The sequence below is a fragment of the Lemur catta genome, chromosome 11 (assembly GCF_020740605.2).
Source record: "Lemur catta isolate mLemCat1 chromosome 11, mLemCat1.pri, whole genome shotgun sequence".
Taxonomy (NCBI): domain Eukaryota; kingdom Metazoa; phylum Chordata; class Mammalia; order Primates; family Lemuridae; genus Lemur; species Lemur catta.
In genome coordinates, this window is record NC_059138.1 from 67,260,557 (window position 1) to 67,404,735 (window position 144,179).

Consider the following 144,179-nt stretch of genomic DNA (forward strand, 5'->3'; position numbering starts at 1 on the left):
GCTGGGAGAACTGGGTGTGGTCGGGTTTAAGAAGCTAACAGAAAATAGAGTTCACCTGACACAGAGAAGCTGTTCCTATCATCCATGGCAAGGGTTTATTTATAGATTATTTGATTAACATTATTCTCCCCTACTAGACTATATCACCAAGTCCAGTGTTTGGCACACTGTGGGAACTAAAAAAACAGATGTTGAATGCCAGTGTGTGTGTATGGTTGCTTTTGTTTGCACCATGACTCATTCCCCTTTTTCTGAAATGTATTTTTTCTTCCTCTCCCTCCACTATATGTTGAACAAGAGCCAAAATCATCTTTTAGACCTTACTCTTCTGGTCAGGTTTTATTGTTCCCTGTCACTGCTGTCCAATTAAAATTTGTCTATAGATTTTTTTAAAGTAGAAATTAACAGAGGGGCCTTGTGCTGTATCATGGAAGCTACCAGTAACTATTATTTCAGTTGTATGGAAGAAGTGTATCTGGGAGAATGAAATTGACATAGAAATAGTACACATGTAAAATGGTGAGAGAATCTACTAGCAGCAGTAGACCCCAGTGGATGATAAGTTCCTTACCAATACAGTTTGTAAAGAACAATGCCTCACCTTTCTTGTTTAAGCAAGTTTGAGCTGCATTTTTGTCATTGTACCAAAAGGGTAATGTCTAATACATCCATTTTTACCCCAACAATCTTATCATGTCCATCTCCTGCCTTTATCCTTAATTATGCATTTACCATCCAATTTTGGGAGGAGAGAGATGATAGAGATAAAAGTCAAAGCACTAAGTAAGAAAGGAAATACAGGCATCTGTAGAAGCAAGGCAGGAAGAGTGTTCCTAGTGGTCTTCAAAGCCTCAGATGTGAGAGAACATAATGAATTTTATTTTTAAAATTTGATAAAGGATTGCATTTTGTTATGGCAAAAAGAACCAAGAGCTAGTGTTGTGACAATCATTTTGCTTCCCATTATATTAGTTACTTTATCCTCTGGATCCAGGCTAACTTATAATTCCATCAAAACAGGCACTTGCCATGTGATATCACAATTTACCTACTAGTCATTCTACTTAATTAATCCATAATCTACTGGAAGACAGACATATTTGTCTTCATATTCCCAGCATCTGGGATATTGCATGCCCCATAATAGTTGGTCAGTAATTTTATGCTGCATGAAATGTATTTACACAAAGGCTATGACAAAGCAATATTTCTGTTTTGACATAGTTTTAAAAAAGATCCAATTGGCACATTCATTTAAAGGAATATTGAAAACATAGTTTAATGAAAAAAATTTAGACAGTTTCTTTGCATTTTGATTGTATGGGGAACTATGTATATCATGTGTGTGTATCCATATAATTTCCATGCACCATTGGAAAATGTTTTCTAGAATCCAGAACGAAAAAAATTTGAAATGCTGTGATGTAATTCCTTGGTGTTTCTTCTCTATTCCCACCCCCTCTTTCTTCTCTCTGAGTGCTAGTTTATATGCTAGGAGCTGGGGATGGTAAGCTGCACAAGCTCTCAGTCTTTCATTAAGAAAGATGATAAAATTTAGTGGTACAGACTAGAAATAGATGTTCTGACATTAATCTATCAATTTGACATGCTTAGAGTTATCAGAGATAAACAAATATTATTTATCACCAAATGACCGGTAAAGGATCCAGTCACAATAGTAAGTTTGTAAGAGTCTTAGAGTAAAAGTTGACTAAGTTTTGAGTCCTCAAAGCACTGACAGATGGTATAAATAATTTAACAACTTGAACAAAAGTGAAACAAGTATATGGGAAAAAGTATCCAGAGTGACTGATTTCAAATAACAATGATACTATCTAATACTCATAGAGTGCTTACTAAGCACCATGAGCTCTGCTATTATAAATATATCATATAAATCCATATTAGTCCTACAGTCATGTGCAGTAGGTATATGTTAGTATATATTTTGTCAATGAACAAAATGATGCTTTGAGGTGCGAAGTAGCTTTCCCAAGGTTATGTAGCTAACATGTGGTGCAGCCAACTTCAAATCCAAAGACCTCTATCTGTTGAGCCAGCACTCTTCTCTAAAATAAAGAGAGGCAATATTCAAAAAGTACACTTAAGAAAGAAGGAAAACAGGCTATTACTATTGGTAATGTGGTGCGTGAACCATAAGAAGCTGTGCGAAATTGAGTCTAACAGAGCCTAGTGATAGAAATGACGCATTTAGGGCAATTGGGAAGGAAGTTTAAAAATATTATAGATGGTCTTTGCAGGTAAAGGCAAAGGTTCATTAGTGTCAAGTTGAAAAAGGCTTCAATAAATGCAGTTGACTTTAACAATGCAGGAGTTAGTGCTGCCAACCTTCCACCACCACAGTCAAAATTTTGTGTATGTCTTTTGACTCTTCAAAACTTTAACTAGTACTAGCCTATTGTTGACCAGAAGTCTTACCGATAACAATTAACACATTTTGTATGTAATATGTGTCATATACTGCATTTTTACAATAAAGTCAGCTAGAAAAAAGAAAATATTTTTAAGGAAATCATAAGGAAGAGAAAATACATTTCCTATTCATTAAGTGGAAGTGGGTCATCATAAAGGTCTTCATCCTCATCATCTTCACATTGAGTTAGGCTGAGAATGGGGAGGAAGAGAAGGGATTGGTCTTGCTGTCTCAAGGGTGGCAGAGGGAGAAGAGGTGGAAAAGGAGGCAGGAGAGGCAGGCACAATTGGTATAACTTCATGGAAATACATCATGATTTTTGGCTAACTTTTGCTTTTTCATTTCTCTAAAAATATTTCTATATGGTACCAATCCTTCATCCTCTGTTTTCCTTAGTTTCAGTGCCCATATCATAAAAGGGTACATGTTTAAAAGAAGTCAAAAAGAGTCTTGAATAATCAGAACCCTTCTCCCACATTGTCTAATGTTAATTTGTTTTCTGGCACTGCTTCCTCTATATCTTCGTCATCATCTGGCCCTGGTTCAGAAGCACTCATCTCCATCAAGTCATGTTCTGTTAATTGCTCTGCTGTGGTGTCTATTAGCTCTTAAATTTCTCCAAGATCCATATCTCAAAACCCTTCACCCTCCAACTATTTTTTGCCATACCCCAAATCTCCTTCATGATTTCTTTGAATGGCTTTGTTGTAAACCCTGTGAAGTCATGCAAAACATCTGTACACAGTGTCTTTTAGCAGGAACTTATTGTTTCAGGCTTGACAGATTTCATAGCCTTTTCTATAAGAAGGATGGCATCTTCAATGGTGTCATCTTTCCAGATTTTCATGATGTTCTCTCCATCAGGGTACTCTTCCATAGCATTGATAATTTTTCTCATAGAGTACTGTGTGTAGTGAGCATTAAAGATTGTTATGACCCCCGACCTGAATTAAAGATTTTGTGCTTAGGGGCTAGTAGACAAACTCAACGCCTTTGGTGTTGAAATAATGGGGTTCTGGTATCCAGGGGCATTTTTCAATACCAAAAGAACTTTGAAAGCCAGGCCAAGATATTTCCTGACCTCAGGGACAAAACATTGATGGAACCAATCCAGAAAAAGCATTCTCGTTGGTTCAAGCCTTCTTATTGTACAGCCAAAACCAAAGGACTAGCAACTCCTGCTTATCTTTTTTCTTCAAGACTTTGGAGTTTGCAGCTTTTTAGAAAAGGGCAGTCCTGACCATAAATCTGACTGCATTTGCACAAAACTGCAGAGTTAGCCTCTCCCTTCCTACCTTAAATCCTACTACTTGCTTTTCTTCTTTATAATACATATCCTTTGTGGCATTTTTTTTTTTTTCTAGAATAGGGTACTTTTGTCTACGTTAAGAACCTGTTTAGGCAGATCTCTTCGATGATTTTGTTAATGTCATCTGGGAACTCATCCACCGTTTCTTGGTTGGCAGATGCTGCGTTTCCTGTTATCTGGCCATTTTTTAAGCCAAACCTCTATCTAAAATTATCAAACTATCCTTTGCTGGCATTATATTCTCCTTAGAGTCTTCCTCTTCCTTTTGCTTTAAGTTGTCACATAATGACTTTGCTTTTTCTTGAATCCTATTAGAGTCTATAGATATGCCTTTCTTAGAGTAATACTGCACCTAATTACCTGCAGAAAAACTGCAGTTTTAATATGAGATGAAAATGTCTTTCACAAAAAGTATAGGTTTTTCCTCTTGCTGGCATAGCTGTAGCTATCACTTCACAAATTTTCTTTTCTTTTTTCACAGTATTCCTCACTCTAGATTCATTTATCTTAAAATGAAGGGCATCCAGAGCTGCAGACCTCAATCTATGGTACATATCAAGCAATTCAACTTTTTCTTGGAATGTCATGACTTTTCTCTGCTTCTTGGCAGCACTTCCAGCATGTCTAGTGGCACTTTGTAAGGATCCCATGGAGTTATTCAGTGTTTACAATACTGTGATAAACACAATGAAAAATACATGAGAAACATAAGAGATCAACTTTTTCTTCAATATGCAGTTTCCTGGAGAGACAAACTTCTCAAGTGGGGATGATCAGCATCACATGGCATTTAAAGCAGTTTCTTGCAATGCTTGAGCTCACATAGCAGGAGGTGGCTATGAAATAATTTCAGTAGTAAAGTATGTACTACAATTAATTTTATGCAGTTATGATTTAATACCACATATTTACATCTGTTTACATTTCTGTCAACTATGAATGGTGTCATGTACAGTCTGTGTGTAGGTAAATTTTAATAAATTTTGATTTCTTATAATTTGTGTATATTTTATGGTAGTAAATGATAAAATGGATTCTTGTCTACATACACTTTATGTATTTATGACATACTTTTTCCTTAATTTTTTTTGATATTTCTAGACTATGTAGTTTACCTGTGAGTTTTTTCAAATTGTCACAAATCTTCAAAAAACTTTCCAGTATATTTATTGAAAAAAATCTGTGTGTAAGTAGATTCACACAGATCAAACCCATGTTGTTCAAGGGTCACCTGTATTGACCTGAAAACAGCATAAATATGCTACTATAGAATAGATGACAATCTTCAACAGGTCAGAGCTCAGTGCTTACAAATGTTAGGTAGGAGAATATTCATTTACCCACTTTGTAATGTTAACTCTTCCAATGTCTGTGACTCTGGGACAACAATTTAGAAATATACAGATTAGCAACAAGGTTGCTCCTAAATCAAGAAGCTCCTTAAAGCTACAAAGACTGAGAGTCTGGAAGAGACAGTTCGTTGAGGAAAATTAGAGTTTTTTTAATCAAAGAAAGTGATGTTGTTTGAGGAAAAATAGCAGATATTTACTTCGTGTAGCATTAAAAATATCTGTCTTAATTTTGTCTAAAGTATCTACCTGGAGTTTGAGTCTACACGTACTCTTCAGGCATGGAGTTTTGAGTCTACATGTGCTCCACTATCTGTTCTTTTATCCTACCCTTGGCTTTCTGTGTGTCTTGTTACTACTGGCTGCTAACCTCAGTCTATTATACTGGCGGTCAGACATTACAGTGAGAAGAGTACCAGATTGAGAATCCTGAAGTCCAGGCAGGACTATGAATTCTTTGACTTAGCTACAATTCATCAAATGTCAACTGAACTTGTTCTAAATCAAGGAGATAGGTGACTCTAAGAACCCAACAAGTTTTAAAATTCTGTTGCTCTGCTGGTCCTCATTCCTGAAATTGTGAGATTCACTTCTTCCCAGAATCATTCTGAGTAGTTGTTTCCTTTATATACAGTAGCATGTCAGTTTGTGGTCCTGCCAAACTGGTTTTGTCAAGGTTAGAATATTTACTTATGTGAATATTTATATATTAGCTTTGAATAATTTTTTATAAAGTGCTAGAACGTTATATACTGTGACCAATATATTTTAGAGGCTCAATATATAGTTTTTCCATTGCCTATAAACTGTCAAGCCACTTCACCATCTCTTATGATGAGAAAAAAATGAAATCTGTATCTAAGAATTATTTTTGCTATTAGAAATCATTTAGTACAGTTTTATTTTACAAAGGAGTAAATTGAAATGAGGTGTGTCTAGGTCATATGTCCCATGTCTTCCGATTCTAAATCTAATTTTCTTCCAGCTATAACACATAACTATTTTTTATAAAATATATATTCAAAATTAAATGATTAACAAGCTGAGCCTTATTCTAAATGCCCGTCCATTTATTCAACTGCTATATGTTACGTATGTACTGTGTCTCAGGCCCTATACTCAGTACAGGCAATAGAAAGAAAAAGAAGCCAGTAAAATCTCTGAGTTGGCTTGTGGAGTGGTGGTGTTTGTGTGAGAGCAATAAAATGGCAATAACAATACAGTGTGAGGAGTAGAATGATGAGCCAAGGCAGCATTTACATTGGATTTACAGTTCAGGGGTACTGCATCCAGACCAAATAGGTTGGGGAAGGTTTCCTGAAGGAGTGATAGCTAAGTCTTGAAGGATAACAGAAAACAGCCAAGTAGAGAAGGAGAGCGTGGACACTGTAGGCAACTGAAGCAGCATACACAAAAGCAAAAGGAGATGAAGGAGCACCATACCTTTGGAGCATTGCTAGTTATTCAGCTTGGCAAATACCTGGGAAAAGAGGAGGCTTTACATAAAGATCTTTTTTGTAAAATAATTAAAGAGGCCTATACTATATTTAAAAGGGAGTTGCAATAATCAAAAAGCAAATATGGATTTTAAAAAGTAGATGTGATAATAATATAAAGCCTTCAAGAACAGGACCAATCCCAGAAGGAAGGAAAATGAGACAGAGAAGCATGAAAATAGCTTGATCTTTGATTGCTAGGAAGCAGACGAAGGTCTCTCTGTGGTCCCATTGGTACAAATCAAGTCAGCCAAGGTGCAAGTCACCTGAAGAAACAGTCGTAAGTCACTGTGTGCATTTATTTTCCCTACCACAATCCACAAGGAGAACCAAATCAATTCAGAATCTGTGGCTTCGCCTGCATGAGTGATAGCAGGGAGTTTGCAGAGGGCCAGGTCCAGCATTGCATTTATTCAGCGTTGAAATGTAGCGAGAGAACAGAGAATTGGTTGACTTCCAGAATTATGAAATAAAACATTTGGCTACAAAATTAACCAAATGAACAAAGGTCTTTTGAGGTTTGTTGTGGTAGCTGCATTTTGCATCAAGCCTGCTTTGGGATGTATAGGATTTTCATCTTACACTGCATCTCTTTACCTCAGCTGATGAAAATCATTAATGTCAGAATACACATGATATTGTGTACTTTGAAATCCCCAATCCTTTTCCTGAACCCCAACAGAAATTGATATCAGGATCACCATAAAGGAGATTGGCTTTCAACGCTGTCTCCACAGGGAGGCAAATCTCTAATTTTTTCTTTTAAATTCCCCAAAGCCAATATTAACACACACCCTGAAGTTCTCTTCACTTATATCCTGTTAGCTTCCTTTGTCAGCTGAGGTTGAAACTGGTTACCCAATAAGCATTAATTAGGTTGTGTTCTCTTAGCTCTGGATTTTATTACTATTCAATAATGCCTGATAAAATGGGATGGGCCCACCCACTCTACCAAAATCTCTAAACTGGGAAGAAATATATCAAGTTATTTTCATTTCTCTGTTCTTTGTATTCCATTGTGAGTTCTGAAGTATAACTCTAAGACACGATTTTGAATAAGAACTGTAAATTATAATTTTGTAATAGCAAAAGCGACTTCTACTTTTAGTATAGTGGAAGTATCACTGTGTTTCAGACAGAAGATCTGGTTTTTAGTTCCAGATCTGGAACTAACTACATTCTTTCTATTAAACAAGTCAAACCTCTGTTCTTCAAATTCTTCCTGTGTAAAATAACGTATACAGACTATGTAACCTCTGATTCCATTCTATAAATTCTCTGAATATTTAAACAAATGTTTTTTGTAGTTTATTCAAGGTCTCTATTAAAAGAGAAATCTGGAAACAAAACCCATCTTACTATGAAGTCACAATATCAAAACCCTTGAATAGGTTACATAATCACTTTAATTACAGTAGCCACAACCGTCATGATATAGCATTTATCAAATGTCCACATGTCCATGTCACCATGCTAGACACCAAGATATATCAAATAAACTCAACAGATGTGGCCCTGGCCAGACCCCTAGGAGCACAATAGATAAAAAGAGAAAATGGTTTCCCACATGAAACTGCTCCCTCAAAGGAACTATTTATCAAGAATTTCCTTCAGCATGATTCATGATGTGTAGTATTCTGTTCACTTCCAGTTTAAGAAAGAATAACCAAGAACAGAACTGACAAATTAAGTCAGTCAGTGCCACCTGCAGTTGGAACAATGACATAAATCCTACCACTTTTTATGGGAAAATCCAATGGAAACTGTCCAGAAGAAAATCAAGGAAGCCATTGAATATTGGGTACTTGTTAGATGTTTTTTTTTTTTTTTTTGGAGGAGGGAATAAAATAAAATCTAGTACCTTAGCGCATTTATTCTCTTGGTAAGAAGAAAAGAGATATGATTACAAATTGAAATTGATTCTGGAAACAAGTCACCATTTTTCAATAGTTGAAGACTGTATACATAGAAATACATATCAGTGAACAAAGGACCTAATGATGGGCATTAATAAAAAGGCTATGAGCTGACCATAGAGTAACTGCTATGCGCTTTCTAAAACCCATCTATGCCTTAAATAATAGAGGCATTAGAAAGCAAGGTTAACATAAAGATAAGGGAACTAATATAAGTGTAATGCTTTATATTTTACAAAACACATTTATATACTTGATTTCATTTTATCTTTAAATGAGAATAAGACTATCAATATGCCAATATTATATGCTTTGGCAAAGTAACAATAATTAAACTTCAAAAATGGAAAGATAATAAGAGAGTAAACAAAAAGTAGAATAAATTAACTCATTGCCTCATAGGTATTAGCAGGGAGTGAAACAATGCTTGTATTTCATTAATCCTGAAAAATTCACAACTATCACCTCTTCAAATATTGCATCTTCTCCATTTTTTTCTATTATCTTTTTTCTAGAGCTATAGACAGATGTATAGCAAGCCATTTTAATTACTCTACCATGAGTAACATAAGAGTATGTTTCCATGTCTCAACTTCTTGGGTTCATATAAGCTAATAAATATGTTTTAAATGTTAATATATCTATTATAAACTTTCTAAAATGTAGGTAGGATTTTTCAGCAGGTGAATTTTGTTGAATTTTAACACGACCAGAATTAGTAGCATTGGTATATTATTCTGATAATAAAAATAATGACAAAGATATTCTCATTTTCTCAAAATTGAGTCTCCCAAGCTTAAACATTTGGAATTGTCTTGACTCTGTATACTCCTTTACTGCTGTGTTCAACCAGTCATCAAACATATTACTTAATTCTGCTCTAATATAAAGTTCATGGGTGCTCCAACTTGGATGTTTATCAGTATCACTCTTTCCAAGTCATTTCTTCAGATGTTCTTTTTGTTCGTAGAATCTTTAATAAATAGTTGAGAATTAGTTTGGTAGGATTTGGTAAGTTCATGCTGAAGTGAGCTGTAATGGCTCAGATGTTTGTTTCTACCTTTCTGTTTTCACTGCTACTTTTTATTTCAGAAACTGGGCTAGTTAGAGACAATGATAAAATCATACCCACAGGAGTTCTTGCCTCTAATATCCCCTTTTATTTATTTCTGTAAGCTAAATTTAGAATTAACTTCTTCAAATATCCCTACAACCATATGACTTCTTTGCTTAGATATTTTTGGACTTCCCCTAGTATTCAAAGCTCTCGAACCTATAAATTAAAGTAGGGTCCAACCTACTTTTTGAAAATAATTTCCTGCATCTCAACTAAGCAGTTCTTCCTTAATTTCCAAATGATTCACTCACCATCATTGAAACTAATGTCTCATTTTCTTCTTTACAAATTTAGTAGTGAGACAGAAGATTTGTGTTCAAGCCCCAATTTGGCCACTTTCCAGTTGTATAAACTTAGGAGATCAATTTAACCTTGCTTACCATATATACTCATTTGTTATATGGGAAGAGAAATCTTTGACTTCCTTGATCTCAAAATTATTACAAAAGATAAAATGAACTCAAGCATATAATTTTTTAAAGTTTAATAAAACTATACTTTATTTTATTATTTCAGAATATTATGGGGGTACAAATGTTTTAGTTACATGAATTGCTTTTGTACAGGTTGAGTCAAAGATACAAGTGTGTCCATCATCCATATGGTGTGCATTGTACCTGTTAGGTGTGAATCTACCCATCCCCTCCTCCACCCTCCTGTGTACATGATTTCTGTTGAATTTTACTGCCATATGTAACATAAGTGTTGATCTAAAAGTGTCAATTTTGTGGTGAGTACATATGGTTTTTGTTCTTCCATTCTTGTGATACTTCACCTAAAAGGATAGTCTCCAATTCCATCAAGGATATTACAAAAAGTATAACTCACCATTTTTTATGGCTGAGTAATACTCCATCATATATATAACCACATTTTATTAATCCACTCATGTATTGATGGACACTTGGATTGTTTTCACATCTTTGCAAGTGTGAATTTTGCTATTATAAACATTTGAGCACAAATGTCTGTTTTATAAAATCTCTTTTTTTTCCTTTGGATAAATACCCAGTAGTGGGATTGCTGGATCATTAATAATATTTGTTCACATAATAAAATCAATTAGCTCACATAAGAAATGATCTGAAGGCTCAGCAGTTCAACAAAACCGGTGTGCTTTGTTGGTGTCTCTTGTGTTCACCTGACCTTCCTCCCATGGTCATAAGGTGTCTATTTAAAGCTGTAACGATCCTGTTCATGCATGACCATATCTTCACATCACCACACCCAAAGAAAGGAAGCCAGAAAAGACCTGGCTGGTATAAGGAAGTTCTCTTTGCTTGTTTTCCTTCTTTATCAAGGAGGAGAAAAATCCTTAACAGAATCCCCCTAGTAGATTTCCTTTTATATCTCGTTGGCCAGCACTGGGCTTCATGGATACTCTAGCTCCAAGGTATATTGGAAAAGAGAGCATATTAAATTTTTAAATGATATAGTAAATGACAGACAGGAAAAGAGGAGTTTGGAATGGCTGTTGAGTTTGCCATAGTCTTCATGTACCACAACTGAGGAAGGGGATCTGCCATTTCTTCTAAAGAATTCTAGTTCTTTCCTTTTAGGAAGCACTGACCTCCCACATTCAGACAAATTCCTGCTCTACTTCCCACCCTACTGGCCCCTGGGCTAGGAAACAAGCATTTCCACTAGGTAAGAGCCAAGGATATTATAGGAATGTGGATCAGCAAAAGACTGGCAGAGCAGATAATGAGTAGGAGTCACCTCCCTCATCTCTGAAACAAAAGATAACATCATTTTTCCACCCTCAATATGAATATCAGATGTATTTCCTAATTGAAACAATGCTGTGTTTTATAGGATTCTGAGATAACCTATCGATTAAATTATAAGTGTTTCATAGGAGTCTGAAATAGCCTATTTAAGTTATAATATTTCTCAAGTACAGTATTTCTGCTATAGAATCTAACTTCTTACAAGGGAAGATGTTATGAATTGTGCTTGACTTAAAATCCTTTCAAATGAAAATTATTGACATTATAGGAACTGCCTCTCCAATGAAAACTATTCAAAACTTAGAGCTAGTTAGTAAAAGAGATTTGAAAAAATTGTTTTTAAACCCCTATTTAACTATTTCTCAGCTTGAGTAAACATCATCAAATTAAGTTCTATGAGCATGAGTTTTCTTGCCTGTTAAATGGGGAAATTATTACATATTTAGTAGAATTATTACATAAATAAAATTACTTTATTATATTTCCTCAATATAACAGATTGTTGTTTTAGGGATATATATAGAGGCTTAAGTAACTAGAACTGTGATTACCAACATTTTTTGTTGTTTCATATATAATGTTAAGGTTTGATTTGGCAACACAAAATCCTACTTCCCAATCTCCCATTTTAACAAATTCAAAAAGTGTTATATTGCATTATGTATGTATGTATTTATGTTGATAGTTTAAAAAATATTACCAAAAACTGCTGAATCCTTATTATACAGAAGCTACCATGCTAAAAAAACTTAAAGAATCATCTCCCTTTAATCCATGGCATAACTTATGAAGCAGTTATTACACAGATCTGGAGAAGTTAAGTCTCTTAGCCCAGAGTCACAGAGCTAGTAAGTGGCAAAGCTAGGATTCAAATCTAGATCTTTCGCATTCCAGAGAACAAGATTTTAGCCATTTTTCTTTACTGTAGATGTGATTAATTAGATAAATAGATAAATATATAGCTTAAAAAACTTGTCAGAGTAAATTGAAAATTTTAAGTCTACTATTGGAGTCTGGTAAACATATTTGATTGGGTATTCTGGCACGACTTTTGCTGAAACTTAGTTATAAATAATCTGATTGATATAGTTAACATATATCCTCCATTCCCCACTAGTAACTAGATCTCCTGATTTTCACAGGCTTGCAAAACTAGTTAAAAAGAATTTGACCTCAGCCCCCTATATGGAACCAGGTTCACAAGTACACACGTTTAATGGCCAATAAAAAGCTGATGGGGAAAAGAAAACATCATGAGAGAAATCATTATTTGAGAAAATTAAGGGACTAAGAAACAAGACCGGGCTGTGAAATTAAAAATAAACAAACACAATAACAACCACCAAAAATAAATTATGGCATGATCCAGCTCTCCAGAGGGTACTCACATTTCCTATGAAGGAAGACTTGTGTGACCAAAGTGAAAGTATTGTTTTGTCAGGGCCTTAAGCAATTTGTTTAGGGACTCTTTCTCTTGAAGACTGTTTGGTAAACTTGAAAGAATGGTGTCACGAGAACCTGAGAACTCTGTGAAACTCAGACCTTGAATGAACAGAGCTGATGTCTTTTATCCAGGAATAAAGAGGTGGGGCCAAAGGATGTCAATGCCACTATTGTAAATGAATATTTAGTAATATAGAAAAATAAATCGATGCAGAATCTCACTTTTAAGGTAAATAATTAAATGTGAAATAGCAATCCATAGACAAATTAAGAAGAAATGGTATGGAACAGTTGGGATGAACAATTTAAGCATAAAGTGACAAAAGAAATAGGAAAGTTAGGTATACATAGATATTGTACTTCTATAAATTAAAAAAATAGACAAAAAGATTTAAAAAATTGGGACAAAAAATAAATTAATATTTAAAAAGTTTTCTTAAAATAGGTTAGAAAATAATAAAATGCCAATAAATCAACAAATAGCATGAATAAGTAATTCATAAAAGAAGAAAGACTGTAGAAAATAAACATGTGAAAAAATAAACATTTAACATCAAGAGTAAAGAACTGCAGAATAAAATCAGGCTTATAGTTTCGTGTACCAAACTAAAAGACATTGAAAAATGATAATCAATATTAGAAAGCACAGAATATAGTGAGCATAAATTTCTCATACCAATGGTAATTTCTATAATATATTTTTGGAAGATAGCAAGATCCACATGGCTTCCAAATTTATGGTATTTAGTCAATTATTTCCAATTTCTTAAGCCAAATAGATAAACCTAATTTTAACATAAAATTTTACATATAAAGATATATAAGAATATTACCTCCAGATTAAATGTAGCAATTTTGGGGAAATGGTCAATCAAACTGAAAATGATAGTTATAAATACCATGTAATCACATGAGTAAATGCTCACATGATAAGTCAAAAAGGATGTTAAATTGAATATATAGTAATTACATCAATTAACGTATCTTTAAGTTTCCCTACATATAAGATCATATCCTCTGGAAATAATGATAATTTGACTGCTTTCTTTCCAATTTATAACCTTCTTGTACCTGAGTATTGATATCTTTCTCTAGGTTTGGCAAATTCTCTTTTATTATTTCCTTGAATAAATTTTCTACCTCAGTTTCTCTTTTTGTCTCTGCCTTATGACCAATAGCTCTTAAATTTGCCTTTTTGAGGCAATTTTGTAGATCTTGTAGGCATGCTTAATTCTTTTTTCTTTTTTCTGTGTGTATTTGACTGTGTATTTCCAAGTAGCCTGTCTTTAAGCTCACTAATTCTTCCTTCTGCTTGATCAATTAATTTGGTTGTTGAGAAATTCTGATACATTTTTCAGTTTGTCAGTTGAATTTTTTTGCTCCTGAATTTCTGCTTGATTTTTTTTTATTATTTCAGTCTCTTTGTTAAATTTCTTTTATAGGCTTCTGAATTCCTTGTTTGTGTTGTCTTAAAGTATATTGAGCCTCTCCAGAATAGCTATTTTGAAAGGTTTGTCTGAAAAGTCACATAACTCCATTGTTCTGGGATTGGTCACTGGCACCTTATTTAGTTCATTTGGTGAGGTCATGTTTTCCTGGGTGGTTCTTGATGCTTGTGAATGTTCACAGATGACTGGGCATCAAAGGTTTAGGTATTTATTCTAGTCTTCATAGTCTGGCCCTGTTTGAACCTGTCCTTGAGAAGGCTTTCCAGATATTCAAAGGAGATTGAATGTTGTGATCTAAATGTTTGGTCACTGCAGCCATATTAGCACTGGGGGAATACCAAACCCAATATTACTGTGATTCTTGTAGACTTCTGGTAGTACCACCTTAGTGGACTCAAGGAAAATATGGGAGAATTCCCAAAAGTACCAGGCAAAATCTCTTACTCTTTCCTCACTCTCTTTGCTGGGCTGCTGGGTTGGGTGAGGAGTGATGTGGATACTCCCTTACGACCACCACAGCTGGGATTTTGCCAAGTCACACCTGAAATGAGCCCAATCTTACCCAAATCCCATGGAGACTGCTGCCTGGCTACCTTTGATAATTATTCAAAGCCCAAAACTCTTAATGAGCAGGTAGTGAATCTTGCCAGAACTGGGTCCTTCCCTTCTGGGCAGCAGGTTACCTTCTAGCCAGGGTGGTCTAGAAATACTGTCCAGGAACTGAAGCCTGGACTCAGGGGCTTCAGGAGTCTGCTTCATACTTTATTTTATTGTGGCCAAGCTGGTACCCACGTTGCAAAACAAAGTCCTCTGAACTCTTCCCTTTCATTTCCTAAAGTGGAAGAAAACTCTTCCTGAGCTGTACTGGCTGGAGTTGGGAGAGGGGTGACATAGACACTAACTTGACCAGTGCTGCTAATATCTCACTGGGTCATGTGCACCCAAAGCCCACTGGCTCCACTCCAGCACATCCACAGTAATTGTCCAAGGACTGTGGCTGAACTGACTTACGAATTTATCCCAGGCCACTTTTTGTCAGCTGGTAGTGGGTCTATCTGGAACTCAGGTTTTGGAGCAGAGAATTTCCCTCTGGCCAGGCTGGTCTAAATGTTCCTTCCATGGGTGCTGGCAGAATTCTGCCCTGAACTGTATTCCCCTCTGCCAGTGCAGCCTTGAGTTTCAATGCAACGTCCCACAATCATTACACTCTCCCTGCCCCAGGCACACAGATTCTCTCTCTTCTCCACGCACTGGTGTGGCACTGCTGGGAGATGGGAAAATAGTGGCATAGGCAATGCAAGATTATCTTTTCTTCCCTCTTCAGTGCCTCTTTTCTTGATATAATGGTAAAACCAGGTACTATGATTGCTCACCTGATTTTTGATTCTTCTGAAGGTGCTTTCTTGGATGGATAGTTGTTGAATTTGGTATTCATGCAGAGGGGCTATCTCTGGAGATTTCCGTTCAGCCATCTTGCTCCACCCCCTGCTTTCTTCTGTTGGAGGCCATTGAATGAAATATTTATGTCTAATATATGTTTTTAATTATACCCAAGTAGTAATCAAATGAATCCTATAATAATGAAAGTTTTAGTATGCAAAATCTTGTTAACATTCACCAAAACTTTCACTATTTACCTACATAACAGAATTAATCTGGTTAGGAATGCATGGTATAACAAGGTCCCAAGGTCCCATATTTAAAGCAATACTCCACCCTGTGGTAGAATATGAAAATGCATAGAAATTCCTTGAACAACAAAGAAATGATTACAAATCCATTAACTCCAAAATCAGCTTTTTTTCCTGACTTTTTCTCTTTTAAGAAAGTGACAGAAAATGTATTGATTTTTTAAATTATGTCTTCACATATAATAATCCCTCAAGAGCAAAATTTTCCCCTAATTTTAGAAAACAAACATTTGGAAAACAATAAAACACTCTTACTAGGTAATAGTACTGGTTAATTTTAATTTGTATATATCAATAAAAATGTTTTAAATTTAAAGTAGAAGTGCTTGGTTAATTTTCTCTCATGAAAAGACAATGCAGAGACTTGCTAAAATCTTAGAAAAGTCAAAATTAAAAACTAAAATTATGATCTCAGTGGATCTGAAATGGAAAAAGATAAAATAAAATAAATAAAATAAAAAATAAAATAAAAACTAAAATTAATATACTTATGTATCTATCATATAATATAAATAATTTTATATGCCATAAGGAAAAACATACTTGATAACTAAAGCATTATGTTTACAGTGAAAGGAAATCCAATCCTATGTGTAAAAGAAAAAATGGCAAAAAAAGATATTCCTGAACTGTCTCTAGGCCTTACTTATTTTTAATTAAAAATCTAATCTTAATCATTTTGATGTTTAATAGTAAAAGTATTTTATCTTGAGATTTTAAAGGTTTTCTTTTAATATGGTGATTATTTTTTGTTTGTTTTACTTTTTTGGGAAGAAAATGAAGACAAATCTCATTGAGAGATGAGAAAGCAGAGGTTCAGAGTTAAGTAATCTGATCAAAGATTTGAACCTCATTCTGCCAAGATTCACACCCCTGGGGACCTTTGTACATCCTTTCCATTTGCATGACAAGAGCAAAATGGCTCATTCGTAAAACAAAGCAAATTTCACAAATTATGTGAGAAGTATGAATTTTTATTACAAACAAGTGACAGTGTTTAATTTATATTAAAGGAGTAATCATATATTGCTATCATGAAATAAATTTTTAAAAACTTGGACTAAATAGGTGCATATATAAATATGAGTTAAACAATATATGAATCTAATAATGTAAGAATTAGAAGGTAAATTTTGTCTTAGGTCAGTATAAACTAGCCTTTTTAAAATGTTAGGTCTAATTTTAAATTTATGATGAAAACCAAGATGAGCAAATTGAGTAAGACCCAACAGAAGTCTCATGGGCTAAAAATATTATTAAACCCTGACATACCTGACAAGTACTTGGTTAATCTAAGTAGACTATCTTGAATTCCCCTAAGAGAAAAAGCTGAAGGGTCAAAAATGACTTTAATTAGGGAATAAGCTAACATGTTTATCAAAATTTTCAAGCATATCAAAAATATGGTAGAGAGTGAAGAATATCTCCTTTGAGAAAAGCATCATGATTTCATGATTTCCCCACAGTTATTACTTTTAGGGAAACTAAAGAAAATTGCTTTAGAGATGTTCTAAAAATTTGTAAAAACAAAATCAAAATATATTTGCCATCTCTGCTCCAAAGGAACTTTTCCAGGCAAGAATCCTACAATAATTGAGAAAAGCTACGATCAGTAATCCTGAGATTATCTGGGTTCCCACTCAATGAGCTAGAATTTTAAGCCCTCTTTTTAATGAAAAGTGCATTCATATAGAGTAAAGTAGTAATGGCATTTTTTTTTAAATTTCAGAATATTATGGGGGTAAAAATATTTTGGCTACATGGATTGCTTTTATACTGCTTGAGTCACAGTTGTAAGTGTGCCCATAACCCACATAGTGTACACTGTACCCGTTAGGTATGATTTCACCCATCCCTTCCTTCCCCCTCCCATCTGCATGATTTCCATTGAGTTTTATTTCTCTCTGTGCACATAAATGCTGATAGTTTAGTTCCAATACAATAGTGAGAAAATATGGTGTTTGTTTTTCCATTCTTGTGATACTTCACCTAGGAGGATAGACTCCAGTTCCATCCAGGTTATTGCAAAAGGTATTGATTCATTTTTTTAATGGCTGAGTAGTACTTCATGGAGTACATATACTATGTTTTATTAATCCACTCATGAATTGATGGGCACTGAGTTGATTCCACATCTTTGCAATTGTGAATTGTGCTGCAATAAACATTCAAGTGCAAGTGTCTTTTTCATAAAATGTCTTTTATTCCTTTTGGGTAAATACCCAGTAAAGGATTGTTGGATCTAATGACAGGTCTACTATTAGTTCTTTGAGGAATCTCCATACTATTTTCTGTAGAGGTTGCACTAGTTTGCAGTCCCAACAGTCTATAAGTGTTCCTTTCTCTATGCATCCATGTCAGTATCCATTCTTTTGGAACATTTTGATAAAAGCCACTCTCAATGGGGTTAGGTGATATCTCTTTGTTGTTTTGATTTGCATTTCCCTGATGATTAAAGATGTTGAGCATTTTCTCATATGTTTATTGGCCATTAGTGTATTTTCTTTTGAAAAGTATCTGTTCATGTCTTTTGCCCACTTTTTAATGGGGTTATTTGATTTTTTTTTCTTGCTGATTTGCTTGAATTCTTTGTAGATTCTGGTCATTGGCCCTTTATCAGATGTATAGCATGAGAATATTTTCTTCTATTCTGTAGGCTGTGTATTTGCTCTGTTGATTGTTTCCTTGGCTGTGCAGAAACTTCGTAATTTAATCAAAACTCATTAATTTATTTTATTTATTTTTGTTGTTGCTGTGATTGCCCTTGTGGTCTTCTTCATAAATTCTTTGCCTAGGCTGATATCTAAAAAAGTTTTTTCTACATTTTCTTCTAGAATTCTTATGGTTTCATGTCTTAGATTTAAGTCTGTTATACATCTTAAATTAATTTTTGTGAGTGGTGAGAGATATGGAACTTGTTTCAGTCTTCTGCATGTGGCTGTCCAATATTCCCAGCATCATTTATTGAAAAGGGGTTCTTTTCCCCAGTGTATATTGCTGTCTACTTTGTCAAAGATCAATTGTAAATATGTGGATGGCTTTATATCTGAATTCTCTGTTCTATTCCATTGGTCTATGTTTCTAGTTTTGTATTTAGCATTATGTAGATTTCTTCTATTAAATTAGGGAAATTTCTCTCTATTGTTATTTTGCAGAAATATTGTATTATGAATTGGATTTTTTTCAAATGCTAAATACAAAAGGAACTACACATAAGTACTATACTCAGTTGATAAAGTTGTTTTTTTTCCCCACAAAGGTATGAATTAACAATTCTGAAAATACTATATACTACATATGTGTGCTGAAATTGAATAAATAAATGAAAGGTAGAGCAGGTTTCTCACTGTTAAATCAGGAGGGTACAGAAAAGGAAAAGAGAATGTCAGATGATTTACATGGTAATAGGTTAGAGTTGGAGACATCAGTAGGAACTCATGTTTAACTTAATATACATACAGATATAAATATTTATGGATATGCATACAGACATGGGTTAGTACAGATACATATTCCTTTGCTTTGTCAGCTGACAAGAAGCAGCAACAACTCAGCAATGATCAGCATACCTAGTGCCCAGATATTGGTATCTAATACCATTCTGTTAAAAAAAAAAAAAAAAAAGGAAATAGGGCACCTTGAAGAAATGGCTAATTTTAGTATAGGGCAGAAAATATGTAAATAAAACTAGAATAACAGAAAGGAACAAAGTGGTAAAAAAAAAAAGGTGCTAAATGAAGGGACTCTCAGAGGCCAAAGCTGAAGCAAATTGAGCAATAAAATAATTAAAAGAGCATTGAAATATTAAGTAAAGAGTATTAACTAAATATCCATGAATCCACATTGATATAGTTAATGATTAAGTAAATAAATAGAGAATAATAGACAAATCTCCTCTGCAGAAGAATTCTAAATACCTTCTGTAGACACTCCACCCTCAAGAGGTAGAGCATAGCTCCCTACTCCTTAAGTGTGAGAGGCACATAGTGACATCTTTTTTAAGAGAATGATTTGAAAAGTGGAGGCTAGGGGGAGAGAAAAAACTTTACAGTGTAGGACTTTGGTAAACCCTACTACCTCAGTCAAGTGATGAAGGTCAAAATCAACAGTAATAAGTCATGGTGACAGTATGAACCCTTGGTATGCTGTGGTGAGCATGACACTCTACCTCTGGCGTCTCCCTCACAAGAACCCATAGCCTTAGTCTGAAAAACACAGTGGACAAATCTCAACTAAGGACACTTCAGAAAATGAGCAGTACCCTTCAAAATTGTGAAGGTATTACAAACAGGGAAAATTTGAAAAATTTTCACAGCCAAGAGGAGCCTGAAGGGACATGATAATTAAATGTGGTATCCTGAATGGGATTGTGGATCAGAAAAAGGATGTCAGGTAAGCAGGAAAATCTGAATAAAATGTGGACTTTAGTTAATAGTGATGTATTGTTATAGTATTCAGTAGTGTATGTAATGTATGTAATAGACTGGTTCATTAATTCTGACAAAGGTACCATGCTAATGTAAGGTGTTAATATTAGCAGATGTTGGAAGTAGGGTATATGGAGAGTCTTTACTGTCTTCACAACTTTTATGTAAATCTAAATCTGTTATAAACTATTTATTAATTTTTTTACAACATCAACTGTTCATATTTGTATGGGTCTATTTCTGGACTCTTTTATTTCCCATTGATTTATGAGTCTATTTCTTCATTCTATAGTCTTACTGTAGCTGTATTTAAATATTAAAATGAGGTAGTTGGTTCTCCAATAATTCTTTTCCTTTTATATATTTATATTTTTTCTATTTTATTTCCTTTATCTTACCATATACATTGTAGAATCAGCTTGCCTATAGTTTTAAAAGGGTTTTGACTGAATTTGAGTTAAATCTATACATCAATTTGGAGAATGACAACTAATTCCAACTCATGAACACAGTATGTATGTCTGTCCATTTATGTAGGTCTTCCTATACTTCTTTTATTAAAATTGTGTAATTTTTGCAATATATATCCTGCATGTTTTGTTATATTTATACTATTTCATTTTTTAAATGAGACTGTAAAATTTTATTTTTCAATTTTTGTTATTAGTATATAGAAATAGGATTGAATTTTTTTGTGTTGGCCTTATGTCCTATGACTATAGTAAATCCAATTATTAGTTTTCTTGTCATTTTGTAAATTTCTAGGGATTTTTGTTTTACACAGTCATGGCATTTTCAAACAGGAATTGTTGTATTTCTTTCTTCTAAATTTGTGTGTCTTTTTTTTTTTTTTTTCTGACATTATTGCACTGCCTAGGACTTCTAGTACTATGTTGATTAGCAGTGGTCGGAAGTGTGTATCTTTGTCTTTATCCCAAACAGAAAGCAGTCTATCTTTTGCCATTATTGTAACATGGTAGCTCTGTTTTTTGTAGATTCCATTGTCAGGATAAGGAAGTTCCCTTTTCTTGTTAAAATAGTTTGCTGAGAGTTATTTTTTCCTGTTTTTCTTTTTTTTTTAATTATGAATAAATATTAAATTTTGTCAAAGGATTTTTCTGCATCAATTGAATTTATCTGGTCATGTAGATTTTCTTAGTTTATTGATATCATGAATTATATTTTTTGAATATGCAGTAGCCCTGCATTTCTAGAATTAACCCCATTTGATCATGGTTAATTATATGTCTTATGTATTGCTTGATTCAATTTGTTTATATTTTGTTGTGTCTATGTTCATGAGAAATAGGGGTCTATAGTTTTATTTTATTATACTGTCTTTTTCTAGTTATAGTATTAAAGATAGCCTCATACAGTGAATTAGGAAGTGCTCACTTTTCTGTTTTCCAGAAGAGATTGTGTAGAACAGTGTTGTTTGTTCTTTAAATGTTTGGGATCATTTGTGAAACAATTTGGAATTTTCTTTTATGGATATTTTTCATAATGACTTTACTGTTTGTTTTCTGTGTTTTTCATTCCTTTGTTTCCTAGCTTCTTTTGGATGATTTGAATGATTTTTAATATTCCACTTAAGCTATATCTCTTTGAATAATTTTTCTTATTGGTTGCTCTAGAAATTAAAATAGACATATTTAACTTTTTACAGTCTACTCTGAATCAATAATTTAATTTAAAGGAAATGTAGAAACCTCACCATGTAGGTCCCTTTGCCTCATTTATTTTGTAGTTATCATAAGTATTACATGTACATATACTGAAAAACCATCATATATAATTTTAAAAACCTAAGAGGAGAAATATTGTCTACTATGTTTACCCAGATTTTTACCACTTATATTGTTCTACATTCACTCTTAAAACTCTGTTTTCCTCTAGTAACAGTTCTCTTTCATCTGAAAAAATTCCTTTAGCATTTCCTTTAAGAGCAAGACTTCTATTGAAAAATTCTCTTAGCTTTTCTTAGTCTCAGAATGTATTAATTTCTCTTTCAATATATTTCAGTCTTTTTCTTCTGGTTCAGATTGGGTCATTCCTATTAATCTGTCTCTATGTTTACTCACTGTTCCCTCTCTCATCTCCTTTCTGCTATGAGCATACAGTAAAATTGTCTTCAGTTATTATATTTTTCAGGTTCAAAATTTCTATTTGGTTTAATTTCCTATCTTCTATTTCTCTGCTGAGACTTTCTGGCTTTCTATTCGTTTCAGGTGTGCTCATGCTTATTTCTTGGAGCATGGTAATAACAACTACTTTAAAATATTAGTCTAGTAATTTCAATTGGTATGTAATCGTCGTGTTGGTATTTATTGTCTTTTACCTGGCAACATGTTAAGATTTTCCTTTCTTACATACTGGAGAATTTTGAGTTATATCTAGGATCTTTTGAATATTATGTGGTTCTGGGTTTCATTTCAATTCTACGGAGAATATTTATTTATCTGTCTATTTATTTATTTGATTGCTTGTTTGCTTTAGCAAGAAATTGTCTTGTGAGATTAAAGCGGTAAGCTTCTACTTGCTGTAGAAATGTGGGCCGTAGTCTTAATGTCAGCTCAGTTTCAAAATGCTGCTCATAGTTCAGTTCTTGAAGCCCTTGGTAAGCAGTTCAGGGTCAGATTTGAACATGAGTAGGTGGAGGGTAAGCAAAAAAGCTAACACAAACTCTTGAGAGTGTTGCTTTCTTGAGCTGCCTCTTTTCTGTCCTCTCCCAACAGTTTCTGACTCCAGAGGCCCCTCTTACTGGTCCCTGTATAAAAAGCTGTGGCTTTAGTTTCCTACTATGACATGCATTCCTGAAAGTATGTTGCCTCCAGAGTCAAGTGGTGAAAGGACTTCTCCCCACCCTCTTGAGACCACAGTTTCTCTGGTCAAAGGTAAAAATTCCACTCCCTTTGAGTTTTAGGCTCTTGACCACCCACTGATACTGTTGCCATGACTGGCACTACAGGATTATTTGGAAATTGGGGTTAGAAGAAATTTAAACAAATAAGAAATTTTCCCCACTCTTATTGACTTACAGAGCCTCCTTTCCTGCTCCTTGGATTAACTAGAAATGGAAAACTTTCCTTATAACTGTTTCTGTGTGCACTTTTCTGGGTTTTATACTGCTTTGAAGTATAGGTCCGGATATACCAGGGGAAAAAAATGAGAAATTATAGGTTGCATGGTACATTACTTTCTAGTTTCCTTCCCCAATCTAGTGGCTGAAAATAACTAGAACCACCTCTAAAAATTGAAAAATATAATTATTTTTCATGTAGTAGAATTTTGATTAGGATATATTGTCAAAGACTTTGCAGTATACTTCAAGAACTCCTTTATCTGTCGGATAATTTTAAGGCTAAAATTGAATAAGATAGAAATAAGATAGAAGTGATAATTTTTTAACAAAAGTACACTGAATTTTCAAACATGAAGAACTTAGCAATGAAATATTAATAAACAAAATAAGTTCATTGAGCTGTGATTTACAGGTGGAAAGTTGATTCCAAACAGAATAGGATCAAATAAAGCAAGAAATGAAGAACTGGTTTGTACTTTAAGTCTGCAAATTAGAATCAGAGAGAGTAGGGAGCTCTCATCAAATATGTTAGCATTTGTACTTATTTTTCAAAGGAACTTTTAAAGTTCTTTTAATTATTTAAGTTTCTCATAATTTAAGTAGACTTGTGAGAAAATGCAAATTAATTATTATGAAAGAAATAATTAAATTTTTGGTGTAGGAACTTGAGGGGATTTCAAGGGATCATTTGCTATACGAATGATTATTTCGAATATACAAAAGATGCAAGCAAGAAGGTAAGGCAAAATGGTGCGTGTGCAAGGGGAGGATGTGGAGAAGAAGTTAATATGGTTAAAAAAGAGTATCAGTAGAAAGATTTGAAAAATTCAGAGGAGTTAGAAGATAAAAACAGTGAGAAAGATGTTATTGTACTCTGTGTGGATTTTGAACTTGGAATGTGTATAATAATTCTCCATAGAACCCAAAAATTAGAATAAAAATGATGGAATTCATTTTCCCAAGGGGAAGTATGAGAAATTAAAGTTCCTTTTTAATATTATCTCATTTCTACTTATTAATAATACTGAGAGGGCCCCAGCACACTTGTCTTTCTTTAGCCTCATTCTATTCATAGAAAACCTGAGCTATTACAATTTGTTACCTGGTTACCTCCAGAAAAAATTATGTCTTATTAAGTTTCTTTGAGATCTTAAAAAGATAAAAATGCAATTTCATTTGTACAAATAAAATCACTTTTTCTGGAAAGTAACTTCAATTAAATTTATCATTATGATTTTACCTTGTGTTCCATGTCAAATTTTTGTCCAATTTTATACTATTATAATCCACTTTACTTCTGTCTTAATTTTTACGAGTTCAGGTTATTTTAGTGACTACTTTGTCATCCACTTAAAAGTAATTAAGTCCTATTATTAAGTTATTAAGTCATTTCAATCTTGCTTAAATCTCTCTGATTCTTAATTATTTCTGTTCTTCTCAAAATAATCTTCAATTTGTCAGCTGAGTGAGTATCTTTGATATATACTATTATACTTTTTTACCACATGAGTATGGCTTTTTCTTTTAATTACAATAACTCCCAAAAGTTTTTAAGATCTTTTCCTTATTGACTTTTAGGGTTAGATATGCTTTGCTTTAGAAAAACTATATATGTAAATAAAATATCCAAAACATTAGCCAAAATATCTCTCCCTTCCACATTCATCATATCATAAATTAAGAATCTGAACAATAGGCCAGGCGCGGTGGCTCACGCCTGTAATCCTAGCACTCTGGGAGGCTGAGGTGGGTGGATCGCTCAAGGTCAGGAGTTTGAGACCAACCTGAGCAAGAGTGAGACCCCATCTCTACTAAAAATAGAAAGAAATTATCTGGCCAACTAAAACATATATATAGAAAAAATTAGCCGGGCATGGTGGCGCATGCCTGTAGTCCCAGCTACCTGGGAGGCTGAGGCAGGAGGATCACTTGAGCCCAGGAGTTTGAGGTTGCTGTGAGCTAGGCTGACACCACGGCACTCACTCTAGCCCGGGCAACAGAGCGAGACTCTGTCTCAAAAAAAAAAAAAAAAAAAAAAATTTTAAGAGCCTACTTAAAGAAGTCAACAAGCTTACTTAATTAACAAAAGTCAAATCTTTATATATATAGATAGTTCCCAACAATAGTAAAGGGGTCTTCGGTTGAAAGAAATGAAAGCCCCTCAAAAAGGCTCAAGCTAATAGGATATTTACCACAAAGAGAAAAATACTCTCCTGAAACCCAACAGCAGGCGTTATATTGGGTTTTTGGCTTGCAGCTAGTCTATCAAACTCTGTCCTTCTGGGGACATCATCTTCTCATAGAAGATCTTCTCTTTGCAGAGTCCTCGATTTTACTTGTCAGTCATTTTACCTTGCACCAGAATCTGGATGGCTATTTTTCTGACATTATCTCTACTGTCCATGAATTTTCAGTTCCAATATCCGATGTAGTATGCTGTATCAGTCTCTGCTTTTGTATCCCAAGATTTTTTGAAAAAGAACATGATTCCATCTTGGGTCATTGTCCATCCCTGATCAAAGCACCATGGCTAGAAAACCACAGTTGTTTGATACAAAGGCCACCCTGATTGGGATATGGTCCAGACTTGTGTTAAAGAGGGTGTAAATGGGAAGAGAGGAATTTCATTTCTATGACCCCTAAAGTCTATTTCTCCTGCCACTTACCTGTGATGAGGATTTTATATAACATACTCATTACCTTACGCTACTAAGTCATATAGTTTTATTGTAGTAGTGGATTATCAGACTCTGAAATTCTCTTCCTCTAGGATTTATCTCCTTCAAGTATTTGTTCTGATTTCACCTTCTTGGGAGTCCTTTACTTACCACCTTAAAATTGCAGTTGTGACTCTCACCATACTTGCATATCTTTTGCCTCCCCCCATAACATTTACCATCATCTGTTATCATACCTATTTACTTAATTTTTTGTTTTCCTCTTGCTTTTGAAATATGGTCTCCATTGACAGACAAATTTGTCTGTTTTGTTCCCTGATAAAATAGCAGTGTCCAAATCAGAGCTTGTCACATAATAGGCATCGGTATACATTGGTTGCATGAATGAATAGCTAAAAATAAAAAGAAAAACAAAACAAAAAATCTAAGGATAACAAAGCAAATGGCTTTTTAATATGAGGGTACAGTCACCTTACAACATAACATGGGGCACCACAGACTGCTAAGTCTAGGCCTTAATGTACATCCTTATGTGATATCAAATAGGATATGTAGCCTGAAATTGTTAATGATAGGAAATAAATTTTTAGTTTAGAAGACCATACATATTAATTAACATGATAAATTAAAAGCTCCTTGTTAATATAGTGGTTAAAGAAAAGGAAGAGAAAAAAGATAAATTAAATGCAAAGCCCTTCCATTTTATTGGCATAAAGATATCTCAAAGAAAAACTGATAGAAACCCTTCAGTTATGATTTGTAGAACCATAATTTTTTCCATTTGAGATTAGAGCTGTCGCTTTTATGATTTGAGTTGTTTCAGTATATAAACTGTATTTGAAAAAAATTCAAAGAACACTTAAGAATGTGGGTGAAGGAGTCTTCCTTATTACCCCAATCTTCTTCCTTCTCTTTTCTCTAACCCATAGGTGTTCTTACAACTAATAGAATAGATTGAGGAAAAATATATACATAGAAAATACACTTTAAAATGTCTCAGTACATAGTATAGTCACTTTGATGACATAAAAAAGTGTCAAACATAGCTTTTTGTTTGTGTGTTTGTTTGTTTCGTTTGAGCTTAGGTGGTGACCACTAGCTCAAGTCTGCCTCTGAAGTGTTCATTTTGGAAGTCTGGGAGACGAAGGAGTTTTCACCATTTTTTAAAAAATATGTTGGCAGTATGGGTTTTTCAAATTTTGAAATAAACTGAAATGTCCAGCTAACAAAGGAACCCAAATCTGGGCTGTGAACACATATTATTTCTCTCTCCCTGCCACATGTGGATTTGTATAATATACAGGATCTCCAACATTAGGGTGACTGAAAACAATGCCTCCTTGGATTTTCCTTAGTCTGCTGACTCTGCACGAATGACACAGGCACTTTGGCAACCCTCTTTCTGTTTTCATTTGCTTTTCTTGCATATAGAAATAAACAGTGTTCCAATACCTGAAGCTATAACCTGCAGGGTAATTCAAACAATTGGATGAGAGACTAGAATAAACTCCTCTGTCCTAGGGCTGGCAATAACTACTGAGGATTTAAAAAATAAATAGTTCCCTTCCCATTTAGTTTTATTAATAATTTATGATTTTTGAAAGGAGGAAATGGATGAACCATGTATTTCATGCTATAAAACCCAAACGTCCATTACTACAGCTAAATAATTTTATAAATGCCTCTCCCACTCCTCCTGCCACTTACGACCCCTTGTGGTGACCCACGCATATTACCTCTGGGTTATAAAAGCAGAACATAGCATCTTCTAAAAGTTGATGTTCCCAACTTGGACTGATACATTTAACAATAGCTTCAGCTTGCAATTTTCTGCTAGATTCAGGTGCTCATACATGGACTGTGATGATTTCCCATTACTCCACAATGTTCCTACTTCTATATTGTGCCTTTTTTCATGCAGTAGATTATGTAACTCAGTCGAGAACTCTATGGGGAAAAATACAAAAGAAAAATTTCACCATATCAAAATTTTTATTAGGATGAAAATATTATCTTTATTGGGCACTTGGGGTAGAAGTCACCTTTTGTGATGTCTTCTTGGTAACCATAAATCCTCTTTTTGGGGGGAATTGTTCTTACCTTTAACTTCTCTTTCATAAATCTGAGTGTCAGGGAGTAATACCAGTATAGAATACCGTCTCCATGCTGGCCCAGATACTCTCTCCTGAGAATTTGCAATTGGTAGTAACAGCTAAGGAATCAGTCTCCATGTGGGTGGAACTGCAAAGTGACTGTGGGGAATGCCTATGAATGACTGAGAGAAATTATGGATGCTTTCCAGTAACTTTTAATCATTTTTGGAGGTCCAGCTGCTTTTTTATCCTGGAATTCCTATGGCATCTTGGATTTTTAAAGCAACACTCATGCCCAGGTCTTTGTTTATTTTATTTTGTTTTTAGCTTAATAAGCTCTAGTAGGTTTTGTTTGAGTACGAAGAATTCTAAATTAAAATGTGGGAGTATGGGAAGATAGATAAATATATATTTTTGTGAAGTTCTTGTTTGCTCCAACAGAACTTAATGTTAATTTAATGGAACAAGAGAATGTGGCTCTGAAAAACAAAGCAAAACCAAAAAGTAGTGTTGTACATTATTGGCATGTAGCTTTAGAGAGAGCAAAATGAGAGCTTTTTCTAATGTTAACGTAGATTTAGGAGGTTATCGTCTCTCCTAAGCATGGATTGCTCAGACTCTGCCTGCATTCAGAAGGGAACGGAGCAAAGATTCTTTCCACGGTATCCCCTGGACTAAAGGAGTACGCTTGGCTTTGTGGACATCCTCTGTAGTTTTATAATAATCAAACCTTAAAGTGCTTAGAAGATACAAGGAGAAGAATTAGAATGTTCTTTAATTTTTTTTCATTTATTCAACAAATATGTATTGTGTGCCTTCTATGTTACCAGCACTGAACTAGTTGATGGGGATTCAGAGGCAGTAGGGATCAAATAGTTTCTGTTGCCATGGATCAAGGTAGACAGTGTTCCTGTTCTCATGGAGGAGGAGTGAAAGAGAAGAGAGAACGAGGTGATTCTTGGCTTATGGACCATAGAAGTCCCAGAAGATGGTTGTGGCTTCAGGTTCACTGACTGCACGAATTCAAAGAATATTATCCATTGATTTCACCTCTCTGGCTCTATTGTCCCCATGTTTTCCTGATTCTCAATAGGCTTATTCCACATGACAGCCAGAATAATCACCAGCACCTGATCCTACTAACAGCCAGTGACCTATGTTAGGTCCTCTGACAAATAGACACTTTAATATGATTAAACATGCAAAGATTTTATTAGGGAAAATGTTTGTGAGAGAAAATGGGAAGGGACTGGGAATAGACAGGGTAAGCTGTCAGACCATAAGTGTAAGTCTAACCCAGAAGGAAATAGAGAGGGAATGAAAGTTAGGTGGAAGCATTCTAGGCTGCTGTATAATCTACAGAAGGTTCTGGGCAAGGCCATTGGTGAGTCCTCAAGTCAAAGTTGGTTGTTAGAGGAGCCTTGTGTCTCCCGGGAATGGGTCTGCCTTCCTATCTGTGCTGCTAGTTTGGCTGGGAGCAGCAATAGGAAGCATGGCCTTGGTGCAAATGTGGTGATGGATTTCAGAGTGCAGGAGCTAGGGCCCATGGCTAATTAAGCTCCCTATTTTGGAGGTCTGCAAGGTACATTTTCATGGCAGTTGCATGATCCAAGAGATAAGAACAATACTTCTCCTATAGGATCAAAATTATTCTCAAACCTCACCCTACCATTTTGCTTAATTACCTTATTTCGGGACCCCAGGTTCATGTGATGAGGTCACAGGGGATCCAAGACTGCATCCCATGATTACACCATCCCCTGTGAATTCAGGTAGTAGAGGAGAGGTAGTTTCTGAAAGAGATATTAGACAGAAATAGTAGCAGATATCCACTAGTATGTGTAAGTGTATATACATACACATGTATGTATATATGTGTATGTATGTATGTAGTCTAGTAAGATGTTACTGGTCTATTTTACAGTGAACATATATTAGTTTTTAAAATAAAAAACTACATAAATAAGCAACTTGAAGATAAATTTTCTTAATAAACCCATAAAATATAAAAGCATTGGATATTAAAGTTGAAAAAATGGGTTCTGTAATTGTATTTGAATATATTATTGTACATTGGCATATATTATAACAATCTGTAGTGATATTTAGTATATATATGAATTATTCAGAGGATGTCAACTGACCTTATCTTTTGAGATGAGGTGATGTTGGGAGACAGTATTCCACAAGTCTTTTGCATTTCTGCAAATCTCGTGAACAGAGGCACTCACAACTTTTGTTCCAAGTTAACTTGTCAAGGATGTTTCCATAGGTAAAACCTTGGAAAATCAAAATAGTGTCCCCCTCTATAGCAAAGGCCAAAACACCAGGTTTGTTTACTGTTCAGTGTCATAAAGATTATATCTCTCTCTGGGGCAAAGGTTGAGCAGGTTTAGTTGCAGTCCATTATAAATAATTGGGGCTCCCTAAGCATGGAATTTCTCAGAAGTGACACAAACTCACTTTATGCACATAAGCTACCTGGGGCCCTTTACCTTGTTCCTATGGGGCCAAAGGGAACTGGCACAAATGTGAAGCTCAGGCTACTTGATGTGCAGTGAGTGATAACAGTCCTTTGTCTCTGGCCCACGAGTCTTACATTTTATGCCAGCATCCATGAAACTGTGGCAGACTGGGGTAAAATCTCAGACCCTTCATAGTTCTTAATAGGTGCAAAGTAAGTGAAATGACATCCCAAGTATATAATATATTACCTATAATAGACAGCAGTATCAATGACACAGAATTTTATAACTGAAATTAAATTTTATTATAGATCATCTAGTTTCCAATTCAATGTTCTCATTGTACAAGAGAAGAAACACATCCTAGAGAGTAAAATATTTCAAAGGAACTCCACTCAATGCGGTTAAACCACTGTCATTTAAGATGTAAAGTTTAAAAGTAATAACAAATTGAGTATGATAGAACACTAGGCATTGAAACATTTTTGTTTAATCATTACTTTTGGAGAGTTAGTATTCTCTCAGGCTCCCTTGCACAGATGCATAATTACACACGAAATATTTTGGTTTTTTATGTTTATAAGAATCTTCTTAAACTGGTGATTGGCCTATCAACAATTAAATTTGAAAGACATTAAACTGTAACAAAATATGGTGGGATACAGAATTTATAGGAAATTATTCCATGTATTAGACACATTTACATATTTCCTCTATTGCTCATAATCTCATCAATTTTTCTAGGTCAATTTATTTACTAATACATTCTGCTTTTAAATTCTAAATTATGGTCCTCTTTGATGGACCTTTTAGCTTCAATTCCTAGCTGTTTACTAAGACAAAAATTGGCAAGGTATTTCATTTGGTGTGGTTTTTCTTTGAGTCAATAAGTACCAGAGCATTTTTTAATTATATCCAATGAATATGGAACTAATTACCTACAACTATACAGACTGCAGCTCATTTGCTGTTGAAATCCTAGTTGCAGATTTATGTTTGTTGATTCTGCTTTTATTCTTAATTATTCCAATTTTATAACTTACTAAATTTTTGCCTTATTAAAAACTTTCATATACATTCAGGATAAGTTATGAAATAGATGAGAAAAGAATGGGAACAGGTTAGCATTCAAATGTCTCAGAAAAAGCAACTGGACTTTAAAATGATCCAGTGCACCAGATATTTATATGAAAGAAGTAGAAGACAAAACAATACCATGAAGTTATTTACTATTGCAAAGGCAGAGGTTTGGAAGAGAAAGTAGTTTAGACCAAACATCTGAACATCTTTGTTTTTAGTAAGAAAAGCAAATGTTCACTGAGTTCAACATTTATGGAACTTTCCATGAATTGTCCAGGAGAAATGCCACAAATAGTCACATCATGTGCAGAATTATCCATTACTTTTCAATTTTGTTCTCACTGTATGTTATATAAAATATATGTTTAAAACAGTGCTTTGTATATTTACAAAGATATTCTTGTCAAGTGACTAAAGAATATTTTTTTAAAAATTGGGCTATGTACTACCTCCCCCAAAATATATCAATTTATAAAAGTAGAAATCAGAGCTTACTTTTGAATTCCACAATATACAATATAGCTAGATATGAACAACTGAAAGACAGCAATTGAAATAACCAGGAAGGCTTTCAGAAATTTTAACAATATTCTTTTCAATAATTCTTGGGCCAATAAAAAAAAAAAAAAAGACAAACTCAAAGGCAAAATTTCGGAGTATCTAGAAGACACTAAAAAAAAAAAAAAAATGAAAACACTACCTATCAAAACCTAGATGATACATATAAGACCGAAACCAAATAGGAAGATTTTAGGGTCAAAAGCTTTAATTAGTAAAGGAGAAAGCTTGACATTAAATGAGAACTAAGAATTTAAATTAAGAAGCTAAGGGGGAAAAAATAAACCCAAATATAGGATTTAGTAAAGAGTAAGAATTAATGAACAAAGCAAAAACTGGTAAATAAAACCAGTGGTGATTTCAGAGGGCCAATAAAATAGACAAACTTTTGATATGTTTGGTCAGATAGGTTAGTATATGAAATCAAATACTTTCTTACCTCAGCAAGAACTAGTTAGAAAATGTAATGTTTAAAAAAAATCTCATAAACAAAAGCAAGAAAGGCTATAAAATTCCTGAAAGTAAACTTCAGATATATGAAAGGCCTTACTAGACAAAAATTTAGTGCTACCGAAGGATGCAATAGACTTGGATGAATGAAGAGACTTAAAATGTTTATTGGCTAGGAAAATGAAGTATTCTATAGAACTCAATTGCCCCTCAATTAATCTCTCAATTAAGGGCAATTCCAATCAAAGGCCCCAAAAGCTTCTTTTTCTAGCTTGACAAAATTTGTTTTTAAGGATATCCAGAAGGCAGTATGCAAGAGATGAGCCAACACAGCTTTGAAAATGCATAATGAAGAATACTTTAGCTAGATACCAAAAAGTATCATAAAGCTATGTTTATTAGTTTTCTATAGCTATTTGACAAATTACCACAAACTTAGTGGCTTAAAACAACACCCCTCAGGAGTTCACAGTTCTATCAGTCAGAAGTCTGAGAAGGTGTGAGTGGGTTTTCAAGATTTTAAAGACCAAAACCAAGGTGTTAGCCAGCTGAATTCTCATCTGCAGGATCTGGGGAAAAATCTGCTTCTAGGCTCACTCTTGTCATTGGTAGATTTCAGTTCCTTGTGGATGTAGTACTGAGGTCACTGATTTCCTGCTGGCTATTGGCCAAGGGTAGCCTTCAGCTCCTCAGGCCCTTGCCACACGGCCCCTCCATCTTTAGTAAGGGAGACTCCCTTCCACCAAATTCTTCTCATGCTTCAAATCTTTCTCATTTTCTCTTCTGCTACCAGCTGAATAAAGCTCTCTGAATTTAAATGGTCGATGTGATTAGGATAGGCTCACCCAGATCACCTCCTTTTCTTTAAGCCAATTGTGCCATATAACATAGCCTAATCATGGAGGTAGAATTCATCATCTTCCTGTAGTGAAGATTAGGGTGGGAAATCTAAGGGACTATTGAAGAATTCTGGTTACCACATTAGGATAATAAACAGTGTGGTCCTTTGTCAGAATACATAAGTATATCAACAGAAGAGAAACAGGACCATTTATAGTATGTGGAATGCAGTGTAAACCAAGATAGCTCTTCAGATCAATAGAGAAAATATGGGCTAATAGTTTGGGGACATATGGACATCATTTTGGGGAAAAAGTAAATTTCTGCATCAAACCGTATTCCAATTTCAGATAATGTCTTAAATGTAAAAAGTGAAATGATAAAAGTACTGGAAGGAAACATGTAACGGTATTTTATAGTCTTGGGATGGGAAATAACTTTACAACTCTCCAAGATAAAATTCAGACAAGAGATTATTGATTATATAAAAAATATTTCTGAACAGCAAATGATAAAATTAAAATATATGTGATAAATTACAGAAATTGAATATGAATAGAAAAAACTATCATTCTTAATATGTATAGAACTCCTAAAAATGGAAAAATATCCAAAAGAATGATCAAAGACATGAAAAGAAATTCTCAAGAAAGTAAGTGCACGAACAATGAAAATACAAATTGATTCAAGCTTACTAATAACCAAATAAATGTAAATTACAATATAACATTTTCACCTGTCAGATTGTCAAAAATTAGATTGCTAATTCTCCATGTTTGCAAGGTTGCCCACCATAAATTGCTGATAGGATTGTAAGTTGGTAGGACTGTAAATTGGTACAACTTTTCCTGGAAGACAATCTGACAATCTATATCAAAAAGGTAAACTGCAATTCCATTTCTAGGACTTTATATCAGGCAAATAAATATTTATGTACACACATGCTCAATGTGTGTGAAGGGGGAAAACATAAACAACCTAAATGTTCATTAGGAAATGATACAAATTATACATTGAAATTCTATAAACATTAAAAATAAGACCTGTATATATTCATATGGAAAAATATTTAATACTGAATGAAAGAGAATAGGTTCAAAGAGTATGAGTAGTTTGAGTCCATTTATATGTTAAAATACAGTATTTTCAAATTTATTAAAAAGAAAAAAAACCTCTAAAACTACACATGAAATTGACAATAGTAGTTATTTCTGGGAAGTAGAATTGTCAAGTAGATGTATGTGGTGGGGGAGGAACAGGGAGGGAGATCAATGGCAGAGTGGGAAGATGTATATACTTTTGCTATTGGAATTTTTTAAAGAATAAATACTGATTTTGTAACACAAAATATCTACTTTTTGAAAAAAAATAAATGTCCAAAGATGATCCATGTGGTGAATGTAAAAAGCAAGTTAAAGAGACCAAATTTCTGCCATTTAGAAATTTTCCATCCAAGTCATCACTGACACACTGATGAAAGGATAAAAATATTTGAAAACCACATCATGTATAGGCAAAGCAATGAATGAATTTATTGAAACAATAAGTGAAAAAGTTAAGAATATCATATCAGAGGCAAAGTGGTACCACTCAAAACTGTGTTTTTCATTTATCAGTTTAAAAGTTATCTGTTGATGGTTTTGCTACACAAATGACACACTGTTAAATACTGTAAATACATAATACTTAAGGCATAAGCCCAGCCCTTAGGAAACTGACTTGGTCAAACAAATTTGATTAAGAGAAAAGCTTTACAAATAGGTGAACAGTTTGAAACAATAATTCAGAGTGCTACAAGTAGAAAAATATCTAGTAAAGAAAAAATAATAATTATGGTTAGGAAGCAAACACATTTAGCCTACTTTCATCTGGGAAAACTTTATGTAGAAGGTGGTGTCTGAGGTCTTTTCACGAGATGCTTCTGAGGCCTCTGGTAGGCTCTCCTGGAAAGCCACAGCCCTCTCCCTTCACCATGGTCAAAATTCTGCTCATCATGCAGCTAGTTCAAACATTATCCTCTGCTTCAACCTGCCAAAGTGGCATTATTAATGGTTGTTTCCACAACACAAGTCATACTTTCTGTATTTATCATCTACACGGAGTTGCATATCTCACAAACAAAACTGTATGCCGTCAAGAGTGGAAACTGCTTTAATCATCTACCTATCTCCAGTGACTAATAATATATGTATCTCATCTATGCACAGTGTAAAAGTTGGTGAACGAGAACTTCCTCCTCTCTGCTCTCTTAGGAGCCTCCTAGTGGCCCTGGGAAGACAGGCAGGACAAGTTGTAGCCCATCAGAGATGTTAGGAAACTGAGGCCCAGAAACAGGAAGTGACTGGCCCAAGACCCCTGAGCAAATGTGCAACAGGGTGGACAGAACCAGGGCTCCATGGTGCACCCTTCCTTCAGGCGACAGAGGACGTTGCCCCAGAGCATGCCCGCCAGGGCTGCATAGCCCTGCTTGTTTCCCCCTCTGTGGGCAGGAGCTTCTGGGTGTGGGTTTGTGGGGAGGGTTGCAGGGAGACTCAGCGCTGCAGGGGGTCTGGCCCAGCTGACTGAGGGGCCACAGGATTTGGTCCAGGCCTCGATGTCTGGGTGGGGGCTCCTGCTGAGGGGCTGTAACCTCTCCGGGACCAGCTGGAGGGAGGTTAAGAAACACCTGCTCCTGCCTGGGGCTGTGAGCAAGCAGGGGCAGCGTGGTGCCCCTCAGCTTAGGGAAAAAAAAATCCCTTGAAATCTAAAATCCATACAAACATTTATTCGGTCCCTGCCCAGGGGTAGGGGGAGGAGGGATATGGGAGCCCCACAGAAGATGGGGCTCTGAGGGAAGACAGTGTCTAAGTGCAGGGCCAGGGGCATCTGGATGGCAGGCCCTGGGCCTGGCTTGGTTCTGAGAGGTCCCAGAGGTCCGGGTGGGCGGGTGGTGGCCAGTTTGGAAGCCAGCCGCCCAAAGGCAGACCCAGCCCTCTGGGTCCCAGAGGTCCAGGCCCACACTGGGCCAAGATCTGGCTCACACCCACCCCCAGCCCCTAGCAGGGAAGGCAGCAGCAGGCCTGTGCCCCCCGGGGGGGGACGGCCACTGTGTAAGTTGTCAGGGTTAAGTAAAAAATAATAAAAATAACAATACAAAATAAAAAAAGACATTGCTTGTCTCAAACAAACCGAGACAACACCCTGCCCGCCCACCTCCCCCATGCCACATAAGGAAGACGGGTCTGGGACCTGGCTGGGGGTACTGGGAGGGGCTGGCGGGCAAGGGCAGGGCCAGTCGGGTGAGCAGCAGTGTCGAAGGGGACAGAGGTCTGGGGGCAGAGAGGAGGGACGGGCAAGAGGGGCCGTAGCGGGGTCAGGCCTCCAGGGTTGGTCTCGGCTTTTTGTTCTCTCGTGCCGCAGGCTCATCCCATCTCTCAGTTTGCCATCTCTGGCGCGATGGACAGGGTTAGTTAGCTCTCGAGATTTGTTGCACTGTTTTGGAAGAGGCCTGGGGCTAAGGATGGGCCGGGGCAGCAGGAGAGGCAGGCAGGTGTCGGGCGAGGGTCTAGGCTAGAGGGTTTTACTGAGCAAATTCCAACAGAAAAGCCCAGGTTAGTGTAACATGTGACAAATGTTTTGAAGACTATATGAAGGACACCATCATTAGTTTTGTTGGTATGGGGAAAAAAACAAAGTTACTATATTCTAGGCAAGATGAATGGCCAGATCTGGCTTTTTAAAGCTGTTTGCATTGTGAAAAAGGCATGAAAAGATCTAGTTTCAAGTTCAGCATACGGTCTCCTTTTTCCTTCATAAAACACAATTGGCAGAAGTACTACTTGAAGCAAAATAAAAATATGTGGGAATGTGCTTATTTTACTAAGTCACAATATATTTTTCCATGAATAGCATAAATTTGATAACATTTTTCTTGCTGTACAGAGATGGGGGGATACTATGGTTTGGATATAGTTTATTTGGCCCTGCCAAGTCTCATGTTGAAATTTGATCCGCAATGTTGGAGGTGGAGCCTAGTGGGAGGTGTTTGGATTGTGGGGGCAGATCCTTCATGAATAGCTTGGTGCCATTATCCTGGGAGTGAGTTCTTACTCTTAGTTCCCAAGAGAACTGGTTGTTAAAAAAGCCTGGCCTCTCTTCTTTCTCTCTTGCCATGTGATCTGCACATGCTGACTCCCCTTCACCTTCCACCATGAATGGAGGCCCTGGCCAGAAGCAGATACTGGCGCCATGCTTCTTGCACAGCCTGTGTAACTGTGAGCCAAATAAACCTCTTTTCTTTACAAGTCACCCAGCCTCAGGTATTTGTAGCAACACAAAGGGACTAAGGGTTAGAATTGTTTTACTAAAAATTAATTTTCTATATTGCCAAACATGATTACAATTAAATATTCAAAGTTTAAAATTTGAAGGAAGCATTTATTGAACACTTTCTGGGTATGCCATGAGGTTAAATACTGATAATATAATATAGCTATTTCAAACCTTTTCAACTCATACTTCCTTTAAAACCGCACTGTCCAAAGGAATGGTAATGTGAGCCTCATGTGCATGTGCAATTTTTAACCTTTTTTGGGAGAAAAATAAACTAAAAACTCAAATTAATTATATTTTATTTAACCCCACTATACCAAAAATGTCATTTCACCAATATAAAAATTGAGATAATTTACATTTTTTTGTACACCTTCAAATCTGTTACACATTTTATACTGATAGCATATCTCCCTTTGGACTAGCCATATTTTAAGGGCTCAGTACTCACATGAATTTCAGTTATAATGAAAGACATTGGGCTAAACCCTTCCATTATGTGGCACATCTACTTGTAGACAAAGGTGAATGCCTGCCATTCTGCAAACTCTATATCCTATCATTATAGAGTTAGATCATGATCTGCCACTAGCAGAATTTATTCATCATGAAACATTAAACTGTGAGACCAGCACTATGTCTGGTATTAGACAAATGGCTGACACAGGGAGTTTAATTCAGCCATTCATCTATTTGCAGATAGTATCACAGGTAACAGGAGTAGACAATCGTTTTTCTTCACAGCATGTGACACAGTTAATACTTTTCTGTATTTTCTGTGTGTGTGTGTGTGTGTCTGTGTGTGTGTGTGTGTGCGCGCGCACACACACACCTGCATCTGTTTCTCCTATGACAGGCCCTGAGGGAAGGAACTGCATCTACCTTGTCTGTGATTATATCCCTGGGCCTTAGTAGAATGTGATACACAAAACAGATGGTCAAATATCTGTTAAATGAATGAATATGGCCCTTCATTGATTATCTACCTCAGTCAGCCTATCATTTCATTACTTGGTATTTTCCAATTAGTCAAGACACATTCCACATTTTTTCAACAAAAGCAGTGCACAACTGTTTTCCCTTCAGAACAATTTCTAGTAGCCCATTGCAATCAAAATTATATGGAAATTTCCCACTAGTCAGAATCACATTTATCCTGTCTTCATCAGACTCTCCTCTAAAACACAACAAAATGAGAATGGTTGAGGCACAAATGAACGAGTACAAGAGAATAAGCCTTTCCATCAACATCTCGGACTTAAAGAAGAAAATGATACACATGCACCTGGAAGGAAAGAATAGTGAATATTGTTTCCTACCACACAGTCAGTAGTGACATGGTTCTTAAGATCTCTGGAGACTTCAGAAGCTTCTTTGGCAAATCATTCAAATTAAATAGCAGAAATATTGTAGTAGCCATGATAAAGGAAAATCTAAAATTGGTAAATGTCTTGAGTTTTTAATAAAGCAAAATAAAATAGCATGTAATGACTAAAGGTGAAAACTATTACAAATCTAATCATATCAAAAACCCAAACTTAACTCATTCTTTAATGATATTAATAATATTGTATGAAGATGACAGAAATAATTTTATGTAGAGGGTAAAAACTGAGAGAATATAAGGGTCAAGAGTGAGAGCAGCTTTTACCTTTTTATTATGTATAAAATAAAATGGTACTTTAATAGTACTGGTATTCCCCAAATTAATTTATAGTCAGTTTTATAATATTTAGCACACAGAACCTCCAACTCTTAATCAAGTGTTTCCTGTTTTGCAAACCACTGATATGCATAAGCATTTCATATCATTCAAAATATTTACTCATCTATTATGTGTAAATCGATCTTTTAAAAACTGACCCATATTTACAATGCACTGAAGAAAATTACTTTTCCCTTTTCTTTTTTGGTGAGGTAAATTCAGCCTCTTCATTGTGTTTTCTTTTCTTTTTTTTCTTTTTATGGTCACTTTGGTAACCACTGGAGTCACTGCATTGGAAAACAGGGTCCTGATCTTCCTGGTGCTTTTTCTTCTTCTTTTTCTTCTTCTTTGGCTCTTCCTCACAGAGACCATTCACATTATTAGTAAGCTGCAGGTCTAATTCTTCCCTTGGGGCATCATCTGCAAAATCTGCTTGCGTTATGGTTACACTGTCCACTTCATATGTCTCTGGGTCTTTCTTCTTTTTCTTTTTCTTCTTTGGAGGCTTTTCAACAACTTCTTCAGTGCCAGTTTCTGTTACTTCTTCAGAAACTTCTGAGCTCCTAAATTGTAAACTGTAAATTAAAGTTTAAAAGAATTAACAGAGGCCGGGCGCGGTGGCTCACGCCTGTAATCCTAGCCCTCTGGGAGGCCGAGGCGGGTGGATCTCTCGAGGTCAGGAGTTCGAGACCAGCCTGAGCGAGACCCCGTCTCTACTAAAAAAAAAAAAAGAAATAAACTATCTGGACAACTAAAAAATATATATATAGAAAAAATTAGCCGGGCATGGTGGCGCATGCCTGTAGTCCCAGCTACTCGGGAGGCTGAGGCAGTAGGATTGCTTAAGCCCGGGAGTTTGAGGTTGCTGTGAGCGAGGCTGATGCCACGGCACTCACTCTAGCCTGGGCAACAAAGTGACACTCTGTCTCAAAAAAAAAAAAAAAAGAATTAACAGAGCAATAAGGACAAACACCAAAATTAGATGAAGAATATCCCAACATGCTAAGATTCTCTAAATAATGACAGCAGTATAAGATATATAAGTATGGCCTAAATTTCAAATATTTTATTCTGTTATCTTTCAGACCACTGAAATATCTACGGACTGTTGAATATTAAACTCAACAACATTAAATCTAACATTAAATGTTAAATCCTTTGTTTATAAAGTACTTCTCCTGGACTGTTTTTGCTCATAAAAATGGCATACAAATCTTGTCAAAACATGTCTTGTAAATTTTGGTTTGGTTTGGTTCAGGAAAATTTGGTCACTGAACATTAAACATCATGACACACAGGCTTATTAGCCAAACCACTGACACTTGAGAGAGAGAAAATATGCTTCTGGTATATATCGAAGTAATGGGTTTCCTGTCTGCTATTTCAATCCTGCTTCAAATAATAGTCCATTGTTTTACGTAACCTATACTGAGACGGTGTTACTTCAAAGTTGTGAATTATTTTATACCACTAAAATTAAAACAAGAATTAATGAAGTAGTTCTCTCTCCAGAACTGCATGGTCTTATACACTAGCAGTAGGCACATGTAACTGTTTAAATTTAAGTGATGTCAATGATATAACTTTCAAATCTCATTTCCTCAGTCATACTAGTCACATTTCAAGTGCTCAATGGTGAGGCTACTATAATTATGCACATATGGTACATTTCTACATTTGTATCATCACAGAAAGTTCTACTGGACAACTGTTCCAGAATGTTAACCCATATCCTTGTTACTTTAAGGCAAAATCTAGAAAAAATTTCTAACATCAGCAGCACTCCAAGAGTTGCCACTCACCCCAAACTTGGCTCCCATGGAACCAAGCTCAAAATCAGAGTGATTCTTATAAGAATTTCAATATAAAATAATATAGAAGTTAAAATATCTACCTGGCACAGATGATGATACTCAAACCTTTTTTGTTTGTTTGTTTTTATGTAAGAATAAATGCAAGCTAATAGTTAGCGATATAATTGTACTTTCAGTAATTTCAAGGTCAGAGAGCAACTTTTAATTAAAAAAATTAACAACAAACTAGAAAATACTCAGCAAAATTCAGTTATTAAAATACAGACCAGCTAGCTAGAAATATAGCTTTAGAATATATTTAATGCATTGTTATAGATTAAGATTATTAATATTGACTTTATGACTTGAAAGCATGAATATTGCTATAAACAGATTTTTTTTAAAGAGCAGCTTATATTCTCTAAATTCAGAATTAAGTAGAAATGATGACGTATCCGATGATAATTACACGATCACGAACTAACCTGTTGATATTTAGTTTTCCCCGAATGCAGAATACTCCAGCAGCATCTGAGTCTAAACGAAATACTTCAAACTCTAGTTCATCACCCAGGTTTATCTGCAGGGTTTGCCACTGCTCAGCTGATAACTGCTCAGGTTTAGGAATGGAAGCATTAAAACACCCGTGCACTAAACAGCCAATGTGGCTAGAAGACACTTTATTAACTGTACCCTGGGAAGAAGAAAGAAGAAAGAGTATAACATTAAGAAGAGATCCACAGAGTTAAAAGGTGAACTAAACTTTATAAGCTTCAAATGGATCTTCAAAGAGAAAACATCAATTAATGATATAATTTCATATGGAAAAAGTTTATCTCAATTAAAACTTACCACATGTCACACCAAAATATCACTTTAGAACACTACTTAGTTTTTAGAAAGCTCAAACTTTATTAAAGAAGTAATTGCCCATCGATTGTCTAACTGCATAAACTACTAATCTTGTCCCCTTCCCAAGAAAATACCTTAACCCCCATAGCAGGATTCCTTGGGGAATAGATTATTGCTGTTTAACCACATTGAAACTAAGCAAAAAATACTCTCTGATATAACCTACATGTGAAAAGACCTTGAGGCAGGAAGCATATGCTTTTTATAACTGAGATCCACATTACATTTCTGTAAACAGACTGAATTTCAAAGCTTCAAAATGCATTCTTTAATGATTCAATTTAGCATGATGTAAGCAGTCTTGAGAGCTTACCCTTTATATGTAAATCTTGAACATGCCTATTTTGGCTAAGTCACAAAAACATTATTAAAAAGCTTTAAAACTAAAAAAGTATGTGCTATATGATTTTAAACTTAAAACTTTCCACAAAACTTATTTTTCACCTTGAGATCAACATATACCAGGTATAAAACTGAAGACCATGAAACATTAAACAAGAAATTCACATTTTCTGAATCACAGGACTCTAAATAATATTGACACATACACAATGCTGTTTAACATCAGCAGTCCTCACACATGTGACAGAATAAAACTTCATTATCTGTCATGATCATGAGTCTGGTGTACTCATTGGTAGTTCTGGAAGGTCTAAATAAACTGTGGTACATTCATAAAATGGAATATTATTCAGCAATAAAAATAAGCTTTCAAGCCATAAAAAAACACAAAGGAATCTTAAATGAAAACTGCTCAGTGAAAGAAGCCAATTTGAAAAGGATACCTACTGTACAATTCCAACTATACAACATTCTGGAAAAGGTAAAACCATAGAAATAGTAAAAAGAGCAGTGGTTGCCAGGATTAGCAGGGAGGTAGGGAGAGAGAAATGAATAGGTGGAACACGGGGGATTTTCAGGAGAGTAAAACTATCCTGTAGGATACTATAATGGTGGACACATGCCACTATACATTTGTCAGAACTCATAGAATATACAACACAAAGACTGCACTATAATGTAAACTATTGACTTTAATAACAATATATTGATATTGGCTCAATAATTGCAACAAATGCACCACACTAACAGAAGATGATGTCAGTAATAGGGGAAATTGTGTGTTTGGAGGGGTATACATGGGAACTCTGAACTCTCTACTGAATTTTTCTATAAACTTAAAACTGCTATAAAAAAATGGAGTCTATAAATTAAAAAAATCAATGAAAGAAAAGTCTTTTGAATATATGAGTCTGGAACAACTGGATAACAGCGAAGAAAATGAATCTCAAGGCCCTCATACTATGTGCAAAAAATTATTTAAGAATTATCAAAGACCTAAATGGAAAAGCTAAAACTAAGAGCTTCCTGAAGGTTACCGAAGAATATCCTCACAACCTGGGTGTAGATAAATTTCTCTGATAGGATACAGAAAGCAATAGCCATAAAAGTATAAAATGATAAATTGGTACTCCTCAAAATTAAAAGTACTTGTTCATCAAATGATACCATTAAAAGTTAATAAACAAGTAACAGACCAGGAGAGACTATTTACAATACATTTATCTGAAAAGGATTTGTACCAATACTAAAAATAACTAAAATTCAATAATAAAAATAAAAAAATACAATTAAAAATGGGCAAAGTACTTGAACAGGCCCTTCTCATTGAAATATATAAAAAACTGCTCATTAAAATCATAAAAAATGCAAATTAAAATCTTGAGATACCACTATATGCCCACCAGTAAAATTAAAAAACTAACAACACCAAACTTTAGCAAGGATTCAGAGAAGCTGGAAGAGTTGAATGGAAAATTACTCTGACAATAGTTTATCATAAAGTTAAACACACACATGTACCCTGAGACCTAGCACTTCCACTTCTAGTTATTCACTTAAGAGAAATAAAAATGTATGTTTGCAACAGATGTAGTCAGAATAGCTCTGGACTGGAAATAATCCAAATGTCCATCAGTGAAAATGAATAATCATATTGTGATATATTCATGTAACTGAATACCATGAGCAATAAAGAGGAACAAATCACCAATACACACAAGAGCACGGATGAAACAAAAAAATGCTGACTGAAAGAGGCTAGATTTTAAAAGAGTAGATAATAATGATAATTCCATTAATATAGAATGACAGAATAAGCAAAACTAATTTATGATAAACAAAATCAGAATAGTAGCTATGTCTGGAATAGAGAGGGAATTAACCAGGAATGGTCATGAGGGTCCTTTCTAGGAGATGCAATGATATATAGACTTGTCAGAACTCATTGAACTGAACAATATAATCTGTGCATTTTATTATATGTAAATTATATCTCACTAAACATAAGTAAACATTGAAAATAACTGGTTAAAAGTATTTGAGGGCTGAATCTTGCAGGGGATATAATAAGAGGGACATTTTTCATTTCATACTTTCTGTACAATTTGAATGTTATGTCCATGTACATGTTTACATTTGTAATAATAATTTACACAAAACAGATGGAAGTTAAGTTTCAGAATTTTAGAGTACAAATCTACTGCCAACTTTAATAGTCTGGATTACAGTTCTATGATCCCAGTTTCACAGGCAAAAGATAACTATTCCCATTAGTTTGATATTGAAAAAAAAATTAGAAGTGCCTTGTTGACTTTGTCATAGTGAAATCTGATCTACATTCTTATTAACAGTATTACAGGTTAGTTAACAATTCTTTTCTATTAGATTAAGCAATTCCTATAAATGTTTTCTTTATTACCTAGAGAAAAAAACCATATGCACACGCATGGATACACATACACATATGAAGATATATGTACACATACACAGAACTGCTAGAGGAAGAGAAGGGCAAGTAAAGAGGTAAAGGGATGTGTTTCAGTAGATTCCACATCAATTTCTGCATTTCTAGGTTCTGAAAAACTGGAAGACCTTCCACACAGGGCCTTCATTTCCTAGGTACAGACTGGCTGCCCTGTCCTCACTCATTCATTGTCATTATTTACCTGGCTCCACAACCATTGAAATTCCTGTTTTATATAATGCTACACTCTTTGAATCCTTTATAAAGAAGAGGTATTTGCGTGGAATTGAGAAATTTTAAAATAATAACAAGAACTGATTATTTTCCCTTAAGATCATTGCGGTACTAACACAAAGAATAAATTGGATGGGACATATGTTTTGTGCGTGCATGTGTTTTAGGAGACTGAAGTTTAAAAACTTACCTAGGTTGAACTGACAGAAACTAATTTTTTTTCCTTTTAAAATAATTTTTATTTACCCACAATAGCAATTTACTTCAAAGTATATACAGTCTCTTAAAATTTTCAAAATGACATGATTATATAATTATACAAAGAAAGCTAGAAAAAATGAAATACACACCATAAGCTTCTGCCCCGGTTCAGGGCAGAAAATAACAAAATCTGCTTCAATGTTAAGATGAATATGTCCTTGATCATCATAAATATCTCCCAGTTCACCGACCACTTTGATGTTATCATATGCAATGGGGACACCTAAAAGACTGTAAAAGAAAGAAGAAGAAAATGGTATCTTTTATTCTCTTTTAAACTAGGCCATTACCATACTGATTAGATATTCTTAGTATCCAAAAAGCATATTATCTCCTAAATATATCACCCATGTCAAAAGCACAATAGCATATGATTAGTCTGTAACAACTTTAGCAATCCCATTTCACAAAAGGGTTCCAGGGTGTTAGCTAAGTTAAAAATGATTATTAGAGATAGGTACTCAGAAATGAAATGCCCAGTTATGCATGAACAATAAATCGACCCTTCCCTATTTGAATTCTAGGCATGCAAGAAAGAGAAATAATAAGAGTTGGCAAGGAAAATGTTTGTGTATTTCTGTGAGTATGAATGACTCACAGGCAATTTTGGTATTATCCACCATTACTGAATTTCCGTACTTGATGGCAAGCATATAGTAAGGGACACATTAGGGTTAAAGTGGAAGCCCCTGAATATTAAAGCCAACGACATAATAGAGAAAACTCCCAAACTGCAACTGTTGCTAGTAAATGGAAATGTTAAGAAATACAACTATATCATTTACTAAGAACTGACTCTGACACTTTAGTCTACAAATTTCAGAGTCAGGATTAGGGGGCAACAATTTTTCAAAATGCTATTACCTAGTTCTTAAGGAATTATAGCTACTAAAGAGAAAGACCTGGTGGCTTCACTACTACATCCACTACTTGCTGGAGAAAACCTCCCTGACTCTCCTAGGCAAAGCTAAAATCATTCCTCTACTCCTATGGGACCCCATGTACAACTTTATCCCTGCTTTTAATCTTAATCTATTAAATTTTATTGAATCTATCTGTATATATGTTTGGATTCTACACATGATTTTAAGGCAGCAGAAATCATTTTTTTTATGAACTCAAATTTCTAGCATGATTCACATAAAATAAAGAACTTATCCCTAATAGATGTTGTTTTAGTAAAACAGGAGCCACAGTAAAGAAACTTTAATAACTAACAAACTATGAAAACCATAAACTCAGAAACTTAGGAAAGCACTCTTCTGAGTAGTTAATTTTTGCATGTGGCTTTCCTAAGCAGGAATCATACCATCATGAAGACAGTACCAGGGACACAGAAAACACAGAGAGCAGGAAGAAAAAAAAAGTAACTCCATGATAGGAAAACAAAAATAAGACTTTGCGCCCCCTAATTAAAGCCTTTTCTCTTAACTATCAGAGAGTGATTCTCAAGGAGAAGGAGTATTGCTGTCCCCTAGCGCTGTGGTCCCTAACATCCAGGGCCATGGCCGGGTACAGGTTCATGGCCTGTTAGGGAATGGGCTGCACATGACCGCCTGAGCTCTGCACCACCCCCCACTCACCCATCACCGGCCCCCCGGGGCCATGGAAAAATTATCTTCCATGAAACTGGTCCTTGGTGCCAAAAAGGTTGGGGACCGCTGCCCTAGGGAACATTTGGGGATTTGTGGTACTAATCATGGTTATCACAAACATTGCAAGAGCCAAGGAAGAGAGATATGCTATGTACAGTACAGTCCTGTCCAGTGAAGAAAGATCCTTAGCTCTGCATGACTTTTGAATAAGAGCACAGACCTGTTTGTAAGTAGCTAGGCATATAATCTAACTCTTAAAAAACATATCAACACAAAGTCATCTTGGCATGGTTTTAAAATACATTAAAATTCACAGGAATGTAGTAATACATAAATTCAAGGGGATATTGTTCTGTGTGGCTCTTTACCAAGAATTACTCAACTATTTCAGAAAAGCATTGGTAACTGGAGATACTGTATGTGTTATATCAATTCAAAACACCTGCATCAATCCACATTTGAAACTGACATATTCACAGTGATTCTTTCGTGTTGGTAAAGGAGGCATCCAACTACTTCAGTCTTCCAGGGAGTCATGCCTGAGTATATTGAAACACATTTTGTTGCAGTGTATTGGAATACTGCATAGACATTTCTTTTTCTTTTTGAAAATTGTGTAGGTAGATTATATCATCTGTACATTTCATTTTAGCACACTTTACGAGTGTTTTCACAATAGTAAAGGTGGTACTGTGAAATATTTCTTATATTAATAAAAGGAAGGTATTGGGTACTATAGGGTTCAAACAGATGATTAGGGAATATGACAATAGACTTTAAGGCCAAAAGAGTTTGTGTAAATCCATCAAACCTGTGAGAAAGCAACTCACAGCATGTAACTCATTATCAGTCATCGGATAAAGACAAACACCCAAACATACTTACACATCTTTTCCTCCTTTACTTTTGTTTTTTAGAAACCATTCTAAGTAAGTGTTAGTGCAGGGGGTAACCTCACTTGATATTTAGTAAGATGTTCAATGTTTTGTCCCTCATCAGTAATGCATAGTTAAAAGTGTAGCGCCTGATTTGCACTGAATAAACAGGAATTCTTAGAGTATCCCATAAGAAATGAGGAAGGAGAGCTGTCCAAATCTGCTCAGAGCCACTCTGGGTGACTTTCCCCTAACCAGTCAAGTGGAGGCAATAATTGGTTACAGAAAATAGCAGCAAATTTGCCTGTGTTTCCAGATTTTATGACCACCTTGTATATCTTTGTATCTAATCATTGTTCTCTTGGACAATTATTATAACCTCTCAATTGGTCCCCTCATCCACTGTCTCATCCTATTTAAGCCATCATATAATGCTACCAAGTTCTGTTCTTAAGCTGCAAATCTGATTATGTGCTAGGGATTACAGATGTGTACTACTCTCTGAAGACTGTGCCAAGTCTCAGTGTTAGAAGGTACTGAAAGGAAGAAGAAATAGCCCTCCTTAAGAAAACAGAAAAACAAAACAAAAAACACTAACAGCCCCCCACACAAAAACAAACAAGCAAAAAAAAAAAAAAAAAGCCACCAAAAAAACTGTTAAAGGCAGGAAAAGCAAAATGGCCATCCACTCTGAGTCACCTCCCACCCCTGTCTTTGAACCCCTCACCTCCTCTCTGATGGCACCCAATGCCTTTCCCTTGACATAAACCTTTCCAGTTATCTAATACTTACAGTTCTCTGGTCAAGGCATACTAGTTCAATCTACAACCCACTTGTTTATGCCACTCTCTTTGCTTAGAATGTTACCATCTGAAAGTACCCTCTTCTACTTATTCTCAAAGGTCCCAAGATCCAATTCACCACTCCTTTTCTTACTACAACTTTAGATTTCTGTCGAATTTTAGCACACCACTAGATTAACTGACTTATATCTCTACTAGCTTAAAGCTCCTTGAAACAGAAATTTTGTTTTTTTGTTTTTATATCTCAAGTCCGTGGTATGTAATATAAACACACAAGTGTGTGTTGGTACTTGGAGGAAACTGTATATTCTGGACATGCTTGACTCTTACGATGTTTGTGGGGGTCCTGGATCCATTGAGAAAGTGGTGAAAGCTTTGGATACTGTGCCTAACGATACTCACGTAACAACTTCCTACAATTTCCGAGGGTTCATGGAATTCCTGAAGAGCAACCATGACTCTCTAAGGAATCCATTCACCCTAGTTTTAGAGCTCCTCTTTTGAACCAAAGTAGTCCCGAGTAATACTAAAGCACATCTCCCACACCTCCATAATTACGAGTTTTCATGTCACTTTTGAATACCTTAATTTAAAAGCACCAAAAGATTTTTTTCTCTCCCAAGAGCAATAGACTCACCAGTTCGAATAAATAAGCTCTTCAAAATAAAACAAAACTAATGGTATTTCCCTCATCCCCGATCACATCCAAGAGAAGAGAATCCGGGGAAATAATCAGGGCCCAAACAACAAAAACTGTCCTTCATGTTGTACAATTAAACAGTTGTACTACTGCTTCATGTGCAATCTTCTAAGGAATGAAAGAGAATGTACTGAAGTATTGCATACCAAATTTTCATTACCAATGAGAAAACATTATCTGGAAGGGGCTAAATGGAACGTTCAATGCCAAATACAACTGGGCCTACCACGTCTGCAGACCCCTGTTCTGTACTTCCTCATACAACAGGGTTCTGCAGCGAGATTCTCCACTCCCTCCGCCGACACCTGAACTTCACCTTTAAGTTTTCTTCTCTGCCTAGGACAGGGATCCCGTACAGATTTTTACTAGGTCCGTATTGGCTTTGAGGGGCGGATCGCGACTCTAGAATCCCGGGGGCCGGTGCAAATTTTACCATTCATACCTTTCCGGCTGCGCCATCATCTCATCCACCCACTGCCCCTTCCCGCGCCCAAACGGCTGCGCGGCAAGCCACGTTATGTCATTGCCTGCTCGGAGAAGAAAAAATTAACAGCTTCATACCTCTCGGAATAGCGCAGGAGCTCCGCATCTAGTTGCTCTCGGATGCCGGTGCGTTTCCTATGAAGGTAGCGAGGCGACAGCGCGATGTGCCTTCGGTGTGGCCCGGCCACCAGGCAGGAGTAGCGGCTATTCACCAGCGCACAAGCAGCAGCATAGGTAGGAAGCTCTAGGCAAGGCAGGACGCCTGCCGATCCTACCAGGGACCCGTCAGAGGCCGCATTCGGCCGCTGCGCCTCTGAACCATCGGCAGCCATGCTGCTTGTCAGGTTTCCCACGGCGCGCGCCACTGACGCAACTGCCTCTATTCCGACGCCGTATTTCTACGTCACCCACCGGCTACCGCGCCCCTAGGAATTTTCTCTCCTCGAGCTGCACTATACAAGTCTGACCAGCAGGGGGAAACCGCATTTCCGCGCTTCGAGGACTGGGGAGCGCGGAGCCTGGGGTACGTATTGGGCATGCGCGAAAGCCAACCCACTTGTGAAGCGCGGGCGAACGTGTTTTCACAAACGTCCTCACTGGATTTAATAGGTAGTTGGAGGAGGTTCCCACTTTGATCATTTCCAGTAGTAAAGTGGTTTGGTAGAATTTTTCAAGCTTGGATTGTACAATAATAAATCAAATTATTCTTATGGAGTGAATTTTATGCGGTGAACCCAATCGTAAAAAACAGCCCGAATGCCTCAAATGCACATTGCTGAAAATGAACCCACTGTTTCTCTCCAGTCCGCTTCTCTCCGCATTATGCAATCGCTAAATCAGGGAATCCCACCACTGCTTCCCAAGTGGCTCAGCCCTGCTGTCACCCTCAGGCCTCTCTTGTACCGCCGAATCAAATCAAATCAATCGGAAGGCCTGTGTTGTCCAAAGTGGAAACATCACTCTCTTTGGATACTTTTCTCTATCCTCACAGCCAAAACTACAGGATTTCTTTCCTGCTTGTGTAAGCCTAGCTTAATGGTCAAAAGGACACTCTGGGGCAGACAGATCTCTGAAACACAAATATGATCATGATGTGCCCTGCTTAAAGCCCTACATAAACATAGCATTTTCCCTAGAGCAATACAAAATCCTTAAGATGGCTCCTAAATTACAAGGCTATTTTATGATCTGCCCTTAGCTTCTCTCTTCAGCTTAATTTATTCCCCTCCCCACCCTAATATTGTCATGCTCACTGCTCCACTGTCAGGTCCATCGCTCCCTCTCTCTCTGTCTCTCCAGTCTTGTGCTTTTCCTTCCACAAGAGAATATAGGTAGCTTCTCTCAAATGAGTAAATTCTACTCCTGTGTCAAGTTTTAACTTAGATTCTCTTCCTTTGTTTACTTCCACCCTACCCCTCTTTCCTCATAAGGATTAAGTAGTTCCCCCTCTATGTTGATTTTTATGTTAATTTATGTTAACTACCTATTTGCTTGCCTGTTCCACCACTAGACTCCAAGCTCTGTAAGCATGAGACCATGATCTCTGTCTTGTTCCCAACTGCAGCTCCCATATGACTCAACCTCCTCCCCCAAAACAAAACAAATGAAAAAAACCCATCCAAGCATGCTAAATGAATGACAGGATGATGAATGAATGAATGAAATAACAAGTGGTAAAGAGCTCACAGCCTTACTGGAAATGGGATCTAAACATAAACACATAACACAAGTTATGCTGGATAAGTGTCCAAAGAATATATAGCAAGGAGCGGTGTGAGTACCACTCTCTGCCTCCCCTAGATACTGAAAATGCCTCCAACTTCTCTAAACCTGTTTTCTCACTTGTAAAATAGGGATAATAATACTTGTCTTGCCTACGTTGGAAAGATAATAGGAGGTTCAAATAAGATAAATAAAAATAATTTTATTTAGTATTCTTTATCTGACTGCAAATTTAGCATGAAATGATAATGGGATGAAACTGCTCCCAAAGCCCCAGTGATAGACATTTTAAGTCCATAAGTAGAAAATGCAGTGGCCTTTTCCTTGATTTTATTGAAAAGTCCTATAATACTCCTGCGTAGGACCCCTTTGTTCAGTGTTCCCAAACTTGGGTAAATGTTGAAATCACCTAACGAACTTTAAAAACTGGTGCTCAGACAACACTCCTGACCAATTAAAGCAAAATCTTTCCAGGTGATTTCACCTTGCATTCACGATGGTTCTAGATGGGCTGCAGGTGGTTTGAATGAAAACAAAATGTCCAAAAACTAATTTAGCAAAAAAACAAACTAGATATCATTGACAATTTGGCCAAAACAAAGCTTTACCTGAAATCAAATACCCCAGTAACTATTTTCCACAAATATTAAATGTGGTGCGCCATGGAGTAGTTTTATAACCTTTGATGTGTCCAGAAGCAGTTAGAGGTTTGCTTGTTTGACTTTCAAAACTGTTTTGTAATTTTTAGTTTTCAAATTTCTGGCTTATAGCTATTATCCATACTCTGCATGATTTGGAAAAGTACAAAGTGATTCTGCCTGTGTGTAAATGTTCACCATTATGGAGTTCTTTACCACGTTAACCTGGTCCAGCTTCCACCCAGGCAAGAAGAAAACAGAAGTACCGTGAGACCCTTCCTACCGATCCCCCACACCACACACATACGCAAGCAGTTACTTCTAGGCTCGGGGACAGGGGACCTCACTCTGTGCTTTCAGAAAAGAAGTCGTGTGGTTCTGGCGACCTTAGCGGCGATAAGAGAGTGGCGGCCAGTCTGACAGCCTTCCATTACCTGCGCGACTGTATCGGTCTGTCTGCTACCAGCTATGCCGCTACCCGTTGCGCTGCAGACCTGCTTGGCCAAAAGAGGCATCCTCAAACATCTAGAGCCTGAACCGGAGGAAGAGACACTGCTGAGGACTACGATGATGATCCTGTGGACTCTGCGGCCACCCGGTTGGAAGGCCTGCCACCGAGCTGGTACAAGGTGTTCGACCCTTCCTGCGGGCTCCCTCACTACTGGAATGTGGACACAGACCTCGTGTCCTGGCTCTCGCCACATGACCCCAATTTCGTCGTTACCAAATCTGCCAAGAAGCTCAGAAGCAGTAATGCAGATGCTGAGGACAAGTCGGACCGCAGCCATGACAAGTCAGACCGGGGCCACGACAAGTCTGACGGAGATCGAGAGCGTGGCTATGACAAGGAGACAGAGAGAGAGCGCGGGACAGGGAACGGGATCGGGACGGCGGATATGACAAGGCGGACCGGGAAGAGGGCAAAGAACGGCGCCACCATCGCTGGGAGGAGCTGGCTCCCTACCCGAAGAGCAAGAAGGTGGCAAGCCGAAAGGATGAAGAGTTAGACCCAACGGGCCACAGCTCATACTCGGATGCACCCCGGAGCACGTGGTCGACAGGACGCCCCAAGCGGAACGAGGCCAAGACTGGTGCTGACACAACAGCAGCTGGGCCCCTCTTTCAGCAGTGTCCCCACCCGTTGCCAGGGGCTGTGCTCCGGGCCCACACCGAGGCCTCTCGAACCAAGCAGCAAGACTGAGTCTTTGGCATCCCCCAGCCCTAGAGTTTCTAATAAAATGTTTCTGTGATTCTGTCAAAAAAAAAAAAAAAAAAAAAAAAAAAAGACCTGCAGTTGCACTGAACCATGTTCTTTTTCTCTGAAATTTGTCCAAGTTCCACAGAAAGTAAGGCAGTGGTAGTTTCTGTCTAATGAAAAGCCCTGTTAAGCCAAAGACAAGTATATGCTGAGAAAATCTCCATTCTACAAGCACGCAGGAGGTTAGATATGATTTTGATACCATGACTAATTGCCCTAGAAAAAAAGAGAGAGAAAATTTCTTGCAACTATCTGTATTATTTTGTCACTGACCTTGCCACTTCCAACATACACATGTGTACACCTTATTATTATATTAGTGTCCTTCCATTCCTTGCAACTAGATCATCCCTGAAGCAATGTGAATGTGTAATAATTGGTGGTTTGCTAAAATAAATTATGGTGGTTACAAAGTAACATGTGCCATATGCTCTGATTTTTATAGGACACATGCACACTTATATGCTTAGAAAAGAATTTGGATGTACAAACACAATCATGGGCCACATAACAAAATTTGGGTCAGTGTTGGACCACATGTATGAAGGTGGCCCCCTAAGATTATAATACTGCATTTTTACTATACCTTTTCTATGTTAGACATGTTTTGATACAGAAATACTTACCATCATGTTACAATTCTTAAAATATTCTGTAGAGTAACATGCTGTACAGGTTTGTAGCCTATTTCTCGGAATCTGTCTCCATAGTTGAGCAACGCATGACTGTACCATATGTTAATATTAGTTCTCTCTTGAGGGTGAGTTTATGCTCTATTTTTTACCTGTGCAAATTTTTGTTTTTAATTATTTGGCATTATTTTACATTAAAAAAGGAACAATCTGAAACTTAAGCAGAAGATTTTGATTGTTACAGAAAATCCTCTAGTTTTAGATGGTTTAATAGTACAAAATGCAGATTCTCCCTGGATGCTAAAGTCACATTACTTGAGTTCAAATCATAACTCTGCCACTTACTAGAGGTATGAAATTAGGCACGTTTCTTTCTTTTTTTTTTAAAGCTGAAATTATTAGAGTAGAATTTTATGAAGAAATGGAATCAGATAGGAATTTTAACTCTTTGTAACAGTTTACATAAAAGAGTTTCATAGAAAGGATATTCCAAGGAAAAACACTCGTGTATCAGTTGGCTCTTGGTTCATAACAAACTGTCCCCAAATTTAGTAGCTTTAAATTAAATCATTAATTTAACTCATAGTTCTGTGGGTGCAAATTTGGGCTGGGCTCAGTTGGGTATCTGTGGTCATATGTGGCTCCAAGGGTGTCATCCCCCAGCAGGCTACAGTGAGCTGGCTTTCCCTGCAGCTATGCCGGTTTCCAAGAGAGAGGGAAGCACACATGACCTCCTGTCTGACACAATGTCAATCCAGTGGTTGAACGCTTCTGATCTCATGTACTTTGTTCTTTGCCTAAAGAAGCTCAGAAGCTAAGTCTGTTGTATATCCGGTGTGCACGGGAAGTCTCTAGATATGCCCATCCTGGATAAAGAGCAATACTAGTACTGGCAGGAAGGGTTTCATCTCCCTTATTTGGCTGATTTTATCAAATAGGTGGAATGAATGGTGAGCATCAACATCACAATGACAAACAGGATCATCATCCTCGTGGCTGAACTTTATTACAAATCTGCCAGGTGCTGTGCTAAGTGCCTTATGCGAATCACCAACAGAGAATGTTTATGACTTTATTACAGTTGTTACATATATTTACAGAGGGGGGGAGACTGAATTCTAGGGACAACTAAAAAAAAAATTGGCCCCCTGATGGCAATCCTATCTGTGTTGTTAGCAGTCATATGCTCAGGGCCTAGCATCTACTTCTTGAGTGAATGGATGAATGATGTTCCCAAGGACACATAGCTATTGATCAATCAAGGAATCTAATCCAGGGATGACTTGTCTTATAAGTGATTCTTTGAATCTCTAAAGACCCTCACTTTTTCCAGACAAAAACTGATAAAGAAACTTTAACAGTCAGGAAAACGGATGGCTTATTTTATTTAGCCTCTGCCTAAAAATGCTAAGATGGGAATCAGAGCAAATTGGTAAATATTACCCTTTAAAAAGACCTGGGAAACTGTCACACAAGCACCAGTTTTATCCAAAGTATGAATGTTGGTAATCTTGCAGAAAATAGTTCAGGCAAAATGGCTTATAGAAGCCAGACACTAGAGTCAGGTCTTCTGGGTATAAATCCTGGCTCTGTCACCTTGGATAGCTTGCTTAGTGGTTTTAAACCTCAACTTCCTAATCTTTGGTGTAGAGGTATAATGATAACGTGAAGTTGTGAGGATCTAACAAAATAATGGCAGTGCAAGCCTAAGCACAGTGACTGTCTATATTAAGAGCTCAATGATATATCTTTTTTGAGTCCATGATCAATGGCTCTGATATAATATGCTTAATTCAACCTGATTAAGGCTGGAAAGCTTAACTTTAGACCAGGAGCATATGCTCTTCTTCAATAAATAACAAAGTACAACCCTGAATATAAGAGGAAGATTTTGATAAGAGTATGAATAAAAACTGGTGGCTGCTATGGCCCCAGTTCTCTGGGAATAACTTTCTGTTGTTGTTTTGGTGTTATTACTATGATCAATTTCAGATCCTCCTCACTGTACTGTAATTGTAAGCCTACTCTATAGGACATGAATATTTGATTCAGCTTATAACAATTTAAGAATTTTATATAGCATCCCTTTAAAATATTTTGCTGATAAAATTAACTTTGAATATTAAATATGTGTAGTGAGATATAAATTTGTTTTTATTTATTTATTTTTTATTTATTTATTTTTTTTTGAGACAGAGTCTCGCTTTGTTGCCCAGGCTAGAATGAGTGCCGTGGCGTCAGCCTAGCTCACAGCAACCTCAAACTCCTGGGCTTAAGCGATCCTACTGCCTCAGCCTCCCAAGTAGCTGGGACTACAGGCATGTGCCACTATGCCCGGCTAATTTTTTCTATATAGATTTTTAGTTATCCAGATAATTTCTTTCTATTTTTAGTAGAGACGGGGTCTTGCTCTTGCTCAGGCTGGTCTCGAACTCCTGACCTCAAGCAATCCACCCGCCTCGGCCTCCCAGAGTGCTAGGATTAAAGGCGTGAGCCACCGCGCCCGGCCGAGATATAAATTTGAAATTCCATTTCTCAGTAGGAAGAATTAAAATAGCTTCACTACAAACTAGTTGTTTGAAATAAATGTGATTAGCTTAGGAAATAGTTTTCTTTTAATAGTTCCATAAATTGTTAAGTACGGTGATTTTAGGGAAAATTCATATTTAAAATGTACCTAATAGGCTTTGGAAATGAAGACACAAAAAACAAGCAAACAAAACCTGAACATACTAAATATCAACCAAATATTGGTTGATGTATACCACTTGTAATTCATAAATTTGTCAGCAGATGGCAAACGTGAGCTTAAATTTGTAAAGTTTCGCTTTAGCCTAATGACTATAGAAATGGCAAAAATCAATGGCAACTATTTATAGATAGCTTATTTTTACTTACAATCCTTCAAAAAAGGATTAAGGATCAATTTTTGACTCATAAAGCTCCTCCTACTTGCTTGTTATATTGTTGACACTAATTGATGTACACTGTACCTACAAAGAATGAGGAAAAATAATAACAGACACACATGCACACACAAATATATGGTTTAAAATTGAACCTTAAAATATGGACTTAAAGAAATTCATGCCAATCTTTTAGCTGCACTCACCTGAGGTTGCAAGTATCTCTAGGTAGATAACAATTATTACTTTAAAAGGGTAGGAAGGCGACTACGTAACACTTTGGATGAAAAATGCTAGCTAAAAAGGATTGGCTTAAACAATAAAATTATTAATAATCCGAGGTATATGTTTTTGTATGTGCATGAGCGTGCACACATGTACCTGTGAGCATTGCTTCTCTTAGTGGTTGGGGTGGGGTAAAGAAGTTATCTCATGAGGGCAGGGCTACTGTAGGAGAATAAGATGCCATCTTTATGTAATTTACTGTCCTTTTAAGAAAACCAGGATCAGTGTTTCTTCTAAAGCCCTATTTATTCTCCCGTCAGACCTTTCTGTAACTGAATTTCTACACTCTTTTTTCAAGGTTGTCAAATCCAAGGAATTAGGATCATAAAATTAGCCATGGTGCTTGCCAGGTTGCCTGTGGAAAGTCTCATTTACTTCTACCTGTCTTCAGCTTTGTGCAGAACAAAAATAGAAAACCATTTCCTTTTTTATTTTTTGAAAACTACTTTAAAGCTGTAGTTTAACAAACTGCCTGCTGGCGGCAGAGTCTGCATATGTGTGAACACAAAGATCCATGATGTTAAATGTTTACAAAGAACGTGGTATGGAGAGTTTAAGGGTGACAATTGATAAAAATGAAATTTAGAAGCAGTGGTTTTTGATGTACAATTTATTGAGAAGTGACCAAACAGAATTCTTATTGGTATCTCATATTCTAGACCCCCATTGATGGCCACGGAGTACTCTTAATACTTCTATACTTTGGAAATTATTATAGTAGTGAATTTGTCTTTGTCTAGTGGCAAAGTGGACTTACCCAGTCCTGAAAGAATACCCTGCAAAAATTTACAAGGGATGACATTACTTAAAGGGCAAATTTGTTAGTAAAATATCCAGAATTCCAAGATTTGCACTGAAAGGTATATTTCTGAGTGAGGTGGTTCAATGACTAAATGAAAGCAAGTCTATCCCTTGTGTGTCTCACTTTCCTTTGACATTTCTTTTTTTGATTCCTGCTATTTTATACCGTATTGGTCTTAGGGTGATATTGACGTTATTAGCTCCAGCTTGAATAAAATCTCTTCTGATATTGTTTGGTACAGTTGAATAGGCTAAAATAGAGATTTAAAAGTGGGGTAAAAAAAAAACAGAGGCTATAAGAAATGAACATATCTTTCATATAAGGAAAGAATTTTGTTCATGACAAAATTAGTTTTCTCTATAGCTTACAGGTCCAATGCCTATATCTATAGAGCCCAGGAAAAAATGGTCTTGTGGGTTCTCAGTGACAGCTTCCTGCCTGTCTCTAATGACCTCCTAGATTTTCCAACTTCTTTACATTCAAGGTATATAGAGCTCAGGTTTTCTTTCAGTTGTCTGAGATCCTTCCTTTACATTTCTGTTTCCAAGTTGGGCACAACGTTATTCCAGGTGACTAACATTGTTGAAGCCATTCCTGTAACTAGCTGCTGCTAGCTCAGTGATGAAAGCTGGGTTTCACTGGCTGATTCAGGAGTAGGGAGTTCTGTTAAACAATGCTGAATACCAGAGTGAAATAAGTGAGGGTAGCTGTCAAAACTTGAGAACTAGGGAGATGAAGTCTCAGGTTCAAGGGCAGGGACCAGACACTGAAATCAAAACAGCATCAAAGAACCAGAAATCTGAATCTGAAATCAGAAGAAGCAGATCAAATAAAGGAGAGTGGTTCATATGAGATAGAGTTGTGATTTGTTTTACAGACCAGTGTGTGTGTGTGTGTGTGTGTGTGTGTGTGTGTGTGTGTGTGTGTGTGTGTGTTGTATGATTTGGTTGAATGGCTTTAAGATTCAGGGTTACAGCCAGAAATGACCTCACCTTTTAGGTTAAATATTGATGTCTACCCACTTATTTCATGTTCTTATTTCATGTTAAATAAATGATATTAATATAACAGAGGCATAGTCACATTAATAGGTGATGTACATTATAATAGCAGTTGGAAAACAGTACTTGATAAATGGCTAACTTTCACCTGCTTCCTCACCATCCTTTTTGCTGGTGGATAGTAATAGGCTAATATTACTACTACTCAGTATGTTGTGACTTGGACACTTGACATTCTCTCTAGCCATTGTTTTTATTGCAGAGGATATTGAGGATTTCATTTTATTTTATTTTCTCAGAGGTTGATGTGACAATACTGATATACTTAGAAGACAGAAAGTCAGAGAAGACTGCATTTCAAAAGACTTTTTGCATAGTAATGAAGCAGTGAACATCTAGACGGCTAACTAAATAGGGCTCTTAGAGTACTTTTTATCTAGCAGGTTGGATGTTATCTCATCCCTGGGCTGACTTACAGTCCAGAGTGAGGGGAAGTATTGACTGGTAGAGCCACCCTCAAACAAATCTGGAGTTTTTCTTTCCTCGGCAGTGACCTTGGCAGGCCCAAGGGATTTCTTTTAGCCCTTCTTCTAGATGTTATTAGAATGATGCTTGAGAACCTTGGTCTTTGTGTTTAGGTGGGTACCAATATCCTGATTGGTTAATAGCAAGGAATGGGTATGAGTCCTGATTCCTTGGGGTCAATACAAGACTTGGTGCAATTTTGACAAGATTGCATATTTTTCTGTGAAGTTTCAGTCAAGTTCTAGAGTCTCCTTGGCAATTTTCAGTAACATAATACATTTTGGCTTGGGGAAAGGCTTGCCCTGTATCGTGTGGCTAAAGAAGTAGAGCCTTTGGGTGTTAATGAAGAAGGAACTTTGAAATCAATAGCCCCTCATTGATGTGAAGAAAAGTTAAGATGATTCCTAGTCCTTCAAGATTTCCAACTAAATGAAGGCAATCTGTCTAAAATGAAGGAGTCTCTTTTCACTATAATTAGTTGATACAGATAATACTGAACTGTTAAAATATTGAAATGATTTCTTTAGATATAGCTTGAATTTTTAACAATATATTGCTTGGAAAATGCATTTCTAGTAAAGAACTCTTGTATTCAATAAATAGTTTTCCTGACAAAGGGAGTAAAACAACCAATCTCTCTGCATAATTTTACTAGACATCCACATCGCCAGCAATTTCTGAATTGGTTTCCTCTGTTATGAGTAAATGACAACCTGTGATTTATGGATTTAGAATAATTGAATTTCTTGGCTGTCATACACTTTGAGTAAGAAATATTACATATGTTTCCAGAAAAAAAAATGACTTAAAGAAGAAAAGAATGAAGTGATGCCAAGTTTTGAAACTTTATTTGGAAACAGTGTTCTAACCAAATGGTACTTAAGATGCTCCTTCTACGTTTCTGAAACATGTTTGCTAAATAATCTTTGAAAATGTACTCTTGAACATAAGGTTTTTAAACATGACATTTTTGAATTTAGTCAAAACATAAAGTGGGGGGCAGTGTATTTATTATTCTCACCTTTCCAAGCACAAGAAATGCAGGATTATTCATTGACACACGGTAGTAGGTAGAAAAAAATTTCTTCAAAAATAGGAATTACACATCCCATTTTGACAGTCTAGCATACAATATTTAGTAATTTAGTGGTATCCTCCTGTGAGCAGAATTTTTTTTTAGTGTGAAATTTCTAAAGCAGTTCTCAACTGTATTATGGGTTGGTCTACCACTTTTGCTCAGTCCGTGGATTTAACTGGTCCATCAACTTTCACGTTCCATGGAGTGTTTACCAACTCTTTTCACACTTTCTACTTTAATAATAATTGGTTGACTATGGAAGAACTTGTACAAAACCTGGGGGAGAGCAGAGAGTTTCCTTCTATGTGCTTTTGACTAGCACTGTCCAATGGGGCTTTCTGAGAGGATGGAAATATTCTATAATCGCTGTCCATATGTAGTTATTCATCATTTGGAACTGTGGCTAGTTTGATGGAGAAATTGAGTATTTGATTTTGTTTTAATTAATTTATGTTTAAATATAAGTGAGTGAATGTTGATAGTGGCTATGATATCGGATTATATAGGTAGACTTCAGAACAGTGAGTTTATAACCTTGAGTAGTAATTCAGGTCTAACACTTGAGGGTAGCATTAAAATTGGCTGCTCTGGATCATGTTCATATGGCTCTAAATTAAGTAATACTTCCTTAAGAAATATATAGGTAAAACATTTTTAGAACATTTTTGATTGTTAGAATGACTGGATTGTCCTCCTGGCATTTAGTGGGTAAGGACCAAAGATGCTAAATGCCTAAAATGCACAGGTCAGTCTGCACGATGAGTTATTGTCCACCCCAACTGCCAGTAGCAACCAATTTGACAAACTCAAGCAGGCCATCCAAGTTCTCTCAACACTGTGGTTTCATTTGTGAGATCTGCTATAAACTCAGTCCTACTTGTAGTTAATTCTGTCTCCTATGATCTGTATCTTATTTCCTCCTGCCTCCTCAGGGACTTCACCTTCTTATTTGGATTATTTCATTGTGTATCTTCAACCACTGCCTCTGTGCATTTGAACATGTTCTAGTCTTTCCTGTCTCAAATAATATTCTTCGTTAACTCCACACCCTCTAGCTGTGATTGTTTCTTTCTTCTCCTTCAGAGAAGCCTATCCCCTGCCAATCTCAGAAAGCACATTTATTCATCTAGCCATTCAGGTAAACTATTTTTGTCTTATAATAAAAAGAAAGCCGACACTATACATAATTTCAATGCACACCATTTTATTACATAGACATATTGGCAGAGTCATCATACTATGATCCACTTCTAAACCATGGTGTGTGTGTGTGTGTGTGTGTGTATATGTGTGTGTATATATATATACAAGCACACATACATACACACATACACATATATGTTTTAAAATTTCCAAGGAGAGTCTGCTTTTATTCTTCCATGCTCATAATAACTCCACCTCTTTATAGCTAGTCTTTAAAGCATCATACCACCACACAGTTTCACGTATTTTTTATGGTTTAATATCACATTACTTTTCCCCAAGGATAGGCTCATACTAAAATTATAATTTAGTCACTTAAAAAATTCCAGTTCACCGTTCAATGTATTGTCAAAATTAAATTTTCAAGCACTTGAACAACGTCTTCCTAACATTGCCCACTTGTCTCAAAAAGAATCACAACACATCCTAAGTAAATCACTCTAAACTTAGCCCTGAAAACATTGGGTTGAAATAATTACATTCAGAGATATATCTGTACTTGGATAAACACACACTGTGGACTATTTGAATAATTGTGATGATTGCATTTCTTTTTAACTCTATGTCAAAGCAGCGATGTATCTACTTTTGTCCTTTATGTGTGGTTTCATAAATAAGTTCAAAAGGCATCAAAACATCTTACTAATTTATTAAAATTCTGTATCATACAAACATGTCTACAGAGAGTAGCCACCAAAAATTAGAGTCAATGGTTATTCTTTCAGTACAAAACTACATTATTGCATAAATTCAGTAGAACCATATACACACAAAATATCTGCATCGTATAGTTTAGATTTTCATTGGCAAAGATCATGCCTGATTTTGATATCAAATAAATAGTTATGATGTTGCTTTACAATTTGAGGTCGCATTTATGGAAAATTTCTATAATGTACTAGATAATGAAGTTATGCAAATGAGATAGGAGACTTCAAAAACCACACCAAACAACCAGTGGCCAGTTATTTAGAATAGAAACACCCAGAATTTTTTGATGAGCTGATTTAAATAGGTTAAATGATGATCATGTTGCTGTAAAATAAAAGACCTTCAAATTTTCATTAACTCAAATTATTGTTATTAATATTTTGTTAGCACAATTGAAACCCATGGTTTTTTCAAATAAATTATAACATGTTCTAATACTGGATATTAAATATTTTAATTTACCTGTGGTTCAATAAGTAACTGATAAAAATGACTTGAAAATTGATTAGCTTGGAAAAGATAAAAGTATACAATACAGTGAGAGTTATATATTTTAAAAAATATTAGACCTCTTTATCTGTTGCCAGAGGTTGTATTATCATAAATATTTTCAAAGGCTATGCTATTTTCCTGCTTATATGTATTGTCATTGGTTGCTATTTTAACATTGCATTATGGAAGGAAAGGATTGAAGCTAGCTATATAAATGTAAGCCTATCTTTTCATTTCCTTCTACAGAGAACTCTCTCAGGTTCTTTGGATATATGCTTTCTTATATATGGACTGTCTTATATTATTTAATGTGAACTGTAAAACAAAACGAAACACCTAAATTATAGCAAATGATAAATTACTATATAATGAAACTAATTATCACTTCATTTTTGGAGGATACATCATCCACCTTTGCATCATTTAATTGGGCTGCAAGATGTTTAGAATATCAATATAATGAATAATCATAAGTCATAGCGTCTTTATTTATAAATATGAAAGTATGTAGTTTAAGTCATGTTTATAAATTAATCTTAATAATTGCTATTACATAAATACTATAATCATAATAAAATTTCCAAATAATTAAGTAATCTATCTTTATGCCACAGTATTCAGATCACTCAGTTCCACAAATATCAGCCACAATGATATTTAAACAAAACAGACCTAACAAAAAAAAGAAAAATTGACAAATTTAGTAGAAATTAAATACGTGATTTTGTGGGCATAGGAAAGACTTTAGCAACTGCCTTCCCATCCCTGTTGGAATCGCATCTTGATAATACCCCCACGACATCACAATTTCTTTTCTACTACCTATTTACATTTATGTATCCTATAAATATATGCTGTATACATTTTCTATATTTACAGTATTTACACACACACATACTTTATTCTTAGGATCATTCATGAACATGCAGATCAATCTACACAGTATGATCAAAACATGTTTATTTCCCTTAAATTATATTCACTTACAACTTTTCACTCTTGTGCAAAAATGCAAAAATATCATACTGATTAGTATCCTCTCTCTCTAAAAAAATCTCTTTTTATGTTTAGGTTTACAAATAAATTATGAAATATAGGTCATTCACAAATTGAAAATAATTACAATGTTTTTATAACAAGGCATTACTGAGGTTTTGAATTGTGGCATTCTTGAAGCCATCTGTCTTTCAAAACAAAGACATTAATAAGTTATTATTTCTTGATATTTGCACTTTTCAATTACTCATATGAAATATGTCATTACAAATCTAATCCTCATGCTAGTCAAATAGTGTTTGTGTAGAATATGAATCTTATTTCTACTTTATTACTTTTTCCCGAAAAGACTTTAGAACAATCTGGAAAGTCTCTTGAAATTACTGCACTAGAACATTTCCAGAAAGTTTTTTACCCCATAAAAAAGGTTGGAGAAATAAGTGAGGCAAAACTGAGGAAGAATAATTTTGGTGGATGCTCAGGAAAGATAAAAGAAAATGCAAGAACTGTTTGAGTTTTATGTCTTAGTCCTTTGGTATCTCCTTGCCTCATGAAAATCCTAAAAAATGTTCAATTCTTTAAAACATTGATTATACTCTTCCATTAAATATCAGTTGTGGTCCTCCATTGCTCATGTTGTCTGTCATTTCCTGTTAGGAAAATAACATGAATTAATTAAATTTCACTTTCAAAGTAAGGCATTGATTTGGTTAATGGGTTTGCAAAACAGAAATTTCAAGCCATTGAAAATCTTGCTGAGTTTTGAGGAGGGACAGGGTTGATTATTGTTGTTGCATTTGAGGAAATGAAATTTCATGGCATCTTGGAGCACATGAAAATGCCGAAGTGACAGTCTATTAGACCAAAGTCTTCTATGCACAAAAACAGTTCATTCTCTGCCCATTTCCCTGAGTTTTCTCTTTCTTTCTTCAACTCTATTTTGGAAGGACCTCACCTAGAAAGAAGAAGGTGGCTAAAAGCTCAAGGTTTTCCAGTTAATAGGCTCCTCTGCTGAACGTGTCAACAAAGTGCTCATACATTCTAGGGGTTACCTTTATTTTATAGAGAAATGTGTGGCCTTTTTGCTAAGAAAAAGCCCACAAGGGGATCATTACTCATTGGTAATGATAAATCACTAAAAAAAATCATATTAGGAAAGATTGTTTTCATGACATTATCACTCATACAGTAAAAAGCAAACATGAAATCTCTTAATATGTTTTTAAGGAATCAATTACTAAAAAGTTAAAAAAGAAAACTACGTGAGAAAGCAGTAAAAAATATAGATGTAAAGGATAAACCAACATAAAAAGTTTCATATGCAATTATAGAAAATATATTAATTTAAGAAAAATTCTGATGCTTTGAATTCATGTTTTATTAAATATTAAACCTTTCCCAACACAATAAAAGGTGAGGAGATGTGAGGCCCATTCACATTTATAATGGTTCGTGCACCATATTATAAATAATGTTGATAAAATTATTTAAAAATAGATTGACAGAATCTTCCATGCTTGAATAAGCCCATTTGCAAAAGAGCAATAAAGAACATTTCAAACGGAAATTATTTTCTCAATTATCTCTTTCCTATTTCTATCTAGTTTCTGTTCGGAGAATCTGTTAGAGATGTACATGATGAAAGTGTGCCAGAGATGTACTTGTATAAAATCTCAAAATATATTAGAATTATTGAGCTGGGATTAAGTTTGTAGTTAAGAAACCTGATTTGAGGCTTCAATCAAGAATTGACCACTGCTGGCAAGATAAATAGAAATAATCCCTCCAAAATGACCTTCAACAAAATGTACTCCTATGTCTTTTCCTATTGCTCCTGCTATAAGAAAAACCAATTTCCTAATGGATTTATAGAAATAAGAATCTTAGGTGCCTTTTCTTCTCCTGCAATGACTTTTCATTTAAAACTACTTAAAAATCATTAAAAATCTAATCTAATGTATTAACCTTTTATTGCAGGCTTTACAAAAATGCAGTTTTTAAAATTTTTACAAAATAAGATAATTTTCTTAGCTGTATTTACTCTAGCATGGACACAATAAAATCACTGATAGGAAATAACAGTGAAAATTAGTTTTAACAGGGGTATGCTTTTTCAGTTTATTTGCAAACAGGCATGCTTAATTTAACAAGAAAATTGTACTTCTAGTTTGGGCAGGAGCAAATGTGGCTATTTGAAAATGGACATACTTTCTGCAAATGGGCCATTACTATCTATGTGATTTTCTATAGTTCCAATTATTCTGTTTAACCAAAGCAAGAATCATTAGTATTTATATTCAGCAATTTGAAATGTAAGAAATAAATTATATATATATTTCCAATTATTCTGTTTAACCAAAGCAAGAATCATTAATATTTATATTCAGCAATTTGAAATGTAAGAAATAAATTATAAATATATCACATCAGATAATTTTATAAGAAGAAATTTTCCATACAGAATTTTTGCTGTATCAGTGTTAAGCTTTGGCTATCTGCTCATGCGATATTGGCATGAGGGAGATACACAGTTTGTCTTTATCCAGACCTGTCTATTATTCAAAGCAAAACTCTGGTCTGTGAATGATGACATTGAGTCAAAATCATGATGTAGCAGAGAATAAAAGGAGTCATGAATCATCCAAGCAGAAATGTTTGGATGTTTATAGGCAGGCTGAATATTTGAAATACTCAACCAACTTTCAAGCTGCAAGACTCTGCCATGAAGTTTTATGTTAGCTCTTCAAAGTAGCTCTTGTGAAAGTGATACTTTGAGGAACAACATTACAGCATCAGTCCAGACTGATCTGTTGGCGTCATGGCTTCCAAGAAGAGGTAGTGCTTTCTGCAGCGACATTACAACATGGTAACTCCCTAGAAATCAGCGTACCTTGTAGGTAACTCTGGTGTCGGGGGCACCACCGGGCAGCTGGGCAAGTCGGTTATTTCAATAGCCCTCAATCTCTAATATAAATATAACAATCATACAATAAATATTGCACAAACATATACACAAAAAAACTAATTCACACTAGTATAAAAATAAAGCACAAAAGAGCCACTATTCAAATATATAATGATCATCTATTTTTAACAACCTATCTTTAAGTTACAAGTCCTGCCCTTTATACTCTTAATTCTTTGTTGAAGGACATGCACAGATCTGTTCAAAATTGCTCTTTTGGGATAATTTATGAGCATCTACTCTCCTTATTTGAATGTATATAGACTGTACACAAAATGGAAATATTAACTTGCAGAATAAATAATTTTTTCCTTCAAAATAACATTATGAAGAAAAGTTGCAGTGAGTCTTACTATTCTTCTACTCCGTGGTTATGCAATTTTATTTTCATGATATAAACCAAAATATGATGTAGTCATCATCTCAGTGAGTTTATTTCACAGATATTTTTGTCCTTTTTTTTTTAATAGATCCAGTAGCAGGAACTAAATTAAAAATATGTGCAAAATGTAGTAGCAACCCAGACATTGCACTATACCATTTACTTGTCCTTTTTTACAATCAGTGTAACTTCCTGTTTGTATGGGTTTCATGAAACAATTATGCAAGAACCATTGTTTAAAATACAGGCAAAGCTATCCAAATACACTTACAGTTTAGATGAGAGTTAAATGAAGCTTTACATGGATTGTAATATCTGCACTGATAGACCAGGCTTTTTGTCTCCTTATTAAAAAGGCCCTTTATGCTTAAAATCTAATTTACATAATCAAATGCATCTCCTTACAATTGTGCACAAGAGATGAGCTAGAAAAGGGAATTCATGCAATTTCTAAAACTGGTATTATTGAGCAGAGAGTGTATTTAGTTTATGTGTTTCTCCTCAGCATAATACACAAAAATCCATATTTATAAGGTATTCACTATTTTATGAAGTGCTGTTTTAGGAACTGTATTTTTGAATAGACTGGCTACAAAATTATGTTGAAAATAGGTATACCCATGAATTATAGGGAAAAATCATAAAAAGTTTCCTATTCTCAATCCAATGGGGCCAAACTTATAAAATCTAATTCTTCAAATTGTCATGTAAAGTTGCGAGTTGATTCACCTAGGGTGGACTGCAGTCTTCACCGCATGGTAGCAGTGAGAGGAAAAGGTAATCAACTCACTTTCTCAGCCATTTCATGAGAGTGATGCAGGGAATGCTCCCTTTCTGAGAACATCCTCCTCTGTTCATAGCTGGCAAGTCGACATGTGAGCCAGGAAGAGAGAGTGCAGCCCCCAATCCCAATGCAAGCAAGAGACATGGAGGCGAGGTGCAGAGGATAGAGGGAAGAGGTCTTCTTTGTGACTGCCCGAAGGAACTGAAAATTCAGGATGCCACCAATGAGTCCACAGATACAGCAGGCTGAAAAGAGGATCATCTGATAAGAAAAAGAAAGGGAGTGTTAAAGTTGGAGAGGCAAAGTGGACCAGAACACAGTGCCCCTTCCTGTCGCATGTCAAGGATAGCTAAAACCTTCAATAAAGAGAAGATGCTTTTGGTGTTTCACAGAGGACAAGAGTTATCCTTTCAGCCAAGTTTCTATTCAATCTGACTCACTGGAGAGAGTGTAGACCATAGTGTTTGAGAAATTGATAGCTGACTGTATTAAAGCCAAGGATGTATCTTGCGAAAACTCGGCAACGAAATGTATCTTCTAGGTTGATTCAGATTTAAATAATATTTATTTAATGTCTACTGTGTGCTACTATGCTAGGAATTTTAACTGATATCATCTCAATTAATCCTTCCAGCAATTCTCTGAGAAAGATAGTTATATACATTTTGGGAAAATACATGGTGATTAGTTTAAACTCAAACTAGGGACTGAATCCTGATTTTCTGACTCTAAATCTAGTTTCATTGTGTCAGTCCTCTCAAAATATCTAAATATTTTTCCATTAAGTTGTTATCACTTCCACCTAACTTCAAATCTGAGCTGAGGGAATTTAGTTAAATCCTTTTTTTTAAACTCTAAGTATTTTATTTGTGTGTGTGTGGATTTCCCCAACACGTGTTTTAGGGACTCCCTGTGAACTGGCCTTGTATCTCATAAATCTTTTGTTACTCTGTGATACCACAATGAAGAATATACAATAGGTGTTCCAAAATCACTCTTTGATTGTTTGTTTTGTGGAGACATGCAGGATGTGGCTTTGCTTTTGATCCTATTATTGGTTTGATCTGGGTCTCTATTAACAGAGGTGGGGAGTTTTAGTCAACTTAAATATCACATGATCCTTGGCAGAACCACGCACAATGCCTTCCATGTAGTAAATATTCTGTGAGTATTTAATAAACTTCATTGACTATTCCAATAACTTTAGTAATTTTATTTTGTTTTTTGCATCATTCTAAATTCTCCTATGGCTTTCATGATATTTTCTAATGTGATATTAATACTAACTTAATTATTCAACCTATTTCCATTCTTCTCTAGAACAGTCTTTAGTCACCTAACTTGTCCACTCATACTGCTCATCCCCACTTCAATGATATTTTTCATTTCCTTTTGCTTCTTCCTTGGACTCCTAGACGGAAAGGCACTAATCAAGTCAAAAATTTCAGAAAGCCTTCCTGGATTTTATTGATCTCCTTCTTTGCTATAATTACTCAGGGAAACAGCTTTATTACTAACTCTAGTATTTAATTTGACTTTATCAGATACTGCTTCCTGTTAACAGTTGAGTTTAGCACGCGCTTACTGAGCACCCAGCATCTGTCAGGTCCTGAGCAAGGCAGCTGCTGGCATTACAAAGAAAAGCTCATAATTATTCCTCTTGCATGTGTTGAAATCTTATGAAAGAGAAAATCCAATATCTCAACATGGCACAGTAAATATTAAGAAAGAGGGATGAATGGGCTGCCCTTGGAGCAGAGGAGAGGGGAATTTAGCCTAACCAGGGTTTTTAGGCAAGTCTTCCTTGAGAACATGCCATCTCAGCTAAGCGTGCGCAGTTTCCCAGCAAAGGGCTTGGCTGTGGATGTATGAAATGGCACAATGAAAAGCATGGTGGGCAGTAAGAACTACAAATAGTTGGTTTCGTTTCTGCAACTTAACTTAGCATTCCTTATTGGGTCTGTCTCCTAGGACTTATCATCAGGGCTGAAAATCCAATGATAAGTGAGTAAAATCTTTTCACACTTGATTAAATATAATACAGAAAATCAATTACCAAACAATGAAATCATTCTATCAAGTGGGAACTTGTGGCTCATAATTTAAAGTAGAATCAACCAGTTATATTCCATTTTGAATTATATTCAGATGGCATGTAATTTCTTGGGGGTATATTTTGATGTTTACTCATTCTCAGAAAATATAGAAAGATATTACATTCTAGCCTTTACCTAACGAATTACTGTTGATTAAGAAAGTAGATGACGCATTTCATTTTCTGTCACAGGAAATCCTGTATCTTTTCTGATGTTATTCTCATTAATTCCTTAAAGGCATGCTACTTCATTAACGTGTTGACAGAACATTCTCGCCTAGAAATTAAAATGTTAAAATCTGTATCCAAATTTATAACCACATACTATTTTCAAATCTCATCAGGCTGTTAGTTCTAGACTGCAGAGATATTTGGAAAGGAGAAATTTTTACAAAATTTTATTGGAGTGTAGAGACTCTTGAGAGCTAAATGCCATCTATGGAAACCTCAGAAAGTTCCAAAGGATAATGTACCTCTTTGACCTGGATGATAATTTCTAAAAAGTTCAGATCTTAGAATTGTTTTTCTTTCATTACTTATAAGAGAATAAGACAGAAAACTGACAATATTGTCTTCAAAACAAAAATTTCTTCCTTCCTTCCTCCCTCCCTCCCTTCCTCCCTTGCTTCCTGCCTTCTTTCCTTTTCTTTCTTTCTTTCTTTTCTTCTTGGGAGAAGGATTTGTTTCTACATATCCACAAAGAGTCTTGGTAACTTTTGATAATGAAAGGCCAGGTCCTGAATTTAAAATAAAAAAATAATTTGTAATAAAAAGAAAAGAGTCTTGGTAAATGAACAATGAAGGCCATGTCTAAAGAATAATGGCAGAATCATAGGTACAAATTACAAGCATCTAAGAAAACATTTCCCCCCCCAAATTTTCCTTTTTCTCTTTATGTGATTTTTAAAAATCACTTCTCACATATCTAAAGCAGTGAGAGCTTCATCCTTTCTGTTGCAATAGATATTCTCACAAAGAAAGATGTGATTAGAAAAAGAGGTTAAATGAAAATAATTGCAATACTACCCATTTCCTCCCATGCTCAGACAACTGACCTACCCTTGGAAAACTCTTTTTATGCTCAAATGCCACTTTGTAGGGTCCTTGTGTAGTGTTCATTTTGCTAATTTGTGAAGGTCTATGATCTTTCCTCTAGTAGTCAATAAAACAAACTATGCCTTTTCCTTCTTTCTAAACTCTCATAAAATGTCATGGAAGCCAGTGGGGAATCACACTTCAGCATGTGACATACTCCTCCCTTAACTGGGAGTATGTTTCCCACCCCAGCAACCCACAACACTACCACAAAACATCTGAAAACACATGTACATCCACAGTAATATAATAAAATAAAATAAATCTTTGAGAATTAACTGTAACCATAGCAACACAGCTGTCTTGCTGCTTTGTAAAATTAGCTGCGCAAAGAAAGCCAATAATCCTTAGGCCCAGCTCCATATTTAAACAGTTAAATTCCTCATGAACTCAAACTGTATCTTTTTTAGCTCACTAAAGGATTCAGGTGATTGTCTGGGAGTCTCAAAACTGGAAAACTGGAGACTGTCATGCACAGCAGTTATTAAAGTTTGCATATTCATGGATTTCAAGACTTTATCAAAGCTTTTTTTGTTGGTAATGTTTTGTCATAGTCTCCAAAAATCTTGATGGTTTTATTGAAAACGAGAAATCTAGGATTTACATGTCAGTCTCCTTTTTATCTTAAATTGGTAATATTCAGCAAATGAAAGTTGGCTAGTCATCATATCCGTTTTTGAATTTTTACATTTCAAACACGTCAATGCACAATGCAAACAAGGCAAAAACTTACAACAAGTCCTGATTTTTTTTTGGCGCACAGTATTCCACAAATGCCACAAAGAAGAAACTGCAAAGGAAAACAAGAACAATTATTCCATATTCAAAGACTGGAGAACCCCTAGATTGTAGCTTATATTAGTTTGCTCATAATGCTGCTTCAGGAAAGCTAGAAAATGCAAAATTCTCATCAAAAGCTGGAAAGAAAAATATCTCATTCTAGAATAGTAAAGGGTACAAATTTAAACTCTAATGAGAATTTATTTGTTGCAAGGTTGATAGAGGTAACTATAGGATTTAAGCAAAATCCAAATCAGCTTTAAATTTAGCCCAAACTATGAAGTAAACAAATTTAGAGTTTTGTTCCTCCTATTTCCTTTCAATGTTTTCTTATTCCTTCCTATATTTTTTACCCCTTCTCAGGGAGAAAAATGGTGTTATACATTCATTCTTACTAAGCAACAGAACTCAACAGGTTATACTACAGGAAGAATCTAGCAAAGATAAAAAGATAGAGCAACAGACAGGGAGGTGTTTCTCTTTAGAGACATTCTTTCTACCTCTCAGACCAGTGCAATGGCTACCTCCTCATTCTCTCAGAAAGACTGTCCTTGTGGCTATGTCAGAAGAGCTCAAGGGGATGAAGTGATTGATGGCATGTATTTTCTTGTAAATGGAAACACTGGTGTCATCATTGCTTTGCAAAAGCAGCCACATCAAATCATCTACCAATGCCAAACTATTAGACATTTTGGTTATCATTAAATGGTAAATAGTTTAATTTGGATAGAAACATTTAGGTTCATTTGGCAAATTTTCACCTAATTCTAACTTGAGCTAAACCATATACATACAATAATAAATTCTTTAATAATTAATAAGTTCACTAAATGCCTTCACGTTTGCAAAGGAAACTTTGATTTCCAAGGACAACTTGTTTTCATTTGATTTTTAACAAAAATTTTGCTATCTTAAGTCAGAACTAATAATATAACTGGTTTCAACTTAATATTGCATGCCTGGATAGATGTTTAAAAAAATGCATATCAAAATATTTTAAGGATTATCTGAGATAATATGAATGTAAAAAGCACCAAGAACACTTGCTAAAAAATAATGAGTAAGGGCAGTTGTTGCAAGGAAACTTTCCCTATAAGGCAACAAAATGATTATCAAGCAGGCAGTGGCACAGCAAGACAGATTAGAGAACAGAGGATATATAAGATTTGGTATACAACTTGGATGACTTTTCAAATTAATGGGGTAAGTATCAGGATTATTTATTTTAAAAATGGAATTAGAATAACTTGTTAACCTTCCCTAACATCATACACCAAAATTAATACGAAAGTTTGAATATTTAAATGTATAAAAATTATAAGTGCATTCGGAGATAACAAAGTTAAATACTTAAATAATTTTAGAGGAGTGGGAAGGATTTTCTAAAGATAGCCCCAAAGTCATAGACCAAAATAGAAAGTGCTTATAAATATTAATAGAGAAAATAATAATTTTGATAGTCAAAAATATTACAGCACTCGAAGGCAAAAAATAGATTGGGATTATATTCAGGAAGTATGTGACAGACAAAGGGTTAACACACTATAAATAGATCTAACAAAATATTTTTAGGGCTTTAACAACATGGGAAAATAGAAACTCAGAACTTTATAAAACCTGAATACTTGTATAATTTTCAGAAGGCTTAAAGAGCTATTTGGGAGAGATCATCCAGTAGGTCTAGGCCACCTACACCCAGACCACCCAATGTGTGCCAGGTGTAGATGGCCATCCTCTTATGGACTCTCTGTAATTGATCCCATCTCACATCTTTCAAGGCTGTGTTCAAGAAATTCCAGTTTCGACAATTCTGTACCTCTCAGTGCTTCAAGCTTCAGATCAAAGTCCAAGCATGTCCTTCTCCTTAAATTTCCCTGACTAGCCCATTATTCAACCTGAAAGTCCATTCACTCAGAGCTCATTCTTGAAATAATTTGAAAGCTGTGTAGTTTTGTGTTCCTTGGATCTGTTTTGAAATCTATAAACATTGCCATTATTCATAGTAAAGCACATGGGGACTTCAGGAGCATAAGCAGAGTTCTCTGTCCCGGCCACTTGGTTGGAACATCAAGGTGGCTATGAAATTGCTGGTCACTTCACTTGGATGGAGCCCAGAAATGGGAGTTCAGGGCTTGGGAGAGGGAAGGAAGAGTAGGAGAGGAATCAGTAATATTTTCCCACGCTCCCTCAGGCCTGGAGTGTAAATGCTCTGCAATAATTACCCTGTTAGAGTAAAATCACATTCCTTAGAGGAAACCTGTAATTTGAGAAAAAAATAGACACATGTAACAGGAAGTATATAAAATCATGGAATTTCTGAAGAAGATCAAAGATCGTGGCTGAAATTTAGCCGTCACAGCTTATAGAAGAAAAAAAGAGGCCCCCAAAAGTAGTACACTGATCTTTTATTTAATTGGCTATCTTTATTACCCCAAGTCATAGCACTGGAAGAAATCTTATAAGATGATTTAATTTAGCCCCCATGTTTTACATGTGGGGACGTGGGGAACTACAGGTCCAGACGGGTTTAGCGACTTGCTCAAGGTCACACATCAAGGTCAGAAATCACATATATAATTTAAGGCTTTATTAAGTGTCTAATTTGGTTCTAATAATGTAACAGAAATGCTTTTCAAAAGTATTTTTCAGTGCTAGTACAGTGTGCATTGTATTAGCAAATCCAACCCAAGTGTTCAGTGAATGACTGCTCACCTATAACTCCCCTCTTAGCACTTAACATTGTTAATTTTTGATGTAATAAAAATAATTAGAAAATTAGTCACTTGTGTTACATTCTAAAATTAAATGCACCTTATTTTATACAGGAATTTGCTATGATATTTCAAAGTATTTTTTTTGCTCAACATAACTTATCCAGGGTGCATTTATCCACATTATGGAAAGTATGAAGCAAGTGAAAAACAAATTAGCTTTAAAAAGCAAAGCTAATAACTGTGTGTGTGCATAGTTTGAACAATTTTATGTGATAATACATAATTTATGGGCTGCTTAAATCTAGGGAAGGTTATTTGCTTTTCTCCCACTATGAAACAATATAAATGTAGCAATCCAATGATAGGGCATCAAGTGCTACACTACGAAATAAAGATAGCCCTCCAAGTGAAATTCATTTGATTCCAATTTAGATTGTATTCAATAGATAACTAAGGTTGTGACACATTGGATGAAATGAAGGTATTATGAAAATAGCATTCTATATTTTGAGTAGATTTTCTCTAGGAAAAGTCCTTAGAGATTTCTGCTTTTAAATCTGTCAGAAACTGTCACCTGTTGCACATCGTGGGAGGAAGAGACACTGGTTGTCATACAAGTGAGGCTTTATAGGGGTTGAGGGTGGGTGCATGTTGGGGTGGGGGCCTGCAAAGCCCTGCTCCTTCCTTCAACCTTTTCTTTTATGAAGCAAAGGCCTTGAACTCCTGGCAGAGGGATAGCAAAGCTTGTCATTTCCCAGGCCTATGCAGATATATATCACTACTGTAACTGAAGGAAAAATGGAAGAAAATTTCTTTACACAAGGAAAGAGGCAGGAATTCATCTTGGGCCTGACATCCTATGCCTATAGTAAATAGAGGTCCTGCTCAAGACCAGCTGCAGATACAAGGCTGAGTTTGGCTGTCACAAGGAGGAAGGTGCAAAATACTAAGAAAGTCCCACCCCTGAGGCCAGGTGCACAGGCCCTTCCTCAGCTGAGACTGGTCTAAAGCAGTAAAGAATCTTCTCCTTCATGCCCTCTCACCCTTCACCATGAGCATAGCAGGTGGGAGTAACAAGTGAGGGCAATCTAGCAATGAGGGAGAGGCAAGAGGTGGGAGGAGACCCCCTCTGTGATGGAGGTGAGTGGGGACTCAAGCTGAGGGTGGGGTACTAACACTGAGCAAAATCTTCCAGCACCTCGGCTCCTACTGGAGCACAAGGCAACTGCAACCCACCACTAGAGGAATGTGAAGCTATGGTGGAGCAAGGATAATCACAGCAATAACAAAATTTAATTACTCACTAGAATGACTCTGCCTATCACACTGGCAACCTAAAAGAAGATATTAACAGAAAATATTTACAAAGTTCTGAAAGAAAGGAAGACTTTTGAACTTTGAGCTGTACATCCAGCTGAACTCTCATTCAAATAAAAGATTACGAGAAAGATATGTTCTTTTGGCCAAGGGCATGTTGGTTGACTGAATTATGGCCTTCCAAAGACATCCATGTTCTAATCATCAGAACCTGTAAATGTTACTTTATATGGAAAAAAGAAAGGCTTTGCATATGTGATTAAATTAAAAGTCTTGATATAGGGAGATTATTGTGAATTATCAAGGGATACCTTAAATATGATCATGAGTGTCCTCTAAGAGAGAGGCAAGGTCAAAAGAGGCAGAAGGCTATGTGTTGACAGAAACAAAGGGGCCAAGAGCAGAGTTGAAGATGCTACCCTGCTGGCTTTGAAGAGAAGCAAGGGAGCCCTGAGGCCAGGGATGTGGGTGGCCCCTGTAAGCTGGAGAGGTCAAGGAAATTGATTCTCCCTGGAGCCTGCAAGAGGAAGGCATCTCTGAAGACCCATTTAGACTTATGGACTCTACAACTGTGAAGGAATGAATTTCTGTTGTTTTAAGCAACTAAATTTGTGGCAATTTGTTACAGAAACAATAAGAAACTAATACAGGCTCTAAAACATTATTCCACATGAAACTCTAAAAGAATTACTAGAAGCTGTTCTTCAGGACAACTAATAGAGGAAGATACGAGATAAGAAAGGAATATAGTAGCAAAAGCACAAAATAAAACAAAACAGTAAAATATGGGAAAAATATTTATTGAACAAATGAATATCTGCTTACAGTGAATATCTCAGGTGATTTTGGCATGAGATATGGTATATTGGGAGTAAAGAACATGTAAGTAACATGTTCTAAGATTCTTGTATACTTTAGCAGAATAATCCAGGTTAGTTCTAGATATTGAAAGAAAAGTAGAGCTTTAAATCTGTGCACTAAATTATAGAAGTAAGACCAGAAAAATAAAGAAAAATACAAAAACAACAAAGATTAAAAGGATATCAGGAAATTTAAAGAAATAAAAGAAAATAAAGTGAAACTATGCAATAAGTAGTGTAAATAATTCTAATAATGTAAACAATCAGAATAAATGTGACTGTATTCAATTTTCTTAACGAGGGAAAATAGAGACCAAAAAAGGACTCTGTTAAAAGTTCTCCAAAATGAATCAAAACCTTTTCTTTCCTTACTGGGTTTCTCTCTCTCTCTCTCTCTCTCTCTCTATTGGCACTGACTTAGGTGCTAGTTAATGAGTTCTTGTTACTATTCCTTTCTGTACAAGAAGGTTTATTTTGGGAAAGAGAAACTGAGAGTAAAAAAGGCTATTGTAGAATTTCCCAGTTTCAGTGTAATGGAAAATTTTGGAACCATGATTATTGTGGAAACAGATACGAGCAGTGGTTCTACCAGTTGGCCAGAAGAGCAAGCAAGGTTGACCTGACAGGATTATAAAAGATGATGTGCCAATCTTGCTTTAAGACAACTTATTAACATTTTTCCCCACATAAAATTTAACTACTTCAGATGAAATAATGTTTACCAAAATTATCTAGTCATTATAGAAGATATACTCATTAGAAAATAGAAACAGCACTACCTTTTCTTCTTTTCCCTCAAGATAATAGGCTGGACCATAACTTAAGTTTAATACTTTGATAACCTTTAATGATTTATACAACTTCATCAAAATTAGTTTCTTTAAAATTTATAGAAAAATTATCAGGAAAACACACAAATGTTAAATGTTAAAAAATTGATTGGAAAGAATCTAGCTCTCGCTAAATAATATATTCTGTAGCTGGATTAAAGGTTGTATGATTTGTGCCACTACTAGTTCTTAAATATTTTTACCATACTTCAATCCCTTTTTAGTTAAGAAATAATAGAGCTCTTTAAAGGATTGTTTTATAGTTTAACACACAAAATGCACTCAAAAAGCTGTTCATATTTTTCCTGATATTGTGCCGATAGCTTTATGTCTTTCTTCCGTGATACCCTGGCTAGACTTGTCAGGACGCCTCCTCTGTCACAAGCTTCCTTTCATTTGAGACCCCATCTTCCCAGTGATTCCTGTAGAAATTATCTCTGTAAAATGGGGAAAGTTTATCAAGTTGGAAAGCCTTGTGGTTGGATGGCAGTGATTCTCAAACTTGGCTACATATCAACTTTAAAATTTCCTGATACTTTAACCAATTAAAAATTAGAATCTTCAGGGTAGGACTCAGGCATCAGTATTTTTAAATCTTCCCAGTGTACAGCCAAGCTACAGACCACTGCCCTAAGAATCACATACAGGATGTTCACCAGTGCTTTGTCAGCAGACTTATTCACTTCGGGCTCTCCACTGAAGCACTGAAGTTCCACTAATCACTCTCAGTGAGATAAGGACAAGCATAAGGCCAAATAAAGTACTCCTCAAGGGAGAAACACGAAGTCCATGTTTATAACACAAGGTCAAAGAGAGAGAGTTGTTTGGTCTCTAATGGCTCATAGAAACAGAGATCATTATTTATCCATCTTTAATTTATTCCACTGAGTGCCTTTTGTCATTGTTAATAGATTTTTTCCTCTAAGCTCCTAACTTTTATAAACTTTCTTCCAGTTTTCTGTTTTGCTTTAGTTAATTAGACCTAGACTTGGGAACCATACACTATTATCTGGTTAGAATCTGACTAATTTTGTAATGAGAATTTAGAAAATAAGCATAAGAAAGATACCCATAAAAATAATTACCATTGTAGAAAAATATTGAAAGGAAATAAATTGAAATTAAACAAAATCAATAATAAGAAAACAAAAAATTAAATTAAAATATGGGCAAAGTTCTGAATACAGACAATTAAACAAAGAAGATATACAGATGGCAAATAAGCCTATGAAAAGATGTCAACATTTGGCATCAACACATTACAAATTTAATTTAAACAACAATGAAGTTCAATACATACCTATTAGAATAACTAAAATTAAAAAGAAAAAAAACCTGATGATACCAATTGCTGGTGATGTGGAGCAACAGTAATTTTTATTTGTTGCATATAGAAATGGAAAATAGCATAGACACTTTGGAAAACAGTGTGGCAGTTCCCCCCAAAGTTAAATATAGTCTTCTCATGTGACCCAACAATTGTGCTTTTTGGTATTTACCCAACTAATTTAAAATGTTATACAGTTTTATTCATCTTTGACAAAAACTGAAGCAATGAAGATGTCCTTTAATAGATGAATGAATATATCAATAAAATGCAATACTACTTAGTGATAGAAAAAAATGAGATATCAAGATACTCAAAGACATAAAATTTAAATGCATATTGCCAAATGAAAAAAGCAAGTCTGAGAAAGCTGCGTGTGGTATAATTCCAATTATACAACATTCTGAAAAGAAGAAAACAGTAGGGACAATAAAAAAATGAGTAGTTGCCAGGGTGTGAGAGGCGGTGGAGGGGGTTGAATAGGTGAAAAATGGGATATTTTTAAGGTAGTGAAACTATTTGCTATGATATTGTAATTGTGAATACATGATACTATGCCTTTATCAAAACATATAGAACTTTGTAACACAAAAATCCTTAGTGTATGAAAATTTTTTAAAAATTTAGAAAATCATTTAGGGAGTGAGGGCAATCCCAGAATAGAATGCAGGATGTGACCAAGTGATATATCTTCAATAAAATACAAGACAATTTCACTTAAAGGGATCAGGGAAAAAGATTCTAACCTAAGTAACCTTGGAAATAAGTGGAATCTGTAAAACTAAAGACAAAAAAAACAAAAAAAGACAACTGTACATAAACACTATGCTCTATTTGACAAGGTTGTTTCCTATAGGGTTACTGGTTAACAATTCTGATACTACTATACTTGTATACTGAAATTGAACAATTAAGTGAATGCATGGTGGAAGCTGGATTTCTAATTGTTGGAGTGGGAGTTTACAGATAAGCAAGGGGAAGAGGCCAGAATGACCCACATGGTAAGGGATTAGAATTACAGATATCAGTATTAAGCAAGTTTTAGCTTAATATAGATACAGATGGTTGTACACAGAAATATTTGTACAAACATTCATATACATATTAGTATACACTCATATATTTCCTTGCTCTATTAGCTGACAGGGCCTAGGAGGAACAACACCTCAGTATCAATGAGCATACCTATCACCCAGGTCTTGGTTTCCAATACCATTCTCCAATTAAAAGAACCATGCATCTTTGGAGAAATGGCTGATTCTTGGAAAGGAAACATACAAGATGAGCTTGGAACATACAAACAAACAAAAATCCCTACACTGATTGAGGTTTATCAGAGGAACAAGGGAGCCAACTGAAATAGCTTCTAATGACCAAAGCTACAACAATTTGAGCAAAAAAATAAATGAAGTAGTATTGGATTATGACCCGATGCATGCAATAAATACTCATGAGGCCATACTGATAAAAATAAATGATTGAATAAATCAATAAATATGGAAAAGAGAAAAATCTCCTATGCAGAAAAATTCTAAGTAATTTACGTAGATACTTTGCTCTTGTGGAGGTAGAACATAACTTTCCATTCTTTAAATGTGGGCCACATATAAATGATTTCTTTACAAAGAATACCATACAGAAAAGGGAAAAAAGAGTCACTTTAGGGTGGAGATACCAAACAAAACTACCTCAGTCTGATGACCAAGGTCAATATCAACAGTGATAAGTCATATTGCTAGTACATATCCTACACACAATGTGATGAAAATGGCCAGGATGCATACTATCACCACTGTCTTAAACATTGGAATGGAGCTACTGGACAACAAAATTAGGCAATAGAAAGAAATTAAAGGTATGAAAATCGGAAAGATGGAGGTGAAACTATCATTGTTTGCAGATAATATGATTGATATATGAAATTCCCAAGAAAATCAACTCTAACACTTACTACGAAAAAAGGGTAATTTAGGAAGGTAGCAAGGCACAAATTAATATATGAAAATTACTACTATTCATATACACAAATAACATCCCATTAGAAGCTATAATGAGAAAAAATCCCATTTTTAAAGAAAAGGATACAATTCTAAAAAATACATTTTATAAAAGCATAAATTGATAAGGAGAAAACTTAAAAAATTTATGAAGAATACTATAGTAGACTTGCACAAATAAAAAAATGTAACTTGATTACTATGATCTGAATGTAAATGGGATGAGTGTCCTAATAAAAGAGGCCTGAGAGAGCTTATACATCCCTTCACCCTTCTGAGCACACAGCTAGATGACCCAATTTTTAAAGCAAAGACTGAGCTGTCACCAGACACTGAATCTGCTGGTACCTTGATCTGGAATTTCCAGATTCCAGCACTGTGAGCAATAAATTTCTATTGTTTGTAAATCACCCAGTCTAAGGTATTTTGTTACATCAGTCTGAATGAACTAAGACAATGATCTTAGACAGAAAGGTTTAGCATCAAAAGTATGCTCACAGTTTTAATATAATTTAATGTAACATAATTTAATATAAACGCCAAAAGTATCCATTTCTTAAATTAGAAAGGTGGTCCTAAAATTATGAAAGAAGAAATATCTTTCAAAAGAAAACTGGAAAAGATGACAATATGGTTGAATGTTAACACCAGATATCAAAACATATTATAAAACCTCAGTAATTAAAACGAAGAATGGTATTCACATATGAGTAGAAAAACTGAACAAAAGAATAGAATCATAAAGTCTAGAATTAGACCAAATGCACATGAAATTAGGTATATAATAAAATGGCATCTCTAAGCAGTTATGAAAAGACAGATTATTTCACAAATGGTTTTTGAACATCCATGTATTCATCTGGGAAAAATCATGAATTTTGATTTACATTTTCTACAGTATTAGGGTACTATCCTAATGGAGTAAAATTTTAATTTAAAAAATAAAACCATAAAAATAGTACAAGAAAATATAATTTTTATTACTTTAAAATGGCAAAAACTATGACCAATAATCTATAAATTAAAGACTGATTAGTTCCAAAACTAAAAGCAAGAAAATAAGAAAAATCCTGCGTGGCAAAAAGTTATCATGAGAAAGTTCAAAATATCAAACTGGGGGAAATATTTGCATCTGTAAAGGAAAGAATATTTCCTTAATGTAAAATAAACTCCTAACAATTAATAAGGAAAAGATAAATGACCCAATAAAAATAAAGGTGAAGGATATGAACAGATACTTCCCTGAATACAAATGACTTCTAAACATGAATGTGTTCAAACTCATTCATAATGAGAATAATTCAATTTCAAACTAGCTCAGATATGTTTTTCACCTACCTTATTGACAAAAATCCATTGATTCTGTTTGATAATGCCTGATAATCTTGGCAAGGGTATGGAGAAACAGTCACACATTGCTTGTAGAAAGATAAATTGATACAACCTCTACCAAAAGGAATTTGGTGACAATTATCAAGATAATACATATATGTGTGTACACATATACGTATATCTTCTTTGCCTCAGCAGTCCCACATATGAGAATTTATCCAACAGATGTAGCTGCCAAGTGTGAAAACTGATCTATGTGCCAAATTATTTATCTTAGCATTGTTAGTAACCACACAAGAGGAGCAATCCCAAATGTCAGTCTGTAGAGAATTGGTTAATTCAATGGAATTCTCTGCACCTATTAAAAATATATGAGAAATATAACTATACATTCATATGGAAAGTTATCCAACGTATACAGTTAAGTGAAAAACACACGGTTTAAAATTGTGTGTGTAATATACTAGCTTTTGTGTAGAATGGCAAGGAATACATAATAATCTCTATATAATTTTGCTCATATGTATAAAAAGTAACTCTGCAAAACACATAAAAAACAAACTGCTGTGATTACCTGGGTTGGAGGAGTGACGGCAACCTGATGTAGGGGGCTGGACTTTTCATTTACTATCTTTGGATTTATTTATTTTTGAAGTATGTTCAGGTGTTGCCTATTCAAAAAGTTAAATAAGTAGACACCGGTTTGCACAAGGCAAAATTATTTTGTGGGTATCAGGGGGAAAAAATAGCACATCAAGATTCATCCTTACTAGTGAATGACTCAATTCCATGTGCCCTGTGGATATTTTTAAAATACTAATAAAAAATCCCCAATCTGCACATTTTCAGAATGTAAGAAAGGGGGAGTTGCAGCCCATATTTTGAGGGGTAAGAAGGCCTGCTAGTGTTTCTTCAATCACAACACTAAGGTCATTGCTTTGCCTGCCTGTACACAAGACTGGTTTTACATGTTGAATTGAATTGAATTCAGAACCTGCTAGGGTCAGACCTTTCATGATAGGTTTCATTTATTTCAAGAATTGAGTACAGTCCTTCTTGAAATAAATGAAACCTATCATGGAAAATTGAGGTTGAAAGATAAGTGTGGTTTTTCTTCTCAGTTAAATAGAACAGAATATAAATCACTACATTTTAAAGTAGATGCAGCTTCACCTTCAATGACCACCATATTTCATCTTTATTTAGAGAGGATGTTATAGCTCCACACATTCATAATAATAGATGAAACAAAGTTTTTATTTTGCAAAACATTCTGATAGTCTCTCAACCCTCTATAGAAAAAAAATCAGTTGAAAAGGGGATTTTGCTCCATGGTGGGCAAGTTCATGAAGAAAAAAATTTATGGAGCAAAGAAGCTGTTTAGAACCACATGTAAACCTCCATATACAAAAATGGAATTCAATGTATTATTTCATTTGCCATAATTGGCATTGATAGGGTGACAGATCATCTATTTGTTGTATCTAGCCTTGCCATAGCTCCTATGACAAAGCTGTGCTGTTGAAATAAAATTTCTAGATGGCATAATGGAACTTCAAACTGAATGAATGAATTAGTATATAGATGGATGAGTGTACTGATAGTATGTGTGAGGAGGAGCAAAAATTACTCAATTTCAGGTAATTCTAAGACACATAACTGGGTGCAGTTAATCTTTTCATTGAATAAAATCCAGTTAACTTCAACAGTTGGAGACACTCATGATAGATTAATTCTCTTCTAAATGGTACCTTTTGAAAATAATTTGGATGGTGTTGACCTTTTAAGTGTCATAGTCACAACTTTTTGAGTTTCAAAAGGTTCCTTCTCAGTCCTCAGATGCTCTTGAGATATAAAGGCAAGTAGATTTTTCTACACAAAAGTCATTGAAAAAGATAGTACTTTGGCTCTGAGTGATGATTGCCAGAAGATTTTTATTTAGAGGTGAAATGTAATTTCCCAAACTAAAAAAGATTGTGTTCTTAATTATTGAGACAGAAAATGATTTGGGAAAGTTATCTATGAGTATATATTCCAGTAGTTGATTCACTTTCTCTCAAAGCACCATGTTTGGCTTCAGAATAAACAGAATAGCTTTCCCCTTTGGTGAAACTAGAAGTTGTATAGTGTCTCAGCACTCTCATCTGAATGCTATTACCTCCTATCTACTGGTTCACTGTTCTGAGTGATTATACTTCAATCCTTTCTTTATTCTTCTCTTTAGCCTTAATTCACACACTATTCTAATCCCATTTAGAAATTTACTTCTGGAACAAAGTTTTCATTTAGTTAAGATCAAATAATTTCAGAACAATCGAAAGTTATCAGAAGAAGCATCAGAATATTAAAATATCAGAATACATTTAAAAATTAGAATCAATTGCTTTTTTACTTTATGGTTCCTTTAACACATCAGGTACTATACCTCACAAGCCATGCCTGTCTAAAAACACAGCTTCTAAAGGAAGGAGAGGAACACCTCACTTTCTGATTATTTGTGATGACTCTATTTAGAAGGACTATGAATGACTAAAGCAAGGCTGTTGCCATCTTTGTTGTACATCCTTTCTGGGGAGAAAGAGAATGCTCTCACAGGGAGAACAGGGTCCCCAAAGAGGAACTTCATCAAACCTTAGGGCTTATGTCACACATTCATGATAATCTTGACTTTATGTGCCCTGCTTGAAATCCTTTATAAGATCTCACTCAAAGTGATGAGACCTCTCTCCATTTGAGCACATGTCTTACGCAATAATCCCATCTAAATATGTGTCTATCATGTTTCAAGCACAAGATTTCCCCCAACAATCTTAGGATTTAGGCAGCATATAAAAGCTGCCCATGCTACCTGCCTTTATCTTCTCCAGGTAGTCTTTGAAAATCCTCATTTGGTTTTCTTAACAATTAGACCCACTTTAGCCCAAATGACCTGAGTTAAAAGCATTGAGAAGAATTTTTCAAGGAATGACTTCCACAGACCATTTTTATCAGAATGACATGGGGACACGTGTTAGAAATGCAGATTCCTATATAAATCCTGATGGGAGCAGCAATGGATGTCTCATATTAGACCTCCAAAACTCCCTAGGCTTATATGATTGATCAAAGTTATTCTTTATCCTGAAAGGTTTAAACTCTCATAGAGAACAGTTATCTCTTCATTCTCATTCCCAAGTGTTAAGCCAGCTGTCAGAAGCACTCAAGCAGGAGTAAGTGCCTTGTCTACACTTATATCCATCAACCATGGAGAGAGGAAGTTGATGATGTTTTCTTTAGATCTTCCTGTAGACATTTGATGCCTATGCATAGCAAGTTTTATGAGGTTTACCTTTGATAGGCTCATTTCCCCCATCAAAAACTGGTGGTATATTTGGGGTTTTAAGTTCTTTTAAGCTTGATTTTTTCTGTTTCCCATGATGGTGAATCATTTCTGGGAATCAGAACACCTGGACTGAAGAAGGCTAAGGTGAGGCTATCATTATTCGACATATAGCCTCTAAGGAATGAGAGAATGGCTTCTTAAGAGGTATTAACAAAAGAGGAAGTTTTCTTGCCCCACTTGTTCTGTCCCTATTTTTCTCTGTCTGTCTCTCTTTCTCTTTTAACACATTGACTGCCATGTGAGTTTTATTTTACTCAGGCTAGCTTTGAGCCCGGGGCTGCATGAAGAAAAACCCTGCAGTTGGTTTATGAAAATCTTATTTGTTGCTGTTCTTATTGTTACAATTAATATTGACAACTTAATTCTAAAAAACATGGATTGCTTTGCATATAATTCATACATAGAAAACAATAAAAAATAAGAAATTAGAAAGGAACATTTTGTGTTACTAAAACACCGTGGCCTTAGGGAAAAATTGTTTTATTCTAGTGTGGCAGTCAATGTGTTAAAAGAGTCTGGAAAAGGTGATTAGAGGTGTATAAAATAAACACAAGGAAGAATTTTACTTTCACTCTGTGGGCCAGCATTATAGTTTATATTACTTAACCATGCTCTCTGTGTCTGTTTGCTAAAATTTTATAATGCATACTTTGGATCAGGTATAAAATTATAATTTTCTTCCTGAAGATATTTATGCCAGAGCCCACCAGTATTCAGAATTGGACTGTGAAAACTAAGGGACTGGAAAAAGTAGACTAGAATGAGGTATTGCCAAGCTCCATGGGAAACCAATGAGTTGCAGAGCACTATTTATAACTCACCTGAAACTTCCTGAGGGGAGTGCTTTCTTTACACATACCTATTTTGTTTGTCTCACATTGATTTTAAAGGACAGCAAACATGCATCACATTGTTCCAGTACCTGGTTCAATTTAATTTCCAGAGAGGTAATTCCTTTACCTCAACAAGGCAAACAGGAAGATCTGTAAATCAAATCTCAAAAGGAGATAACGGAGAATTATAAAATTGAAAAGTGATTATAAATTTCTCATTGCCTCAAAAAATCTAAAGGAAAGATCTTACTAGAATGTGAATCAGGCTGTTAAGACTAGCAGATTCTAGGAAATGAATCTGGAGAGTGAGGTTTTTAATGACTAGATTCTGGAAGAATTTGTAATTGAAATACAATAATGGTCCAGATGATTTATTAACATAAGCTAATAAAAGACTCAGGAAAGATGCTGGGTTTCTGAATTTTGAAGAATAGCTGTGAATGGTGGTTTCTGAGCCTCATTGATCTGTGTTATTAATGTAATAGCTTTTGGCTTTCTTTGGACAAAGAGGACCATCATAAAATAATTTTAAACTCTTTTTCTAGCCTTACATTGGTTCATTTATTCATTACTCAGCAATTTTATTAGGCCAGTGCAGTTGCATAGAGGAATTAACACTCATAAGTCTTTGTAGCATTACAAGACGACACCAGAGTGAATAAAAATAACTTATACTCTCAACATGGCTAGACAATAGGTGCTGGCTCTTAAAGAAGCAAAAAGATTAAGCCTGACAGATTTTCTATTTCCTGGAATTAAGGTGTGCTTTTACCGAAAATCCCACAAAGGTTTCAGGAAGAAATAATAATGTGGCAGAAAGAAATAATTTGAGAGTATAAAATACAGTTGGGTTATGGACTTTGGAGAAAATATTAAACACTTCGCTCTCCATCAATATCCTTCAGCACAGCCATTATTAGTCTTACTGGAAGAAAATTTACAAGATGTCTTAGCAGATGAACCTTTGCCTTTACCATCCGGTTCCCTTATTGCGATTCCTGTTAAAGGACCCCACATGAAAACATTTCTGAAGTATTCTGTGGGAATAAATTCTCAAATTTCAATAGTTCACTTTTTAAAAGATTAGCAGAAAGAAAAAATCAAACAATCCCATCAATAAATGGGCAAAGGACATGAACAGAAACTTTTCAAAAGAAGACAGAATAATGGCCAGCAAACATATAAAAAAGTGCTCAACATCTCTAATCATTAGGGAAATGCAAATCAAAACCACAATGAGATATCACCTAACTCCAGTGAGAATGGCCTTTATCAAAAAGTTCCAAAACAACAAATGCTGGTGTGGATGTGGAGAGATAGGAACACTGCTGGTGGGACTGCAAACTAGTACAACCTCTGTGGAAAGTAATTTGGAGATAACTCAAAGAGCTAAAAATAGAAATACCATTTGATCTAGCAATCCCACTACTAGGCATCTACCCAGGAAAAAAAGACATTATGTCTTCTATAATATTCTATTATGTCTTCTATAATAAAGACATCTGCACTCAAATATTTAAGGCAGTACAATTCACAGTTGCAAAGATGTGGAAACAACCCAAGTGCCCATCAATACATGAGGAGTGGATTAATAAAATGTGGTATATGTATACCATGGAATATTACTCAACCACAAAAAACAATGGTGAACTAGCCCCTCTTATATTATCCTGGGTAGAGCTTGAGCCCATCCTTCAAAGTGAGGTATCACAAGAATGGAAAAACATGCACCACATGTACTCACCATCAAATTGGTACTAACTGATCAACACTAAGGTGCCCATGTGGTAGTAATATTCACTGGGTGCCAGTCAGGCGTGGTGGGGTGGAGGTGGGTAAACTCACAACTAATGGATGTGGAGCACATTGTATGGTGGAAGGGCATGCTTGTAGCCCTGGCTTGGGTGAGGCAAAGGCATTATATGTAGTCAAAATCGTTGTACCCCCATAATATTCTGAAATTAAAAAAAAATAATAAAACTCCAATGCATGGAAACTTTCTAAAAGAACAAAAATTTGCAAAACTTATTATCTTGGTTCTCTCTCCCAATATTTCTGGGAAAACTGAAAAAACATTCTGTAATGTTTCCATTTTGTGTGTAGAGAAATTAAGATAAAAAGAAAACATAACTATAGTAAACCAGTGGCAGAAGTTCAATGAAAGCTAAAGCATGGGATTCCCAAATCATTGCTTATTGTGTCTTGTACATTCCTCCCTCACTATCTGTGGGGGATTGCTTCCAGGACTGCCACAATACCAAAATCTGAGGATGCTCAAGTCCTTTATATAAAAAGGTCTAGTATTTGCATATAACCTACACACATCCTCCTATATACTTAAAATCATTTCTAATAATACATGATACAATGTACATTCTATGTAAATTGTTATACTGTGTTGGTTTGTTTTAAAAAATTGTATTATTTTTTATTGCATTGTTATTTTTTATGGTGGTTTTTTCCTGAATATTTTTAATCTGTGGTTGGTTGAATTCACAGATGAGGAACCTGTGACAAGGAGGGCTGGCTGTAGTTTGTTTATTAGCTTTAAGTATATCAGAAACACATTCTCGAAAATATTCTTTTTAATATATAAATCACAAAATGTTTCCAGTAAAAAATATTTGAAGGCAGTATCTCTGGTGGGAAAGGCAGCTCTAAGAGTATGGCCATCACCTTAGCTCTAGCTTTCCCCTGGAGATTCTTTTCTCTTTTTCCTCACAATCACTGTTAGACTCAGGCTTCCTGCTGTATCACTTGCCTAGTGGGGCAGAAGACCTCATGTAGGTAGAATAAATCCCTTTCCACTTATCTCTTAACACAACTAAAATAAGCTGATATTTTCAAAGAAAAATGACTAGAACACAAAGGGGTGCAAGAGGAAAATGAACAAGGAAATTGTAAGATGTGTCTCCTTCCTGCTGCATAATTCATCTAATGTGCAGGCCCTGTTCCATCTCACATCCTGTCTAAGGGACCCAGTACTGAGGATCCAGAGAGGATATCAAATCTTAGGGACAAGAGGACAGATGCCACTTCCGTGATCATCTGCTCCCAATTGAAAATATCCACTGGCGTATTCTGTGGGTTATTTTAATAAAAATAATGATTCTTTTGCATTTCACCCTGATTTCTATCCAGATTTTTAAAAAATCAAATAACTCAGAGAATCTCTATGTTATTTATTTTAAAGCGCTAAGGTCATACAAATTCATGATTGCTGAAAGATAAGCTATACAGGATTAAGTATGTTTCATGCTGCAGGATGTGCATATTTATAAGTTGAATCTAGCACTACTAAAAATTCTGTTCTTTGGCCTATCTGGAAAATAGGGTAGACTAAAATGTTGCCTATTATTTCTGAACGTGAATGCTCAATCCAAGAACAATAGAGAAGAGTTATATGGAGGCAGTTTTAACTCATTATCAGTAAAAATTTTCTAATGAATAGAAATACATCTGATCTTCATTTCATGGCCAGTTGTCTTTAATGTCTATCTACATTACCAAAATATTCTCCTGTCAAAAGATAAAATTTAGGGCTTATTTCAATCTCTGACCCAGAAGCTGCCTCTAATTCAGAAAGAAGAAGAAAATATAACTGAATGAATACTCAGAGAGATCGTGTAAAATCATTATTGGAAAATTCTAAATTAGTTCAGCCTCTAGAGTTATAAAGGCTAGTGTTCAAAGACCAGCTCTACCACTTACCTGCTGTATGATGTGAAAAAAAATTATCTGAGGGTCAGTTTTCTCAGCTGAAATATGGAGACTAATTTAGATGATGTGGACACAGCTTGGGCTTTCCAATAACATAAATGAGGTCCCTTTAACTGGAAATGTTTGGGATGTGGGTGAATTTCCACCTTTTAGGGGTGCAAAAGACAGGGTTGGTACAATTTTGACAAGGGTTTGAAGTAGAATCCTGTGAAATATACTGACATACTGTTTGTTAATAATTTACCACATGCCTATATGCTGAATTTTCAAAGAATTGGAGTTCAGTGACATACATTGTAATCAATGTCTGATAAAGCAGAAGACATTTTAGACTCCTTCAATGGCCCAGGCTATTTATTGTTCTGAGCACAAATTAGAAAAGTCATAGTATAAATGTCTGAATGTATTGGTTAATTGAGGCTACTGACTATAGAGAATGCCAGATAATAGTTTTCTATAACTGAAGAAATGATCATACTGTTTTTACCTTTATTTTTATTTAAGATTAATAATAGATGACTCTTTATGGTTCCTGTTAAGTAAAATTATAATTGGCATTCACATATAGATTTTATATTTTAAGCCACTTGCCAAAATCATTAATTGATTCATATTCTTTATAGCACTGTGTGAGTTAGGAGAGCTAAAAGGGGGCTTGATTGCCTTGCTCAGAATCTCAGCAAGAAGGAACTACTACTGCCTGATCTAAATTTAGAACTTAATGGATTTCTTCATTCCTGTCTTCTCGCTGTGGTTCTATTTCTGGAACTAGGAAAATCATAGACGATCCCTATCATGGTGGTTGTGGAGATTTTACCTTCTTAGCTTGCACCTCGTGAGGGTTGGGTTGAATTATACCAGTAATAATTGTAATGACACTAAATATTTATTTAGATGTAGGGAAGGTAGGTAGTACATAGTCATAATAACAAAAAAGAATGGGCTAACACTGAGCACTTGCTAGATACCAGGCTCTGGGCTGAACATTTTGCACACATCATCTAAATTAGTCTCCATATTTCAGCTGAGAAAACTGATCCTCAGATAAATCTTGTTCCACATCATACAGCAGGTAAATGGTAGAGCTGGTATTTGAATACTAGTCTGTATAATTCTGGAGGCTGAGCTAATTTAGAATTTTCCAATCATGACTTTACTTCAACTCTTTGAGTATTCATTCAGTTATATTTTCTTCTTCTTTCTGAATTAGAGGAAGCTCCTGGGACAGAGATTGAAATAAGCCCTAAGTTTTACCTTTTGACAGGAGAATATTTTGGTAGTGTAGATAGAAACCATAGACAACTGGCCATGCAATGAAGATCAGAACTTGGGTGGTTGTGAGGCAATAGGATAGGATGACTAAATTTGGGTCCACAGTGTGATGAGGGAGATAGTCTCCCTAAAGGCTATTGGAGTCTATTCTATGAAGAAGCTTTTTCCTACCACTTGGTGGCAGTAGCCACCAACTAATTTGCAACAATTTCCAATTTACTACTAAAGAACTGGTCTTTACCTCTCTAGCTGGAAGAGATTAAAAAAAAAAAAAAAAAAACCTAGAGGGGGAAAAAAAGAGAGATTTTTTTAAAAAAGGCATTCTCCCTTCATTTAATCAATCTTTTCATATAATATATTTATTGCCACTGTTTTCTCCCATGTATGTTTATTGTTGTTGTTATTGTCTTGAACATCCCTTATCAATGCCCTCCTACCTCTCCTAAGATAGAATACTTGGATATCCCTTTATAATTAAAACTATACCTAATGACAATAGAAAATATTCTTCATTCAACCTTATAGCTTTAGAGATGTTTATTGTGTGGTTAACAAAAATAGGGTGATGACGGAGCTTGGAAAGAATGAAAGCTTATCAAAACAGAATCGGAAGGAAACTTACAATCATTGAGCATCAACTTTTTACTATAAATTTGCAATAATCAAGGACCTTCAAGCATATTATCTCAATCCACACAACCAGTCCATTTTACAGAATAAGAAACAGGTTCTGAGATGGTTAAGTGAGCTTGTTCAAGATACACTTGGATAGTGTATACATCTAAGAAATGGCAGAAGCAGGATTCAAATCCAGAACTGTCTGATTCAAAGAATGTACATTCTCCAGTCTTGTGCAGCCTCTCTGATAATGGTATTACCATATCCAAGGGAAGACACAGTTAAGAAAGACTTATAATTTTCAAGCTCCAAAGGGAATATCAAAATTCTAAGAATGCTCAACTCTCTAAGTGCAGACAAGTAGAAGAGATGAGTTTATAGTGGTAAAGTTACATTTTATTTAGCTTTAAAGGCAGGTGGAAAGCTAAAATGGACTACTAAAATGAGCTAAGACAGAATCTTTTGCAGGAGGTATAGATAATATTTATCTAAAATAACTATATGGAACTATCCGAAAGCAGAAGACTAAATTAAAGAATTACTAAAATTAAGTTCTTAAGATCATGTTTTCTTAGAACCACAATATTATTAGGCCACAATAAAATGCTAAGATTATTTTTAATTTAACAAAATGGCAGAATATAAATTTATGCCCATTTTGTTCTTCTACTGCAAAAATTATTATTAATCAATGTAAACAGTGATTATCTCTGAGTGATGGAATTATTGGCAATTTCAATGTCACTCGTGCATGTTTATATTTTCTCAATTCTCTACAGTAAGCTTGTATAAAATAAAAGGATATTTAATATGATCTTCCCAGAAGTTTTTTCCAATAGCATCATTTAGACCATTGGTCTATGGCTTTCTCATTTAGAGGAATTAATGCCTGTGAATAAGATTAAAAAAATAAGCCAACAGAGGAAACACTTCTTAGAAGCAGAGGAGGCCTGGCTTATAAAGTGTGATATAGACAATGCCAATAAAAATATTTCCTTCACTAGCCTTAAAAGTTGCTACCATGTGAATGATTTATTTGAATTAAGGCACAGAATCCCCCAAAGGATATCCATTTAAAATCCAACCTATAACTTGGGTGGGATTTGTACACACAAAGTTAGTATTCAAACAGGGAAAACACTATCATCTTGCTTTATGTGCATGTCAGAAACCCTTAGTAATAACCCAAAGCAGGGCTAAATGTCCTGGGGTATTCTATTTTCTTTCTTTTCTAAAATAAATTTTATTGGGTATATTTAAGGTATACAACATGATGCTATGGGATACACAGAGATAGTAAAATTGTTGCTATAGTGAGTCAAATTAACATGTCCATCATCTCTTTCAATGAAAAGGAAGGACCAGGATTTTTTTTGTGAGTTAGCCTTGTATACATTAACAGCTCCTCCAGATTTTTTTTTTCCATTTCCATTCTCTTTTCTTTTCCCTACTCACTATTCCCACTTAATAAACAACACTCACAAACAATTTTCCTACTAACTGAGGCCAAGCTCAACCTACTGCAGTAGAAACTAGGGTGTCAGTGAGTCATGCAATTATAACTTGGCCAACATCATTATATTACTTGCATTTCTTGCTTGACAAGAGTTTTCACATTTTAGGATCAATCTCTTCCATTAACAGAAGCAGTCTTATTCATCTTTAAGTAATTGATTGTTATAAAGTTCTTTCTTTCATTAAGCCTGGAGACTTTCTCTCTATGGTATCTACACATTGTGCACATTTTAAGATAAGTGCACCATTAACTCTGGGTCTGCTGTAAGACATTCATGCCCTGGTTTCTCAGCCATTTTCATGATCACTCTCTCCTGAATGTTTTGTTGCCTTTCATTTTCATTCTCTTTAAGGACAGTGTCAGAAACAACTCCCCATTTCTCTAAAAAGGGAGGGGAGTGGGGAGCTGTTTTTAAATGTTCTCATCACACATACAAAAAGACAAGTATGCAAAGTAATTGATATGTGAAGTCGCTTGATGTAATCATTTCACAATGTAAGCATATGTTAAAATATCACATTGTATGCCACAAATATATGTAATTATTATTTGTTAATTAAATATAAATTGAAAAAAGAAATATGTCAGCAACAAATTGTGTGAAAAGCAAATCAATATATTGGCAGACCTTTTATTTTAGTCAAGAAAGGATTTCTTTCTAGAAAATTGCCAGATAGCTGATATGTCTAATCATCATTATGTCTGGTCCATATGCTCCTTACAAATATTTGTATCTCAGAAGAATATCTAACATGTATCATCCTTAAACTTGTAGAGAGTTGTTATGGGGTTGTAGATACTTTTAAGTATGGCCCTCTGCCTATTCCAGGCCATTTTCTACTCCCAAATAGGATAATAGAAGACTAAAATATACGGGGTCTCCAATGTTTAGAAGTCTGTAAACAAGCACTGTCCATTATGCAATTCGTTTTCTTTATGAGCAGTTCTGTCCTTTACAGAACTCAATAAGAATAACATTATTCCATCATAGAGTGAGTCTTGTACAAGTTATACCAAAAATATAACTTCAGACTTTATGAAGGAACAACACATATTATGTATTTCTTAAATATTTTTTTTAAAGGTTACAATTACCCAATACTCATTGCCTTGAACAATGCTTTGTTTCCAAAGGTGTCAGTGAGGGGTAACTGTAATACTTGGACCAAGTTAAGAGAAATGGTTAGAAATGTAATGTGATTTAAAGTTTTGATTTCTGGGGGAAAAATAAGAAGACTACTCGATTAGAGAAAAAAGATATCATGGTTATTTTTATTTTATAATTTTTTAGTGCAGAATTAGGAAGAAGCAGGGTGGCATGGTTTTTCTGCTAAACTATTAATATTTGAAGAGGAAACACAGATATTGGAAGAGAAAATAATCCTTTTCTCTTGACAGGTTAGAGAGCATGATGGTTTTGCATCAGCTGGCAGAATGAAATTACAAGTGGGAGAAAGGTATCTGACATGGCTTTTCATGTTGGACTGCTTGTTTCTGAGGCACTAGAAGAGCCATCTTTATGCTCCAGGACACTTTTCATTCTGGGAAATAGTTCATTGACTGTTGCTATCCACAAATTTCTAGAATACAGAACCAGTGCTGCTTTTAGAACCACGACGTAAAAGAAATTTGCTGGAATACAGCATGATGATTAAGACTAGAGACTCCAGAGTCAGGGATACATGGCTTTAAATTTGACTGTGCCACATACTAGTGGGATTTATAGAAGATACTTAAACTCTCTGAATCTTAACTTCCCCCTCTGTAAAATGGATATATGACTACAAGTATGCTATACTTATCTTACAATGTCATTAAAAGGATTAATGAGATAATGCTTTTGATGTTTTTGGTATATTTCTAATATCCAATAAATCATAAATAAATGGAACTATTAATAATAATTATTAGAATTATATAACAAATTTGAGCATCTAAGGGGTACAGAGCAGTGTCTGAATTCCTGAAAGAATAAGGAATATGTTATACATTTTTTTTTCTGTCATTCACAGAATCTTCCCCTGTGTCAAAACTGTGTTTCGGTTTGCTTCAGAATGCTCATGTTCCCTCCCCCATGGAGGTGGACTTTCCCATATCACCACCATATATACTCAGGGATTTGAGCACCATTATTCTTTCCAATCTCCGGCCCTAATATGCTGAGGTGCATTTAGCAAGATTTCAAGGCTTATAAGGGGACTGCCTTCTAGAAAATAATTATGAAACATATTAATTTGTATTTGATGCAAGGGAAATCTTCTAAGTGTTATCAATAACAATTGCTTCTGGATATGATATTTCAAAGCAAAATGTTATATCTAAAGTGAGTCCATGCTTCAAGAGACTAGACAATAACACAGGATGTTGGTCATCATAAAAGCTTTCGATTATTTTTAGCTTAGCCTACAATCATCTTGCAATTCAGTGTGTACATAGCCAGATGCACGACAGTCAATGAAAGACATCCAGGCTCACATTATTAGCTTCAGATTCACAAAATGAGTCTCAATCCTGTTTTCATTCATAACTTTCCTATGTCTATCACTCTTAACTACTGTTCTCTCAAAACTTGGAGGCACTATTGATTTTTCTCCCTCTTCCCAAACCTTTTTAATTAAATTAATTACTGTGTCTCATTAATTCTATATCCACAATGAACTTCTTGTTTCATTCAGGGCCTCACCAAGACTATCTAAGAGCTTTTGGTAGAGTCTCTCTGCCTTTTGTTCCTCCAATATCATTCTAAGTACATTCTAAGCATGATTTTGAGCACCTATTCCTTTTTTTTCTCCAATGGCTCTCCAAACTTCTTGGCCTGGCATCAGGGCCCTGATAGAGGGTTCCAATCCAATTTGTCAACTGGTCTCCTGCTGATCTTCTATACCCAAAGTGGACTTAGATAATTACGTACAATCTCAGTTTATCATCTTTGCTCATTCCACTTCTCTTCTTGGAAAGTTTTATTTATATTCTTACCTATTCTTCAGGGTCCATCTTACATTCTCTGATTAGATATGAGCCAATCTTTTCTTCCGAATTCTCATAGTAACTTTTCATGGGCCTCATTACATTTTCACTCATACCATAGTTTATTACCTATATTGTTAGACCCTAAACTGTTTAAAGAGGAGACTATTTTTTATTCATCTTTATAATTACCACCAGCAACCTACTCCTACTTGGAATACTTAGTGCGGTCCCTGGATTACAGCAGGCAATCATTAAAATGTTGGATGGAAGGGTAAGGTCTTTGGTTACAGTGCTTAACAGTCCGTCAGTTCTCAATAATTATTTATCGAATAGACAAAGTAAGAAATATAGTCTTGATCTCTATATTTCACTAAATAAATTGTTCTTTCTAAGATTATCAATGACACCTTGTTGACCATTCCCTTACTTTTGAAATACCCTCCTTGCTGCTTGCCGCTTGCATGGCTCTCCTGATTCCCCTCCTACTTTTCTTCCTGTTTCTCCTCAGTCTCTATTATTGGATTCTTTCACCCTCCTCATCCTTTAAGCCAGTATTTCTTTTCTTTTTTTTCTATTTTTTTTTTTTTTGAAGTTTCAGTTCTCTTCTTCTCACTCTCCTCTCTTTGTGGCTTTAGCTATTACTTCTCTCCAACAACTTCACTTGTCTACATATACCGTACTGACCTCTATCTGAACTCAGAAAAAGAATCCCAACTGTCTTTCTACGATGGTCTCCCCATATTCCAAACTACACATTTTTTATCTTTTCTTTCATCTACTTCAATGGCATCAATTACTTTGTGTGGCAGTAGAAAGCTGCTATTTTGCTGTTCAGAATTTACTTGTCTATCTCCTGGCAAAAATACCTCATTTACAAAATTTTTATTATTATTGTTTCAAAGATGAGGTCTTGCTATGTTGCCCAGGCTGGAGTGCAAGAGTGGTTACTCACGGTGGGACCATAGCGCACTGTGACCTCGAAAGCCTGGCCTCAGGGGATCCTCCCACCTCAAGTAAACCTCACTTTTCTGCTGAGGAAACCATCCATCCCTCACTTTGTCATGTGCATCTCATCTCCCAGAGTCTTGTGGACCACATTTAATGAATTAGCATCTTCTGTTCTCTTGATCACAGTGAGTGCTTCAGATATGACCACGTAAGTAAGGTCAATAAGAGGAAAAGAGAATAAATTCTAGAAATTTTGTTTCATTAGTCAAGGAAGCAGACACTTTCCTACTGGCCCTAGTTAGGGTGATGATATGGCCCCAGAATTTCTAGGTGCCACAGTATGAAACCTAAGAACAAAGCCATCTAGAAGAATCAGGCACTGAGATGTCTCACAAAAATGCTTTACATTCAGAGTATCCTAGTCATTGTCATCTTCCCTCTGAAAATATTTTCCTCCTTCAATATTTCTTACTTCTGGAAAGAGCACAGTTACCTATTCTGTTCTCATCTTTGACATCCAGGAGTCCTTATTGACGCCTGCTTCACAGCCCATGTACTTTATTCAGTGAATCACACAGTATTGTTTTTGTTTTTTGTTTTTTGGTCTCCAGAATATATCTGAAATATATTTGCTTCTCTTCACTTCCATTGCTCCAATTCTATTCCAAACTACTATCATCTTTCATCCATGTTACAGCAAAAGCTTCCAAATCATTTTTTCCATCCTTGCATTCATCAAATCCACTCCTCTCACCTTGTTACTTCCATGTTTAAAAGTCTTTCAGTGTTATCCCACCCCCTTTAAGACAAAATCTGAAATCTTTACATGGCCCATAAACTGTTTCCTGATCTGCCTTTTTCTCCAGGCTCAGCCTTTACTGACCTCTCGTTTAACTTTTTGAAACTCAACAAATTCCGTCTCACCTCAAGTGCTTGGCATAGGCTGCTTCCTTTGCATGAAATAGTCTTATTCTTCTTGAGCTGGCTAACTTCTATTTGTGATTCAACTTTCTGCCTTTCTTTCTGAAAGACCTTGTTAATTTTTTGGACTGAGTTCCCATTTTAAGCTCTTCTGGCACACTCACTTTTTCGTTTGTAGCATTGTAATTAAATACTTATTTGTATAATTATTTATCTGATGTTTGTCTCCCCTCCACAGATTATAAGTGTCTTAAAGGCATGAACAATATTTCCTTGTTTTTTTATTTCATCTCCTGCATATAGCACAATGTCTGATGCATAATTGATGCATGGATATTTCATGACTAAATGAATCAAAGAGGCACATCTTGTCTAAACTTCATTTATTTTCTTGCTCCTCCTTAAACCTGTTTCCATTTTAGTTTTTCTGGTCTCAGTACATTCTTTCATTCTCCTTAACCTGGGCAGAAAGTCAGCCTTAATTGCCAATCTCTATCACCTGCATTTTTCCAAGCCTGCTTTTCATTAAGTCTTGTTGAGTCTGCCTTCACAAACTTTCTCACATGTGCCCTTTCTATTTCTGTTCCTACTGGTGTTCCCTTCATTCTGACTCAATTTTTACATTAAATATGTACATAATCCCCCTTCCTTTGCGTGAAATACTCTTATTCTTCTTGAACTGGCTAACTTCTATTCATGATTCAACTTTCTTCCTAAATATCACTCTAATCCTTCACACTACTGCCTGGGTGATTATTCTTAAAATAAATTGATTCCAGTCACTCCTGTCCTCAAAACCTTTAAAACATTTTTAGTGCCTGTCCATTTCTAAAGAAGTATATAATTCAAATCCCATAGTATAGTACTCAAGTTCCTCACAGTTAAGCCAAGTCTACCTCTTAAGCTCTCTTCTTTCTGTGCATCCTGTGCTCAGAAACCAACACGCTCTTTGTTAACCTCAAGGTCTCGTGGGCCTTGCTTCCACCAGCCTACAATGCCTTTCTCTCCTTATCTTTTGTCAAACCTTCCCTACCTCATTTTTTCATGCTTGCCACCAAAGGCACATCTTTCATGAAGTCATCTGTTTTGCTATTCATCATCCCTTGTGCCTCTACAAGATTTGTATACACTTCATTCTGTGTCGAAATATATTTATTTAGATTTAGTAGGAGGAAGTACAGCTTGGTGATTTCGAGTGACTACTCTGGAGTCAGAGTGACTGGGTTTGAATCATTGCTCTCCCATTTTCCAGATTTGAGAAAGTTTCTTATATTATTCTCCCACAGTTTCTTCTTTAACTAGATGCATGAGAGTGCATACCTCATAGAATTGTTGTAAAATATTAAATAAAATAGTAGGTATAATTCACTTAGAAGAATTCAAGTGCCCAATATCTATTATTGATTATATTTCCCCTACCAACTATAAAGCTCTTAGATCTAGAGTCCAGTGATTACCTGTCTTCAAATTCTTAGCAAATTTCTTCCCTAAAAGTTAGCCTAATAATTATTTGTCAAATTGATTCACTGGGAAGGTCTCACATATCTTGAAGCTTTATGTTACCAAAACTACCTTGATAGTATCAGTTCTGTTAAAGGAACAAATATTTAGGAAAGCAAGGAAAGCAAGTGAAAATTCATTAGAATTTCAAAAAGGGGAAATTATGTGATAAAATGTCAATAAATCATAATTCCAACTCAACTAGAATACAGACATTAATCTTGTGCAAATAAGCTGAAACCTTGCAATAAATCATGAGTAGTGTTTGAAGTGTGTTGTTACCAGAGTGCAGTTTTTGATGGAATTGTTTTCTGTAGTCATGGACTAGGAGCTTCTCAACCAACTAGATCTGGCCATGCACTGCTGAGAAAAAGTTCTGCAATTCATAATTCCTAGGTGGCCAGTCCATTTTTCTTTGCCATTTATTTACATTAGGCAAGTCAATTGAATTTGCTGGGCTTCACCTTTAAAAGGAGAGAGCTGTACTGGATGGAATTGTGAGTCCCTTTCTGCTCTGACATTCTCTGATCACTAATCTATGTGACCCTATTTTCTTCCCACTCATTTTTAGCCAATATTTCTCCAGTATCTACAATGACATAAATCACAGCTTTCTGACACTGGACATATCATTTATAATGAAATTATATTTTCCATTCTTTTTATAAGAATAAGGAGACTAATGTTAATGTCACATGATTATAGAATCAAAAGGAACAATTCATGTGAAACTGCTTAGCTGTGGCTATAGGGCATGGCAGGTGTCAATCAATGTTTATTTTCTCCCTCCATGTGGAAAATTCCTTCTTGAACATCAAGATTCAGTGTAAATATTAACATTATTTGTGAAATCTTCTTCAATCTCTCTACAAAGTCCTAGTAAGGACTCAAAATATATGGTAGTAATGCCTATTTTAACCTTGATCATATTTATGATAATTATTGATTATATATCTGTCACTATAAAGTATTTTGAACTCCTCCTAGTAAGATATTATTTTTCAAAAAAATATTGAAACATTTAGCATGGGATCTGGCTCTAACAAACATTTCAATGAATATTTGTTGAATGGATAAATGATTGAATTTCAGGTCAGCAGGAAAAGTAGGAAAAAACCTCCTCTCTTCCCAAACAACTTTGGTACTTGATAGATGATACTTGAAATCTCGTTTTAAAAAGTCACACAGAGACTTTTATTTCACAATAAAAAATAAAGGTTGAAAGGCTTGTATCATGGGAGCAGATAACTTAGGTGTCCATTTTGGGAAATCTATACTGTAACATTCAACTGTTTCTGGTGTCTCTACCAGTCAACTCAGCCAATTCTGCCTTTCTAGTTCACCAGTAACTCAAATTGTCTTAAAGACTTTCCTTATCTATAGCTAATATCTTAGCAAAACAAAGCATGAGGGCTTTCCTGACCAGCTAATCACTTCTTTTGATCAAAAAGTATCCAGACAAGAGCTGTAAAATAGAAATCTAATGTAAGGAAGTCACAAATGTAAACCATATATATAACCACACTTGCTAGTAGTAACTTTCTAGTAGCAAAGACAAAAAGGTGAAATTAATTTTAATAATACAGTTTAACCCAACACATAAAAAGTATTATTTCCCATGCAGTCAGCCTAAAAAACATGATATATTTTACCTTCTTTTTTTTCCGTACTTAATATTTGAAATTCAGTTTGCATTTTATATTTGTCACCCATCTTACATCAGACTAGCCACATTTCTAAGGCTCAATAGCCACATGTGGCCAGTGGCTACTGTATTTGACTGAAAATCTAGATGATGCTCAATTCTAGAAATGGCCACAAGTCAAGGAAAAACAAGTTTTCTCCCAAATATCTAATCACCCAGGGCATAACAATGCTTTCCTAAATTAGCTGGTTTCAGTTTTTCGAGAGCTCTAGAGGCAGTTTGCCCTCTTCCATGCGTAAGTTTCTGAATAACCTATAGTGTAATGTCTCTGAAACTTGGATCTTTTAATGCAGCAGATACTTTCATCTTAATATTTTATAACCATCTCCCCCACGTCTCCCTCTGAAAGACAATTCTGAAGGTCTGAGGACCTAAGATGGTGCACCTTAGCTAGAGCTGAAAAAACATTGGCAAAATCATGAATCAAAGTTACACTTTTTTCTTCAAAATAACTGTTCCTTTGAGAAAATCTTGTACTTTAATTATAAGTGATTGGCATACAAAGATTGTGAATATTGCTTATATTTTATGATACTTTAATTTCTTAACTTCATATTAGAAAACTAAGCTCATCCTATCACTAGTAAGTATACTATATTCATGGTAAAAAATAAATTCATGAAAAAGACTACCTTTTATAACGTGGCACTAGCCAAAAGCATTTATCTTCATAAAGTGTTTTGACATTTTTTTAAAACACTGTTGGATTAAGTCATTTTATATATATATATATACACACACACACATATATTTTTATATATATATAAAATAAGTACATAGTTTTTCCTAAGCACTTCAGGCAAATGGTATAGTAAATATGTTAATTTTGATTCATATATGTTTTAAGCAAAAAGAAAACATTCAGCAAATATTCATAGCTACAGGACTTTGACATTTCCAGTCCAACTTTTTCTGAATGTTCGTTGCTTGATAAATGAGCTTTGGAATCTGTTTTTAAAACCTTTTTAAAGGCAATTCACTTACTTATCTAAATTGATCAATAGCTCTTGTGGGTTTAGAAAATATTAGCGAACTTCTAAAAATTAGTTCCCATTTCCCAGTTGGTCTGGAAAAGCACCAGGGAGAACATGCCAAAATTTCTGTAGGAAGGCATTTCTTTGAAATTTCCAAATGGGTGGAAACCTGTGAAATCTGTAAAAATACTTATTATATTTCCATTATAGCTTAGCAGTGCCAATAATTTAGGATCATTCCTGTTCAGTTGGGAGCAGTAGCCATATAACTGCATTTTCCTTTTGATCAAGAGCCTCTTTTGAGGATACGTAATATTTTGAGACTTCTGTAGAAATAGCGTTAAAATCAAAATTAGGTGATTTAGGCTCTTTCCTGGTTCTATAGCTAGCTAGCTGTACTAATTCTCTGGGCTTCAGTTTACTTATCTGTAAAATGATAAATTTAGAATAAACTATTTCTAAGTCTCTATCCATTTTATATTGTGTGACTGACTTATAATTCTCAACCAACAGGAAAACATTTTAAAGACAGTGCACCTCAAATCAGAATTCTATCTCTTTTTTACCCTCAGCTATTGACTACTTGAGTCTAGGACTTGATAAAAAAGGAGAAGCCGCCCTAGACTCCTCTCACCATTGGCCATTAACTGTGCCAGACTCTTTGCGCCTTCACTCGAATTTGTCTTGCTCTCTCTCTCTCTTTTTTTTTTTTTTACAATAGACAAAGATAAAACCAACAAAAAACATCTCCCACTGCAGCTCTAAATCCAATCATCTTTCATCTAGTCCAAGACTTTTTCTCTCTCATATTTATATTCTCCCTTGCTACTCCATTATTCACATCAGCATGCAAAAATGCTCCAAAATCTCCCCTAAAAGTAAAAACTTTCCCTGACTCCAAATCTTTTTCCATTTATTGCTCTAGTTCTGCACACACCCCATATTCCTACACCACTAAGCCTCCACTTACTGTTTCTAGATTCCTATTTCCCATTCTCTCCTCAGTACACTTTAGCCTGGCTTATATTCCCATCGCTTTACTTGCACTACCTTTGCTAAGGTAAACAATGACCACCACATTCTGGTCCTCATTGTACAAGGAAGGTCTCTCCTTTGGGCTTCTCTGCCACCACACTCTTCCAGTCCTCAGCATAGTTCTCCGGGAAAACTTCATCTCTTTTTCCTTGTCCCTCGTCACTATCCAGTCTCTGAATATTACAGTAACTGAAGGCTTCGTGTGAGTGGTTTCAGACAATCATGTGGATTTAAGTACCTTGTATATTATTTACTGATTGCTCCCACACTGAGGTTTCCAGCACAGCCCTTCTGAACTCTAGACGCACCTATCTAACTGTCCACAGCATCTCCCCATTTTGATATCTCACTGGCACCTCTACCTTTACAGGTCACAAATAGATTCTTGATCTCCTCCCACCCTGCATCTCTCTCTCCCTCTCTCTCTCTCTCTCTCTCTCTCTCACACACACACACACACACACACACACACACACACACACATACACAGAGGTTTTCCCTTTTCTAATCATCTACTTCTCAAAAGAGTAAGTGGAAACTCTACCCTACCAGTTGCTGATTCTCCAAATCTGGGAGTCATTCTTAATACCATCCTCTATAATGGCACATAATCAAACACAATGTCTTCCTTTACCCATGCCACCTCCTCTCTCATCCTAGTGACCATTGTATCACACATCCTAGTAGCCTCCTGACTACACTTGTGACTAACTTGTCTGACTCCAGTATGTTTCTAAACAGCAGCCCAGAATGATCTATTTAAAATGCAAATATAATCTTGTCTCTTTTCTGCTTAAAAACTTTCAATGTCTCCTACTAAAATTAGGAGGAAATAAAAATATTGTCACATGTATATAAAGTTTTAAGTGATTTCCCCCCCATTTGCCTGCCCACTTCACCCAGTGCTTTCTACCTCCGCCTCCTCCTTACTTGCCACAATCCAATCACCCCAGTCTTCATTCAGATCCTCGAACACACCAAACCTTTCCTATCTCAGGGTCTTTACCCATGCTGTTCCCCAGCTTGGAACAATGCTCTTTTCCCTCTATGTCTGAGTAATGCCTCATCTTCTTCAGAAAATACTTCTCCCTTCCAGATGGTTTTCCCAATTTCCCTACTGTTAATAAAATTCTTTTGTATTCTTTATAAGCCTACATATTTTCCTGTTTAAGATGGCACAATCTGTAATTTTAATTTGTCCATTATTTAGTCATTATCCATATTCCCTTTTAAATTAGGCTTCAGAATATCAGGGTTTTTTTTTTTTTTTTTTTTGAGGCAGAGTCTTACTCTGTCACTTCTGTTAGAGTGCAGTGGCATCATCATAGCTCACCCGCAGCCTCCAACTCCTAGGCTCAAGCAATCTTCTTGCCTGAGCCTCCTGAGTAGCTGGGACTATAGGTGTGCACCACCACATGGGGCTAATTTTTTTTCTATTTTTAGTAGAGACAGGGTCCTGCTCTTGTTCAGGCTGGTCTCGAACTCCTGACCTCAAGCGATCCTCCGGTCTTGGCCTTCCAAAGTGCTAGAATTGCAGGCATGAGCCGCTGCACCCAGCCGATCATGATTATTTTATTCACTGCTAGATCCTTAAGATCTGACTCAGAATGTGGTGATGCTGGAATCAGTATTTGTTGATTAAATCTAAGGAAAAAGAACTGAGGAGAGTGAGCAGCTGGCTCATGAGAATGAGGACAGGAGCCTGCCCTCTTGTGTTCCCACAGAGCTCTTCTTCCACACGCCATTGCCCTCCCTCTCCTTGTCTCATCCCCACTCGGTGTGGACCAGGAAGCTCAGGCCCATTAAGTATTATTGCCATTGACCTCAACATTGACTTGGCTCCATCTTCAGCCTAGTCCCCAGGAGTCCCAGGCCCCGAGCTGTGCTATCTCACTATCCAGTTCCCCGGGCTTTCTCTGCCTTTGTTAGATTTACAGACCTCCTCAATGGCCTTGGCTTTCAGCTTTCCCCTCTCTCAATTCTCCTGCATTTTTAGCAGAGTGTTCATCTTTAAAAGAAGCCACTTTTCCACCTTCCTATTTTTCTTTCTTTCTTTTCTTAGTCCATGGAAAACCCTGCTAGTTATGTAGTGTTGATTTTTCCCTTAAGCTCAAACTAATTTCTTATTTTCCACTCCAGAATGAAGCACCAAAATAAAGTAAGGCATATAGATCCATACACCATGTTTCCTCCACTCCAGAAAATTTCACAAGCAGTTTAACTGGAAAAAGGTAAATATTCATCTCTATCACTAGAGGCATGACCTCACACAAATATAATCAACTGCACAGAAAAAAGCGAAATACAGAAATGATAAAATGTGCAAGAGATATGTTGATGTGATCAGCTGTCCTCCATTAGCACCAGGCCATCTTGGTGGCTTAGCAGAGCAGAAGAGATAGAAAGCAACCGCAGCAGATACAGGAATTACATCAAAAGCACTCACAGGAGAGATGAAAACAATACCTACACAGTGTTAAATGAGCAGGTACATAAGGTGGTGAGATAAAACTTTTCAGAGACTATGAAGTAACTGACTGAAATATGAACACAATAATAAATTTCAGAAGGAATCATCAGACATAATAAGTAGCTAATAGGCATGCCAAATTCTTCTAAATAAATCAAGTCCAAAAAATTGTCAGACTTTCCACTGGCCTGGGACCCAAATCCTTCAGTGTACATATCATCCTTGATTCTTAGAATCCTATTTCTTCATATCTCTGCACCCCCCCAGAGTTCATGTAATGAATTTTTCTTGTTTTTAATGCATTATTCATTGTGTTCTGTTACAATTCTGTTTTGTGATGGTTTTTCTTTTTTTAAAAATAATCTCTTGAATATTTTGAGCATGCTAGGTGAATAAGGCTTTTAGATGTTAGAGCTGTTTCTGAATCAAAAGTGATAGAAAAATTATGACTAAACTAGTGAATTTTGATAAGAGGGACTTTGAATTTGCCATATATTTAAATGTCAATTTAAATTATCTAAATCTTAGTTATGGTCATTATTCACATTATTCCTTAACATAAAAGAAAATCCACCTCATAGATGGCAGTGATAAAATCAGAAGAGTTTATCTTTGGTTTCTAAAGTTTTTTATATTAGTCAAATACAATAAATGAGTAAATTTTAAGATTAAATTTATATAAAAATTTAAGATTATGATTTCTTCTGTAGGGAAATAAAAAGGGATGTAATTGATAATATTATCAGTATCATTTTATTTATTAAGGTAGCTTAGACTTCCTATATACATTATACAGGACCTCTGTATGATATTCATAATTACAATTTAATAATTCAATAATTACAATTTAATAAGTATTTTATGTAACTTAAGGTAATTTCATATTATTGTGGGTTATCCCAATTTGCATGACTTTTGCTTACACTTTTATATTTAAGATACTTTCATGTCAAATGTGAGCAAAATGAACTTAGATACTATATTAGGACAGCATTCAAATAAAATGCTCACAACCCAACACATGTGGAAACTATAACGTAGTTTAAAATGTAGATGATAGATTTAGTGAAAGAGAAAGAAAACAATTATTCCCTTGGGTGCATGGCAGCTTTGAACCTGATATATGACCTGTTCTCACAGAGTTGAAAATAGCCAGTGAACCTAGCAGATTAGAGAATGAAAGTTTTGCTCTTCCCTAGAATTGCCAACACAACAGATGAATGTTCATCCAACATGCATGGCAGTTTCCGAAAGCCAGCCAGTTAGGGAAAGGAACTGCAGCTGCACAGAGGGTCACAGCATTATGACCCTCAAATTAGGGCAGACCAAGTGCAGCTTATATTACATTATCAAAGGCAATTAGCAACTTTTTCCTAATAATTCCTTATCTTCCCACCTGTCCTGTGCCCACATGTGTGTGTGCATGCACCCACATATATTCCTTTCTGTAGGTTGATTGGGTTGCGTTCTACTCCTGTTACTGATTTCACTTTCTGATCTTAAAAATCACTAAATCCTAAATCCTTTAGGTTCTTATTCCATGAGGGAAGAAATTTGTCTGCTGAGATAAATGGTATAATTAAAGCAGTTGGAATTATTAGGCAATGTGGTATATTACAAACATAAACTGCCATTGCTATTATTATTAATGTCATCATTATTATTTTAATTCCCCAGAATAATCCATATAGAAAAATAATTGATAGAGGACAAGTAAAAAAAAAAAACTAAGAATTTCAACATCCCAGCCAATGATAATGAGAAAATCAAACACACATCTCTATTTGGTAGAACAAATGAGACTTATGCCTCATACCCTGTTATTCCAACATTGACCTAAAATAATTATTCCTGGGTCTCTGGAACATGTACACTAAATGACAACTATTAATAACTATTACAAATGCCCCAAATCAGTTATGGTGTGTGCACATTTTCTAGGAGAGGGCATATGACCTAAATGTTAGCAAGCCTAAAGTCTAAGGTCAATTCCATTAATAGTCTTATAGTTAGATTACCTTCAGAAACATATAAAAATAAAATATGCCTATGTTACACAAATAGAAACCACACATAGAATATGGATTTTCCTGGAAAATGGCAAAAGCATGCAGTCATTGTTGTGGATCAGACATGGTTATTAAATAGCTAACGTGTATTGAAAACTTTTTTATAAATATTATATTTAATTTTTAGAACTCCATGTGATAAGAAGTAGTATTACTATTTTATTTTGAAGATGAAATAACTAATTGTTCTATAAGGTAATGTAACTCATCTAAACAATTAGAAAATGTTAGAACTAGAATTTGAATACAGGTCTTAATAGTTCCCACATTTATTTTCATTTCTTTGTGTTATGCCCATACCTCCAATTAAATGTAGAAGTTTCTATTTTTGTATGCCAGCCAGCTGTGAGAGATGAATTGAACACAAGGAAATTATGAGTTTACAAATCCACCATCAACAGGAATGACACTTGAAAATGGAGTTAGATTTGTGATGGTAAATTTACATTTTCTTAAATTTCAAGACTTCCCTCGAGTCTTTCTTTAGATTCAGGATAAACATCTTGGAACAAAGCTGGCGTTCTGCCTTGAAATTGAGCACTCATGCCTAGGTCCAACTGTCTTGGCCTCATGATCATTGAGCTCTACCCTGTAGAGCAGTCTAAAGACTAGTTAGGGAATCAAGAGTAGACTAGTCTTACCACTCTTGCAGGACTCTTTTAAAGCTGGGACCCTCTTATTTAGATGAGGTAGATCTTCACTGACCAGTTTTTATATGAACTTATCTCTGCTTTAACAAGGTTCGTCTTCTAAATCCTACTGAAATACTCCATTTCATTGTCCTTTCCCTCCTTCTCCATGACTGTGCACATGTGAATAGCTTTACTTAGCACATTTTCCCTTCTCTGCCCTCTGGAAACCTGCCCAACTCCAAGGCCTAGATGAAGATTCCTCCCAATGAACAAGTCATTTCTGATCCTCTCAATGATACCTCTTATTTTGAACTCCATTTAAATTTGTTTTGTGCCTTCCCGACTTGCCATCATAATATTTAAGGATAATTTGAGATGAATAATTTAGTTGTATTTTTTAAGGCTAAATCTTAAGCTTTAATGGAATGGATAATTTTGATTCAATATCTCAGACTGCACAATTCTGATAACATGGGAGTTGTGCTTGTTGACTGGTTGACTATGCCAGTCTCTTCTGGAAAAATAGATTAAAAGAATGATTGAGACCTGGTCTTTATGTTGTCCTGTCAGATTCATATATTCAGGATTGGAGAGCAAATAATGAGGTCAGGCCTCAATGAACGACTGTTTCATGAAAATGTCCACAGTTCCACACAATGCAATAGGAAAAGTACCAGCTTTGAAATAAGACTGCACTGGCTTTAATACTGATTCAGCTGATTAAATAACAATGGACCCTAGGTAAGTTCCTTTCTCTACTTAAACTTTATAAAATACCACATTTTTCACAAAGTTGCTGAAATTAGAAATAATAATGCATGTGGCAGAATTTGGATATTAGTTAACCATGAATAAATCATGTCTAGTATCATTTCTATAGGTTAAATAGATTAAAGCACCCTATTTCTCAAGTTGACCTATTTTACTATTAATATTTTCTTTTTATTTTGACCACATAATTTGTCCAATATTTAATAATAGAATATGAACTAATGGAATTTAGAATTGCTTCTCAAGAATCTTAATACTGGTGCTAAAAAAATCATGGTCATTAATTGAGATTATAGTAGTCTTTGTTGAAATCTAAATATTTAATTGATACATCTGTTAAAAAACAATTTGTAATAAACATTTCTTCAAAGCTACTTGGGTAGTTCAAGCAAAACCATTACAATTTTCCAAGATAGCAAGTGTTTTTCACTAGAGGTATTAATTTGTACTTTTGACTTTTTGACAAATACTTATGTAGTTCTAGATATTTTTAAGGGTTTTGTTTTGTGCCATAAATAGTAGTCACCACATCCCCACTATTTGATTTGCCTAATTTATATTTAATATAATAGTCTAATTGATCTAATTACCAAATATCTTTATGATACAGCTTCTACTGCCCTCTCCTACTCCAAACAAACAAATAAACAAACAAACAGAAAACAAAGGAGAGATGTTTTATAGTAACAGCTATTTCTTCATTTACTTTTAGATTAAACCTTTACATGACTTTTGTAATGTAGATATTTGGTACATTTTTATAGTTGCTAATGTATATACCTCAATTAAATCAAAAGCTGACTAGACACATATGGCATGTGAACAACAACAAAAAAAGAATGAGTCAAAAACTAGGGTTGATTAAGGGTGTGGGAGAATGTTGAAAGCCAGTGCACCACTAGTGGACTCTAGGTCCCAGGCAGTCAAGGAGCAGCACAGGGCAGCAGAGTGGAGGCAGCAAATGATGCTCACTGAGCACTTACTCCACACCAGGCTCAGCACTAACAATCTTGTAAGCATTGATTTCTGAGCTTCACAACAACTCCATGAAATAGGTACTAGTATCTTTTCCTTTTATAAATAAGGACACTGTGACTTAGTGAGAAAACATAACATTATCCACTACCACAGTTTGGTTGAGACGTATGAATCCAATCTGACTGTCATTCAATTTGAATAAAGTATATATCGATTAGATCTGCAATCATGAGAAGGACTGCATGGCTTTGTGCTTCACAGAGGAAAGCAGTTAAATGATTTCTTTTCTTTTTATCTATCCTAGGAATACACACAATGAGAATCTTTATATACTGTCATTTAATTATCTGGGGGTTGTCAATTTGGCATGTTAAAACATGTGTCTGCAGAATGGGACACCAGATGATTTTACTAGATTGCTCAAACAATACAGTCAAATATTTCTACCAACCCTGGACATAGTTATTTAGGTATAGACATGCCATTTGACTGAGTGGGAATATATAGATATATTTTATATGTATATATGCTTGTGTGTGTGTGTGTGTGTAGGTATAACTTTTTAAATGCAGTGGTGAAATGAAATTTGGTTCACTTCACAAGTGAAATGATCTTTTTGACCCAACATCATTTGAACATAAAAGTGTGATGGGGCTTCCCACACCTTTGGTCATGTGTGTACGGATTCATATGCATGTACACACACACCAAAATCTATTGCAGTTTTTACTGAAGCTAAAGACAGGCATTTCAGGGTGAATGAATCTACCAGTACAATTAAATGTTGCCTGAGAACTAAGTGAATATACAAAAAGTTAAATTGCTTGGCTATATTGGAAGTAGACATTGGATAATTTGGCCAATAATTAAGCCAATACAGTGAGTCAACTCAGATATTTTAGGCAAAAATATTGAAAGTAAGAAGTTTGACTTTATTAAGATCATGTTTCTATCGAGCTGTCAACAAGTAGGTGACTGATGCAAATATTATCACTTATCCCAAATGTTTCTAGGACAAAGACTTCAAGACTAGTTATATCCCTAGACGAAGGCCAAAAGCCCAAAGCAAATTTTGTCACAGTCTCTGCATAGAAATTCCAACACATGCCACTTACACATGGACAGAGTTTAGACTAACAAAATCTCATCAGATAATGGCAAATTTCACCACTTTTCTTCCATTGCCCTATTATCAATCAACACCAGAAATGGACATATATTTATATCTCTTTTGATACACGGTATAAGTTCTTGAATAATAATTATATTTTTTAGTAGCTTTGCTTGTCTAACTTATCTAATTGACATTTATCTAATTGCCTGTTCCCTAGATTACCAGTAGCATTTGAGAATGAGAGTGTGAATCATATAAGAAAGAGAATCTTTACTGGGCTCTACAGAATCCATGAATGAGATTCATTATATCAAAAAACTTGAGCCAAAATTATGTTATATGCCAAAAAAACCCTATTTTTCTACATGGAGAAATGCCTATGAGATTGTAATAATATAATGGTGACTAATTTTGATAAAGAGGGAAGACCTCGTTTTAATTTTTTTAAACATTTGAAAGAATATATTCATGAATTAGTTGTATAATTAAAATTAATTTTAAATTTGGTATACATGTATATTTGTTATTTTCTTCTGAAGATAGAGGCCATGTTTTCATATCATAGAAAAAGATATGAATCCCTTATATTACGTATTTTGACCCTGGAGAAAAATGATGTATTATCTGGTCAGAGATATGCTAGCTTCAGATTGTGTATATTTGAAGTAACTGTTTGGGGGGTTTTTTTTTTACTTTATTGTTTTGTTTGTTTTTAACTAATTATACTTGACAGATATAAATATTGAAATAATATTTTGGAGCAGGTATCATTTGTATGCAGTACCACATTTGTGCTGCTATGCTATGGATCAGAATGTATAGAGGTGAATTGCAACGAAATCTTACAATTGGCTGAGTTGTTGCCATGGTGAATCAGGAGTCTACAGAAAAGGTATGTGCATTGATTATGCTATAAATTTCACTCAAGCAAAATATCATATTTATTAAGCATATAAAGTTATGATAACACCTCAAGTATGTCCAGAAAAAAAAGCAATAAAATCACTCAAACATTAAATTATTTAGATGAGAAAAAATTTAAATATTTTAAAAGACTACCTTGTGGGTACATGTGGGAGAATGAGATTTAGAATAGTTCTTTTAATAAATTAAATTTTATAGACTATTATTAGATATAGATGAATAGAATTGTAGCATGGTATGTATCAAATACAACTCAGCATCAGACTTTGTTATGGATACCACTGTATGAATCTCTAGATGTCCAAATGCCAACCTAAAGCAACAAAATAAAATTCTCATTGATTTATGAATCTGCAGACTACTAAATACAGTCCATTCCCATTATACATGATGTACTAGTGGCTGAGAAAAGTGACTTTCACATAGCCACTTGGAAACACAGTCCTGTCTATTTAACTCCCTGTTCATAAATCTTGCACATCAGTTATAATTCATGTGACTATATCTTTACCAAAGCATCTTACTCAATGGTTTATTCACTGTTATCTAACAGTTATTACTTCTGGTTTTGTGCTTTCATTGTAAATTGCTACATTAGCTTTAACAAAGAATCAAGAGGAAACAAAAATGCTATAAAGAATTGTATAACTTTCTTTATAGTTAAATATTTTTTTTCTTTCTAATTGCCCACATTGTTTTAGACTGATCACAGGAAGCATCCCTGACTGATTATGAAATAGTGACTGGAAATAATCTGTGTAAGCATCCATCTCACACATTTTAAGCCCTTACCTTTATTTTGAGGCAACTCCTTTGTTTGGGGCCAAATAATCAAAACACAGTAGTTGTCTAAATCCTTAGTGCACTACTCCTAGATAAAAAGATTATGATTTCAAGGTCTCTCCATACAAAAGTAATCCCTTCATAGTGCAGCTTTTAGTTCCATTGAATTTTAAATTTAATTCTGAAAGCTTATAATAATGATATTAATATATTGAAAAAGCTTTATGGCACCAATCAAAACATAGCCTGATTATATAGACTATGTGTATCCTGACAGGCTAATTATTGCAAAATCTCATTTGATATTCATAAGTAATACAGATTTTTAATTTATAAATTACTAAAGAGATTAATAATTTTCTACCTGGCTTCTCTCTGCATCTCCCTGGAGTTTCTGTGGAAAGTAAGAATTGATACTATTATTATTAAAAATATAAGGAAATAAACCTCTTGACTCAGACTGGCACACAGCTTCCTATGGTCTGGCCCCAATCACTCTTTCTATTCTTATTTTCCTCTCACACACCTACACACCAGAAAATAGAAGAGCCTACTCTTCCTGGAACACACCCCATCCTGTGCCATTTCTTTGCCTTAATCCATGATGCCTGAAAGGCTCTTTTTTCTCACACCCTCCACTGCCAGTTTGTGTATCCAGTATAAGCTGCTCATATTTATTTAATGCTTACTACATGCCATCCATCCATTTTGCTGGGGCCATTCCAATCAGCCCTTCATCTCACCCAGTTCCATATCCTCAGATTCAACCAACCTCTGATTGAAAATATTAGAAAAAAATAAAAATAAAAAACAATACAATAATAAAGAAATACAAAAATACAGTAGAAAAACCCTTTACATAACGTTTACATTGTATTAGATATTATGAGTAATCTAGAGATGATTTAAAGTATATAGAGGGGCATGCCTAGGCTATATGCAAATACTTTGCCATTTTATATGAGGGACTTGAGCATCCATGGATTTTGGTGGGAGTCCTGGAACCAATCCCCTGCGGATAGAGAGGGCCAACTGTATTTAATCTGTGCCTTGTAACAACTCTATTTTACAGGTGAAGAAACTTTGGCTAGTCACCCCACTAGTAGTAGATGGTAGATCTGGGATTTGCAATCAGATAGTCTGACTTCAGATCTTACACTGTGATACATTAATTAACAGTGTGGTATATTAATTCTAAGTCCCAATAAACTTCGAAGATCAAGAGTAAAATAATACTTCTTTCATGGATAATTCGTTGACTACCTCAACCTTTCTTCCCCTTTTCTGTCCCTATATCTCTCTGAGATCATACTCTAACTTCTTACCACTGACAAAGTTAGTGATACACCCATCATATTTCCTCTACTAGGCAGTACCCTTTTGAGAACAGTGCTCTGATTCATCCTCATAGTCTCTGTAGTAAGTAGTAAAATGCCTTTTACATGCTAAGCCCTCTACAAATATTGGTTATAGAAATTCATCATTCAAGGAATTGAGATAGTTTGGACTGTATGACAAAGGAGGTCCCCCAAAGAATTTTTAAAATCTACTTAGCTGGCCTATCATTTGGTAATCACAATAGTCCCAGCTGGTTATTTATTTCTTCACAAATTTGATATTTAACTTGGGTTCATAAAAGCGAGCAACAATTTGGACATTCCAATTTCAAACCCATTCATTTGGTCGGACGTATTTGATTTTACTGAATCAGTCAATAAAATTCAAAACTATTGTGCCAGGAAACCAGGAGAATTTTTCTTACTCTAAACAACCGTAATATTAAGTAGTCTGGAAAGATAGAAAAAAATCACTTAATTATTTTTCTTACATGATACCAAGCCAAAGTAACTCTTTTTTTATTATTCTAAAAGATAAACTGGATACTTTAATATTATTTAGAGACAACCTAATTTCATTCACTCAATTTGTGGAATTTCAGGTGGGTTTTACTTGAGTGTATTTAAGGCTTCTCCCCCTTAAATCATCAAAAGATCACCTTTTCTCCTCCTTGTTCTAAATATTGATATTATAATTCATTTTGACAGTTCTCCAATAGAAGTTTTAAAGTCTTATTTCTGTTTATATAACAACAAGAACAATAACTTCAACTCTCAAAATAATTACTATGGCATATAAGATGAAGAATTGTCAGACTTAAGATGTGCCTTTTATCTTTTCAAACTCTAACATAACATATACATTGGCAAAAATTACATAATAAAAGTCAAGGTAATTATTTGGAGGTTGATTGTAACTTACTGAATTCAGAACAAGGATTCTTGGATGAATTCAATGTTAGAATTGAACACTATTTTTCTTTTTCTTTTCTTTTAAGTTCTGCAATTTAAAAATATTTATCTCACTTGGAAAAATTAACATATAAAGACTAATTATCCAAAGTATAATTTTACCAGTTTTAAGAAGAATGCTAGAGAATTTCTCAAAAATGAATTACTTTGGGATGATTTTTATTGAATTCCTAAATTATGATTTTCTTTTAGTAACTTAAAGCTTAAGTAATTAAACCATGATTGTTAAATGTATTACGAATTATCAGTGACAGAGTAACCTCATATTAAATTATCTTGAAAAATAGGATCATACTGGAGACTCAGAAATGCATGGCAGCTATATAACTTTAAAGGAGAGAAAAAAACTTTTTCTCAATTAGGTCCACACTGGCAATAGTCCTGAGTTATTTTATTGATCCTTGGTGGAAGTAATGGGTCTCTAAGGCTTACCTAGAAATTTACCCTAAGTAAATAAACAAGAAGCTTGTTGAGTCTGCCATCTAACATAGAGAAAACTATGACAGTTTCTCTGAGAAGTTAGGTACTCTTTAAGCTGAATTATTCCTCAAGCTGAATTATTCTTCAATTAGAACGTTGTATATCTTACTATTTGTTGTCTCTAACTTATTGTGTAGAACTTACAAAAGAGTATTCAGAGGTGAAGTATCAGACAGCTAGCAAGGGAAAATTAAGAACAATGTTTTCTGGAATGAAATGCACCCACATCCTTCCTTTCACACTCACACCACATTTCTCTTTTTGTCATATTGGTGTTGCCTTTGGTGTACCTTGCACACTATTGCCCAGAGATCAATGCATAGCTACCCCTGCTTGTTCCCTGGTACAGAAAAATGATGTAACACTCTCATTTTGATTTTCCTTGTAAAAGGAAACGAAGACTAAGTGAGTCTGCCCTTGACAGGTGTGACCTCTCCACCCCCGCCCCCCAATCCCCTCCATCAGCACCACTGAGCTGCCCTTTGCAGAATCAGCCAGTGGAAACTAACCCCCTACTCCTTCAACTTTAAACAAAGCCATTTAATTTGATCTTAAGCCCAGGTAAGGGGAAAAAAAAACACTAATAAATAAAAGGACAACATAAAGAAACAGAGCTTGCCAACAAGAACCTACATGCAAGCCAGAGGAGATTTATGATTTTGTTTCCCAAGGAGAGAGTGACTAAAGCGCGCACACTGACCGTCACCGTAAAGAGGTAAAGAGAGAGTGAAATGGCTCAACGTACACACACCCCGCTCCATACCGGGGACGAGTCTCCAAGCTGCGGCTTGTGCTCTCGGAGGGCCAGGCTGAAGCTGACCGCCCCCACGGCCACGCTGGACACCCCCAGCCCTATCTCCAGCACAGAGAGCACCAAGAGGCTCCCAATAATCTGGCCGCTGGTGCACATCCTTCCTCGGTCATCATTCCTTCCAGATCAGAGAGGGAAACCAACCATCCACCTTTTTTTCTTCCACTATCCTTCTTACCCCTTCCACCCCCTACCAGATCCCCAAACTTTTCTGTCTTCACCAGCAAGGCATTAGCCACAGGACCCGATTTCCAGAAACGGAGACCCTCTTCTCTGAGCAGGCCGGGGACGGAAGAGCTGCTCCACCCCCCTGGCACGTTCAGACAGGGACCGTAGAAGGATCTTCTTGGGGTTGGTGGCGAGAGTCCAGGAGGAGAGGGCACACCGGTGGCAGGGCTTTTAAGAAGGAACCTGAAACCTGGAGGAGCCCAGGGAGCTCGCAGCCCGGCTCGAGGCGCTGTCCAGAGTCCCGCCGCGTCCCCAGCCTCCGCAAGGAAGCGCCGCTCCCTCCGTACCCTCCCAGACCTTTGCAGGCTCCCTTCTCTTCCCTTGCGGAGGAGATGAGCTTTGCTCCCCGGAGCTCCGAGGGGACACTGCTCGGAGCTTCTCTGTCCCTCGCCCTCTCGTCTCCTCGCCTTTGTTTCCGCGGCAATGCCAAGTGCAGGAGCGAGTCTGTCTGCCGGTGCCCGGGCGGAGCGGGCGGCTGGTATTCAGCACCACGCTCCTCGCGGTTGCTGTGTCGCCAGAAAAAGCGACCTTGTCTGATGGCCTCTTTCCGTCTGGGATTCTTCTCCCTCGTCGTCGTCCTCTTCCTCCCCCTCTCTCTTGATCTGATTCTCTCTCATTGCTATGACCTCATAGGGATTTAGGAGGTGGACGGAGGAGGACAAAGCCTGATGTGTTTGTGGAGGTGGGACCAGTACTCCCGGCTGGCCTTTGGTCTGCCCCGCCCCCGGGCCGACCCTGACCGCAGGCTTCCGAGCGATCCCCACCTCTGCGTCTCCCCCACGCGCTCCCTCCTGGGCTTCTATCCGGCCGAGAGGGGAGGCGATGCCTGCGTCAACGCGGGGCTCATTCTGTGCAAAACTTTCTTCCTCGTTGTGTACTGGGGTGAGGGGGGCAGTGAGCAAGGCAGACAGCAGAGCAAAGGCAGACTCCTAATTTAACTAGGACCCCCAGGGACCCTCACCAAGGGCTCTTCTGTCTAGTATCGCTAGCTCCAAGCTTATGCAGAAGGAGCGTCCACTGCCTGCTACCACGACCTGTCACCTCTGTGTCTGCGGGTGAAGAAGCTTTAGGCTGGGGCCGCACTTCTGCGGTGATGATGTCCCTCCCCAGCCCGCAGACTCTGGCTTTCCTAGAAGCTTTGCCAAACGTTCTGGGATGGATAGTTAGACCCAGCTTAGCTGGAACCCTGTGTTCTCGGGCAAATTCAAGAGATGTATATGCATACACATCAAGGAACAGGCATTATTAAAAAAAAAAAGTCTGGCTCAATGCACAACTGTTTTTGATAGTCTTCTGTCGTCAGAATTATTAGGGCACGGGCCATGCCAACTTGGCTTGGATGTTTTGGTGTTGTCCTCTTTGATTTATAGGAGACTCTAGATGGCTAAAAATAGCTATGTTTGGACCCTATTTTCATTTCCCTGATTTTTGCTTTATGAAAAATCTCAAGACATTCTACCAAGGAGATCTAGGAAGTGGGAAGATTAGGAAAGATTTTGGGGCCTGGGTCATCTTTCTCAAAAACTAGATTCACCAGTTGGAGATGGACTGAAGGAAACTAGAACGGGAGGATGAGGCTAGGGACCATTAACACCAGACTAGGGCATCTTGAACTCTAAATACATGCAGATCAGCGCTGTGTATGTGCCTCTGGGATTAGAGGCTTCTTTTTAAAGCCCCAATGGTGAGCGCATAAAAGGTGAGTAACCTGTAGCATAAGTTTTGTAGCAGAAGTGCCAGTTTCAGTTTTCTTAAATTTGATTTGGGGCTTGTTTCATAGTTTAAGTTCAATTCTACACTATAATTTATTTCCCTTGACATATTAATTTTGCAATTTAAAAAATTTGAGTCCTCTTCCCTTAAAAACAAACAAACAAACAAAGCAAGAAAGAGGAGTTACAATTTATTAGGCCTTAAAGAGTCTTCAGTTATTGTGATATTTGGAGAAGGACTTAAACATTTATACTGAATGATAATTAACGGATTTGCTTTATACTTCTTGAAATCTGGCCCATCAAATAGCCAATTACTGGAATTCCTCAAATGGTTTATGGCTTTAATGAGGCATAGTTCATTTTATTTAAATGTTGTAGAAGTCATCTAAATGATCCAATTTATATGCAGAAATAATGAAGCATCTATGTTGCCTAAACTTTGGTTGTCTTTAGTCACTGCTTTTCTTTTTAATTATTCTTCCCTTTTAGAAAGAGGACAAATATAGCAATTATTAAAATAAATTGATTAATACCAAAATATAGGAAAGAGAGAACTTATAGGAAGGAAAATCAATTTTTGCAGAGAACATAAGGATGGAGTTAACAATAGATGAATTTCACAGAGTAAAAGAACTGAACAAATCATGTATTATCATTGAATTTTCATCTCTAAATGTGATGGATAGAACTAACTCTACTTAAATACCTCAAAGCCTAATCATATGGCTGAATATAACCAGTCTTGATTAAGTCTGGGTCATTGGTGCAAAACCCAAAACTTTTGAAAATTAAATTGTACATAGGAGAAAATTAAACCCATCTTCATTTATAAGTAAATGCCAATGACTCATAAAAAAACAAAAATATTTTTAGAAATAAAATAAAAACAGTCATTTTCCATGGAAGAAATTACTGTTTTGTGTTTTAAAATATGAGTATCAGTGTTAGAATTTTCAAAAGAATTTGACATTACCTTTACTGGGACCCAAAGTATATTTTGCTTGCCTTTTTAAGTGGCATAAAGATCCTCCCAAACTAAACACAAATATATCTAAAATTTCCTCATAGTTGTGGAAATCAAGAACAAAAAATGGGTTCAACCTATCAAAATTATTTATTATTGTTATTATAATTATCCTCCAAAATTATTTTTTAGAGAAACAATTATAGGATAAAACCATAAATAAAGAGAAAATTACATAAAGCACATTGATATCTAAATACCACTGGCTTCACAATTTGAAGATTTAATTTTTTTTACGCCATAGTACACCAAAAGAGCTATTCATGAGATCCATTGATAGATGGATGGTTCAATATTTCTATAACTTCAACAAGAGCAATTGTACAAAAAAAAATCTCAAGTTTGCCACCTGCTGGCTTGTACGTGATACAAGTGAATGTGTGGGTAGCTTCAAAATCATTCTTATTAAATTCCTCAACTAATAAAAAACATCTTCACAATTCATCTCTTTAGGGACCTAAATACTATCAATAAGTACTCAAGAGTTCTGAGGTCCCCATGCACCCGTTTATCCAAATTCGTTTATAGAAATTTTAATATCTGGATAAAGGAAATCCAGGAATTGGTAGACAATACCACCTGTTTTAATATGATTAAGTAAGTTGACAAAATGATCAATGCAGTCACTAACATAGAATTAGTTATTGAAAAGGCTAAAAATTTAAAATGATTAATTTTGAGATCTTATTTAAAGTATCTAAGCTATAATAAACCAAATTTATATGGTGACCCTAGGTACTGGACTGAATGATCAATGTAATATAAAAAATTAAGAAGAAGAAAAACCACAAAATGATTTCAATAATTTAGCAGTTTTGAATACTAGAAATCCATTTAGTATTTTAATACTCTTGTCAGTGTGGTTAAAAGGGATTATACCTAAAAATTTACCTAGGATTTGATGAAGTAGTTCTTCTGAAAAGGTAAGAAATGGCAATATTTTGAGGTTTTTTTTTTTTTTCTTAACAGCCAAGGAGCAGAGATAATAAAACCTGAATTTATCTTCTACCTTTTCTTGACCTTTAATACTAATGCAGCTCAGAAGTCAGTATCCAAAAGTAACTTCAGTGCTTGTGAAAATTAATCAGAGAAAGTTTAATACGTAATACTATATATAAGTAGCACAATTTCCATTTGCATTTTCTGATTTTTAGTAATCTTTAAACATGTAAACAAATATATATATAGTGCCTTCACTCCTGGCATTATGAAGAAAGTGAGACTAGATTTACTCTCCAATTATTTACAAAATATAAAAATAAATAGTTCTGAGTCTACTTTTTCAGTCTACTTCCATTTTGTATTGCTGCCATAGATTTTAGTTGTAAATATGTTATGAATGCCAAAATATACTATTATTATTTCTCTCAGCAGCCAATTAGTTTTTAAAAGACTACAGCTGGCAAAAATATTATTTACAGTTACCCATAATAAGTACCTTTATGACGCTCAGCATTCCTTTGTGTAGATTTAAGTTTCCTTCTGGTATATTTTAATTCTGTTTGAAGAATATTTCTGTTAACATCTTTTATGGTGAATATTTTATGTTTGTAAATTCTCTAAGTTTTTGTTGGTCTGAAAGGGTCTGTTTCCCTTTTATTTTTTAAAATTTATATTTTGTCTTTAATTTTCAGTACTGTAAAATGTCATTCACTTGTCCTCTGCCTTGAATAATTTAGATGAAAAGTCTAGAATTCTTACTTTTGTTCCTATCTACATAATGTGTCCTTCCTTGTTTGGTTACTATTAAGTTTTAATCCTTGTCACTGGTTTTCAACAATTTAATTATGATATGCCTTGGTGAGTTTATCCAACCTGAAGTTGTTTGTGTTTGTCCTACTTGCTATTTATTGATCACTTTAAAAATAGTGCTAATACATTTAATAATCATTTTATTATATATTTATTAACTCAGCAATGATTTGCATAATTATTTCAAAGAGAAAGAAATAGATGAAAGCAAACTATTAGATTACATTAACACAGATGAAAAGGAGATTAACATAGAATGGTAGAGCTGAAAGGGCTAGGGAAATCTTTCTTGTTAGATTTTATCCTGTATTATCAAATCCTTTCTACCAGACTCCTGACCTCTTTCCTCTTCCAGTGACCAGAAACATACTGCATTAAAAAAATCTAAATATTAAACCAACATCTATATTTTTGTGAATTCTATTCTCTGCTCTCTACTCTATTTTCTGATACAACAGAAAACAAGGAAAAACTGTTTATTATGATAGTCATGGAAACATTTAAAAATTTGTATGCCTTTTATTGAGTCCAACATTTATAGGAGAAATTTCCAAATCCCCTCAAGAGATTGTATAAAATGGTCCAGATTAATGTGCATCCATCTCGCTAAAGTAAAAACAATTGTAACTGTATAAAGTACAACAGGTGTGTTCTAAAAAGGACCAAGTAGTGGAGGATAATTATTTCTGTATTCTACATTTCTGTAAATGTTCCCTATAGTGATTGTGGTCATTTTTGGCCACACTCTGAACCACTGATTCATGCTGAGTTTTCAATCAATAAAAACCCCAGAGTATTTTTTTTCTGTGGACTTTCCTGTTTCCTAAATCTTGTACTTGTACAGTTAATTTTCTTTTAACCTAAGGGCAGGTCAATCCATTTATCATTATCTAATTTCATCTTGTTAGCTTTGGCCCTTTGTCCTTTCCTGCTGAGATCTTTTTGAATGCTCTTTCTGTCATCCCGGCATTAGTTATTCCTTCCAGAATTATGTCATATGCCCCTAAGCAGTGGGTCTACTCTGGCCTCATTCTTCTTGTTCTGAAAATTTCTAAAAATGCAATTTTTTATAGTTTTTGCCATTTTTAACAAGCCTCTGCTCATTTATGCTTCTTGCTCTTCTGTCTCTGTATTTCCAGATTCCTGCCACTCCAGAGTTTGTCATTTTCTATAGTGTCCCCCACTTTTCAGCTTTTCTTATTGCCCTCAAAATGTATGCTTACCTTCGTACTTCCTGGGCAGGCACAAGCTTTAATAGTTTTTGTCATTTCATTTTCCCTAAAACAAAGAATTTGTAGTTATAATCAGAATTTTGGTTTCAAGGGACCTCCTCCTGTCTGATTAGTTGTCTTACAACTAAAGTGTCTGGATGGGGATTCATCCCACATATTCCAGACTTAGAAGTATATCTCACTATGTCACATCAATGCACTTTTATTGTTTAGAATTTTAAGATAATACTAACTTACAAACTCACTGCACAAATGCTTAGTAGACATTTATGGAACAAATACGTAAAAAAGGGAAAAAGAATTGATGAAAAACTAAAAGAGATATAATGCTATTTTTCCAAGATTTTATCTATTTCGACTTTATCAGCTCCTTATATTTGATTACAAAACTTCGAATAAGCATGATGATTCCTCTCCTTGTTTCTTTCACTGATCCATTTAAAGACAAAATGGAAAAGGCAAATTATAGTCTAAAATAATATAAAACTTTTATGAAAAAGTTTTATTTTTTACCTATCAGTAGCTATTTCAAACCAAAAAGAAAATAATCTGATGGAAAAGCTCAAAATGTAATGAAGAGGCAATTTTCATGGCCTCAAAATATTATAAATAGCTAGTTAACATGCTATAAAATGTTCAGACTCAGTAGTAAATAAAAAGTGCAATCAGTCACTACCTTTCCTATTGGACCAAAAATGTGTATCTTAAAATGATAATTAATGTTAAGATGATGTAAAAATCATTATTCTCATAAATACTGCCATAAATATAAATGGGAGAATTATTTTAAATCACATTTAGCAAATTTATTAAAAGTATTAAAAATGCTTATACCCTTTGACTCAGTAATTTAACTTTCTCGTTTTTACTTTAATAAAATACTTATTAATCGATGATCCAGTTTGCACATAGGAGCATTCATAACAGTATTATTTTAAGAAAAAACATTAAAATCAGCCTAATTTCCAATTAAAGGCTAATGGTGAAATAGAGAATGGTAAAACTATAAAATATAATAATTTATAGTCATTAAAATTATATTTTAAAATCATAATTATCTAGCTATAAATACAATTCAAAACAATACTTTAAAAATTATGTATATGTTTTGTTTATGCATATGAACAAAACTCCTAATTTTCTTTAAAAGTATGAATATAAAGGACACTGTAAGGAGTTACACAATCATTAGTGCTTTAGGTGGTGATTAGGGATTACTTTTTCTTCTTTACACTTTCTGTACTTTTCAACTCGTGAACAAAAATATTCTATTAATTTTTAATCAAAAATGTCATATAACAGAAACAGGAACAAAAGAGCACGGCAGTCTAGGGTCATTTAATGTTGGTGTAAACATGTGTATGAGTCCCAATACCTCCAAAGAACATCCTTGTATTAAAATTTAATTCAAAAATTTAAGTTAATAATGATAATGCTTAGAAAGTAAAGTTCTTTTGTGTTGAATACCCCTAGTTTAAGAAGACAGGGGAATAAATTATGTTTAATTTTTTTTTAAATCAGAAATCTTTAAGCTTTAAAAAAGTATTCTTCTGCCCTTAAGAAACGTTAAGGAATGATAAAGGGATATAGAAAATCCAACAACGTGAAAGATTCATTTCTCTGTTGGAATGAATCTTACACAGCTATGGTCTATCATAGCTGTGTTAGATCATATGCCATAGAGGTTGAATGAGCATAACGTTTCTGCAGATTTCAAAGACAGCCTTTTCTGCTCGCCAACACTACATTATCTTAGTACATATGCCAATATCTGGAAGTAAATAAAAAATACCAGAAGTTCTGTTCACTTTTTGAGGCCACTGAGACACAAATAAAATTAATATTTTATTTCACTTTCTACATCTTCAATCAGTAAAATCCCAAGGAATAAAAGTGGCTTTTGTGTTATTTTTTCATATGCCTGTTGGCCATTTCTATATCTTCTTTTGAGAAATTATTCAGATCATTTGCTCATTTTTAAATTGGATGATTTGATTTTTTCCTAATGAGTTTTTGCAGATTCTTATATATTCTAATTATTAGTCCTTTATCAGATGGATAGTTTGTAAATATTTTTTCCCATTCTGTGTGTTGTCTCTTCCCTTTGTTGATTGTTTCCTTTGCTGTGCAGAAGCTTTTTAGCTTGATGTGATCCCATTTGTCCAATTTTGCTTTGGTTGCCTGTGCTTTGAGTGTGTTACTCAAGAAGTCCTTACCCAGACCAATTCCCTGAATGGTTTCCACAAAGTTGCCTTTCAGTAGTTTCATAGTTTCTGGTCTTAGGTCTGAGTGTTTAATCCACTTTGATTTGATTTTTATATATGGTAGTTTCTTTCTTCTACATGTGGATAACGAGTTTTCCAGCACCATTTATTGAAAAGACTCTCGTTTATCCACTGTATGTTCTTGGTACCTTTGTCAAAGATAAGTTCACTATAGATGTGTGGATTTATTTCTGGATTCTCTATACATATCAAATCTTAATGGGCTACTATAATGGGCTCAGTCTCTGGAAATATATACTGAAAAGAAGTGCAGGGAAAGATTGATTCATAAAATAATATTGCACATGAATAATATCTGATATATATGGAATGCTTACCATGTTCCAGATACTATTCTAGCTATGGGAGATAAAACTGAAACAAGAAATAACATTTTCCCTAATGCAGTTTACATTCTGTGGAGGATTCATGCAACAAACAAGTAAACAATTTTATTATATAATTTCAGATAGCCAAGTAAATGAAATCAAAGCGTAAGAATGAAAAAGTGATATATGAGTATTTTTAAAATGTCCATCAGGTGACACATGATCAGAGATAACTGAATGAAGTGAGTATGTGACCTCTAGGGAGAACTGGGGAAAGAAGATAGCAGCTAAAGGACAGACAGGAGCATTATTTCTAGAGTGGGTAAAGCCTGGTGAGTTAGGGGGGGAATAAGATTAAAGAAGTAGCCAGGGACTAGATAATTTAAGGCCATTTGACCATTGTAATGTTTTATATTTAATTCCAACTGGATAGATTAAAGCGTTTTGAGAAGAGGAGTAACATGATTTTTTTTTTATCATTCCATACTCCCTTTATTGTTTTTTTATTTTTTTAATGTTTATTTCACGATATTATGAGGGTACAAACATTTTGGTTACGTGTTATGACTTTGCCACACCCAAGCCATGATTTGAGGTGTGCTCTTTCCTCCCTACAACGGTCGCTCACCCCATGCATTAGTTGTGAGTTTACCAACCCCCAACCCCCCAACCCCCAAAGAATATTACTACTGTGTGAGCACCTTAGTGTTGCTCAGTTAGTGCCAACTTGATGGCAAGTACATGTGGTGCCTATTCTTCCATTCTTGTGATACCTCACTTTGGAGGATGGGCTCAAGCGCTATCCAGGAAAATATGAAAGGTACTAGATCACCATCGTGTTTTATAATTGAGTAGTATTCCATTGTATACATATACCATATTTTATTAATCCATGCATGGATTGATGGGCATTTGGATTGTTTCTATGTCCTTGCAATAGTGAATTCTGCTGCCATAAACATTCGAGTGCAGATGTCTTTATTATAGAATGTCTTTTGTTACTTTGGGTAGATGCCTCATAGTGCTATTGCTGGATCAAATGGTATTTCTATTTTTAGCTCTTTGAGGTATTTCCAAATTCTTTTCCACAGAGGTTGTACTAATTTGCAGTCCCACCAGCAGTGTAAGAATGTTCCTGTCTCTCCACATCCTCGCCAGCACATTGACTACATCATCTCACTCTCTTTTGAATCGTAATGTTGCTCCTTAGAAAAATCTCAATAGCCTTGTGGTCCTTGATCAGAATTTTATAGGATGAATGCAGAAGTAAAACAAAGGCAATATTTGTTTGGTTATAGTGACACAGTTGACTTATTTGGTCCTTCTCACTAGAAAGTCCCTAGTTATATAGCTATAACTTAGTTGGCTGCTTCTGATTGGCTGAGCTTAAGTTTTCTTTTTCTCTAATAAAAGCATTTACAATGGTTCAAGTTGTGTTACTTATGTTTGCAATTTATTTTTTTAAGCTAGGTCATGGGTTTATTATACAGTTTTCTTTACTTTTATGTATGTTTTAAAATTTACAGACTAAAAAGTAGAAGAAAAATAAATTCCCTTATATATTTAATTAAAATGATAGATTAAATTGAAATCATTTGACATCACTATTATGTTCGGCTCTTTCTATGCAAAATATATTTATTTATTTTCTTAATCCAGAATACACATAAAGTAGTTTCAGAATTCCTAAGTCATTCCCTTGTGTAAAACACACTTAATTAGCTAGGGTATATTATTTACATCCAGTTCCTTTTAGCCTAAGAACAAAGGTCTGCCAACTTTTCTATAAAGGGCCAGATAGGAAACATTTTCAGCTTTGCATGCCTTACAGTCTTCATTGCAACTATTTAACTCTGCCATTGTAGTGCAAAAGCAGACATAGACAATACAGAGTTGATAGGCATGGCCTTGTCTAATAAAACTTTATTTATAAAAGCAGGGCTAGATTTGGCCCAGAGTCCTTAATTTGTTGACTGAAGTCTTAGAATATGCACTCAAGATACTGTTGTCCAAAGTTAGTTGGGTTAGTTTTTGTCTTTCCTAACTCCTTCAGTGTGGTTATATTGGTTATTGCTTTGTAATTTGTTACTGTTTTTATTCCATTTTGGGTGCCTCTTTCATTCTGGTTGATTTAAACTACTGTATTTAGTTTTGGAGTATGTGAAACATTTGTATGTTACATATATTTTACCACAATAAAAAAGTCAATGTAAAATTAAAAAAAAAGAAAAATTTTACTCTGGGATAGGACCTTTAGTAAGATATTGAGTAGTGTTAGAGTTGTCCTTGTTTTGCTCCCAATTTTTGAGAAAGTTTTAACTATTTCACCATTGAGTCCAGTATTTGCTCTGTACGTTGTTTGTTTGTTTTGTCAATAATCTTTATCAGATTAAGAACATTCCTTTCTATTCCTCATTGGGTAAAATTTGTTTCTCTTTTATTTGAATGAGTGTTAAATTATTTTTAAAAACTTACTGCATCTATTTATATGATTATTTGATTTTTCTCCTTTTTTCTGTTAATATGGTGACTTAAAGAGATTGATTTTTTAATGTTAAACCACCCTTGCATAATTAAAATAAACTCTTCTTGTGACATATTATCCTTTTTATATATTGCAGGATTAGATTTGTTAATATTCTGTATTTTTTAATATGTTGCTGGATGTTAAGAATTTTTGCATCTATATTCATGAGAGAAATTGGTCTATAATATTCCTTTATTTAATGACTTTTCAGATTTTGGAAATCAAGGTTATATTAGATTCACATAAAGAGAAATATTTCTTCTTTTTTTGAAAAGTATGTTTTATTAATTTCGTGTATCTACTGAAACAAATTACCTCAAACTTAATAGCTTAAAATGACACCGATGTATTATCTTATAGTCCTGGAAATCAGAAGTCCAAAATGGGTTAGCAGGCTACATTTGTTCTGGAGGTTCTAGGGAAGAACTTTCCTTGTCTTTTCCAGCTTCTGGAAGCTGTTTGCATTCCAATGCTCATTAGCCCTTTCTCTATCTTCAAAGCCAGCAGTGTAGCATCTTCAAAGTTCTCTTACTCTGACAAACACATCTGCTTTCATTTTCTAAGGGTGCTTAGGATTGCATTGGGCCTACCTAGATAATCCAGAATACTTGTCCCATCTCAAGATCTTTAACTTAACCACATATGCAAAATCTTTTTTGCCTTGGAAGGTAACATATTCACAGTTTCCAGGGATTGGGAGATGTACATATTTAGGGTACCATTATTCTGTCTACAACGTATGTGTAAGCTTGGTGTTATTCCTGAAATACTTGGAAGAACTTACCAGTGAGGCTATCTAGGACTGAAGTTTTTCTTTGTGATAAGGTTTATAATAGTGAATTTGATTTCTTTAGTATGTAATAGACTTCAGATTTTCTATTTCTTCTGTTAGCTTTGGTAAATTGCATTGGATTTTGTCCAGTTCAAACAAATTGGAGGATGGTTTGTCCAGAAGACTATTGGGGTTGTTAATAATAGACTCTTATTCCATCCTTAGATATTTTTCCATTCCTTAGATATTTCTCGTAGAATAATGGTCTCCAGTTCCATCCAAATTGTTGCAAAAGGCATCAGGTCATCCTTCATCATGGCTAAGTAGTATTCCATGGAATACATATGCCACATTTGTTAATCCACTCATGAATTGATGGGCATTTGGTTTGATTCCCTATCTTTGTGATTATGAATTGTGCTGCAATAAACATTCAAGTGCAGGTGTCTTTTTGATGAAATGACTTCTTTTCCTTTGGGTAAATACCCAGTAGTGGGATTGCTGGATCAAATGGTAGGTTAATTTTTAGTTCTTTGCGGAATCTCCGTAGTGTTTTTCATAGAGGTTGTACTAACTTGCTGTCCCACCAACAGTGTATAAGCATTCCTTTTTTTCTGCATCTATGCCGGCATCCATTGTTTCTGCACTTTTTAATATAATAAAAGCCATCCTGACTGGGGGAAAGTGATACCTCATTGTGGATTTAATTTGTATTCCCCTGATAATTAGTGACATAGCACATTTTTTCATATGTTTATTGGCCATTTGTCTATCTTATTTTGAGAAGCTTCCATTCATGTCTTTTGCACACTTTTTAATGGGTTTGTTTGATTTTTTTCTTGCTGATTTGCTTGAGTAGTTTGTAGATTCTGGTAATTAGTCCTTTATCTGGTAATTAGTCCTTTAATAGTCCTTTTAGCTATTTATTAGATGTATAGCTTGTGAATATTTTCTCCCATTCTGTAGGTTGTTTATTTGATAATAATTTGTTAATCATTTTCTTGATTGTATAGAAGCTTTTTAATTTAATCAAATCCCATTTATTTATTTATTTATTTATTTATTTTTGTTGTTGCTGTCATTTCTATTAGGGTCTTCTTCATGAATTCTTTGCCTAGGCTGATATCTAGAAGAGTTTTTCCAAAATTTTCTCCTGGCATTATTACGGTTTCATGCTTTACATTTTTTATCCATCTTGAATTAATTTAGTAAGTAGTTAGTGATAGGATTCTGTTTCATTCTACATGTGGCTATCCAATATTCCCGGCACCATTTACTGAATATGGATAATTTTTCCCAGTGTATATTGTTATCTGCTTTGTCAAAGATCAGTTTTCTGTATGTGGATGGTTTTATATATGGGTTTTCTGTTCTATTCCATTGGTCTATGTCTCTCTTTATGTGCCAGTACCATGCCATTTTGGTTACTATAGCTGTGTAGTATAGTTTGAAGTCTGGTAATATGATGCCTCCCAATTTGTCCCTTTTGCTTAAGATTGCTTTGGCTATTTGGTCCCTTTTCTGGTTTCACATGAAGCATAGAATTAGTTTTTCTAGACCTGTAAAATATATTGGTAATTGCAGTGAATCTGTAAATCACTTTGGGCATTATGGACATTTTAAAGATGTTGATTCTACCAATCCATGAGTATGGGGTATTTTTTCATTTGTTTATGTTATCTATGTTTTCTTTCACCAGTGTTTTTTAGTTCTCTTTGTAGATATCTTTCACCTGCTTGGTTAAGTATATTCCCAGATATTTTATTTTCTTTGTAGCAAGTTTGAATGTCATTGAGTCTTTGATTTGACTCTAGAGTTGACTGTTAATGGTATGCAGGAATGCTACTGATTTTTGTACATTGATTTTGTAATCCGAGACTTTGCTGAATTTATTTAGCAATTCCAGGAGTCTCTTCCTAGAATCTTGGGGATTTTCTAGATATAAGATCATATCATCTGCAAAAAGCAATAGTTTGACCTCCTCTTTCCCTATTTGGATACACTTAATTTCTTTCTCTTGCCTGATTGCTCTGCTAGGACTTCCATCATTATGTTGAATAGAAGTGGTGACAGTGGGCATTTTTATCTTGTTCTAATTCTTAGTGGGAATACTTTCAATTTTTCCCCATTTACTATGATACTGTCTGTGAGTTTGTCATAATGGCTTTTATAATTTTGAGATATGTTCCTTCTATGCCTAGTTTGTTGAGTTTTTTTTTTTTAATCTTGAAAGGGTGCTTAAAATTGTTGAATGCTTTTTCTGCATATATTGAGATAATTATATGATCTTTGTTTTTGCTTCTGGCATCAGGCTCCACAAAAGCTGGCAAGGTACCTGTTTTGGCAGGGGTCAAAGGTCTGCTCCTAGCTTCTGGGTAAAGACACCAGGGAGAGCCTAAAGTGGTCCCACCCAACCAAAAAGTCTGTTTGTGGAGGCAGGGCTGTCTGAGATTTGCAACCTGGCTGTCAGGAGTGGGTTTCTCTCTTCTTCCCCCTCCCCTGTTCTGAGGTCTCCCTCTGGCCTCTGACAGCAGGTAAGAGCTCAAACTAGCTGAGCTTCCCCACAGTTGTGCTGTGGGCTGGGATGTTCCCTGGCCAGGATTCTGGCCTGGGTGGAGAATGCAGCCTTCCTGTAGGGGGAGGCGTGCCCTGTAAGTATGCTGGGGCTGGGTCCCACACAGCACTCTCCTCTCAGTTGTGCCCATGGGAGCTCCCTTGCCTCCTAAGATTAGTTCACAAATCTCCCCTTCATGCCCCTAAGCAACACAATTGAGACCTGGGGATACAGGATCTGGCCTGTGCACTTGTCCCCAGGTCCCCAAAGATCAATTCCTGACTATGCCAGGGAGAAGCATGCTGGTCTGGAGTTACGTTTGGAGTGCTCAGGCAGGTTTGATGTCCCTCTGCTTCAGGGTGTGCTCTGCCCTGAAGGAGCAGCCAGGTAAGCAGCACCAGGAGGCCCGGTGAGCAGGAAGTTCAAAGTCCAGGTACCTCTCAGTCCATTGCAGGACCTTAAGAGGAAAAATTTGAACCCCACTCTATATGGAAGCCTTAGTGTGATGGCTCAATTGTCTTTCTTGGCAGCTGTGGGTGGGGGAGGGGAAGGGAAGAAAAAGAATCTGGATGGAGGAAAGCTAGCACTCTGGTTGTCTCTGTCTTTCTGTATGAAGAGCAGCCCACCTGGAATGCACGGGCTCTGGAGTCATGCAGATCCCCCAGGACCCACTGGACCCCTGTGGCTCCTGCAGTCTGGGCTAGAGTTGGGACAAATTTGTGTGGGAATGCGCAAGACAAAAACCTGAGGAGTTGAAGCCCCCTGGGGAGCACAAAAGCACACCATGGGTGGGTAGAGAAATAATATGGCACCTGCTGTTCCTCTGGCTTGGGTCTGTGGTAATGGGAAGTGAAGGTGAGGGCGGGGAGGCGGAGATTTGTCTGGTGCTTTGTCTATAAGAAGCTGAGAAGCTCCCTCACTGGCAGCTGCAGCTTTGCAGCTTTTGGGCTCCTGGGGTAGAAAGTGCAGCAGCTCAGGAATCTGCTGACTGTCAGAGATGGGAGAGAGGGAGGGAGAAACAAACTACTCAGCCTACACTTCTCACTGGACTCCAAGCCTCTCAGGGGTTGATCTCTGCAGATACTTTGCTCCTTCTTGTTCTGCTCTATAACTTCTTTCCATGGAGTCTCTTGTAGGTTCTCGCACACTTCCCTCAAAATTACACCCAATCTATGTTTGTTTGTTTGTTTTTTTCTCTTTCATCTAATACTTTTCCTTCTTACTGAGATGCTTTGGCAGCTATTGTCTCTCTGTTTGCAATTTAAACAAGGTAATCTCAATGCCTAACTGGCTTTATTTGCTCAGGGATATTTTTCCAGGCCTAGTCTGCATTTCAGTTTGCTTTACATACCACATTAAAAAAAAAAAATGAAAGGAAAAAAGTAATCATCTTCATAGCTGTAGGAATAGCATGTGACAAAGTTCAATATTTATTTATAATTAAAACTCTCAAACTAGGCAGGGCCCACTTAGGTGGAAACACATGTGATAGAAGTGTTACATATGTTTGCTGGTACAGGGACCTTGTAAGTGTCAAAATGTTTCAGTGTCTGAGACATGAATGGATACTGTGAGCAGAAAAAGAATAGGCTTAAAATGGACCACATGGATTTGACTACACTTTCCCAACCATGGTTTGACAAGGGAATTAAGCCCCACAGAAAATGAGTATTTTGTCAGTTCTCTCAGGGTTGGTTTATAGGTAGAATGGTTTGCCATTCTTGAAACACAGGAGAAAAGTTAATTCATTATATACAATGAATGCCTTACGACTTTAGCTCTGAACTCTTAAGGACCTCTTGGTTGAGAAGGGCTTATTTAGACAAGGACTTTCTCAGGGTAGACCATGATGGACCAAGGAAAAAATCATTCTCCAAATTTTTGCATTGTATATGTTCTCTTAACCTTTTATGCAACAATTACTTTATTTCATTTTTAGTTGGCATGTAATTATTGCACATACTTAAGGGATACAGAGTAATATTTTGATATGTGTATGCAATATGTAATCAGAGTAACTAGCATATTCATCACTTTAAACATTTATCATTTATTTGTGTTGTGAACATTCAAAATACTCTCTTCTTGCTTTTTGAAAATATACAATGAATTATAGTTAACCATATTTACCCTACAGTATGGCAGAATATCAGAACTCATTCTTTCTACCTAGTTATAATTTTGCATCAATTAATCAACCCCTCCCCACCCCCCTTTCCCCTAGCCTTCCCAGCTAATAACCACAATTCTACTCTCTACCTCCATGAGCTCAAAAAAAAAAAAAAAAATTAGCTCTCACATATGAGTGAGAACATGCAATATTCATCCTTCTTTTCCTGACTAGTTTCACTTAACATGATGTCTTCCAGTTTCATCCATGTTGCCATGAATGACAGACTTTATTTATTTTTATGGCTGAATAGTATTATGCTTTGTATATATATATATCACATTTTCTTTATCCATTCATCTGTGGATAGACATTTAGGTTTATTCTGCATATTAACTATCGTGAATAGTGCTGCAGTAAGCATGGGCTGCAGATATCTCTTTGTCATACTGATTTCCTTTCCTTTGGCTAAATATCCAATAGTGGAATTGCTGTACCATATGGTAGTTTTAATTTCAGTTTTTTAAGAAACCTCTATATACTGTTTTCCATAATGGCCACACTAATTTACATTCCTACCATCAGTGTACAAAAGTTCCCTTTCTCTGCATCGTTGCCAGCATCTATTTTTTGTCTTTTTGATAGTAGCCATTCTAACTGGGGTGAAATGCCATCTCATTGTGGTTTTGATTTGACTTTACCTGATGGTTAATGATGAGTGATGTTGAGCATTTTTTCATATATTTGTTGTCCATGCATATGTCATATTTTGAGAAGTGTCTGCAAAGCTCCTTCATGCACTTTTTAATTGGTTTGTTGTTTTTATTGCTATTGAGTCATTTTGAGGTCTTGTATATTCGTCAGTTGTCAGATAAATAGTTTGCAAATATTTTCTTCCATTCTATAGTTTGTCTCTTCACTCAATTAGTTTCATTTGCTGTGCAAAAGCTTTTTTAGTTTAATGTAGTTTCATTTGTGTATTTTTGTTTTTCTTCATTGTGCTCTTTGGAGTTTTAACCATAAAAATTCTTAGGGAAAAAAAATGTCTCACTCTGCCTCCCACCATAATGACTTTTATTGGAAATTCTGGAAATTGTGATTTAAGTCAGAAGTATTAGAATTAAAAAACAAATTGTTGTTTCTTAATGTATAGGTCTTGAGGAGAATATTTAGGCCAGTAATGTATAATAGACAATTTATAATCCAGAAAATAGCAAAAGAGTAAACAAATGCTACTTTCATGAGACTTTAATTATCCTGTAAGGTATAAACTGGTCTTTGATGAAACCTTCTTCATTTTTATCATCATATGTTTTGTTGGATGTACAACATTCACTTATAGAAGGAGATTAAAGGAGATTGAAGAAAATAGGTTTCTTCTGTGTGGAAAAGTCGTATCTCAACTAACTAAAAACCTGTCTATTTTATCTGATAGTTTTGTTTATTGTTCTGTATTATAAATTATATTTACAAAAGATTTGATAGCTAGGGATTTGTAGAATCTGAAATTACCGAAATTTCATTTCTACATAGAAAATCTAATACTGTAATGCTCTCAAAGGACCTTCAAAGAGTTTTAAGGAAAAAAAAGACAAAATAGTTGATTTCCAAATGTATAAAAATCAACTTTATTTCATAAAATTTAAATACTCTAACAAAAGTTGTGATTCAATGTGGTGCTGAAAATTGGATTTGGCATGGCATAATGATTTGGTCATTTTATATTTAAATGATGAGACTAATTTAGGAGTGTTTTCCTCTAAGTTCAACTTTTTCATTATTTATCAAAAAAATACTTATTGACTGTCTACAACACGACATGCACTGTTTTATGAGGTAGATATAAAATACAAAATCCTGAATTTTTCTTTTTTGCTAAAAACTGTAACGTAGCATTAGTTTTAATGACAGTACAGGGACACATTCACATCTGCCATAAAACAGATCTTTTATCTTTCTTATCCACCTACTCAGAGATAAACACTTGGTAACAAGACAAGCTGGAGGCAAAAAACAAAAAAACAAAACCCAAAGTATCTGGAATTATATGTCTTTTAGCATATTTTTAAAATGAGATCAATTTCAGCATTTTAAGTACTAAACCAAACCAGCATCTTCTCTGCAAAGTATCATTACCTGTTTCTCACCGTCTGGCTGCTTATTCTGCTTTTGTTTGCACTGTCTAGGGAAATGGAACTCACTGTCTCCCTTAAATGAGCATTCCATAGTTGAATACTTATTACTCTCAGATGTTTCTTTCTGATGTTTAACCTAAATTGCTTTTTAAATATGACATCCTACTACTCATTGATATACCTCCACTTGACTATATTTATTCTCTTATTTTAGAATTTACATTTTTCTGATATTTATGGGCCTTTATGTTCATTCTCACCACACAGCAAAACTACATGCATTTTTCACCCATCATTCTTCCTCATTTTTGTTTTACTGGCATGGAACTTCATAGGTTATCTTTGTACTACATCCTAGACCTCCTACCGCTTGATCTACTGAAGGCTCCTGAGCTGCCAATTTTTTTTAAACTTGCCCAGGTGCAATCTTAACACAGTCATCTTAAGAGTGATAATAATCCTCTCACCATGACACACTGCCCAAAATAGCATTGGCATCCTTTGACACTGTGAGGAAGCAATTTTTATTTTATCTTATTTCACTTTATATCCTCTTGGCAGTCATTCCATGTGGTACAAGTTTATAAATCCAGGAGCCCCTGGATGACTCAGTTTGACATAATCATTCTCTGGATAAAGAATTTAGAAAGTAATAGAAAAAGAATAATATACGACTCATTTCTTCACATCAATGATACTGACAATTCAGCAGTCTGAAAGTCATTACATAGGTAGGCATGGCTAATGCTGATTGATTTTTTTGTGATGGATTCATGTGTTTTGATTTTATTCAAGCCTCACAATAACCCTGTGACATATTGAATTTAAGGAGCTCAATCTCTCATTGCTACTTACTGACATCTTCCATAAGTGCGATGTCCTTTATATGACAACATAGTATCTATGTTTTTACCTTTTTAAAAAAATATAATATATAAACACAGAAAAGTATACATAAGTGCCCAGGATATTTTGTTGATTCTTCACATTTTCTACAGAGAAAAGCAAATTACCTATGAAGAAAAACAATTTATTTATTCTATTCCAATCTGTTTACCTTTTACTTCTTTTTTGTCTCATTATAGGACTTCTGGTATGATGTTGAATAGCGGTTTTGAGTGAAGACATTTTTGCCTTGTTCCTGATCTTAGGAGGAAAGCATCCAGTTACTCATCGTAAGTATGGGATTAGCTGTAAGCCTTTTGTAGATGTTTCTTATCAAGTTGGGAAAGTTCCACTATATTCTTAGTTTGCTGAGAGCTTTTATCTTGAATGAATATTAGATATTACTAAATGCTTTTTCTACATCAATTGATATGATCATATGATTTTTCTTCCTTTGGCTGTTGATATGTTTGATTATATTGATTGATTTCACACATGGAATCAGCCTCGTATACTTAGAATAATTGCTACTTAATTATAGTATGCAATTCTTTTCATATCTCTTTAAAATTTTATTTGCTAATATTTTGTTCAGGGTTTTTATATCTTTGTTCACAAGAAGTGTTGTATTGTAATTTTCTTTTCTTTTAATATCTTTTTCTGGTTTTGGTATTAAGGTAATTATGGCCTCATTAAATGAGTTTGCAAGAATCCTCCTTCTATTTTCTTGAATAAATTGTAGAGAACAAGTCTCATTTTCATTTTTTTTAATACTTGGTAGAATTCACAGTGAAATCATCTGGGTCTTTTTTTGTTTTTGACACTTATTAATTGTTGAATCAATCCATTTAATAGATTCAGGCCTATTCACATGATCTATTACTCCCTGTGTGAGTTTTTGGTGGTTTGTATCTTCCAAGAAAATGGTTCATTTCACCTAAGTTATGAAATTTGTGAGCATAGAGTAGTTTATCATATGGAATCAATAGTGATTATCCCTCTTTTATTTCTGATATTGGTAATTTGTATCTTTCATCTTCTTGTTTCTTGGTTAACTTGTCTAGAGATTTATCAATTTTATTAATCTTTCCAAAAAACAGCTTTGATTTCATTGATATTCTATATTGTTTTCCTGTTTTCAATTCCACTGATATCTGCTGTAATAGTTATTTCTGTACAATACATTTTTTCTTGGGGCAGTTTATAGTTCTAGCCATGTAAAGAGGCTGAAAAGCTGGGAAGAGGGAGACTGCTATGACGTAGAGAAGCCAAAAAATTTTAAGCAATCTTACAGGATTGAGGAGCCAAAAAGGGGAATTTAAGGCTGCAAAAGCAGCCATGACTTGAGATTGCAATATTCCTGTGAGAAGAGAAATAGAGAGAAACCATAGTCATACCCAACATCGGTTTTCTCCTGAGTGCATGTGTTGATTAAGTTCTGTACGGTAAGCAGCTAAGAAGACCAGCAGAAAGAACTGAGAAAGCAGAGCTCAAGTTTTGGTTATCTTATTGTGCTGGGGATATGCCCCGATCTCTCAATTGGAAATTCTGAAGGATTACTACCTACTAGTGGAGGAAACCAGAGGTTGACTAAGGCTTACAAAGATTGTAAATCAATTTTGAGTCAGCTCAGTCCCTTATGGATGGAAATAATTTGTCCTTTTGTTGCCTGACAGAGAAGAAGGAAAATTATCATGAAAAAAATCACTTAATTTATGACAAAGCAAAATGGGCAAAGGAAGTCATTTTAAATAAATGGTGTTGAGTCTATTGGATGTCCCTAGAGAATTAAATGCATCTTGATTCACATACAAAAGTCAATTCCAGATCCATTATTAAAGGGGATTCTTACCAAGGGAGCCCCTAGAATGGTGAAGTGACCATAGAAAGGTAACCAGTAGAGAAGTGTAGAGAGAGCACAGGCAGAAGAACATTGCCCAGATATGGGAATTGTATTTGAAGATATTCTGCAAGAGTTCTAGAAAACCTGTGAAAGTCTGTCATAAGGAAAAGGTAAACGTCTGTGCAACCATTACTCCTAAGGCTGTAGTGATAACTGTATTAGCAATTTAAAGCTATATCAACCATCTAATACTGTGGTTCAATTTTCACTTGCATATTAAATGTTGATTCAGGACTAAATCAGTTACAGCTCAGTTCTGGCATAAGTTCTTGTTATCTTTTAGGGCAGTTGAAAAGAAGCCCTTTGGAATTTTGTGGTTTTGTAGTAAAGAAATGGTCAGAATTTTTTTTTTTTTTTTTTGAGTTGTAGAGGATGGAAACCCAACTCAAACTAGCTTAAACAAAAAGAGGCTTCTTGCCTCATTTAACTAAGGAAGCAGGTGTGCTACAAGCTGTAGTCATAGGTAGATCTAGAAACTAAGCAATGACTTCAGAAAAATGTCTTTTTCTTTATGTTTGGGTTCTTTCTGCATTGGCTCTTTTCTCAGATTCACTCTATACATGCAGTGGTCCTAGAAAATTCAGAATTAGTTTCTAGAAGTTTAGCAGCATTAGAAGAAAGAGATGGTTTTTCCAAATAGTAAAAGTCTAAGGTGGGGCTCTTGAGTCCAAGCTGTATCCTGTGCCTATTCTGAACCATTCACAGTTATTCTGATTGACCAATAAAGGTAGGGGATGGGATCAGTCTCAAGTGGATCACATAGAATGAGAGTAGGAGAATGTTGATCCTTCAGGTAAAATTGAAGTTCTCTTACTAGAAATGTGATAGGGGATTGTTGATGTTGGCTGGACAGGCAGGAGTCTACCTTAGTGGGGAAATTTGACAGCTAGTCACAACCTAAACGTGCATGTTTTTTAAACAAGTTTTATGTAAGATATTTTTTCTTTGGAGAAAATGTGGAAGAGTGCTAACCTCTCCTTCATTAGCAATCATAAATCCTAAGTGTAGTAGAAAAAAGAGCAGCCAACTAACATCTAATCAAAGTAGTGTTACTTCCTATTAAGAGATTAGACATAGATGAATCAGAAATACTCCACCAAATGTGCAAGATTGTTTTAGAAATATCAATACAAATGTTTTCCGTAGACACCCTTGAGCATAGTCAAAGTCAACAGAGAAGGAGGCACACAGCTAAAAATAGCTCTCATAAAATATAAATTAGTCAAAAGAAGAAATATTGCATTGTTTGTTGAGCTGAGATTTGCATGGTAAATATTTCATCACTCATTCTATTCCCTTCACTCTCATTGAGCGCCTCCAGTATCCTTAGGAGGGAGAACATGCTGAAAATGCTATTTTTATAACAGCCCAGAAAGCAATAAGCAGGTTACAGAACAGTTTACAAATCAGTGGTGATTTGAAATGGAACACACACATTATATTTTCCCTTGGCATTATTTCAACTCTTTGTCCATGTTTATATTTAATATTTAGAAAGATAATAATAGCATGTTTTTCCCGGTTCAAAGAATAGAGAAGTGATCATTTTATTCCATTAAATATTATTCCTGAAGCCTTATGCCTGGACCACTCACTACCCCACCTGTTGTGACCATTAACAGAAGAGCTCCTTTCCGTTGTCTGGGAAGCCATGTTTCCAGGAGGTCATTATTGTGGGAACTATAGAAGCCACAGCCTTGCTCTCAGCCACTTGACAATTAAGTGTCTTTTAGGAATAAATCCAGGACACTTCCTAGAGGAAAGGATCCAATCAAAGTAACTCAAATAGGGAAGTGCTTAGGTATGGAGAAGGCCTGCTTCTCTCTTTCCCAAATCACCCAAACCAGATGGTGATCCAAGTCATATCTCAGCTCAGCCGCCCTGACAATTCCTCAGTGAAACATTGTGCCGTCAAATCCTTGTTTCGGTCCATTCACGGATGCTTAAAAATACAGCAGGAAGAAGAATGTTTAATAACTTATATTAATAATTTACTTTTAAAAGCCTGAAGTGGAAAGTTTGTGCATATATTTCTTAAGGGAGATTATTTAGCATATCCAGTCATTTGTCACTTCAGTATTCACTTCGTCTTACTCTTTTAACTCAATGAACATTTATTAATTATGGAGTAGGTAAAAGACACTCCACTGAGATGAATGACATATGGCCCCTTCACTTACAATCTGGAGAAAAAAGATAGTCATGCATAACATTAGATACAGCACAAGGCAGACTAGAGTGCTGCACAATTTACAAAATATTTTCACTTATTAAAACAGTTTGAACCTCACAAAGATCATTTAAGGTAAGAAGGGAACCCCAAATCCAGTAATTACCCTTGATTCTTTCCTTTTCCTCCATAAGGGCAGGGACCAAGTCTGTTTTTGCCTTCTCTTTTCCTCAATGTTCCTAAAACATAATGGTAACTAAGTAAATTCTCATTGACTTACTGAATGAATAAGTGTGTAAATAAATGAATTAAAAATAAGAGGTATAAAGAACAGATCTTATCTGGAGATAGAGAGGGTGAGAGATAGGCTAACTTCATGTGATTCCAGACATATGGTTTTGTAACTAGGTGGGTGTTAAGGGCAGGATTTAGTGGAGGGAGGCAACATACAACTTTGTGAATGTGGAGTGGGAGGGGAAATAATTCTGTTGAAACATTCAGGCTGATACAATCAGTAAGGAGAGCACATGGTACAGATGTACAATGGGGAGATGTCACTTGAAGTCATAAGTGTGAATAAGAGTATGAAGTAAAGACAGATTTCTTTGGGAATCATTTTTTTAAGGGCTGGGCATTACAGTAATTAAAGGCCTTCCAGTGGAATTCACTACAGGTTTAATTCATAAGACAAAGGGCCCCACCCACACTATTGTTGTGTTTTCTTGTTTTTTTTTTTTTGTTTTTTTTTTTTGTCTCCTCTTTGGATTTTATTTATTTACAAAAAAAAAAAAAACCCTCCATTTTATTATGAGAATTTTGAATGTACAATAAAGTAGACGGGATAATTTTATGGACCAACATGAACTCAACACCCAAACCCACTGTCCATCCATGGCCATTGCTATCTCATCTACACCTTTCTCTCCTTATTTATTTTGAAGGGAACCCCAGACATCATATAATTTCATCTGTAAATATTCAGCATAACTCTCTAAAAGATAAGGGTTTTAAAAACATAAGGACTATCAGGCCAAAAAGTTAACACTAATGTTTTGCCACTGTCAAATATTCAGCCGATGTTCAAATTCCAATTGTTTCATACATATAATTCCTTTATTCTTGATTATTTCAAAGTATTAAGGAGGTGCAAATGTTTTTATTACATGGGTAGCTTTTGTAATTATTGAGTCAGGGCTATAAGTGTGCCTATCACCTGAATAGTGTTCATTTTACCTGCTAGGTAGGTTTTTGCCCCTTCCCTCACACCCCCCTCTCCCCTACTTGATTTCCAATGACTTGTGCTCCCCTCTGTGCACATGTGTACCCCTAAGTTAGTTCCCATTTATTAGAGAGTTTGTGTGGTATTTGTTTTTCCATTCTTTAGATACTTCACTTAGGATAATGTTCTACAGTTCCATCCAAATTGTTGCAAAAGGCATTAATTTATCCTTTCTTATGGCTGAGTAGAACTCTATGGTATACATACACCACATTTTATTATTCCACTAATGAATTCATGGGCACTTTCGTTGAGTCCACATCTTTGCAATTGTGAATTGTGCTGCAATAAAACATTTGAGTGCAGGTGTCTTTTTTTTAATTTTTAATTTTTTTTTAATTTCAGCGTATTATGGAGGTACAAATGTTTAGGTTACATATATTGCCTTTGCCCCACCCGAGTCAGAACTTCAAGTGTGTCCATCCTCCAAACAGTGCACACTGCACCCATTAGGTGTGCATATACCCATCCCCTCCTCTTCGCTCCCACCTGCCCAACACCGGATGAATGTTACTACTATATGTGCACTTAAGTGTTGGTCAGTTAAGTCAGTTAATACCAGTTTGATGGTGAGTACATATGGTCACAGGTTCTTTTCTTTGTTTCTCTGTCCTCTACTTCTCTAATAGACTTTTCCAAAGTCAAAATAAAGAGATAACCACCTACCATTCGATCCAGTAATCTCCAATACTGGGTATTTACCCAAAGGAAAAGAAGTCATTTTATCAAAAAGGCACCGGCACTCTTGGAGGTTATAGTCTACAAAAATTAAATAGAATGTGAGAAAAGCCATGGCAGTAGATGCACAGGATGCTGTTAAAACACAGAAAAAGGAAACTTCTAGAAGATATAATGGTTAAGCTTTAGATGAAAAGCTAGTCAAATGAAGGAATAAAGTTGCTTGGGTGTAGGTGGAGATCTCCCAGGAGCAAGAAAAGTATATACAAAGCCCTGAGGCGAGAGAGAATAGGACACTTTTGAAAATGTAAGAGAAGTGCTGAGTAGATGGGTACTAGAGAAGAAGTAGGAGTGATGACCATCAGGGCTAAAGAAATAAGCCAGCATGACATCAGGAAGGGCATGGGGCTTCAGGACCCTATCCTAAGGTAGTTCAAGTGTCTCAAGACAGGAGTGACAGGATGACATTTTCTTTTTAGAGAGATTTCTGGGATTGCAATTTTGAGGGAGAAAACTGGATGCAGGGAGCTTATTTAAAAGAATGCCGTGGACATCCTGTGGAGAGAGTGCAGCTGCCTGAAATCAGAAAGGCTCTTTGAGAATGAAAAGGGGGACTAGATGATCACAATGCTCAGGATTTAGAATTAATGGATTTTGGAAATTGTTGATGTGGTGGGTGAAGGCAGGGAAAGAATTAAATCTAATGCCTGGGAATTAAATCAAATGGGAGCACAAGAATGGCTGATTTGGGATGTGCTGAGCTTGAGTTGCTGTGGGACATTCAAGTAACTAAATGAAGAGACAGTTGGGTAGTCAGACCTACATTTGGGGGAACTTTGATTTGGGAGACATATTGACAGCAATTGAAGACTTAGAAATGGATGGACCACTCGACAAGAAAAGAGGGTCCTGGATAGAAAAACTCCAGAAAATTGACAACATGCAATAGGTTGGCAGAGGAAACAGTGATTATAATGGAAATTAAGCAGTAGTAGGCAGAAATCTAAAACGAAAATGAGAAGAGCATGAGGTTCTGGAAAACAATATAAAAGAGCACTTCTAGAAGGATGGCATGG

At 35.4% G+C, this 144,179-nt stretch overlaps 2 protein-coding genes and 1 pseudogene across 3 annotated transcripts; 1 reads left to right on the top strand and 2 right to left on the bottom strand.

The window, feature by feature from the left end:
* Positions 1–39,450: 39,450 nt before the first annotated feature.
* Positions 39,451–50,451, bottom strand: POLR1F (RNA polymerase I subunit F). Its single transcript, XM_045564718.1, is given in 5 exon segments — positions 39,451–39,827; positions 39,829–40,197; positions 41,901–42,109; positions 45,718–45,859; positions 50,163–50,451. Coding segments are annotated over 5 exon segments (1,059 nt in total). The 5' UTR covers positions 50,417–50,451; the 3' UTR covers positions 39,451–39,742.
* A 2,317-nt stretch (positions 50,452–52,768) lies between these two features.
* LOC123646858 lies at positions 52,769–53,645 on the top strand (annotated as a pseudogene).
* Positions 53,646–64,923: 11,278 nt separating this feature from the next.
* TMEM196 (transmembrane protein 196) lies at positions 64,924–117,645 on the bottom strand. Of its 2 annotated transcripts, none has more exons than XM_045564319.1 (4): positions 117,499–117,645; positions 72,388–72,444; positions 68,471–68,725; positions 64,924–64,983 (listed from the first exon to the last, which is right to left on the bottom strand). In XM_045564319.1, the coding sequence occupies exons 1-4, from the start codon at positions 117,643–117,645 to the stop codon at positions 64,924–64,926; spliced, it is 519 nt and encodes a 172-aa protein (XP_045420275.1). The 2 variants fall into 2 exon arrangements, with proteins under 2 accessions (XP_045420275.1, XP_045420274.1); XM_045564318.1 differs by having other exon boundaries at positions 117,481–117,645.
* Between the last annotated feature and the right edge of the window lie 26,534 nt (positions 117,646–144,179).

Bases quoted from the DNA above. Each gene is read 5' to 3' on its own strand.
- TMEM196 (XM_045564318.1), bottom strand. From the start codon at position 117,645: ATGTGCACCAGCGGCCAGATTATTGGGAGCCTCTTGGTGCTCTCTGTG. The intron at 68,726-72,387 runs GTAAGTTTTTGC...TTTTCTTATCAG, and splicing joins AAAAAAAATCAGGACTTGTT to ATGATCCTCTTTTCAGCCTG. The intron at 64,984-68,470 runs GTGAGTTGATTA...TTTTCCTAACAG, and splicing joins CTCATGAAATGGCTGAGAAA to GAAATGACAGACAACATGAG.